Source organism: Lissotriton vulgaris, chromosome 4_1 (genome assembly GCF_964263255.1).
Source record: "Lissotriton vulgaris chromosome 4_1, aLisVul1.2, whole genome shotgun sequence".
NCBI lineage: Eukaryota > Metazoa > Chordata > Amphibia > Caudata > Salamandridae > Lissotriton > Lissotriton vulgaris.
The window spans coordinates 1,522,245,362-1,522,382,990 of record NC_141691.1 but is presented as its reverse complement, the minus strand read 5'-3'; the positions used below and the strand labels follow the sequence as shown (position 1 = coordinate 1,522,382,990).

The 137,629-nt window shown below is 44.6% G+C and overlaps 1 protein-coding gene across 1 annotated transcript; it reads left to right on the top strand.

The window, feature by feature from the left end:
- The first annotated feature begins 19,732 nt into the window (after nucleotides 1–19,732).
- On the top strand, nucleotides 19,733–134,797 carry TMEM68 (transmembrane protein 68). The gene is made up of 6 exons (XM_086918004.1): nucleotides 19,733–20,246; nucleotides 25,283–25,450; nucleotides 87,387–87,580; nucleotides 111,440–111,500; nucleotides 112,087–112,226; nucleotides 132,820–134,797. The coding sequence occupies exons 1-6, from the start codon at nucleotides 19,733–19,735 to the stop codon at nucleotides 132,922–132,924; spliced, it is 1,182 nt and encodes a 393-aa protein (XP_086774130.1). The 3' UTR covers nucleotides 132,925–134,797.
- Nucleotides 134,798–137,629: the final 2,832 nt, after the last annotated feature.

Here is a 137,629-nt window from a genome sequence, read left to right as displayed (position 1 = left end):
GGAAAGTACAGTTGCCCGTTCTATTAAAACATACTAAGTATTATTAAATATTGACATTTTTACTTGAATCATAGGTACTTCCAGTACACATTTCTTTCAGCACACACACTTCCAGACTGGCCGGCTCTCTCCTTTAACACAGGGAAGTAAAATGCCATATATGGCATAATGCCAACATTTGAAGCAAGAAAGAGGGACGTTTAAAAAAAAAATATTAATTTATTTTACTTGCATTGATTTGGAAGCAATTTTAGGGAGGAGATGGCAAAAATAAAGCTGTATGTGGTTTAAAAAATTGTGAGTCGCCATGCTGCGACAGGTGTGTTGGCTTGTATGACATGGGTAGAAATGTAAGTGCATGCAAATATTCTTCAAGCAAAGAAACACTTTGGCAATTGGGCCTACATGCATAGGGGTGCTATCTAGCACTGTAAGTGGGATAAAGTTGATTGATTTTTTTTTTCCCATCAACATCAGATTTACAGATTCATCATATATTGCCAGAGAAACGGAAACAATTTTTTTTATTTTTTTATCTTACAATTCAGAAAGTATTATCAACCGGTTTAAAACAAATATCGTAAATTTAAATTGTCTCAAAAATAATAGAGGGCCATCATTAAGGGATATCTTGTAGTTTTAATTGCTTTTGGTTTTCCCCTTAATTCATCTTAAGTCTCTCCCAGTCTCCTTTTCCATTCTGTTATTGGGGCCCATATCCTCCGGCCGGCCTCTTTTTTTTTTCCCTCCCTCTTTTTTCATATAAGGCCATTTCTAAGGTGTATATCGCCAGTACGTGTGAGATCCATTGCTGTAATGTTGGGGGGTTAGGATCCTTCCAAAGTGTGGCTATACATAATCTGCTAAGGGTCATCGCTAAATACAGGAATTCGTGATGGGGAACATCTACACCCACCCTCACTACGCCCAAGGTCATAACTTCGTCTGTCAAAGTTAAATGTATCCCCAGAGAGTCGGCAAAAAATTGTTCCAGCAATTTTTTATATATATCCAAAGAGGGGCATGATGCAAACATGTGTATTGTATATGCTTGCGTGGATTGGCATCTCGGACAGATTCCCCCACTATTTCCCCTCCATTGCGCTATTTTATGAGGAGTTTAGTAGAGTTCAAACAAAGTCTTGTAGTGTTGAGATTGTAAATTTGCCACACTTAAGACCAAATTCGATAGTTTTAATGACTTCTCTGCCTCGTTTCCCGTTAGACCTAGTTTGTCTCTCCACTTCTATACATTCTTTCACAATCGTCCTTTTTTATGTTTACAAATTTCTTTGTATAATTGCGAGATGGATGTTCCCCCTTCATCCCTTACGCATTCCAGCAATTCGATTCTTTGAAAATTCATGTCTCCTCCCTGCTTCTTTATCAGAACGGACCTCACCTGTAGGTACTTAAAGAAGTCTCTGCGTCCTAGGTTATATAAGCGTTTTGCCTGCTCAAAAGAAATCAAACCGGTTGCCCCTATAAGGTCCCCAATAGTTTTAACCCCTAATACATCCCAGCTCTTCATAACTGGGTCATGAAATACCACCGGCAGTGATGGGTTCCCATACAGAGGGGTATAATAATTCATTCTCCCTAGTTTTAATTTTCTCCTTATCCCAGACCAAACTGATCTTGCGGCCACCAAGGTCTTAAACTTTACTTTTTTATGGTAGCTCCTCTCCTCGTATGTGAGTAGCCATTGATTAGAGTTTTTCACTACTAGTTCATATACGTCTGGGACACCATCTCTGCCTCTCCATCTGTCCAAAACGCTCCCCCCCCCCCCCCCAGCATACCTCTGATGTATTGTAGGACCGTTGCCCAATAATATGCCTTAAAATCTGGTAGCGCCAGCCCACCTCTTTCTCTTGGGAGTGACAGACATTTTTGGCTGCGGCGTGTTTTACCCTTGGCCCAGATAAATCTATTTGTCACCTTTTCTAGCTCCCTGAACCAGCTATTGCTAAAGATCAGCGGTATGGTCCTGAATAAGTACAGCACCTTTGGCATAAACACCATTTTAATAACGTTGCAACGTCCAATTGTTGTTGGGTGTAAGTTATTCAGTTTGTTTAAATCAGATTTGGCCTTATCTATGATGGGGCTTAAGTTCTTAGATACCACTTTAGAAAGGTCTGAGGTTATGCGAACCCCCAGATATACCGCTGTCTCTACCACTTTTGGATCGACTAAAGATATTTCCTTGTTTATTACTACTTGAGTTTTGTTTGCATTTAGTTTGTACCCCGACAGTCTTCCAAATGCAGCTGCTTCTTGTTCTATTTCACTTAGGGCTGACATTGGTTCGCTTGATGTTATAGCCAAGTCATCCGCATATCCTAATATTTTTGTTTCATGCCTATTCAATACGATGGGCAGAATGTTTCTATTCTGCTCTATCCTCCTAATGAATGTATCTATATATAGAGCGAAATAGTAGCGGGGAACAGGGGCACCCATGCCTAGTTCCTCGTCCAATATCTATTATACCACTCAGCTCCCCCATGGTTCTAACTCTTATTCTTGGGTTGTTATATAAGGCTTTTAGAGCTCCCACAAAGCCCTCCCCCATGTTCAGCTTCTCCAACGCAGCCCAGAGAAATCCCCACGAGACCCTATCAAATGCCTTCTCATCATCTAAAAGGATCCGAGCCATAGGGACTCGTGAGGATGCTGTGCCATCAAATAACATAAGCACTCTTCTAACATGTTCCGCTGTTCCTCTCCCAGGGATAAACCCGTGCTGCCATGGGGAAACGATCTTACCAATTACTGCTCCTAGCCTATTTGCTAGCATCTTTGAATACATTTTCACGTCGCTATTCATTAGGCTTATCGGCCTATAAGATCCAGGATTAGTTGCGGGCTTGTCTTTTTTCAGAAAGACTATCATGGTTGCCTCTCCCCATGACTCCGGTGGTATCGCACCCTTTTGTACATTTACAGCCAGCTCATATAGTTCTTCTTCTATCTCGGTTAAAAATGTTTAGTAGAACTCCAAGGGTATAGAGTCTGGGCCTACTGCTTTGCCAGATGGTAAGTCATAGACTGCTCTCTGTATTTCTGTTTTATTAAATGCCATCTCCAATGCCCCCCTTTCCTCTATTGTTAGTTTCTCTAGTATGACACTCTCAAGATATCCATCTATATCCTCGATAGATGCCGTATTGTCATCTTCATATAGTTTCTGATAGTAGTCCCGAAAGCTGGCACATATACTCTCAGGTGTTGTTGCGACCCTTCCGTTCTCAGATCTAATCTCAGAAAAATCCCCTTTAGTAGCAGCCTGCTTTGTTCGGACAGCTAGCATGTGACCTATCTGTTCACTATACTCATATTGGTCCTTTCTCCATGCCAAATACTTTCCTGCTGCTTTAGAAGCAAATAGCTCCCCAACCGCTGCCTTAGCCATAGCAAGCTCATATGTTATACTAACGATATCCTGATTCGCCCTGATTGCGCTGCTAACTTCATGTTCTAGTCTAGCAACTGCCCCTATTCTCGTTTCTACTTCCTCCCTCTCTGCCTTATTCCGCCTAATTGAGTACCTGATTGTCTCCCCCTTATACCTGCTTTCAGGGTATCCCATACTACTGCAGGTGAAGCAGAATTTTTGTTTAGTACAAAAAAATTCCTTATCCATTCTTTCATTAGAACGATGTACTCTGAATCCTGTAGCAAGGCTCTCTCAAATGTCCAATTTGTCACCTTCCTTTGCTGGGCGGCGGTTATAATATCTAAGATGAGAGGGTTATGATCAGACATTACCCTGGGTAGTATGCTAATCTTTGCGGTGGAGGCTACAGCAGGTGATACCAAAAAATAGTCTAGCCTTGCTATGACTTTATGAGGGGCAGAATAATATGTACTACCGCTCCCTAGGTTATTTTGCAGCTCCCATATATCTACTAGGCCATTGTCACACATCAGTTGAATCAGTGCTCTGTGGCTTCTCTTCTTCCGACCGGAGAATTTCCCTGGGTCGTTCTTCCACAAGCCGTTCAGTCCATTAACATTTAAGTCTCCACAAACCATTAATGGCAGGGGCCAGTTAGCTATTTCTAAGTTAACAGAGACCATAACTTCTGGGTCGTCTACTGTGGGAGCATACAATGAGCATAATGTGAACTTATAGCTCTGTATCTGGCATTCCACCAATACCCATCTACCATATCGGTCTGATTTTTAGGTCTCGCGACGAGCGGAGCGAGAATTCAAGTAGCCAAAATCATCGTCAAACCAAGGGCTTTCTGCAGCGGTTTTGTTTAAGTTCACGTGAACCACGTGACCAAACAAGCACGCGCATCAGCCTCCCTCCCTCCTATCAGCCGTACTTTCAGTTTCCAGGCCGCTCATCTTCGCAGCACATCAAAGGGCTTCGCCCAGCGTGCGCTCTGCGGCTTCTCGGCTTCTCCTCCCCTAATTATTCTTGGATGGCCCAGCACCTCCCCTCTCTCCCCAAACACAGCCTTCCTTGGATTTCTCCTCCCCCCTCCCCAGCCAGCTTCCCCCAGGCAGTGTTCCCTCCCCTGCTACCCCATCCTCACGATGCGTTATAATTCTGCTTGTTTTTAGACCTAGCACTTTGTTCACCTTTATTTTCTGTCACCCCTTCCACCTCATGTTACTTTTCAGCTCTTTCGTGTTCTGTCCAATCCTTCCAGATGAAAAGCGTCAAACGGCTGTGTATATGTCTTACTGCCAATTTAAATGTGCTTGCACAACATGGGTTGTGTAATAGGCGGGAGCAGACGCGCGCGCCATTGTCTACTAGTATAATAGAAGTGATTCATGACATCAGATCGCTTAGCCCAGGGCAGATTCAGCTATGGCTTTATTTTGTAATTTCTCATCCGCATCTAAATGCAATCATTTACAAAACATTATCGGAACACAGACAATGAGGAACTATTCCTCCCACAGCCCGTGTGCTTAGTATTTGCTTCAGCGTCAAACGTTCAAAACAATAACATTATTATGTATTTGCTCTATTCGTAGCTGCAGGACTTAGCTTGGATCCTGTTTTATTAATTAAATGTTTTTTGCGCACTCATGTTACTCTCCCCCTGGGAATGAACTGCAGAGAGTCGGGAAACTGCACAACTCGTCCACGCAAGGGTTTGCTCAGTCATTTCACTTAGGTTTGACATTCCCATAGTTTCAGTTCGCTTAACGTGACATTTAGAGAGGCGCAGCGTCGCTAGCTCTGCAAAGCACCTCTTATTATTCATTGTATCTAAAATCATCCCGTTTCTAGAAGTCCTGCACAAATCATAGCAGCGTTGCACTGCCATCAGCTGTAGGAGTGTTATGCAGGTCTCTCCATATAAACGTACAATCAAGCACATCTACATGCAAGAAACCTGCAGTCACATGAATTTTCGGCCCTTCTCCATGGAGGGGCCACAGCCTGCGCTTTCATTTCAGTTTACCAAACCTTGCTTAAACTTCTGCCAAAGTCCCGGCCTTTCGTCATCATGCCCAGTCTTATTTTAGCACACATGACTTGCCTTCTAGAGTGTCAACTTCACCCTCTGACATGTCAGTTTCAAAGCCCTAATGTTCAGTGAGTGATCCGAATACAAACCCACGGTTGGCTCAAGTGACACGCATGGCCACTTGGTGATTATTTTTATTTTACAGAACTCCCTCAACTGGTGATGAGCTGCTTCCGACATCTATCATTCAACATCAACTGCGCCCATCATGCATCCATTCGCCCAAGCATTCACCCACCCATTCACACTTGCATCCATCCCTGTGTGCTGCTACCACTACCCACCCATTCACACTCCCATCCGTCCATGTGTGCTGCCACCCCTGTCCACCCATTCACACTTGCATCTGTCCACGTGTGCTGCCACCCCTACCCACTTATTCACACTTGCATCCATCCATGTGTGCTGCCACCCCTACCCACCCATTCACACTTGCATCCGTCCACGTGTGCTGCCACCCCTTCCCACCCATTCACACTTGCATCCGTCCATGTGTCTGTCAGCCCTACCCACCCATTCACACTTGCATCCGTCCATGCGTGCTGCCCCCCCATTCCCACTTGCCAATAGGTCTCGCAGTAGGAAAGTTGGAGCTATTACAATTGCAAATAACAATGCCTTTTATTTTTGTTTTCATTTTAAAAACCTAAAGGGCTTTGTCATTTACAAAACCAATAGCTCCAACTTTCCTACTGCGGGACCTATTGGCAACGCCAGTGCTTGTTGTCTATTTAAACCACGCATCCATGCTTTGCTAAGATCGCTACCCCTCTTGTTCTTGTTCCTTGCGTCGTATATGATACTAATTGATATCCCAGCTGTTCTAAGAGTCCTTTTTGGGAGGCCTCTATATGTGTTTCTTGTATGCAAATCAGCTCAGCATGCAGTGTTCTTAAATATTCCCTCAAAGCTCTTCGTTTCCTGCCATCGTTTAGTCCGCAGACATTCAGCGAAGCTATCCGCACAGTCATTTCTGGGGTTTTTTCACGCTCCCCCAGTTAGTTTTTGTTAACCTGGCGTCTTTAGTTTCTTCTATATACTGATGTGATGAAATTTTTTCCCCCCCATTCTTCCCTCCCCGGCCCTCTCTTATCCCCCCCTGACCCGTCCCACTTCTCGCTCCTCTCCCCCCCCACCTGTTCCCCTCCCTCTGTCCCCTTCCCTTCCCCCCCTTACCTTCTTATGAGGCTTGCTGGGTCCCCGGGTACCCAGGTGTGGGCGTCAGTGTGGTCAGAGTGCGCCTCAGTGCGTCCCGCAAGTAGGTCCTTTATACTTTAGTCGGGTGGGTGGGGTCAAATAATGCCTTCAAATATTTGCCCCAGACCATTATATAAATACACCAAATTTTCTCTACATTTTATTCATTACCCCCACCCCACCTCCACAACCCCTTTTGATTGGTCCCCATGTTTTAGTGTTCATAGACAAGTTGCTGATTTGCGTTTATATTCCTGAATTCCCTTTCTCAGTTGCTGAGATTTCTTTTAGGTAAGCTTCGGCTTGAATTTCGCTTAAGAAACTTTTTGTTGATCCCTTATACATTATTTTTAGCCGTGCTGGGTTTTGCAGGTAGACCGTTGCTCCAATTTTTTCAAATGGTGCGATTAATTGTCTCATTCTCCACCTTCTCTCAACAGTTGCGTGGGCGAAGTCTGGTCTGGTGAAAAACATAAAATCTTTATATTTCCTCTGCTTTGTTGGCCGTGCCAGATCATAGAGGGCTTCTCTTAAAAGGAAATTCCCGAAATAGACCAACATTGCCCGAGGATATTGACGTGATTTTTGTGAGTGTTTTGGTGAGGTCAGAGGGAATCGGTGAGCACGCTGAATTTCTCTGTCCATGTCCAGGTACTGAGTTCCGGAAAGGCTGATTTCAGCAGATTGATCATATAGCCCCTTGGGTCGTTCTCTTCAAAGCCTTCAGGTATTCCAAGGAACCTCAGGTTGTTTCTTCTTGACCTGTTTTCGTGATCTTCCACTTTCATCATGAGGTCTTTTATGATTCCATCGTGCTCATTCTCCTGTTTTTGCAGCGTGATCACGTCCATTTAGTAAAGTTTAAGAGGGTACTCTAAAAAAGGCATGGGCAAAGACGTGTAACGAGGAATATTTTATTCGAGGCTCCACCTTAGTAATACAAAACACCCTGCGTATATGATTATAATCCATTCATCAGCTTCATCCCAATAATTTTCAGGGAGAAAAATGCAAGTCCCAAAAAAGTAACAGTGGGAAGCCACGGGCAATGGCTAACTGGTCAAGGGAGCCGCGGGTCGTAAAAGTTTGGGAACCACTGCATTACACAGAAAAGAAATGGAATGTTTCCATGAAGTACCAATCCTGTGATGGAATAGTGCAATCTGAAATTAATGGCTTGTATATGTCCAGCGTATTTGTGGACTACAACAAAAAATGCAGTATGAAACCTGCATGCATACATGTAGCATCATCAACCGCAAACGGACCTTAACTTTGTTTGCTCTTGATGAATGATAACACAAATCTAATATATTCAATCTTTTTAGGCCTCCCTATTTGTCAATATTTTCTAAAGGCATATTTAAGCCAAGGCTCAAGTTACACCAAAGGCAATGCAGATTCAAAGAAGAAAGTATTTCTCGTGGCTCACTGTTTGTTTTTTCTTTATCTGACCTTCCCAAAATGTCATCTACATGATTGAAGTAGCCTTCTTTTAGCTCTGTTGGGCTAATTTGGCTGAGTCTAGAAAGGTGTGTGTAACATGACCTGGATAGAAGTATTCATATCCTTTCTATGAGTTTCTTCTGCAGTCTGCCTCTTATGTCATAACTATGCTGTAACTCAGGCTCACCAATACACATTTCTGCTTCTACTTAAACTGATAAAAGGTCAAGAGGGGCTTTTAATGCTGGTGACCTTATTGTATTGGTGCTGGTAAATACGTCTGAACAATATCTATAACTGTAACTCCAACAGTGAAAAGTAGTCTCACCCTGTCCACACTGGTAATAGATTTGAAAGCCTAAAATCGTTGAATGATAATGACTGTCTTTTGTGTCCCGGTCCCTTTGCAATCCACATTTGGAGGTTTTCAAGTCCGAGATGGCAGAATTGGAGCATGGGAGTTCATAGACATAGCATGGTTTCTTGTAATGTAGCTGATCTAAATTTTAACCTAGCGAACCAGGATTGGATTTTGATTTTCATTTTTAAAGGAAGGGTCTAAATGTCAACGCTGCAGGAGACATGGTTTACTAACATAGCTGATCTCGATGGCGGTCAGGCCTTCAACATTACAACCAGAGCATCAAAGAAGGGCTGCCAGACTGGTGTTTTTACTATCTGACAGGAGCTGCAACATAACACACCTCAAGAGCAATACAGACAATTTTATGCCATGGAGTAAAGTGTGTCACAATTTAGCAATGCTTTTTGCCCTCACCTTATTTCTTTATCATATTTTTTCGATCCAAAGACCACTGTCCGATATGCCAGGCTTTTACTCTTGTATATTATTGTAAGGGAATTTTACAGTGTATATAGGTGTAGTTCAGATCTAGTGGGCTCTAATCAAAGTCTGCAGTAAGCAAGGGTGATCCCAGACACGAGCGAAGCCGTGAAAAAATGGGACTGACAAAGGTTTTTGTGTTGGTATTCATACTGGGAGATGATTTGTTGCACCAATACTTTTCCTTTTAGACAGACCTGCCCAGACAACTTTGTAGGCAGGAGGGCTACTATTGTTATTTATCATATTCTTGTTTTTGCATCGAAATGCAGTTGCCTTAATAACTTTGAGCTATCTTGGAGGTATAGCAGTGACCACTTTCCAATGAGTTTGGAATCTAGCTACACAATACTAATGTCTTTTGTTCTGCTGTCGCATGTAAACCATGAGTTGAAACCTTTTCCTGCAACCACCGAAGGTTAAGATTGTCACAGATTGAGTCACGGACTGAAGCTGACTGCCAGGGTAGTCCATGCTATACATTCCTTGGTCCTTTGATGCCTTGACCCTTATACTGATGTTATAACATTAATTGCAGGCTTTCAAAAGATGAGCACCATTGAAAACGTAATGAATGGGCACAGTGCGACATAGTGCTCCTGGTCACATGGTATGATGGATTAGCGTATTTGCAGCTAAATTTAAGCTCTGAAAGGTCGTAAAACTCTGCCTCATATTTAGGGGAAAGGTCACTTGCTTCCTATTAATCCATCAATGCCATGAACTAAAAGTGGCATGAGAAAGATGCTGCCTGCAGTGCCACTGCAGATGAACAAAATGTTTTTCCTATTGATATGGCTCATCAAAGAAAACCTTTACTTGTTGCTGGAAGTAATAATCGCTGGAACAAACAGCCTAGTATAGAAGTCCAAGGTTGGACTCTGCCTATTTATATGCAATTTAGACCTCTGGAGGTACTTTCTAACAAGGGTATTAAATCCGATTCCCTAATTATGAGGCCCGCCCATTAATGTTTCTGTGCTTAAAAACTAATATAGGGAAGAATTGAGCAGTTGCTTGCTGATTTGACTCTTTGATTGAATTGTTATGGTGAATCCTGCTAAGGGGACTACCAGCATGAGCTAAGGAGGAGCAATCCAGAGGCTGCAAGAAAGCTCTAAAGAGGATGAATCCTTTCAGATATCCAGATACGGTTCACGGAGGACCAGGGCCTGATTTAAGTCTTCGCAGAGGGGAATACTCTGTGACAGATGTGTCAGCTGTTCCATCTACACTATTACGGTCCCATTATATCTTATGAGCCAACAGTGCCTCAATCTGTACTTGATTATCGATAACTAAGATACGTTAGAAAGGGGATGATCATTTAAGCTCCATTGATCTGTTTCCACATTGGAGTTGGTGCACAAAGTTATGCTGTGAGTGACGGAGGTACATGGGTGTCTAGGAGAAACAGGTGATATTTATAGAAGGCATACCCTACACAACATCTGCTGAAGTGAAGTATGCTCGTACAGCTTGAATGATTTGAGCCCTTCAGTTCAGCATGAGGTGTACGAAAGGGTTGGTACTTGCTCTGGTCCTATTGCACAATTTTTATTGAGTAAGGGGTAGTTCAAGATCAATGTGATTTCCCCCAAAGACAGGCAAAGGAGCCTGCCCATGTGGTTTTCATAGTTCTCAGACTTCATAGTGGTGTCTGGATGCTCAGTGTGTGGTCTCTATTGACACCTTGAAGTTGAAAAGTAATTTACGGAAGTCAAAGTTCATTTTAATTGATCCTTGGAATGTAAAATGTAAATTTCTTGGGATTGATAATTACTTTCTAGAAAATATTAAATCCTCTCCTTTCTTAGTGGGTATGTTGATTCCAGGTTTATTTCCGAGTTGCTCCAGTAAAGCATGTATAACTAAACTACATTGTGTTTTTACAACTTAACCTTTTTTAAATGTTGCTGGCCATACAGTTTTCATACTAAGATTAGGACACCAAGAATGTACCAGTGTCCAGTTATGGTGCAGGCGTTTAAAGGTACTGTAATAGTTATTGCGGGGGACAATCGATGAACCCAGAATTTGTTCAGTAAGCCATAACCGGACACAAGTGTTTCCATTCACCACACTATGAATTTTGTTTCTGGTGCACAGAGTTGCACTTGCCCTACTTCCTCTTTGGTCTTTTTATATGGTCAAATATCTGCTACCCACAGCAATGGCTGTATGTTTAGATCTTATGTCTCTAGGCAATGTCTGTGCTATACACTGATCTATGTAGATTACTAACTTAAGTAAGTGTTTAGATCATGCTGATGTGACTTCACGCCCCGAAATGCTCTGTACGGTTGTTTGGTACAGAATTCCGCAAATGTATTTCATGATAAGCCGCTAAAGAAAGAAACTGCTATGGTACCCTAGTCTTTTATCAGGAGCTATAGGATTTTGAAATAGTTTGAGGGAATAGACCCCTATTGGTTACTAATGCATATGGCAGAAGCTTACTTGTACATTGCAGAATCTGTTTGCAGGTAAGCTTCTTAAATTTCCCTAAAGTGATGGCGCCAGAGTTCAATGCAACTTATTGTTCTAATGTTTACAGATCTGCGCAGACATGCATTTACTTTATTCAAGTTTAAGAAAATTATATTAGTGCTCACTTCTTAACTCACTGGGGCTCCGAACTTGACCTGCTTTTCTGACTTTGCAATTGTGATCTGCCTGAGCAGGCCATTGAGTGACTGTTAAGCCCATGTATTCTCAGTTTCCAAAATCTATCCTGAATTGAAAAATATTCTGCAATGGGACTTCTTGTGAATAAAGGCTTTGTGTTGGCAATCTATACAGCAATTTAAGTAGGTGAAAGTTTCTTTGTGAGCCTGTCAGAAAGGTCAGCATTCACCCGAGTGCCTGCCTACCAATAAAGGCTATATATAAAGGTTCCAGAGTATAGACTAGCTTATTTTCCCAAACTAATCTGGAATTGTTAAAACGTTTCAGATTTTGTTTGGGTACATTTCAACTAACAATTGATTAGTGCATTGCCCAGGGTGTAGGCCAGATGATGTTGTTTCAGTTATGGGTATTGTGGTTTTTCTTGATGTTAAATAGGATCTTTGTGTAATCTGTGTACAGGAACACTTTCAGACTATATGAACATAGCAGATGAGCAAACAGAGCTTCGTGTACATTTATCATGAGTACCTACTGTTGAACCCTGTAAGACCCCACTTTGTGCTAGCTCTGTGCAGGAATCCTGGATGCCCTTTGGTCCTGTTTGCAAAGTCAATGAAGTAAGCAGCAACCTATCCTGAAAGTACAACTTATATAGGCCTATTACCAGGACTTTGGCAACATTGTCAACAAGCATTTGCAATGCAATAGGTCTTGCAGCATTAAAGTTTGAGCTATTGGCATTGTATATAACAATTTGTTGCATAAATTTGTTATGAAAGTCTGTATTGCTTTAGGAAGATATTTTGGTAGTTAGCTGTTGCTGAAGGTGGTGGAAGAAAGAGGCATGCGGTTGAATCAATATTCGTCAAACTCTGTATTCCGGAACACAGCATTTGCCGGTAACAGTGAGTTCCTAAGAAAACCTTTGGGCCCGCCATCTTTTGTCTTTTGAAGCACGGTACACTGGTGTTTAAATGCACACTACCATTAGAAACCCAAGTTCTATCACAGAGTGCGTCGGACTCGCCACTTCAAACACGTGGTACAAAAAGCTACAGAAAAACAGAAGCCTGTTTGATCCAGCCGCAAAGGGCCACGTGCGCGTTCCATAATGTAATCAGGCCTCACCCAAGATGGGTATTTGCAGCCCATGATTTGACACCTATTGATCACCTGTTAGTACCTGCCGGACCTCTCAGCCTGACCCGGAGGGGCAGGAGAGAGATCCAATCAGCGTCCACTAATTGGATTGCTGCCTGGTACATTAGAGGCTGTTGGAGTCTTCTCCTCACAGCCCTGTCAACGCGCATTTGCTCATAACCCCATCATTTGTTAGCGCCCATAGAAGGCACTTACATCCTACATCCTTTGTTTTCTTGGCGCGTTAAAAGGTGGAGTAGCGCCTTTCTCTATAAGTCTAATGCACTCATTATCGGCATCGTTACCTCTGCATTGAACCCACCAAGCTCTCGCAGAGCCTGCATGGGGGCCCTCATAGCAATATTCCAGTGTACCATCAGGGTCAAGGGTCCCTTTATATATTTTGTATGTCACTGTTAATCTAGGTATGTTTTGTGGTTCTTCATGCTGATATCTATATTCGTATTTTGTTTTCATTTCTTTTGAATTGTTAGGTGCCTGTCTGTCATTGTCTAGACTTCTTTCTGACCGAATATAGGCAGAGTTTTCTCGACTTGTCTGAACAGGAATGATTTAGGGCATGCATGAAGGAGAGTAAAGTGAGACTGACTCCGGGTGCTGATCAGATGCATGCCGGGGTTTTAAAGGTAATGCTTGCAAACTGTAAGCTCGGTGCTGCTGGTTTAAAAGCCAGGACTCAGGGTGGCGATGCTCAGGTCACAAGGCCAATTGTTGGACACGCTTGGAATTGGCCTTGGTGGATGCACAGTTGTTCTGCTGCTTTGTTTTGTCACTGCTGGCCTTCCGTTCGCGTGCGGTTTATCACTGCATTGCCGAAAACTCATCCTTTATAGGTACATGGAAGCCGAGGTCCCTTGCAATATCCTTATTATGTACAGTATGGGATCCCTCTCACATAGATGGACAGAGGCGGCACTGTGTGCAGAACCCTGGCACTTTTGTCCTGCCACATCTCCAAGGAATATGCTCCCAAGAGAAACTGATCCAGTTCAGTTGTGAGGCATAGTTACAATGAGTGCAGCAGGTTAGCGACCCCTAAAGAAGGGCTCAAGAGTCGTCACAAAGCTGTAAAGCTCGTAGGATGGGGGCAATCGGTAGTGCTCCAACTTGGAGGAATGTTGAATTAATGGCTGCCAGGTGCGGGTGAATTTGGCGCCCGTGTGGTTAATGCAGCCGGTGAGTAGCTCGAGCTAGGACGCCACGTCTTATGTACGCTACTGGCTATGTATCTTAAGTGTGGCGATGAGCAAAAGTTTTTGTTGCAACAAATGAATGAAAAATAACCCATATAGTGCTTGTATATGCATCCCTGGGTTTCATGACCTCCCTGGCACTTTGTCGTCTGCTTTTTTTAATCATTCAGTTGGGAACAATCCATTCAATGTTCCTGGTACAATCATCCCCTCAGGAAACCTAACTTCCAAAGATATACTTCCGGTAATACGGCCAAGTTTCTCCCCCATCTCGAGGTCCTGGTATGCAGCACTGATGAGGCACCACTACCGTGCGCTAAAAGAACTAAGGGAACTGGTCTGTGTCACAACAGGCAGACTGGTCCTGCAGAAACATGCTGCCTTGCAGGCAGAAGCGATGCATAATTACTCAGTAATCAGTCTGCACAGATAACACAATTATAAGGTCAGAAGATCACAGGCCAAATAAACATTTTACTGCCGAGTGTAACACAATACATATGATTCCAAGGCAGTCTTCTATTTCTAACATTCTGGAAGCCTGGATCGGCCAAAGAGATATAAACTTGGGTCTGGTGTGGGGTCAGAGGTTAATGGGGGATAAAGGATGGCGGGGGTGCTGTGTCAGACACTGGGTTGTGTTAAAAATCACTAGCGGTGGAAACGCATTTTGATGTTTCTTGTTTTGGTTTTTGCGGACACTGCAATTCTTTCTGGCTCCAGGCAGATCTTAGCAGTAGGTGGGGCGGGGGGGGGGGGGTTCGGTGCACTGGTGTGTGTGTGCGCGAGTGTGTGTATGTGTGCGACGGGGGGAGGTGTGTCTCTATGTATGTGTGCATGCGTGCGTGGGCGCTCGTGTGTGTGTCTGTGTGTGCGCATGCGTGTGTGTTGGAGCTTCCCAGGAGACGGCCACAGCGCGCGCGCGTGACCTGCTCCGATCGCCATGCGCGAGGCCAGGTCCTGTCTTCTGGAAAGCTGCGTCGGTAACAATAGATCTCTGGCGAGACCGCGCTTACGCGCGGTTCAACGCCACGAGACCTAAAAACCACATACATTTTCACCAGGATCAGAGCTCTGAAACTTCATTCATCATGACGTCATCCAGGGGTGAGTCAACAATTTGTTGGATGTGATAAAGGGTTGTGTCAGAATCCCAACGATCTTTGCAGAGGCAGAACGGACGCTGATCCCACTGCCCGCCCACCGTTGCCGCCGCTTCTAAGTGAGCAACGTAACCAATGGGGGGGAAAGGGGAAGTGGAGAGAAAGAAGAGACACTCAGTCTACAGCTACCACCCATTCCTGTTGCAGAATTCTTCTTTATTTGTTCTCCTGACTGCTCAAAGGGTGCCTAATACACAGAGGAGAGGGAACATAAGCAAACAACCTGTTTCCTACTAGACTTCTTAATTCTTTATTGAGCTTATCCTACCAGCTGTCTTCAGAGTAATCGCCTCTCTTCTATCTAGTGTGTGTATGTTGATGTTCTGTAGGAAGTCCGTTTTCTAAAGAAAAGAAACAGGTTATCTAGTACTGCTCTACTTGTCTCTATCCCTATTTATACTTTGGCTGGAAGAACTAATACCTTTTAATACTTCATTCAGCATTGTACATTTCCTTCGTTTATTCCTGGAATGAGTTTGCAACTATATACAGAAGAAGTGTCACTTGCCAGTATCAAGTCTTTGCTCGAAGCGCGCAAAAAGGGACAGGGAAGAAAGGAATGGGGAGGAGAAGAATAGGAGAAGCGCAACGCGAAGGGAAGAGGTTCCACTGGCTTAGTTACTAATGTCTTGTATCAATGCTGCTTTCACAGTCTTACTGTAAGCTCTACTCTTTTCTTTCTGTCGCTCTAAAGTTCTGGATGCAGACGAGTAGATAATTCTCTCTCAATACTGCTTACCGGAATTTCGCCCTTACGCTGACTGAAAAGTTTGTCGTCTTTAAAGCTCCTTCGTCGAGCTGCTTCCTCGACTTCTCAAAAGGATGCAGACTCTCTCTCACTGACCGCTAGGCTAATACGAATTACCGCTATCTCCCGTCATGAAAATAGACGCGGAGAAACGGTCTCAAGCTGCTGCCTCAAACTCAAATCCGTTTAAGTGCGCAGATAGAATCTCGCACACTTCCTATCCACACTAGACTGTGCGGTTGCGTTCTACCTAATGAAATTACCGCAAGTAGCGGCGGCCATCTTGAGGATGAAACAGACTATGTCAAATTATACCAAATGTTTACTCTGCAGGGTTTTACAATAACCCGGGTTCTTTTAAGCGGCTGATGCAAATGAGGGTGAATGACTGATGCAATGGTGAATTTCCTGGCGGGTTGAAAGCACAAGTTTAACCAGAAAAGGAAGTTGGCCTGCAGATCCAAGGAATCTTTCTTCAATCTAGGTTGTTGACTGCAAATTCCAGTTCCTCTGACACTAATCTATTTTTATTTGGGCAGTTTATCAGTTTCAGTAACAGCAGCTAACTGTCAGTAAAAGGGGACTTACTCATGGGAAACCAGTTATTTACCTGTTCCATATCCATTGGCTTGAAGTCAAAAGGTGACCTGTTGATTTCCCTACAGCCCAAATACATAATCTATTTATTTAATTTATAGAGTTTTGTATAGCTCGAACAAGACCCAAGAGGGTATCAGTACGCTTCACATCATGGGGTATGAGGGATACAATATGTGGTAGTATCATCTAAGGCGGGAGTCCGTAGTTGCACATAGTAGTCTGGATACTCAATGCATCGGAGTAACGGGCAGATAGACAATAAAACGTACTATGTCTTAGGGCGAAAACCAATTCATTAGTATAGTTTTCACTTCATATTTGAATGAAGAGGTTGAAGAGATTCGACAAACTTCTGGTGGCAGAGAGTTCCAAATTTTCGGGGCGATGCCAGAGAAGGCTCTGTAGCTCGTTCTCTTTTTTTTTATGTGAAGAGCTGTGGTTTCAGTAATAAAGAGTTTGGCCTTCATGAAGGTCTGCATCCCACTGAGAACTCCCATCTTATGCGCCAGATATATGGGGTCCTGAAATGTAGGGCTTTATGAGTCGTGCACGCAATCTTTAGCAGAATTTTAGCTTCGTACAGGAGCCATTTTAGAGATTTTAGGGCTGGAGATGTGTGATCCTTTCTTTTAGTACTGGTTATCAGTCTGGCCACTGCATTAAGGGAGGCCCTTAGGGGGGCTGTGTTGTGTTTAGGAAGATCGCAAAGGCTGGAGCTTCTGTAGTCCAGTCCAGTCTAGGAAATACAAGAGCTTGGACAGCCAGTTTAAAGTATTTGAGTTTCCTTAAAATACTCATTGGGTGATTAGCTCCTTTAGTTGCATTGCTGATGTGATTCTGCATATTTAGGTTCTTGTCTAGAGTGACTCCAAGGGATTTAGCTGTTTCAATAATGTGAGGTGTACAGTTGAAGGCTGTTAGATGCTTCATCCAGAGGTCAATCTTGGGCGTGTGATTGGGGGGGGGCTATGAGGAGGAATTCCGTTTTGGCAGTGTTGAGCTTAAGATGGTTATCAGTGAGCCAATTTTGCATGTTCAACAAGGTAGAGTTGAGGCAGATGAAGCCTTCTGGGGAGGATATTTTCAGATAAACTTGAGTATTATCTGCATACATGTGATAAAGAATGTTCGCAGAGTCCAGAGTATTTGCAAGCGGTTCCAAAAATAAATTCGAAGAGAATGGAATGATGTAAACCATTGCAGTACACATGCCCTGATAGCCCCATCCTTTGTTCTAGCGTGGATAGTAAGCTGTCGTGTTTTAACAGTATCTAAGGCAGAGAATAGGTCAAGGAGAATCGGAAGACCCGATTCATTATGGTCTAGCGTTTTTAGTATGCCATCCATGATGTGAGTGCATGCAGATTCAGTGCTGTGACCTTGACGAAAACCAGATTGAAGTTGGTCCTAGATTAGAACAGTCTCAATGTGGGTGCAGAGTTGAATTTGCATTAATTTTTCCAGAAGTTTCGCCAAAGTGAGGATTTTGGAAATGGGGTGGAAGTTGTTATGGTCTGAACTGTCTGCATAAGGTTTTTTTTAGAATGGGGGTAACCTGCCCTACTTTAAGGCAGTCTGGGATAGTGCCTTGCAGTAGGGAGGCGCTAATCTTAGATCATTGTGGGAAAATGGCAGCTTTTATTTATTTGAAGATTGGGGGTGGTAGTGTGTCGCTGAAGTGGTTAGATGGATTGATCACAGGCTTTAATAATTTTTCAGCAGAAAGATGATGCATACATCGTCATTTTGGCGCAGAAAGTTCAAGGATATTGATACAGCTTCATTAGGATCCACTGGATTGAAGATGGATGTTGTGGAGCAAGATATTCTTCAGTTATAAAATCCTCACAGTGAATGTTTCGTGCATTCATGATCTTAAAAGATAAATATTTTGTCTTGGTGACTACAGCAAGGTGGTTCATCGTATTTGGGATAAATAACTTATTGTTTCTTCAGCTTGTGTAATTAGGGTTTCTTACACTGCAGATTTAAAAAAGAGCCATTTACATTTGGCACAGTAAGGCCTCAGTTTGCATGTTGTAACAGGTGTCCCCTCATCTAGTGTAGAAATATATATATATCTTTTTTTATTGAACTTTCAAGAAAAAAAGCATATAAATAATGATAAACACAATGGTAAGATGATAAACAATAGTAAAATGAAAGAATAATGGTAAATGAAAGAATACTAACCCATCATTAGAACAATTTAGGAAAAATTGAAAACCATCAAGCGGATAAAGGTGGCAATGTTGTTTTGTTGCCCAGGCAAATGTATATACAGGAAGCAGAAGCACAACTTCATGACCAGTCCTGTTATAGAAAAAGCAACTTGGGAGCGATAAAATTAGCATGGCAAGATCAAAATGCTAAACTTGTTGCATGGAAGAGTAGCAATTTGATTTCCAAGGAAGAATTTGGGTTTCTCAAAAAAGACTTTCCAGTTATCCCCTCATTCTACTTGCTTCCTAAAGTACACAAACGTTTGGACAATCCCCCCCGGAAGACCTATAATCTCGGCGATTAATAGCTCCACTGAAAATATGTTGACGTATATTGACTACTTCCTTCAGGACAGTGTGAAGAGCTTTGGTTCCTATGTACAGGACTCTTCTGATTTTGTAAGGAAACTAAGTAATTTTGCATGGAATTCAAATTGTGTACTCATGACATTGGACGTTGTATCATTGTATACATCAATACGCCACAATGATGGTATTAGAGCTGTTAACTATTACCTGAATAGACGTGCAATCAATTTTTCTGCACACAACTCTATGTTGATTGCTATGATTAAAATCTGTTTAGAACAAAATTATTTTTTGTTTAACAATCAGGCATACCAACAAACCAGAGGGGTAGCTATGGGGGCCTGTTTTTCTCCCAGCCTAGCGTGCTTGCACATGGGCTGGTGGGAGGAACAGGTCCTCATGGTACAACATCAGGCCATCATGGAGAGCCATATCCCGTTGTAAAAGAGGTACATAGATGACCTCTTTTTCATATGGCAAGGTACAATACAAGAGGTCAACGAATTTGTAGAACAACTTAATACCAACAACCTAAATCTGAAATTTACGTCCCCAATGAGTACATTACATGTATGCTTCTTGGACATAGAGGTATATATAGAATCAGGAGTACTAGCAACTAGGCTTTACAGAAAACCGACTGCGGGTAACACCGTCCTGCATGCGGCCAGCCAGCACCCCCATCACTTGATACGGAGCATCCCCTTTGGGGAGATGCTTCGCATCAAGAGAATTTGTAGTATTGAAATTGAGTGTTCCAGGGCCCAGGAGGCTAGTAAACTACGTTCTCTGGCACGCGGATACTCCGAGGGGGTTGTGCTTAAGGCGATGGAGCGCTCTAATACAATCTCGAGAGCCCTAGCTTTAGCTCCTAAAAGTATGACAACAACATCTCAGCTAGACTCCTCTAGACTTATTGTTACCTTCAGCCAACAGCATAAGGAGATCCGGAAAATTTTCAGTCGCAACTGGAACTTGATAACAGGGGATCCTGTCATCGGTGGTCTGGTAGGCAGAAGACCGGAATTCTCCTTTAGAAAATCTACCTCTATGTCTGACAGACTTGTTAAAAATCACTTAGAACAGCCCATCTCAAAGACATTTATGGCATTGAGAAAGGGCTTCATCAAATGTTCAATTTGTAAAGCCTGCAGAAATGGTTGTAGTAAAACACAGTATTCTACACCATTCGAAGATGAACCTGTGCTAATTACAAAGCAGCTCTCCTGTAGGACTGAGTTTGCAGTCTATGTGCTGCAGTGTCCTTGTGATCTCCGGTATGTAGGGAGCACCCGACTATCGGTTCACAAGAGGATACTGCAGCACATAAGAGCTATTACTAACAAGGACCAATCCTACCCTGTGGCACGCCACTTTCAAAGCACTCATGAGAGTGACCCCAAATACCTCTCTTATTGTGTTATTGACTGCATTTTGCCTCTCAAAAGAGGTGGCAATAGAGATGCACTTTTGAGGGTCCTGGAAACTCGTTACATTTTGGAATTAGACAGCCGTACTCCCGGGGGGCTGAATGCTAGCCAGGATCTGTATACCTGTTCGTAAATCACTAACATTTGTTTTTACATCTAGTAGTATTTTATCCAAGGTATCAGATTGATACATTTTATCTCATGTAGTCTGGGTAACCACATATAATTCTTGCACAGTCTTTTTGTTCTCAATTGCCATGGTTTTAGCTGGTTTGGAACATCAGTCAGTTGGTTAATTTGGGAGGGAGGGGCTCCTCCTTTCACATTGAGAGAATGTTTTAAAAAACTAAATTATAAATAACATTTGTAATTGATGATTTCACTTATTGCACTTTGCACTTTATTAATAGATTTTGCACTTAGCTGTGACAATTGCTCCTCGCCATGATATGGGACAAAATATTATCTTGCTTATGTTTACAGAGGTTATTGTTTACATTCGCACAGAACACTTTAATGCAGATCCCCACTTGGGATTTATTTTGCACAGGTCTTTTAACTAGGAAACTTGGTCTCTAATGTAATGACATCATACATTGTTTTTTAGGATAATTTTATATATTTATATATTTATTTGTTTATTTATATATGTTTTTATCTTAATTGCGTGATGTTGCACATTTGTATTTATTAGATACTATGTGTGGTAACTCAAACCCACTTTGGGTTATATGTGTGACCGACAAGACTCCAAACAATTATAGTCTTTTCATTGTTTCCTTTTTTCAAACCTGTGATTGTGGGGGTGAGAACTATTAGTCCGCCCTCAGTGTTTTGTATTTAAATTTCCCAAATGGCTTTGCAATCATACCATGTGATCAAGGCATGCTGAGCAACAACAAGCTTAAATAAATTCACTTTGTTTGGCACCAAGAAACGGGTTCCTCTTTTTCGTCTTTCCAGTCCGGTGAAACGTGGCGGGACTGGGATTGCTTGGCGAATTCTTCATACATATATATATATTTTTTTTTTATTGAACTTTCAAGAAAAAAGCATATAAATAATGATAAACACAATGGTAAGATGATAAACAATAGTAAAATGAAAGAATAATGGTAAATGAAAGAATACTAACAAATCATTAGAACAATTTAAGAAAAATTGGAAACCATAAGTTACTCAAGTGCATTACTGTGGGAGGCGTATGAAGCAGACAAGACATACAGGTGGTCAAACAAGCACAGTTTTCACATGTGTAATAGTAGAAAATACAATACAGGAGTATCACCGAGGAGTAGCTGGAGAGACATACAGGTGGTCAAACAGGCACAGTTATCACATGTGTAATATTAGAAAGTACAATACAGTACAGTTGTACCACCTGGGATATAACATTCTACAAGCATAGCATAATAGGAGATTGAGACAATTTTCACGGTGGTTCATATGTGAAGGAAAAGTCGTCTAGGGAGTTCCATAGTTTCCTGTGTGATTTTCACCAGGGAGAAGCTTGAATTGCAACATTGTCAGCCCCTCTATGAAAAGATAACCATTCTTGCCACATCCTAAAGGAGACTTCTTTGGAGTTTTTCCACTTCTTCAGTACAATTTTACAGGCTAAAGTGAGGATAAGATCTAATAAATAACTATCCTTCTCCTCTGTGATCTTTGGGTCCAGAAAGCCTAGTAAGATATAGGAAAATTCCCTTGGAGGGACTATGTCAAACGTTTTGCTTCTACATTCATATAGAAATAGTTTGATGAAAAACTTGCAGACCGAGAAATCCATACTTGTGTAAAGTTATTTACAAATGTTTTGTGATACCGTCAAAGCAAATTAATGAACCAACTGAGATCTTTTAGTATGAGATTGGTGTGAGATTTCCAGGCATGAGGCTCATTAATCTAAAAAGGCATACATTATAATTCTGACAATTCTAGTGGGAACTGGCAGTAATGGGTGCACAACTCTGGACTAATTCTTCCAGAGTTGGGGCATTCACATTTTCTTATCAGTGGCCACAAGGAGGCAAGAGATAAATTCACCTCTACCTCCACATACATTCACATTAAAATTCCTCAGGGCGATATATTTGCTGAAATGGCATGCAGTTCAGATCATCCAGTTAGGTTACAGGACATAGGAGGGTCGCGGTGTGACCTGCTAAAACAGTGCGGTTTGTTTTTATTGGGAGTTGTTAGTGGGAAAGGCAAAGGATCTATACTGAGAATTTGGAAATGCTATAGCCCTTCCTTCCTCACAGTTGTGGCTATGAAATGCATGGGTTGAAAAGGCGGGCGTCTACACCACTCTGCTTCAGACTAGTCACATTAGGTTTCGCCTACACAGCACTTGCGCTGTGCTTGTGAAATCTCTTGTATTTAATATATCTTGAAAGCAGACTCATATCTGATCCCAATGCTGAATTACTGTGTTCATTCGCTTTTGTGTGGACCTTTTTTTTATTGTTCACTTCCCCGGCTATACTCATTTACAATACTTCATATAAAGCTGTTTACACTGTTTAAGCCCCATTCACTGTCAAGATAAGATCTCTTCTCACTGAAAAGGCAGATTGCTTCTAACTGTATGCTAGAATGCTTTCTTTCTTTGCTTATTTGTGTACAGCAAATGCTTTAGCCTTGAAATGTTCATGGCTTTTCCTATGTATGCTTCAGTACCTTTCTTTGCACTTTGTAGGCATTATCAGATTGAATCTTTCAGTTTTATCTATTTGGTCATTATGATCAAATTCTAACTGTTGTAATAAACATTGCACATTCAAAATAAAGTTCATATACAAGAGCAATGCTATATTTTAGTACTAAACAGGCAGCCACAAGTGCAGTTACCTTGCAGACAACTGGGTCATGATTTCAATAGTGTAGGAGGTGGAGTAGCACCGATACCAAAAGTTCCAGGCACCCCACTACACACCTAATATAGCTATACTTTATTCCTAAACGGGCAACCACAAGTGCAGTTACCTTGCAGACAACAGGGTCATGATGTGAATGGTGCAGCAGGTGCAGTAGCACTGGGCTCAAAGTTTGTCAGTGCTCCTCTAAACGCATATTGCCACATTTTACTCCTTAGCAGACAGTCACAATTGCAGTTACCTTGCAGTTAAAAGGGACTTCATTTGAATGGTGCAGCAGGTTCAGTGCACTGGTGCCAAAAGCTCTGAAGACCCCTACTAAATCCAGATCCTTGCTGAACTTTACTTCTAAACAAGACTGTCACAAGTGCATTTATCTAGCAGGCAATAGGGTCATGATTTGAATGGTGCAGCAGGTGCAGTTGCACCAGACCAGAAGCTCTAGGCACCCCACTAAATATTTAATATTGCTATATTTCACTACTAAGCTGGCAGTCACAAGTGCAGTTACCTTGCAGACAACAGGGTCATAATTTGAATGGTACAGCAGGTGCAGTGGCACCCTGCCCAAAATTTGTCCTGACTTCCTCGAAATACCTAATATTGCTTTATTTTGCTACTATAATAGCACACAGTTGCGGTTATCTTGTAAAAAGGGCTTCACTTGAATGGTGCAGCAGGTGCAGGGGCGACTGGGCCAAAAGCTCTAGGGACCCCACTAAATGCAGAATATTGCTAAACTTTACTACTAAACAGGCAGTCACAAGTGCAGTTATCTAGCACTAGGGGCATGATTTACATGTCGCAGCAGGATCAGTGGCACCGGGGCCAAAAGTTGTCATAACTCCTCTAAAAACTATATATTGCTATATTGTACTACTAAACGGAAAGGCACTAGGGGATGTTGTGAATGTTGACGCAGGATCCGTGGCCAAAAGGTGTCAGAACTCCTCTAAACACATAATATTGCTAATACATCAATTAATTCTAAATTTTCCATCCTTCATTTCATTTTTCAAAATGTTGCTATTAACTCACACTATGCCACTAGTAAAAGCACAATATATTGCCTTTTTGTACATAAACAACCGATAACACTTTAACTGACTTTCTGTAACTTGTATTGTGCAACTGCTAAGCAAGCTACAACTTACAACAAAACAGCCTATTATTAATCACATAGGTGAATTCTAATGCATTTACCAGTGCTTGTTTTTATCTTGAAGCTCCCCCGACCATTATGACTTGCTTGTATGATGCTGGAGTATGTACATCTTGTATGACAGCAAAGCCAGCTTTACTTCGTTTCATCCAGAGTCCGTTGTGATTCACACTCTTGTAGACAACAATTTATTAATAATGCTTACCTGCACCCTGTTTAAAAGATCCGGTTCTATTTCTGTATAGAAACAGTATGTATTGTAGTCAATTATTGGTAGGAGGGCTCCCAGAAGACATATTAACATAACACGTACTAATATGCAGCATTATTAAGCACATTTAATTAACATTAATGTAAATAAAGTTTTTTTCTGACTTAATATTTGCAGCTCAAACTATTTATTTTTTCAGAATGGCACAATTGCAGCAGGCTAGTCTATAGGAGTCTCTTTGCCACAAATATTAGAACCCATCATAAACATAAGGGAGGGGTTGGAAGCAAAGCAACATGCCTCAAGTGTATACCAAGATGTTTTTCACTTTTGGGATTGGTGGCAGGGACTGAGCCGCATCTACTTCTTTTAAATTAAATTGGATATTTTAACCTTTTTTTTATGTCCCGGGGAATTTAATGGGAATTTGGCAGCTCCTATGTATAGTCCCAAAACCCATTTTGTTTTTCTTTTTCTGCTATAATATGCATGATTTTTCTTAACTCCTATTTTTTTTTTAATATCCAGAATGCCACTGGAATTAAAATGGTTAACATGTGATGTCTATTTTTTTTTTAACAGACTATGAAATTAAAGGTCTAGAAAAAATCCCAGAAGAAGGACCAGCCCTTATTCTTTATTACCATGGAGCCCTACCTGTAGACTATTACTACTTTGTATGTCGTGTCCTTCTACAAAGGGGCCGAAATATCCACTCAGTGGGGGATCATTTTCTCTTCAAGATACCAGGTAAAGCTTTTTTAATTTAAGCATTGAGAGTTCCAAACTCCGGAAAGCTATATACAATTCTTCCTAAAATGCAGTATTTTTAAGTTTTTGTTTTTTCCTAGAGTACAGGAAACATTTTTATTTACAAATCTTAGTTTTGTGAAGTAAACCCTGATTACTTAACTAAGGTAATTGCATATTGTCTGTTACTTCTAGCAGTGTTTCAGTCAGATAGCTGGAATAAGCCTTGCACGTATCAGGAGAAAAAAACTACTGATTAATAGATTCTCATAGTGTTTATGTGATATTGCTTTTTATTGCACCATTTCTGTAGTGCTTAAATGTTGATCAAAATTCAAAAGAAATTTGCAGACCAGGGGTCAGTGCTTCTACTTTTCAGGATAGATGTAAAAAGTATGTGGTGGCAGCTGTCATTATGGTTAGGATTTGGTATTGTGCATGATGCCAGGAAAGTGTGCTGAAAACTGAATGCAGGGGGTATGAATACATTTTACGTATGTGGCAGAAAGCAAAGAAGTGGAAGGACAGGTTTGCAAGCAGTGTTAAACCAGTAAAGGTTTTATCCTTAGAAGCACTTGAGTCTTGGATAATGGCAAGAGTCATGACTATGGCTCTTCTAAATTGAAAATGATTGTTGATGGATCCTGCTTTTGTTTCAGCTTTTTACTTTTTGAATGCGTATACTGTAATGTAGGAAATATCAGCATTTGGGGCATTCCTTCTCTAAGGTTTCTTCTTTGACAGTATAGTCTGAGTCGCAGTTGAACAAATCCAGGCCTTAGTCAGTGGATTGCCTATTGTGCAATTCTGAATACTTTAAAATACCTCTTTGGTCACTGCTAGTCAGTATAGTGATTAGAGTGCAGGAATAAGGTAGCCCTGTCTCTTTAGTTTGAGTTACCATCTGTGTGCAGTAATCTACTCCCTTTTTATATCTATTTTTTTTTATTTGAGGATTGTTTTTTTTTAATCAGACCAATGTAGAATCCATTTGTGTAGTCCAGTTTCAATCTTGGTATCAATTGAGCGAGAGATGCCTGTATCCTATTTGAGTGCTGTGGAAAAAGGAAAGTTGGCGTTTACAATAATTTCAAGATTTTCTCTTCAGTCGAAAAATACAGCTAGCTGCCCCATTTCCTGGGGCCTAACGAATATGGGATTGTAGTTTTGCCTAATCCATATGTGTTTCTGTTTTTGAAGAGTTACGTTGGATAACATTCCCTAGCATCCATTATTCCTAAGTTAATATGTATTTGCATAGTCTTGAAGATTTAATCTGCAAGGGTTGTTGAGGTTTTAGAATAATATTGATATTACCCTCCTAGTTGTAGTAGGTGAGGTTGAAAGACTTATGTGCTGGAAAACGGGGTAGGTAAAATTTGAAGAGTAAAGGTGCAGTAGTTCACCTCTGGGGAACACCAAAACTGGAGTAGGATGAAGACGTCAATGGTGTTGGACAATTTGGATTCTGTCCATAAGGAAGGATTTTATCTAGTTTTGTTGGCACTGTCTTCTATATTCCAGTGAAATATAGCCTTTGAGCTAGTAGCTGGTGTTTCACAGGGCCAAGAACAGGCAAGGAGTCCAGTTATGACAGAGCAGCAACTTCAGTTTTAACCCCTTCGAAGCTGATGACGAGCTCAGCTCGTCATGAAGTACACCTCTCGTACGCTCATGACGAGCTGAGCTCGTCATGAACCGCGGGATTTTTAAATCTTCAGCGCACAGCGGGAAAATGCACCGCACCGATAGTGTTAACAGATCTTAACATCCTCACAAATGGAGATTAGTGCTGATTCTGTGCTTCTTCCCAATCTGAATCTGTTCTGATTAGCTGAAAGATCCATCTTTGAAAGTTGATATCTAGGCAAATGCTGCCGTTTCACGTTGTTGGATAGAGAAGTTTCTGGTCGTTATTGCACTATCACCCACTGGGTCAGCTTGATCAAGTCTAGGTTTCTATAGAATGGCATTTCAAATACAGTGTCTTCAGGTCATTTGGCAATTCCATAGTTGATATGGTTGGTGATCCCTATAGCCAGTATGACAGCAGGTAACTCATGAAATATGGACTTGAAGATATTTGGTTGGTAAGGATCCACTGGAGAACCAACTGCTTTAATTAGATTGCCTGTTTCTTTTTTTATCAGTCAGCTGAATGGCCACAATGTGGCTTGAAAGCACAGGGTTGCATGAATTGGTGGCATGTCTTTGAAGGGATGTTGTTTAGTTTTGAGTGGAGGTACACTTCAAGGTTAGCAACTTTCATGATGAATTGGTTTGTAAAGATATCAGAGTTCCTGTGAGTGTTTTACATTTTATTAAAATGCTAGTAGGGTTACACACATTTTTGAAGATTACAAAGAGTTGGTTGTTTTATTAGGCTTGTACACTCCGATTTGTTGCACATAGTTTGACCTTTTGAGCATTTTAATGGATGTTCAGCAGATTCTCCATTTCCTTTGGCTCCATTGCAGTGAAATCCTTGATGCTGGATGTAGAGAGAACCTTTTATGAACCACTGCTAGCCCTCTTCCAGTTCTGAAATAAGATACATTTATGAAGATGTTTAGGTATCCGTCAGATATTGCTTTGAGTAGAAATGGGCCTACAGCTTGTCATCACTGAAATGTAGCTTCTGTCTTTGGGGATCTACATTGATTACTTTGTCTGCATGATAGTAGGGTGAAATTATGTTTGAACAGGGTTGAGGTAAATATTTGGAGTAATCCTGTTGAGTGCTGATGTTCCTGGAGTGAGCATGTATTGGCCTTATTATTGACTTGTTGTGTAGGGCCCTTTGTAGGCGTGTGTAGGAAGGTGGAGTATTACATGGTGATGCTGGTTGGGCTTCACCATGCAATATTCTCACAGACCCCAAAGATGGTCTTTGGATTCACAATAACAAATCCTTAGCTCAGTCCTGGTAGTGTGGCAAAGAGCAGTCCGGCTTTACTAGAGAAACAGATGTTAAGAATTTCAGAGTGCAAGCATTGACGATAAGTAATTGACATGACTCAATTGAAATCTTACACTAATTTATTAAGTGTAATTTACATATAACCAGAGCTATGGACTTTAGAAGAAAATATAAATTATGCAATTAAATACTGCAGCCCTTTTGCTTTGCGGTCAATGGAAAAAAATGGTTGTGGCAATCGGTCATTTGCATGTCGAGTTGCGTGAATACCAAGAAAGGGAAAGGTGACCAAGCCAAGACAGTCCGTTCAATTGTACCTGGCCATTGGTGCAGAATTGTCCTGACTGTTCTTGGTGGTGAACAGAAGCCGCAGGAGAGCTGCTTTTTACCACTTACACAGTGCTGCGCGGGATATGATGCAAAAACACAACAACTGGGCCGCTTCTGACGTCGGATGAAGGTCTGAGTTCCCTCTAAGTGCAGCGTCCAGGGCAGGGGTCAGGGCCGGACTGGCAACCAACGAGCCTTGGCAACTGTAAAAACAGCAGATGGTTACTTTGACATCTGCTGGTCCCTGAGAGCACGATAGCTGCCTGAAACTTTGTGGAAGTCAGGTCTACAGTTTTCACAATGCCCTGGACATCATAATTTGAGCAATTCCTCGTAGGCCTGATGGCCAGCAATTCTTTGGATCCGTAGCTCTGTTTCCCCTTGCAGTTTGCAGGGGATGAGTGCCACTAGTCCACGGGAGTCTGAGGGTGTTTCAGGTGCTCACAGGGCTCCCTCTGTCTGGGGTAACCGAGATTTAGCCTAGGACGAGTCTCGGGCGGATTTTTTTTTTTACTCCAGTCATTAGTGGATTTCTCGTGCAAAAAACGTTTATGGCAAGTAGAACTACTGAACACAAGTTCAGTATCTCACTGCTGTAATACCAATGTAGGAAGGTGGATTATTATGTGGTGATGCTTGTTAGGCTTCACCATGAAATACTGTCACAATACCCCAAAGATGGTCCTTGGATTCACAATATTAAATGAATTTAGACAGTTTCAGGGGGGAGAAATAGGCTCGATGTATCGTGAAAAAAAGGTTACTCCTCAGTCATGCTGGTTTAACACTTTTTTATATAGCAAGGTACAAGATTTCTGCCAGATGTCTATACTTTGGGCCCTAAGTTCTAATCCCCATAGTTCCTCCGGAAGGGTGAATTCACCATCTATCTCCACCAGCAGATCCCAATACCACTGCGAAACTTCTTTACCACCCCCTTGTAGTTCTACCAGCTTTTGTTCTATGATGCTGTTCTTCCCAAGTGATATCCCTGACCTAACCAGAGCTTTCACCCAACTGTTTAATTGTATAAACTTAAATCTCGAGAATTCTTGGCCCAGTTGTTCCCGTAACTCCTCCCAGGACCTCAGTGACTCTCCAACAAGCAAATCTCCCCATGTTGTAATTCCTCCATCTCTCACCGGTATTGCCAGCCTATCTTTAATACACAAAGGTAACCCGGGAGAATCCCAGATGGGTGCATCATTTGAAAAATACGGCAGACCTAGTTTTTTTTCTTATTTGTGACCAGATCTTCGCCTGGGACATAAGAGTTTTTAACTTTACTTTTTTGAAGTATTTTTGATCCACGAATTTAAACTTGAAACCATTGGTTGATACTGCAGCTCCCTCCAGCATGGCTTTAAACATTACGCCAGTAGATGTGTTAGATGGTGTTTTTAACAACATCCTGGAATGGGACAATTGAAAGGCCCATGCTTAATATTGTAAGTCAGGCAAGGACAGTCCCCCCTTTTACCTCCTCCTCCTCATTTTTTTTCATGCCACTCTCGCCGATTTTATAGTTCCAAACAAAAGAATTCAGCTCTCTGACACTTCTCCAATAATTTGTTATTGAATGCCAGGGGGATGGTATTAAATATAAAAGTAAATTTAGGGAGGATAGACATCTTTATCCGACTAATTCGGCCTAGGGTAGTCAATGGGAGATTAGACCAAGATTTTAACAGTTTCCTACATTCATTAAACACTCTCTCCAGATTCACTTGAGCAATTTTACAGACTTCTTGTATCACTCGGATACCCAGATATCTCATTGAGTTGGTCACATCTAGCTGTAAATTGGAGATATTCCATGCCATGATGTCGGTTTTACTTGCATTTATCTCCTACCCCGAGATGCGACCAAATTCTTCGGCTCTCTTTATAACCTCTGGAAATGAGGTCTCTGGATCGGAGGTTAAAATTAAAATGTCATCTGCATAAAGAGCTACCCGTCTTTCCCACTCCCCAAATCTAAAAGATGGAATATTTACATCTCCCCTCAAAACTTCTGCAAATGGTTCAATGTATAGATTGAAGAGGAGAGGGGAGAGCGGGCAGCCCTGTCCTGTCCCTGTCTTGTCCCTCTCAAGATTTTAAATGAGTTAGACAATGTGCCATTAATTAATAACCGTGCAGATGGCGCATTATACATAAGTGATACAGCATGACAGAACATATCGCCGAAGTTAAACTTCTTCAAGACAGCCCCTAGATAGGGCCAATTGACCCTATCAAATGCTTTAGTCTCATCTAAAGTGAGTGTTGCCAGCGGGAGGGAAAAAGATGAGGCAATGTCAATTGCCCCCACCAGATCGTACGTCGGGTCTGATAGCTGGCGACCTTTGATGAACCCCCTCTGGTCCTGATGTATTATTTCCCCCACTACTGAACCCAATCTAGATGACCTGATGGAAGCAAAGATCTTATAGTCGCTGTTCAGTAATGATATAGGACGGTAAGACCCACATAAAGTTGGGTCTTTACCTGGCTTAGGGATCAATACTATAGTAGCCTCACCCCAAGATCTTGGGGGGGACTTGTCCCTCCCTTAAGATTCGATTAAAGAGGGCCGTTACCCTGCTTGAGAGACCTAATGGCATTTCTCACTTCCGTCTCAGAGATTTCCATCTCGATCCCTTCGCTCTGTATGGACGAAAGGGACGGTAGAGAGATCGGATTTAGCCATAAGTCCCTAGTCTGCTGTTCGTCTGGGGTATTATTTCCTCGAAGAACTCCCTAAAGGCAGTGCTTATCTCTCGGTTAGAGGTCCTAGCGGCGGACTCACCTTCAACATTGATTTCTCTAATATAATTTTTGGCTTGATCGGCTTTGACCTTCCAAGCCAATATCTTGCCCGCTGCTTCTCCAAATTCGAAATGCGAGATTTTACTCGACTCCCATCTCTTCGTCACTCTCTCTTGTAATATATTTTCTAGTTGGTTTTTCAGGTCACGCATATTTTTTTGATCTTGAAGTGAACTGATTGAGTCTCCGATCCTCTGCTCAATCTTTACTAGTTCTTGTTCAAGATTTTTGATCTTCGATCGGTATATTTTATGCCGGTGTGAGGATCCGTTTGTTATACAACCTCTCAAAAATGCCCTTCGAGTCTCCCATACTGTGTCGAGAGGAGCTGAGGTCAAGTTTATATCCAAGAACGTACTTGTTTCCTTCGTCAAATATGTCACTTCCTCTTGGTCTAACAGGATGGTACGATCAAATGACCAAGAAGGATGTTTGGTTTGAGCTGAGAGTTTTAAAGAAAATAAGAGCGCTGAATGATCCGATAAATGGGAAGGGATATAATTAATACTTGTTAGGGAATTTTGGAGACAATAACTGAATAACACGAAATCAATTCTTGACGTGTGTTTATATTTTAAATTTCTATAGGATATCCCTTGTTTATAACCCACTTTTTCTCTCCATAGATCTGCCAGGCCTAATTGTTCCATTATCCCCTTAAGGGACTGTCTTGATTTAGAAGGGAAATGACCTCTATGGTAGGTTGATTTGTCCAATTTTGGATTTAATACAACATTAAAGTCCCCTGTCCATATTGTTGGATCCAAAGAGGTCGTCAGATTGTTCCTTATTATTTCTAAATAGGAAGAGTCGTCAATTTTAGGGCCATAATATCCAACTAGATTACACACCCAATCATTAATAGACCTATTCACCAGGAGCCATCTACCACTTTGATCTTCTTTGTAATGAAGAATCTGAACCTTCGCAGATTGTTTACATAATATGAGAATTCCTCTTATGTTGGCATTATGATCACTGCTGATAAATTTGTCCATCTCTGCTTTTTAGGGCTCGGGCCTCCCCTACACGTAGTGTAGGAGGAGCTTGCGAGCTCTTTAGTATTTAGAAAAAAAAAAGTTTCAGAAAGGACTCCGGCTGGGACATTCCTTAGATTTTTTTGGCATCTGCCTAGTTATTCGTCTTCGCTGTGCTGTGTATTCAGTAGCGTTGACGTGATAGGCTGTATGCAATGTACGCGTGCCCAATTTGGCATATTGTGTGCGCGAACGAGCATGGAGAGTGATTAATCTTAATTAGGAGCTGTCAGAGTGCCCGTGTAATGCAATCCAGATGATGCAAGCACGTTCACAGCGGTGAGCGCGTTCAATGTAAAATGAGAGAGGCAGCAGGCGAGGCTCACAGAAGATGACTCATACATGCTCGTCCATACGGCTTCCTTCAGTTTTATGGCTTTTCTCTTATCTGATGGAGCGTGTCAAGGGAAGGTTCAGGCAGAGTTTACTGCTTTCCAGACCCTCATGCTGCCTTCATGCCTGCAGCACGCGCCACTGCTGGTCTCTTATTGGGCCGTGTACTCAGCAGCAGCTCTCTCCCCACCCACCCTGGCCAGGCTCTCCTTCCCAGCGTGTGGCAGGAGAAGGGGGCGAGGAGGAGGGCTGTAGATGAAAGGAAGCCGCTGCTGGAGCCGTGCGCCCGACCTCGCTGTAAACACAGCACAGCGAGGTGAGGCTGGCGCGAGGCAGTGGCATGCGGCATACGAATCGAATAACTATACAAACAAACCATAATGAAGGAAGACCCACGCAGTAATGAAACATCTTTTTATCTTGGACTCAAGGCAAATCAGACATTCATTTTATTCACAAACAGAACTCGAGAGTGCCTGGCGGGATGTCGGAGGCGGCGCGCGACTGTATTTGAGGGAACATCTTGCTTAAATTTGCAGCGGTGTTTAATTAGGTGAGACGGGGAGGCTTGTTTATCTCGGCTGCACATCACCCCTGTTGCAAGTGTGTGTTATCTTTGCTATGAAATTTAGGCTAACAACAATGGGCGTTTCCCATGCAGCTGTTCGTCACCCCTTGCGGGAAGAGAGGGCTAGGGGGGAGGGATGCTCCCTCGCAGACCACGGGATAGGCCCAGGGTGTGGCCGTCAGTCATAATCTGGGCGGCGGAAGAGTGGCAGCAGCTGACAAACCCGGCTGCGCCCCCAGAGAGCCCCAGTGATAAAGCGCCCTGCGTTGCGCTGTAATGAGCTTGCTATACATGCATTAGTTCCTAATAAGAGCCGTGTTTAAAAAATGTGTATAAAACACATCTGCCCTGGGACTCGAAGCGTGTGACCAATTCAGCATCTGAAAGTTAAATTAATGGTAAAGAGTTTATTTGTCAGTAAACAATGCCTCAATAAAAAGCAGTAAACACAGCAGTGGGGAGTAAAGCAGAGACTATTCAATCACAGATGGGCTTGCCTGGGTCTGCCCCTTAATGGTCTCTCCCTTCTGCCGTTTCTTACATGGCTCCTTTTGCTTGTATTATTGATCAGCTGTGTGTCACTTTCCACTAAACTTCAAAAGTAACCCGGTACTTTTAGCACCCTTCCATTTTTTAACGAATGAATATATTTGCCGACCAGCGTTACTTTACCTCGAGTTTAATCCACCCACCCTCCAACACACAGAGTCCCGATTTACACAACTCCCGGGTGTGCTTGGCGTGGCCATTGGCAACATGCTTAACACGAGATTCTGCGTTTTCTTGTTTGTCTTTATTTTTATCCTTTTGAGACCTCGCCGGTGCTGGCTGGAATAGACCCCCTCCCTGGCTCATAGGGCACAGGAGTAATCAGTAATTTCAGAGAATGCATTTTTAGGACACACAATAGAAATTAATTTAAAAATGGCAACTGTGGAGCAGTAGAGCCCCTGATAGGCACAAAGCTTTCTGCTTTAATCATAAATCACGAATGTTTCACAAAATGTCGACACCTCTTTTAGCCGACATCCGACTACTGTGAGTCAGCGACTGCAGTGCAGAAGTCCTCAGTACAGCCCCCTTCCCCCTCTTTATAAATGTAAACAATGCAAGCCCAGCCCTTAACCTAAACAATCCTGTCTAAAGTGCTAGCCGCTGCTGAAAATTCCCACAAGCAGGGCTTTCATCTCCATCCCCTCTCCCCAAAACCCCTTCCGGTCCTCCACACGGTACAGGTCTTAGCAAAGTTGTGCTTCGAAAAATGTCAACAATGTATTTTCACGAACGCAAGCAGTCCTTCCCAGCTTGTTTGCCCCCCCCCCCAAACATAAAACAAAATACATATTGTTCTCCCCTAGTGAATCATTTTTAAGCAAAACTAATCTTCAAACCCAAAAAGTAAGTCCCAAACTTAGACTTCCCTATAGAATGTAATTGTTTCTTCATCTAGCCAACCAAGATTATTCCAGTTCACCATATAGTCCACGGGCCAAATCAGCCCTCACTGTCAAATCAATATTATTTTTGCAATTTTATAGAACACAATCTTGACACAAAGGCGTTGTAGTGCTTTACATGAGCCCCAGCTATATTACACAAGCTCGTTTTAGTTTATTTTACACACTGAACTGCACAGGATGTTGAGCCGATGCTCAGACTCGAATCGGATTCCCCAGTTCCAAAGACAGTAAATCTGGCCCTAGAGCATTCCAAGTCAACCGCAATCTAAGGCCCGCAGAGATCACTGGACAATAGTCAATTGATGCAGACTGCGCCGTGCACTCAGATGGCTAATCCTGTCAGAATCCTATTCAGTTTGTCTTAGAATAAATGAGTTTTCTGGCAGGAAGCCGCTCTCCTTTGTCCCCCCCCAACGCCCCCGCCTCCCCCCCCCCGGACTCCGCCACAAGCCCCCCCCCCCAGCCTTTTGTTTACATTACAACCAGGAAGCCGCTCTCCTTGGTGCCCCCCCCCCCCACCGGGGCTCCGCCACAAGCCCCCAGGGCCTTTTGTTTACATTACAACAGTACTAGCGTTCACTGATGGGCCAGTCCTGCTAGCGCAAATGGTGGGAAAAACGACATTTTGCTGTGTAATTAATTGTATGCGAAGAGACTGTTCCTTCCTCAGTGCAGTTTGCCTGAAGCCCAGCATGACAAATACCTTTGCTCTGCTGGTGTAAAATGCTCGCTTATTTGCTCGTAAGTTTACTTTACAAGGACCACCGGTGAAGGCAACATGCTGTTCATTCATAATTTATTAACATTAAATAACTGTCTCTGTATTGTCACTACTTTTTGCGTCTACAGAGAGCCACTTAAATGTCTAAACATTTTCGAAGACTGTGTGGGAGGCTAGTTATGTGTAGAGTGATCTAGGATTTGAGTATGCCTTCTATCTCAGCCAACAGAAATGCTTATTGCCTGCAGAGTCCACTCTTAACAGTTATTCCGGGAAAATGGTGCGGGATTGTTAAAATGCGGGCCTCATTTCACTACTTTACTTTACTGTGTCTCTACAATGCATCTACAATGAAGGCAACCTTTGTTCACTCCTACAGTAGGTATGGAAGAGTACACACACTACACACAGACATATAGGCACACCCATATGCATTTAAGGTAGCAGCATTGTTGGTATTTCCACCAAAAGTATTCTCCTTTTATCCACATCAAAAGGATGAAATGCTGAGCTAGTCCCCGCTTTCATTCGAAACTGCGAAGTGAAGCTATCACGCTGCACTCACAACCTGCCACACGCGACTGCAGCAGGCGCACGCTGCCACTGAGCTATACGAGGAGAGCGGGAAATTAAAGGAGGCGCTTCAGGGTGTTCTGGCAAAACAGAGAATATTCGTGCAGTCTGCACTATTTTCAATATTAGCATTACTGCTTAAACTCGGTGCTTTTATTGTCAATGTCTTGTGTATTTGCGTCGGAGTGTGGTGAGCCTGGACTCAGGAGTAAATATAATATTTTTCAAAAAGTGATGTAGAGGACACTGTGCGGTGCTTATGGCGCTTTACTGGCCGTTGTTGGTATTTCCACCAAAAGTATTCTCCTTTTATCCACATCAAAAGGATGAAATGCTGAGCCAGTCCCCTATCCACATCAGACTCTGCGGTCTGCACTACCACTCTACACTCTCAATCTGCACTCTCAATCTGCACTCGGCACACTCTGCACTACCACTCTGCACTACCACTCTGCACTACCACTCTGCACTACCACTCTGCACTACCACTCTGCACTACCACTCTGCACTACCACTCTGCACTACCACTCTGCACTACCACTCTGCACTACCAAACTGCACTCTGCACTACCAAACTGCACTCTGCACTACCAAACTGCACTCTGCACTACCAAACTGCACTCTGCACTACCAAACTGCACTCTGCACTCTGCACTCTGCACTCTGCACTCTGCACTCTGCACTACCACTCTGCACTACCACTCTGCACTACCACTCTGCACTACCACTCTGCACTACCACTCTGCACTACCACTCTGCACTACCACTCTGCACTACCACTCTGCACTACCACTCTGCACTACCACTCTGCACTACCACTCTGCACTACCACTCTGCACTACCACTCTGCACTACCACTCTGCACTACCACTCTGCACTCTCACTCTGCACTCTCACTCTGCACTCTCACTCTGCACTACCACTCTGCACTCTGCACTACCACTCTGCACTCTGCACTACCACTCTGCACTCTGCACTACCACTCTGCACTCTGCACTACCACTCTGCACGGAGTGCTAGAGAGTGCAGAGTGAGTGAGTGGAGAGTAGTGAGTGGAGAGTAGTGAGTGCAGAGCTCACAAGGAGACCACAGGCAGCAGAGGTGCAAGCTTCTCACACTCACAAGAAGGACATCACAGGCAGTAACGGTGCAATATTCTCACACTCACAAGGAGATCACTGGCAGTACACACCACATGAACACACTCCATAACACATAGCAACAATACATTGGCATTTACAATGCCACTAGCTCAAACTCAAATAAATCCGAGCCCGATTGCATTTCTAATGCTTGTTTAATATTATGTTGGCCTCACTTTTTAAGAGATGTGATTCTTGGATGACTATGATCTGGGCTGGGGAGTCTCGTAAATATTGCAAAATACGTTCTCTTCTACCAAGCACACGCAGACCATTGACATTCCAAGATAAAAACTGAACAGAGGTCATCCTCCAACATCCAACTCCGTGTATTCTCCCCTGCAACTCGTGATTATTATATTATCCCGGAGATGACCGTTTCTATTCGGGCTAGTAACTTGTCTTGGAAGGCCTGACTCCTGAGGATTTTTTTGACTTTTTATACTTTGGCCCTGAAGGCCTTAAGGGAGCGGCGCCGGAACTTGCTTGAGGTCCGGCACTTGTCCCAGCACTGTTCACAGTCCAGGGGCCGTTCCATAGAACGCTCGCGGGGCCACCATCATCGCTCCTCGGGTTCCAAATCTTCAGACTCCGATTCGGGTAGGAGACGACACAAAAAGAAGTCGAAGAAGTGTTGTCGCTCTCAGACGTCCCCCATTCCGTCCCTGGATGTGGATGAGGGGACAGGGGTTCTGCCCCTGCAGCTCCTTCGGAGCCCGGGTGTCCCGCGGCCTACCCACCTTATCTCGGTCCGTCGGCGACTCCCGCACCGGTGCAAGAATTTCTTGCTACCATGGACCACCTGTTTAGGCCTCGGGCTCCCGTGCCGTGCCCTCAGGCCCTGCGGTCCCGTGTCAGGGTCCTTTCGAGCCCTCAGCGGCTCTGGCCCCGGCGCCCCAGGATCCTGTGCTGCTGGCTCCGGCCACGGCGCCACAAGGTCCAACTCTGCAGGCTCCGACCCCAGCGCCACCCACGGCTCCGGCGCCGCAGTGAATACAATTTGCTCCACCCCTGCCCCAGTTCCACGACAATTTTGTCCCTACCTGGGATCCGCATTGGGATTCGGCGCCGTTACCGGCGCAGTTTGTTCCTTCACCGGTCCCTGCCATGCCTCCGCGGTCTGTACCACACACTGCTGAGGTGGAGGACGACTGGGAAGGGTCCGAAGACCCTCTTACTCGTTAGTGTGACTCTGAGTAGGACTGGGCGGACGACTTGGAGGAGGCCGGTGGCCTGGATGTCTTCTCTGACCCGGGGTTTGCCTCTCCCCCGCCTGCCACGGAGGAGGGCGCTTTTTACATGGTGGTGCTCCTTCGGGCTACTGAGGTACTCGACCTTGATCTCCCTTTAGTTGCCCTAAAAACTAATCTCCTCAGTGAGGTGCTCCAGACTGCTCCCACTTCGTCGGAGCCCCTGCTGCCATTTAATGACTCACTCACTGACGTCTTACTGGGCACTTGGTCGCGGCCAGCCACTGGGGTCCCTGTGGAGAAGAACGTCGCCAGGAGTCATCGCCCGACACCGGGTGTCCTGCCTTTCTGACCACTCATCCTACGCCTGAGAGCCTCGTCATCCAAGCTTTGATGTCCCAGAGTGCCTTTACCACGGCTCTGCCGGTAAAGGAGTCTGAGAAGCTGGAGCAGTTCGGCAAGTGATTGTTCTCTTCGGCCAGCTTAGGCCGCTATTCCCACGCGGTGTGGTATACAGTTGCACAGGTCTTGCCTCAGTGTCCTGAAGAGATCCAAACTGTGCTGTCCCAAGCTGTTGCCAAGGATAAATATGCTGCTAAGTTCGCTATTCTGTGTGGTTTGGACACCGCAGACCCACTAGGTAGGGCAATTTCTTCGACTCTGGCGCTTCGTCGCCACGCCTGGTTGAGATCTACCGGTTTCTCACCTCCAGATCAGCCTTGTCTTTAGAAGTCACCAGTTGTTAACCGTTTCCTGAAAGGCATTACGCACATGTTTCCTCCTGTGCCATTCATAATGCCTCAATGGGACTTAAACCTTGTCTTGACATATCTGATGCGCGCTCCCTTTGAGCCCCTTCATAACTGTCCTTTGCTACCAGGAAAGCCGTCTTCAGAGTAAGAAGAAGCAATCACCTGTGCCAGAACAGTGAGTGAGGACTTAAACCTTGTCTTGACATATCTGATGTGCGCTCCCTTTGAGCCCCTTCATAACTGTCCTTTGCTTCTTCTTACTCTGAAGACTGCTTTCCTGGTAGCAATCACCTGTGCCAGAACAGTGAGTGAGCTCCAGACTATCTTCTAAGCCTCCTTTCATTTTTTGTTCATCCGCACCAGGTGGTTTTACGGACCCGTCCTTCTTTCCTCCCAAAGGTTGTCACGCCCTTCCACATCGGGCAGACCATCACTTTGCCCACCTTCTTTCCGCCTCCGTATCCTGCAAAAGAGGAAGAGGCTCCACCGTTGGGACCCAAAACATGCGCGCTCATTCTATCTGAAGCGCGCACAACAGTTCTGGGTGAATGACCAGCTCTTTGTTGGCTACGTGGACGCCAAAAAAGATTGGGCCATGCACAAACGGACCATCTCTCGATGGGTCGTTCTATGCATCAAAGCATGTTACTCATTGGCTAAGAAGGAGCTTCCGGTGGGGCTGTATGCCTATTTTACCAGGGCAACGGCAGCCACTACTGCCTTGGGATGCGGCGTTCAATTGCAGGACATTTGTCAGGCAGCTACGTGGGCCTCGCTGCACACGTTTACCAAGCATTACTGCCTTGACAGTCCAGTTCAGAGAGACTGCTTCTTTGGCCGATCTGTTCCCCGTGACTTTCTGGTGTAATCTTGTTTGCAGACCCACCACCGGGATTGGTATTGCTGGGGTATCTATTCTAAGGTAAATAATCTATCACTATTGTGTCTCTTTCAGATGCACAAGTTACTACTTGTGTAGCAATATATCTGTAAGAGACATTAGTTAGTGATAGATTCCTTACCGCCTTACCCATCCTCCCCGTTCTGCGAACTGATTTCTAGGGTTAAGGTCTTCCCTTTTAGGGCCCTAGTATTATGCACCAATGGTCCGTGTCTTGCATGGCTCAGCGTTCCTGGCACGGAAGGCAGTGTACAGAACTGACGTCAGCGCGCATGGGTGGTGCCTAAGTAGTCTCTGACGTCACCTCGGCGCATACGACGCCAGCGACGGACGCGGAGCCGCACAGCGCCATCTACTGACGCACAGAGGTACGCCTGGGGATATTCTAAGGTAAGAAATCTATCACTAACTAATGTCTCTTACAGATATATCGTTACACAAGTAGTAACTTGTGCGACTAGTCTATACAGAAATAGGATGATAGCACGGATCATTTCTTGACCCTTTCTTAAATACTGGTACAATTGATTGATTTGGCCCATGATTGAGGTATACCATCTTTCACCACAGCATTCAGGACTTTGGTCAGGAGTTTAGCCCATTTATCTGGGTTGGTTTTGAAAATAATCTGTCGGAACTCCGTCTGGAACAGGGACTTTATTATTAGTCATACCTTCTATGGCTGCCTTAACTTCTTCTTCCTGAAAAACTAAATTACCCGGCCGTGGGGGCCCAATAGTGCCCGGACTCAGTTGTCCTATGTAATCCCTAAATGCCCTTAAAGTACACCGACCAATCTTCAGGGGGAATTTGGCATGATAGACAATCCTTAGTGACATTACCCACCCCAGAGAAATAAAGATAATTTACAGCTTCCAAAAATAGCCACTGATATTCAAAACCTCAACCTGTAGGAGTTTCTCCCACCCATCTTGCCTATTGTCCCTTTTCCTCTGTTACTACTGATTTATACCTTTTTCTGCACAAAGCCACCTCCTTGACATTTCGGGGATTCTTCTTCAGGACAAGCAGTAGATTTTGGTGAGCTTGTGAACACGCATTATTAAACCATCTGGGGACATCTACTGAAGCTTACAATTGCTTACCCTTTGATAGATAGCTCCTGATAAATTTGCTGATATTTCGAAAAGTTAAATTCCCTCCGCTGTAGAGGAATCCCCCAGGCAAATAGAGATGTCATGACAACAGGTAGAAACTAGGATAGACATAAAATTTAAGAGGACCACCTTGGACCATTTTAATCATCATCCCTGGTGTACTAGCCTAAGGTCCTTCCCACCATTCTCGTTGTCAGATCTCAACTTGATCCCCCCAATCATAGGACAAAGACAAACACACCGGATTATGGACACTAAATTGGCTCTGCAGTGCACCAGACTGTAAATAACGTCCACAGTAGCTTTATGAACTCGCCGAACGTAAGTGGGAACCATTCTATCCATTAAGTGCCCGCCCCCAGTATAATTTAAAAGGTGCAGATTATCTGCCAGAATGTTCCATATTAGCTCCCCAAGACCTGTATTTTTGAAACGAGGATTTCTCTCTGTATTCAGGCCCTCTTCCCTCCAAGTCTCCATACAAAAGTGAACGTTCAAGTCTCCCAGCACAAAACCCCTGGTGGGGGACGTTGGTTTTCGAAAACATTTGCCAGGAACAGTTAGAGTGCCTTAAATTGTTCATTCTCAGTAACCCATGTATATGGATTATAAAAATGTACATTTAAGAGTGTTATGGTGGATTTAAACGTCAAAGTGACTGCAAGGACAAGCTGAGAGCGTGTAGGAACCTCAACAATATTACAGGGAATGTCCAAGAGATCAGAGTGATAAAACCACCCCTCTCCCTCTGGGGGATGGTATAGCCAGTGAGAAAACGTGCAATAAAGTCGTATCCGTTTCCCAAGTTTCTTGGAGACCTAAAATGTGGAACTCCTTAAAAAAAACTCAACCATTTCAGATCTGACGATTTGCCAGCTAAACCTGCCACATTCCAGCTGACAACCATAATATGGGAATCCTGGGGGCTACTCATTATGATCCTCTGTAGGGATGTCCGGTGCAGGCACCTGACTAAGTCTGTCATTATACTCTACAGAGCTTAATAAACAAATCTTATCTCAACTGACTAGGATCACCCCTCTGTTTACCATCCTCTTGGACAGACCCACAGTTGCCTACATTCCTGTCTGGTACCCCTATATGATTGAAAAAACTAAGTGGGACAACTTAAATATCACACAGTGTAGAGCTCCTCTGAGCAGTTAGATGGAGAAACTTCTTTTGCCAGTACGGTTGATCAAAATTGATAATTGCACAATCACCCTCCCAAGTCTTATCACTTTGGCCCACCCAATAACTTCTCCTAACCATAATGATGTGCCTGGCAAAGTGTTTCCCCAGCATCCGTTGAACATTGGCCCATTACATAACTTTGTTGAACAAATCCGATCCAGATTCCCTTGTGCCTTTTTTTTTCATAGGAGAAACCCTAGTCATAATAGACACTAATGGAAAGATTCCGTTGATAAATGTGGTCTAAACAAGGGTTCAGTGGCCTATCCGGGTAATCATGTGGTAGCAGGAGACTGGCGCTACCCTATATACTATTGTTGCTAGTGCTGGCAGCAGTACTAGTCTGAGGCATAGACCCTTGGATAGTGTGATGTACCCGTCGTGTCACTGTAGTGGGATTACTCGTAGAGGGGGAAGGGGTATTAATAGTAAGACGGGGTGGGGGAGATTGAATTGGGTTTCTAGCTGCGTCTCTAAACCCTTCAGACCCTACACTATTGCTAGTGTTGGCAGGTCTTAACAGAGAGCTTCCCTATATTCTGTTCAGTTGAAGATATTTTATTGGATAGGGAGGTTACAGCACCCTTATAAAGTGATTCTATCTTTCCCATAAAGTCATACAGCAATAGCTCCACATTAGGTAATTTCCCCACCATTAGTGTCACAACCTCATCCACGTTAGTCTGGGTCCAACTGTCTATTTATAGCGTGGCCTTGCAGCCTGTGAAGAACCATTCTCACTTGCGCCCTGTGTGGACAGGAAGTCCTCTGCATGTCTCTGGAGAGAGTGCTTTCTCTGCTTTATGCTAATCTCCAGGCAAGTCACTCAAAAGCTACTGTATGGTTTCTAGACCCTACCTCAGTGAGCATGACAATCCTACATGTCCACTGAGGGTCTACCTGTTTACATGGATTGAGACCCTAGTGCTTGGCTCTGAGGTAGAGGGGGCATGCCTAGTGCACCCCTACTTTGTAGGGAGTGGCTACTGCCCTCTCTATCCAGGCTGTGGTAGACTGACCCTGGTGGCAGCAATAAATCTATAGGCAGGAGGGCTAAGTCCTTAGCTACCCTCCTTATCAAGTCTGTGCAATCTGCCAGACATGTGGTCCTGTTGCCTTTGTCTACCTGACCCGTGTTTGAGAGCCCGTAGGTTTTCTGGTGAAGAATGGTGAGATTAGCCCGTGTGTGGAATGCGAGCTGTTCTGCCGGACATCCCAGCTCCCCCGTGTCCCTCTCCATTTCCTTGGAATGGGCTGGTGTAGACACTCCGCTCTTATCTGGGTTTAGCTGTACTAAGTCTGCTTAAAGGATCCTCCATACCACCTCCGCACCCCCCTCCCCCGGTCAGTGCCACCTGGTCTTGAGTTAATTAAAATATAAAAATTCCCCTTAAGGGATTAGCACGGGTGGTACCAAGAAAGACAGTAGGTCAGCTGTGCATGCTGTGGTCATGCATTGAACACACCATTAATCTTTTGTGATTGGAGGTGTAATCAGGATGCAAAAGTTGCAGAACCTTTGATTGGATGAGCCTATCAATCAGAGGTGATAAAAGTCTGGCCTGAGTTGTCAGCTGTTGTTCAAGACTGGTTTATTACTGAAGAGGTGGTTACACCATGCCCATCCAAAGGAAGCCAGCCGCGACCCGCAGTTTGAAGGCAAGAGATAAGACTTGCTCGCTACATCTGGAAAGGAAGCTTGCAGCACATCAAGGGAGCTGGTGTGCTGTAAGCTTCCTTTCCACGCCAGCTCCCTTGATGTGCCGCATGCTTCCTTTCCACATCAAGAGAGCTGGTGTGGAAAGGAAGCGTGCAGCACATCAAGGGAGTTGGTGTGGAAAGGAAGTGTGCAGTACATCAAGGGAGTTGGTGTGGAAAGTAACTTGCGACACATCAAGGGAGCCTGAGAAGTGGAAGCTTGATTCTAGTCCTTGAAGGTAAGATCAAATCCCCTCTAAACTCCTCTCCTGTGCTGTGGGAGCCTGTAAAAGCAGTAGCTAGGAATAGAGGCCAGTGAAACAGACCCCCACCTTTCTTTTTGTGATATCTATGGGTATCGGGTTGAACTGGCAATCTGTCCAGCCACTACCCTCCTACAGCTAGCCACTGGCCATTGGCTACTGGACTAGTGGAAGTCCAGTAAACTGAGCCAAGACATCAGGTACCTGTGGTCTGATCCCGGACTCCACAAGCGCTGTGCTCACTCAAACGAGAGGGCACTTCTGTTGCTTTGGGTCGGGGTTATGGGGCTGATCAAGAACCTTTGACTTCACATCATATGCTGAAACTATATCCTTTCAATCCAGAGATTGCTATCCAGGCTCTAGTGAATGAGAGCAACTGTGTGCAACAGGGTAAGTAATATACAATGCTAATTGTGTGTTTTCATGTTAACTGTGTTTTTATAGTGCTATAATACTGTTTGGGGTCAGAACTGTGGACCAGAGGGTTGCAGAGACATCTGGTTTTCAATTTTTAGCCTAGTTTTTATATGTAGTTTGATTTTCCTATGTGTATTAAAGTACTTTTATTTTATAAAAGTGAAGCACTGACTGGACATTGATTTTGTCAGCTGGTACTACGGTGTGCACTGAATTCTGAATGTCTAACCCCACTTCACCCCACCTCACCTCACCTCCTTGAGTAAGCCTTAGACTGCTCTGTCTCGCTACCCTGAGAGAGTCAAGTGCTGGAGAGGAGTATTTGGTTATCCAGTTTTGGGTCCACTAATACGGAGGCCCCAGGATGTAAGAAAGTGGTTCTGTATATACTGAACCAAAGTAAGGTTCAGTGTGCACAGACTTCACAGTCCCCTGTGGTTTGGCAGAGGTTAAAGTTGGATATAACCTTACTCTCTAAAGTGGTAGCTAATTAAGCTGCGCTCCTCTCGAACCTCTCAAAACAAACAAGATCATTCTGTTCTGACCACCAGACTTCTGAATTAGCACTGCCTGTAAATCTTTGGAACTGGTATCAGTCATTATTGTCTCAACTACTTATATCAATGGCACTTTCCAGGCAGTGTTTTATATCCACAAATTCCTCTCCACAAGATTTGCACCAACCAAATTCTTTGCTTTTGACAAGCAAGAACCTCATGCATATGGTTCTCTCAGCAAGCCCGGGAAAAACTTGTTGCAAAATTCAGCCATCCCCAGAAATTTCACCAATTCTTCTCTACTTTCAGGAGGTTGTAGATCTTTGGCATTCCCCAACCCACTTTTTGTCCGAATACCCATTCCTGTGAACGTATGACCTAAGTACTCCATTTCTGGCACATTAAATTTGCACTTCTCGGACTTTATCGTTAGCTCACAATTCTGCAACCTTCCTAGGACCTCACTCAAACTCCTATCATGTTCACCAACCTCTGCCCAATAAACCAGAATATCATACTGATAAACTTTCACCATTTCGACACCTTTGAAATTCTCTCCATTGCCCTCTGAAAAATCGAGGCTGCGGAAATCAACCCAAAGAGCATTCTGAGAAATTTGAAGGTACTGAAGGGAGATACAAAAGTTTTGAGTTCCTGTGAAGAGGGGTGCAACTTAATTTGGTGGTATGCTGACGTCCGATTGAGCGTGAAAAAAAGGCTTGGCAACATTTCGGAACACAACATTTAGTTAATGTTGTGAAGTGGATAATGATCCACCACCACCGACCTGTTAAGTTCCCTAAGGTCCAATCAGAGCCTGGACTCATTACCAACTACCTGAAGGATCCCATTGTTGAGCACGGTCTGCTCCTTTCTCATGCTTTATTTTATGGACATTGAAACCCCTCGTACGTTGACAACTTTAGGTTGTACATTAGATTTAAGCCTGGTCATATGCATATAGTCCTTGAGACATCCCAACTTTTTCCCAAAGACATAAATAATCTTCTCCATCCATGCACCACCACCAGTTTCAATCCTCCTCACAGTGGTAACATCTTTGACTCGAACCAGAGGGTCCTCATTAGGATACAAATATACGTGCAAGTCATGTTGGTGAATCCAAGTAACGAGGCAGTCACCCTTTGATTGATACATAAATCTTGCTAGGTACAGCACGATCCTTAAACGCAATGGTACCCAGAACTACCCAAGTAGCTTAATGGATTCCCCTCCGTACCCTTTTGGTTTCACATTTGGTTTAAATAATTTTACCTTTGTTTTCAAAAGATTTTCGTAAAATATTTTAGGATGAAATGTTATTTTTGCACCTGTATCGAACAAAATTCTAACCGATTCACCATTGACTTGAACCATATAAAAGGGCCCATCATAGAAACCCTCCTCAGTTTGGAGTATATAGACTTCAGCAACAGATCTATCATCGTCCTCACCATCATTGTTGTACTTAACCCCCCTCACTTTCTTTGTTTTGCTGGCAGCTCTACAACTCTTTGCAAAGGGGCCCTTCTTCCCACACTTATTGCACACCACTTTCCACCCAGGGCAATCCCTGAAATTGGCCATATGGCCTGCCTTCCCCCACCAGAAACTTTTCCCTGGAAACGTTCTTGTGATTTTGGCACCTGCTTTTCCCTGCGTAACCTTGATTTTTGTGGATTTGCCTTGAACAAGCTTCACAGCCACGTTCTGTCTTATATGTACATATAGCACTTCCCTGAATCGTCTCCACGTGCCTTGGAGTGCTCATAGGTTTTGCTATGGGGAGCACTTCTTGCAAAGGATTCTTTCTGCCACATACTCTTTTTTGCTTTTTCTAATGAACACCCCAACATAAATTGGTCTCGGAATCATTCTTCAGTTACCACCAAAGCTGCAGGTTGACGCTGACCTGCGCAGATCCATTACATATTGCTCTGCAGATTCACCTTGCCAGTGCATCCTCTTGCCAAATCGATAGCGCACCAGCAAGTGCTCAATCAGGGCAAATAATGCAGTTCCAACTTTTTTAAGGCAGATTCATATTCATTAAGATTTACAGCGTCACTATCTGGCAGCTTAGGAAGATGCTCAAGCACCTCCTGCCATTCGGTGCCCAGATAGTGCATCAACGATGACTTCCTACGTTCAGCGCAGAGAGACGTGCCACACACCTTTGCAAAATGGCTGAACTCTTTCTTCCATTTTAACAATGGTATAGGTGGATCATCAGGTGATATCAGGAATAAAGGAGGAGCAGTGACGTTCTGCATAATAACGAAAAGAGGACAACAGCAACACAATAAGATAACACAGTAAGATCTGCTCCTCCAAATCCCACTGATATTCAATACTATATCTGAGCTACACGTGTATCGTACTGACAGAGCAGCAGTGGCAGGGTGTACATTTAAAATATGCCTATGTTGTGGTGCAGCACCAGCTATCAATAATACCCCCAAAGTTCCAGATAGTATGCTCAGTGAACAGTACTAATCACCCCTTCTGACTGTGTAAATCAGCAACTCTGGGCAAACGGGTGAAATATGCAACAAAAGGTGCCAATTTCACCTCACAGGAATACGTTCAAACAAGGGCAATATGAAAAAAGATCCTCTGAATGCAAGCTATACAGCAAAAACCTAAAAAGAAAAGTCTACTGTCCTACTTTAAATACAACTGCAATCTCAGTTGAGCACATCACCATAGTTGCTCCCTTAATGCCCTTGTCACAATGGTATAAAATGAATTGTACGTACAGGTTGAGCATATCACCGTGGATCTGCTCTTCACTCACACAATGCCAGAAATACTGATGAATAGTAAATGTGAGCGAATCACCACAGGCACGCCTTGGACTCACTCGTCTGCATAGGTGAGCTTGTCGCCGCAAACACGCTGAGCTTGCAGAACCAGTGATGAGGCAATAGCTCTGCGTACACCAACCACTTCCTAGCAGCTGATTCGCTACGTTGCACTCTGTGTAATGACAGGCCGCGCCTACTTATGACTGAAACCAGTGTTGCGACAGGAGTATGACAATAATTTGTTGCCAAGCAACCACTTGAGGGTTCTTCTGAAACGGAGGGTAAGACGCTGCCATCGTCTGAGAGCTCTGTAGCATGCAGACTTGCCAGGCTAGGTTCCCAAGCAACCATTCGGCGTGTCTCCTGTGGCGTGAGAGGGTGGAGATGCAGCTCATTGTCAGAATGAGTCTGCAGAACATCGACCAGCTCTTTTTTCGCAGTCTCTGTTCCTCAAAAGCAAGCCTGCGCTGTAGCTTCCATCCTCGCGCCAAATAGCTGTTGGCTGCCTCCGTACCCACATTCACCCAAAACAGCTTGAAAATTATCCAAGGTACCTTTGCGAGTTTCCTTTGCGTGCCGAAAATCTTTGCCAGCTGTGTTGGGGCTGCACCGTGCTTTGCACCTTGAAGCGGATTCTTGGTGTCATTATTTAGGAAAACTCTTGACACGTAGGTCCACAGGTCCCTCGTCCACAAATGTGACCCTGAAAATTGCACTGAGAGACAGTGTAGTTTCCAAAACACAAGCTTTATTTAGGTAAAAAGTATGATCCCCCAACCAGTCCGGCAGGGGGTAACTGGTCTGTCTCCCAGTCTCTCACCAATCACAATCCCGACATTCCAGAGATAATGCAGAACATCACATCATAACCTGGATACAGAACTCCACATCAACCCTTCCCTTTCATGCAATGCTACCCCTGGCACCTTTTTAGGACTAAGACATATGGTGAGCATACAAGTGGAAGTCACAGGAAAGAATTAAATAAACCTTTCTTCAAAGGCTCCAGATTGCCTTTGGGGGGGGGGGGGGGAGCTCTTAAGGCTTCCCTGCACCCTCTTAACAAACCTGTTGCCCATACTCGCTTCCTACCGGTTTGTTCTTAGCTCCCGCTCTGTGATTTCCTTGGTCTCCCAGTGCCTTGCTTGTTAGTGTTGGCATCCTGGAGTTGTGAGCTAATGGGTGCAATTTTGGGAGGGAGCGTAGGACTCTGCGTTGGCTTAGGGTCAGCCATTGCTAATTGATGCTCATTTATGGCGCAGGTACATTTCGTTAGCTCACTCTCAATGATTTCGAGCAAGGCAAGAAGAGAATTTAGCAAGGCTGGAATGGCAGTCACAGCACAGCTACATACATCCTCAGATAGCCCTTCTAACTCCGACGCCCCTACCCCATCTCCCGCTTCCTGGACGCCTAGGACAGTTGTTTGAGAAGGCAAGATGGTTCAGTGGGCAGGGCACTGCCTTTTGGATTTATCCCCACCCTCAATCGTCTTCCTTTTGCCAGTCTGTCCTGTTTTCTCACCCCGATTGAGCTTAGATAGCTTCTAATTATCTCTGACCCCTATAAGCCCCACAATGGCATCTCTAGGGGTACTGGGCATGGCTCCCGGAGAAGCAGCACCTGGCACCAGGGTAGAGGTACTTGCCTCCTTCCTCCAGTCAGGTAGGTGCACAGTCAAGTTGACAGCAATTTGGGGAGGCACTGGCGAAAACAGCACTTTAGTGGGTGAAGAGATCAACAAATGTATTTCCGCCAGGTCTATCTCTCTACTAATTACCCCTGCTGTCCACTGTCAGAAACCATCCAGGATTGTCCCCTGTGCTGGTATTGAAGGATTAGGTTGTCTTTTATTTCCCCATTTTTACGTTGAAGTGATATACAGAGCTTTCCTACAATCAGGGTTTAAAAAGGTGTCTATCAAATGTACCTTAATATGGATGTATGGGGGTGGACCAGCCCAGCATACTCTGACCGTCGACGGGCGCAACACAGCCCCACCATTGGCCCTGATTTCATTTGCCTACAGCCAACAGGCATCTGCGCTGCGGATGACAGCTGTGCCCTATGTAGCACCAAACAAAGTCCCAGCAGGATTGGTGAGGTCAAGGGCCTCCTCTTTGCCCCTCAGCAGTCTAGGGACTGGTAGTCCCACCAGATACCAGCAAGTGCCTGTGCAAGAATAAAGAAACATCTGCCTTTGTGAAGAGTAAGGTTTCCCACGTTCAAAAGCAAAGTTTTAACTTGACTTGCCATTTGTTTAAAAACCACTTTGGATGTAGTTTGGAGCATGTGTATCCATAAAGGAATTTTGGAGAATTTAGTGATAACCGTGTGATTTTAAGTACTTGCAAACTACAACAGTGATGACATTTCAAAATAATTTAAATGCTGTGTTCGAGGCATGAGGGCTGCTGACATTCATATCTGTGCATAGATCGCCGCCTAGTGTTGGGTCCGGATGATTGCACATTGTTGTCCTGGAAGAGTCTTCGAAGTATCACGAGATAGGTGGCTCCTCCCCTGGACTACAGTGCGCATGGGCATCCTCTCCATCCCCAGATTGTTTTTTTTCCGCCATTGGGTTCGGATGTCTAATCTCTTACTCCAGTTACTTAACTTGTACTCTCTCTGTTCCTAAGGCCAAAAGGCCTTCTTAGCGTCGGTATTGTATCGTTCGGTGCCTGGCCCTTTCGGTTCTTCGATCGGCGTCGAAAAAAGATTCTCTCGACGACTCAGGCCCAGACTACATCGACGATGGAACGGACCCCGTTTAAGCGGTGTCCTGTGTAAGTCAAAATATTCGAACTTAGATGTGCACCCAGTGTGCAACACCTGTTTGTCCCCCGACCACGACGAGTCAAAATGTTTCGCCTGCTCGAGGTTCCGATCAAAGAAGACTATTAAACTTCGACGTGCGGCGAGGCAGTCGGCCCAACAGTCGGCTCCAGCACCTGCAAACATCTTCGATGCCGGGGACGAGGAACTCTTCCAAGATGAGGATGAGGCGGAAGATGACGTTCCCGAGGAAATGTCGGAACCGGCGTCGGAGCAAGACTCCAATTTCGAAGTGGACGAGCCAGACGAGGAGTTCGGCCACGACCAAGATGTCGTCGAGGTAGGGGACGACGATCAGGCCCTTGCGGCCGTTGATGACGACTCCGGTGGTGAACCGAGTCCGCCCGCAGCTCCGGGGCCTATCATTGACATTCAGCCCGCTCCGGCTCCGGTCGAGGCATCGCCGAAAGGCCTTAGCCAAGATCCATCCTTTCGGTCTACAGCCCCGCGACATAGCCAGGCTAAGACCCTTTCAAAGGAGCCATCGGTCGATTCCGTGAAATCGAAACCGAAACAGACGGAGGCGAAACCGAAACTACTCAAAATGGTGGTCGGTTCGACGTCGACGCCCGCTTCGAAGGTTGTCGTCCATCCTTCGACGCCGAAGATACCCGTCGGCGCCAAAACTGGGACTCCGAAGCAGGGCTCTGCCACCAAGACCGTCGCCTCGAAGGCCTCGGCGCCGGTGCCTGCGTCCACTACCAAACATAGCGAGAAGGGCAAGGGACTTCCTTTCGGGAAAGGTCTCCAGCCACCCCTCTCGGGACTCACTGGGCTAGCGAAGAGGGTCGAAGCCACGGCCAAGGACGCCCCGAAATTATCGTTGACGCCCAAAGACGGAGGCGCACCGCGCAAGGAGGTCGATTCGACGCGCTCAAGCGAGCGGCCTACTCAGGCGTCGAAGAAACACGAAGCTGGCGCTTCTGGTTCGAAGCAGGCGAATCGACGCCGTTTAAGTTTGGACTTCCGCCCACTGCACGTCCAAAGACTCAAGAGGCTTCCAAGGTGGCAAAGGTGTCCTCACATGCACAGGTCGTCTATCATGAGCCTTCTTACGACAACCAGACAAAACTGTTTATTGACTCGGAGTCGGGCAGGCTTACCGTCCACAAGCGGAAGATCGCGCCTGAACATCCTTTGGAGGGTTACAAAATTCCCCTCAAAAAGAAGATGGTCTCCAGCACCTCTCTGGTTCTTGTTGAACCTCTTCAGGACTACTCGCACCATACTGTTCATTCTCCAACACAAAGTGAGGAAGACTTAACTGCGGACTATAGCCAAATGGGCTTCTCTTACAATACTGACACTGATCAGGATGTTTCAAATCAATGGTCAGGGGCGGCGGATCAAGGCGATGACCCCCATACCGCCCCAGACTCTGTCCTACAATGTCAAATAATCTCCAACTGAGGACACTGCAGCGTTCAATGCATTGATAGAGCGCGCAGCCCTCAATCATGACGTCGAAATGCATGCTGAGCCAGTGGATGAAGATTTCTTATTCGACACCTTCTCCACATCTGAACGCTCCACCAAGACTCTGCCCATGCTTAAGGGGGTCCACAAACATGCCGCAGCTATTTTCAAGGAGCCTACAAAAGCCAGGGTTATCAATCCACGGATCGACAAGAAATACAGGCCTGCTCCAGTGGATCCCACCTACATCAAAGGCCAGCTCCCCTTGGACTCCCTTGTGGTGGCTAACGCACGCAAAAGGGCTAACTCTCAATCAACGGGGGACGCTCCCCCTCCGGACAAAGAGTCCAAAATCTTTGAGGCGTCTGGGAAGCGGGTGGCAGCGCAGGCCGCAAACACTTGGAGAATAGCCAATACACAGGCCCTGTTGGCTAGGTACGACAGGGCGCACTAAGACACCCTAGAACAATTAATGCAGCACATGCCTGATATGTACAGAGAGGCTGCGGAAATGGTTATACAAGAGGGTAAACTGATCTCCAATGCGTCCATCAAGTGCGCACTGGACGCAACGGACACTGCAGCAAGGGCAATCAATACTAGCGTAATACTGCGACGCCACGCATGGCTGCGCATCTCTGGGTTTAAACTCGAGATCCAAACTACTCTTCTCAATCAGCCGGTTAATCCGGACTTCCTGTTTGGACCCGATGTTGACACAACACTCGAAAAAATGAAAAAAGACACTGAGACGGCGAAGTCCATGGGGGCTCTCCAGTCACAGCAGTTTCGGAGCGGTTCCTTTCGTCGCTCCGGTACCAGGGGAGCGACAAGAGGACAAGCTCTACAGCACTCCCAGTACGCCAAGGGCAACACCCAGTCTGCATACACTAAGAACACCAGAGGTGGATACCGTGGGAACAGCGCCAAGGGGAGAGGCCGCGGCAGTAACAACGCCAGGTCCTCCACTCCCAACAAACAGTGACTTCTTGTCACTGCCCCCCGACCATCTAACACCTGTCGGGGGGAGACTTCAGCAGTTCCTGCCACTCTGGGAAAACATCACAACAGACAGGTGGGTGAGACAACTTATCCGTTACGGCTATTGTCTAGAACTGACCTCCACCCCCCCCAACATACCCCCAAGAAACCGTCCTATGTCCGCAGAGCACTCGCACTTATTGCAGCAAGAAGTTCTCTCCATGCTGCAAAAAGGGGCAATAGAGCTCGTGCCAGCCAAAGAAAGGGGTGCAGGGGTGTACTCCCTGTACTTCTTGATTCCAAAAAAGGACGGGTCCCTAAGGCCCATTCTAGACCTCAGACCCCTCAACCAATACATCCTCTCGGAGCACTTTCACATGCTGACTTTACAACAAGTCCTGCCGCTGCTCCGTCGGGGCGACTTCCTAGCCACCCTGGACCTCAAGGATGCGTATTTCCACATTCCCATTCACCCGAGTCACAAAAAGTATCTCAGGTTCACAGTCAACGGTCAGCATTACCAATTCAAAGTCCTGCCATTTGGGGTCACTACCGCTCCCAGGGTTTTCACCAAGTGCTTGGCAACTGTGGCAGCGCACTTGCGCAGGGAAGGTATTCACGTATATCCCTACCTGGACGACTGGCTCGTCCAGGCAAAGTCTGCCATACAGTGCGGCCACGACATGTCGCGGACCATTCACCTCCTTCACAGTCTAGGGTTCTCTCTCAACTACGCAAAGTCTCACCTGCAGCCAGCCCATGTGCAACAGTACCTAGGGGCGTCAATAAACACCCAGTCGGCCACGGCGCAGCCGGCAGCAGCCAGGGTCAACAGCTTGCAAGCGCTCATCCGGAGGTTCCGACCTCAGCAATCCCTCCCAGCACAGGTTTTCATGCAACTGATCGGCATGATGGCATCCTGCATATTCATAGTCCCGCACGCGAGGCTGCACATGCGACCCCTTCAGGAATGCTTAGCCCGTCAGTGGAACCAGGCTCATGGACATCTAAAAGACCTAGTGTTGGTGACCGGTCGTGCTTACAACTCTCTGCATTGGTGGAACCCACAAAACCTTTGCAGGGGACGACCGTTCCAAGAGCCTGTCCCGCAAATAGTGCTGACGACGGACGCATCTCTCCAGGGTTGGGGAGCGCATGTCCTCCACTACACGGTGCAGGGGCTATGGACTGCACAACAGCAGAGGATGCATATCAATGTGTTGGAACTCATGGCGATCTTCATGGCACTGAAAGCATTCAAGTTGCACCTGTGCAACAAGGTCGTGTTAGTCCGGACGGACAACATGACCGCCATGTATTACATCCAGAAGCAGGGGGGCACGCACTCCCCGCAGCTGTCTCACCTAGCCCAGAGCATATGGAAGTGGGCCATTCAGGGGAACATCTTCCTCATGGCGGAGCATCTCCCAGGTGTCAACAACCAGATGGCGGACCTGCTCAGCAGGCACAGTCATCAGATGCACGAGTGGGAGATCCACCCGTCGGTTCTCCATCCGTACTTCCAGCAGTGGGGTCATCCAGACATCGACCTGTTCGCCACAAGCGAGAACGCAAAACGCCCAAACTTCGCCACCAGGTTCCCACACCCACAGTCTCAGGGCAATGCGATATGGATGAACTGGTCAGGCAGATTTGCGTACGCTTTTCCGCCAGCCCCCCTCATACCTCTGGTGGCGCGCAAACTGCGACAGCACTCCATGACACTCATCCTGGTTGCTCCAACGTGGGCACGGCAAGCTTGGTACACCACGTTCCTGGAACTTTCAGTGGTGCCTCACCAGCGGCTGCACCTCACTCCCAGCCTCCTCACGCAGAGCCATGGCGACATTCAGCACCCAGATCCACAACAGCTGAACCATGTGATTTGGCTCCTGAGGTCATAGAGTTTGGATACCTGAACTTGCCTCCTGATTGTATGGACATCATCAAGGAGGCAAGGCGACCAACTACCAGGGCCTGCTATGTGGCCAAATGGAAGCGGTTTGTTATTTACTGCTCCAACAATAACGTTAACCCGTTGGACGCATCTACGCAAAACATCATATGTTACTTGTTGCATCTGTACCAATGCAACCTGGCGTACAGTTCCATCAGGATCCATCTGGCGGCCATAGCCGCTTACCTTCAAAACAGGCAACACCTTTCCGTTTTTAGGGTACCTGCCATTAAAGCCTTTTTAGAAGGGCTTAAAAGAGTGATCCCTCCCAGACACCCCCCTTCACCAGTCTGGAACTTAAATATCGTTCTCACCAGGCTCATGGGGCCACCCTTTGAGCCACTCCATTCCTGTGACATACAGTTCCTCACCTGGAAGGTGGCCTTCCTGATAGCTATTACATCCCTGCGGAGGGTCAGTGAGCTGCAAGCCCTCACGATTCAGGAACCCTACCTGCAAATCCATGCGAATGGAATGGTGCTTCGCACCAACCCTAAATTCATGCCAAAAGTGGTTTCGCAGTTCCACATCAATCAAAATATAGAACTGCCCGTTTTCTTTCCTAACCCAGATTCGGTGGCAGACAGAGCACTGCACACCTTAGATGTCAAAAGAGCTCTCCTGTATTACATCGACAGGACAAAAGACTTTCGAAAGACTAAACAGCTATTCGTTGCATTCTCTCCACAACATAAAGGCAACCCTATCTCCAAATCAGGTATAGCCAGGTGGATTGTTAAATGTATCCAGATCTGTTATCAGAAAGCTAAACGTACACTTACAGTTCCCCCTAGAGCGCATTCCACACGCAAATTGGGGGCCTCCATAGCTTTCCTGGGTAATATTCCTCTAGAGGACATATGTGAAGCAGCCACATGGACCACTATACATACATTTACCAAACACTACTGTGTAGATGTACACTCCAAACAGCAAGCTGCTGTAGGACAGGCTGTTCTCAGAACTCTCTTTCAGACTGCTGCAGCTGGCACGGGCACCCGCAAGTAAGGAGGAAACTGCTATTTATTCTATGCACAGATATGAATTCAGCAGCCCTCATGCCTCGAACGGAATATGCTACTTACCAGTATGCATCTGTTCTTGGCATGAAGGGCTGCTGACATTCATATCGCCCGCCCTCCTCCCCGGTGCCTGTCGCAGCTGCAGCTCTCAGAAGCATTTTCAGGCATGGTCATCACTTTCAGTATTACACTCCATCTCGGCCACAATGGCGAAAAACAATCTGGGGATGGAGAGGATGCCCATGCGCACTGTAGTCCAGGGGGGGAGCCACCTATCTCGTGATACTTCGAAGACTCTTCCAGGACAACAATGTGCAATCATCCGGACCCAACACTAGGCGGCGATCTATGCACAGATATGAATGTCAGCAGCCCTTCATGCCAAGAACAGATGCATACTGGTAAGTAGCATATTCCTTACTTGTGGGAGATGTGAAGGGGCCTCAGTGAATTTCTGGAACTGGTAGAGCATGGTTGTAGTTGATCTAAAGCATCGGTTATGGACTTTAAACAGGCATTGACCTGCACCGTTCCTAGTTACAGGCAGGTTGTGTTAAATGTGGTGCACAAAAGAAGCCTTTACTCGGACAGCCACCAGCAAGGGGGTAGGAATGATGGGAGGTATGTGACTGTGGAGTCAGAGATGGGTCCATTTGATGCTTGTGGCCTTGCTGAGGACACTATCTCTGCCAGCTCTTCAATTCTTGCATGTAAGCTTCTACTCTGTGATGACCTCTCTTTTTTCTGCTGCTTCCCATTGACTGCGGAGTACTGACGCTGAGAGCCTGGTCCCGGGGAGTGGAAGCACAGACAGCGGCCATCTTGGGGGAGTAAGCGCTCTGCTGCGCTCTAGTTTCTATAAAAGGGGACAGTCGTTCTCCGCGTAGCGGACGCGTCTTGCGGACTAACGCCGGACTAACGCTGGAGTCACGCCAGAGTCCAGCCCGGCAGCGTCCCGGAGGCTTCCGGTGCGACGGGCTGGGCTGTTCTATCGGGGATATCCTCTCCAGCTTCCCTCATGATCCGATATACATCAGCAGAACTTCGGTCCTTGCACACGGTTGTATGTTCCTGTCATAAAGTCTTTCCGGGTCGACTTGGGGGCAATAGGCGCTGTCCAGGTTGTGGATGGGCGATAGGTAATGCACCAGTCACTATTTTTTACAGTGAGGCAGACAGTGTGAAGCATCTCTGTCTGCTCTTAAACACTCGATCATTGAGCAAACATGCTTTGGATATTCACGATCTCCTGGTCACGGTAAAGCCTCTCTGCTTGATGTTGACAGAGACATGGTATGGGGAGTCTTCCAACCCGGATATTGCCATAGCAATTCCCCCTGAATATAATATCTTCAGGCAAGACAGACTGAAGGGGAGGGGCGGTGGGGTGGCACTGGTGGTGAATAATTGCGCCACCTGTTCCATTATCCCCATTGATACCATCACAGGCTGTGAATCCCTCGCCTTTTCTTTAGTAATATCACCTCATCAGTCTGTTAAAGGGCTTCTTGTTTATAGGCCCCCGGGATCGGTAGGCCCCTTTTTTGAAGACCTCCAGTCGGTAGTTTCCACATTGGCTCTGAGATCTGAGCATTGTTTGCTGGCCGGGGATTTCAATTTCCACATGGAGGATGGCTTGGACCCAGACACAATTAAAATGCTTGATGTCACGGCTCCTCTAGGCCTCCTTCCCTATCTTTCTGGTCCAACACATGAAAAGGGCCACACCCTGGATCAGATTTTTTCTACTACCCCTATAGAGATGCTGCTTCCTTTGCCAGTGCTCTGGTCGGATCACAGGCTGGTTAAATTTCATGTGTATGGAACCACTAAACCATCTAACATCACCTCTCGGCAGCTATGTCAAGCGCCCAGGGCATTCCACTGCGTGACTCGGGACATGCTGGCACAGGCATGTTTGGATCACCCCTGCCCTATGACTGGAGAACTTGAAAGGGACTTAGAGTCTTTGCAGGCTTGGCTAACGAAGAGGCTAGACGATCTTGCCCCCGTGACTGCCCCCCGTAAAACAGCGAAACGGGTGTCGGTGAAATAAGTGGATTTCAAGGCAAGAGTTGGAGGTAAGAATCTTCTTTTATTTTCAGATGAAGAAACACCCACAGGGAAAAGCCGCCGCTCGACTCCAGGACTCCGGGCAACTGACTAGCGTTGCCCAGAGCGCTAGAACCGAACGGAGCGACAGAACATCAACAACAAGAAGCAATCCCTCGTGCTGAACCCAGCACGAGGGAGGACATATACTACAACTTCTCCCTCTTCACAACATTTCAAAGCAAGGAAAGAAAAGAAAGCAAATAAAAAGAAAGCAAATACATGTGAGCTGAGACATCAAAAACATTTTGAACTGAAACATGAAAATGAGTTTCAACTTAAAACATAATCATTAAACCTGACAGGTAACCTCCTACATCGAACAGATGGAGCAGAAGCTTGATGTGAAACCTCCCCACCAATCTCAGAATGAAAGGAAGAAGGAGAGGGAGACAACAATGAAGTGGAGGGACCAGAAGAAGAAGGAGAGGAATCAGTTAATGATGCAGATGCATCTGACAATGGACAGGATGAAGATGAGTTAGAAGAACATGGAGGATCTAACCAAAAAGACCAGTCACACTGATCAAATTGTTCTTTGGTCAAACTTAATAAGGAGCGAGCCTGTGAATCGGACAAATGAACCAAAGCTCTCTTGTTCCACCATCCTCTGCTGCCAAGTAAAGCTGAAGCCCTACTGACAGCAGTTACCTGAACTGGGGTAGAGAATTTAGAGAGCCCTTTAGCAACTTTCAAAACAATAGAAGTGAAACATTTACCTGAATCATGCCTGGACTTCATAAGAGACTGTTTCTGAGAGACTTTTTCAGATAGAGAAACATCAGAAGGTCGAAGGGTCTGAACGTTTTTCTCGGATAACCATGTAGGACACAATTTGGTGTGAACACTCCTATTTCTTAACAAAGAAAAGGGAGATATGCCAGTTGTACAATGGGGAGAAATGTTGTATGACCAAAACTTCTCTTCAACAAAATTCCTTACATCATTGTGGGAGGAGATGGCAGTTTGAACAGCATCTTTGAGCAGTCCATTGGCCCGTTCAACTAAACCGTTTGAAGTGGGCGAATAAAGAGCAACTTTGAAATGAACAACATCATGTTCCATTAAAAATGAGTCAAATTTTTCGGATACGAAATGGGAACCATTATCGGTAACTACAACAGAAGGACAACCTTCAATGATGAACAAATTCCGCAAAAATTTGATGGCATTGGCAGAGGAGGGAGAGTCACAAAACATGTGGTACAACCATTTTGAATGATAATCAATTAGAAGAATGACATACTTCATGTCATGGGGAAGGACATCAAATGGGCCAGAAAAATCCAACCCAACCTTTTCCCAAGGTTTAAGTGGAAAAGGAACAGGATGGAGGGGCGTACTAATGAGTTTCCATTTCTTATCCGAGAGCAAACATTCATTGCAAGAATCAATGTAAAACTTTACCTGGGACTCAATAGAAGGCCACCAATAATGGGATTTGATGAGTTGAGATGTTTTTGTTATACCTAGATGCCCTTGATGTGCAAATTTAATGATATCGGGTCTGACATCAAAAGGCGGAACAAAAACATCATGTCTCATAATTAAATTGTCAACGAGAGAGAGTTCAGAAGAAATCATGGAGAAGGCTTTTAGCTCATTAGACAATTTTCTACTTTCAGGCCAGCCCTGAGAAATGTATTGTGCAACCAATTTTAAATTGTGATCATTTTCATAGGCTTTGGACCAAGAATCCTCCGTAATGTAAGGGCACAATTTGGTGGCGTCAAGGGTGGCAACTACACACTCAACGTCACCAATTTCTTGAAAATCAGAAGTATTATTGAGTGACATACGAGATAAACAGTCAGCACACAAATTTTTGCCACCTGAGATGTGCTTAATATTGAAGTGAAACTCATGTAATTTGGACAAGAGCCTGACAAGTCTTGAGGAGGCTTTACCTAGGCCATCCCCATTGAGAAGTTGAGTGAGAGGCTTGTGATCGGTAAATAAATCAAATTCTCTACCCCAAATGTAGTTTTTAAACTTTTCAATTGCCCAAATGCAAGCCAATGACTCTCGTTCAATGGTGCTATAGTGGGTTTCAGAATCCTGAAGTCTTCTGGAAGAAAAAGCATTAGTGTGTTCTCTACCAGAAACCCACTGACCCAAGACAGCACCTAAACCAGTCAAACTGGCGTCAACCATGATGAAACACTTGGCAGAGTCTTGAAAGGGATGCAAAGCGGGAGCACCCACAATCATGTTCTTGACATGTGCAAAAGAGGCATCGATCTCTTCAGACCAAGAAAATTTGGAACCTTTGCGAAGCAAAGAACGAAGAGGTTCAACAATTTGAGCATAGCCTTTTACAAAACGGGCGTAATACTCTGCTAAACCCAAAAAGGAGCGGAGGGCGTCCTTGTCTTTGGGAGGGGAGGCCTGAGAGATAGCCTCAATGAGAGAGGACTTGGGTTTTATGCCTTCGGGAGTTAGAGTGTGACCTAAGTATTCCAGAGATTGAGAGCCAAATTTGCATTTGTCAGCCCTGACAGTCATGCCAGTTTCATTAAGTTTGCTCAAAACAGAAGATAGGTGAGACAAGTGAGAATTCCAATCAGGTGAAAAAACCAAAATGTCATCCTGATAGGCCTGCACCCCGGGAACAGACTCGAAAAGGTGATCCATTATTTTTTGGAAAACACTAGCTGCACTAGCAAGTCCAAATGGAAGTTTCAAATATTTGAAAACACCAAATGGGGTCACAAAAGTGGTGAGATCTTGAGAAGATTCAGTGAGGGGTACCTGATGGTATGCCGAGCGCAAATCAATAAGCGAAAAATATTTGGCACCACCTAGGTTGGCAAGTAGATCGTGAATTTTGGGAAGGGGATGGCAATCAACCAAAATATTTTTGTTTAGGGTGCGAAGGTCGGCACATAGCCTAACCTCACCATTCTTTTTGCGAACGATAACAATGGGCGAAACCCATTCGGAAGAGTCTGAAGGTGCAATAATACCATCCTTTTTAAGAGAAGTGAGCACAGATTTAAGCTCATCCCTGGCACTGATAGGGACAGGACGGACTTTATGAACAATGGGTTGAGCAGAGGCTTTCAGCTTAATCTCATGTTGAAAACCTTTGACAGTACCTGGTTGGTTGGAAAAAACATTGGGGAATCTGTCCAAGATTTGTTTGATGTCTGACTCATGATCATTAGTGAGAAGACAAACTGAAACAAAAGGTGGAACAGGAGAATAACCTTCAGGAGGATCACCCACTCTAATGGGATCATCCGAACCAGGAACTAGGAAAATACCCATCTTGGCAAGATCTTGCCAGCCAACTATGTTGGGACCCTTGGTTGCAACATAAATCTTTGTAATTATAGATCTGCCAAAACACTCTAGCCTATAGTTAAAGTAGCCAAGCATAATAATATCAGACTCGTTAAATGCTTTTGGACTAAGGTCAGATTTGAGCAAAGAAATGGAATTGTTCCATTTTTCATGAAAGAATGCTTCGTTGAGAATGGTTATTGGGGATCCAGAATCTGCCATGACTGTAACTTCAATGTTCCCGAATAGTGCAGAGCAGTATGGACCTTTGACCAAATTAGAAGTATCGATGAAATTGCAATGGATAGATACAACCATGTCTTGGAATTCATCAATACAATCATCCAAATCAGGACATACAATACTATTTACAGAAGGTCTGAACGACCTTTTGACAGATTTGCACATACCTTGGAAATGTCCTAATTTTTTACATAAAACACACCTTTTTCCTGAAGCAGGACAAGAGGGGTTATTGCCAATATGGGATTTAGAACCGCACCTGTAACAATAAGGGTTAGGATTTTTTTTAAATGGTCTAACAGACTTATTAGTTCTAACTAAACTAACAGAAGTAGAATAATCAAATGAAGAAGTATGAACAGAAGAATGAGATTGATCTTTCTGAAGAGCATTAGAAGTAGTGATGGATCTTTCGATGCTCTTGGCAATGTCAATAGTTTCTTGAAGTGTAGGCTTCTTGCAGCTCAACAGGCGTTGTTGAATCTTTTTGGAGAAACAAGCGAAAACGAATTGATCTCGAATGTAAATGTCGGGATTAGATTCAAATTCGCAAGTAGACGCCAAGATTCTTAATTGAGCAATGTACTCCTCAATGGATTCGTCTTCTCGCTGTCTTCTCTTAAAGAAGTGATGTCTCTCCAGCATTTCATTAGGTTCTTCACCATAATGTCTTGCGAGGCGAGATAAAGCTTCCTTATACTCGTCCCAATTATCACCGGCATCTCCAGAGGGAGGAGAAGACCTTGGGAGATTTTCAAAGGTATGTTGTGCAGCAACTCCCAAGCAACCATATAAAATAGCGACTTTTCTCTCAGGCGTGAACTTAACTGCATCAATTGCTACAATATGGTTGGCAAAAGCTCTAACCCACTGACGCCAAGGAATAGTAGGTTTCCCAGGAAGTTGAAGAAAAGGTGGGGGTTGAGCAAATTGTTGAGAAGAAGCCATTAAAAATAAAAAGTATCACAGTTATGGTTGAGAAAGAAAATAATAAAACCAGTTACAAGTGCTCAAGAAATAATAGGCATGAATTAAAGCTTAAAAGGATAGTTGACATGCAGGCAGAGGTGTGCCTGTCAACGAAGGAGCACACACAAGAAATAATAAATTTTTGTCATATATGAAAGAATGTGGCGAAAATACCAGTGTTTGATTCCTCAGTATGAAGAAATGACAAGCAAACGAAGTGAAGGTCGCGCTGTAGCGTCAAATTCCAGGAAACTGACTCCGTGTGAAGATTAGCGCGGAGCGTGTAGCTGTAGCTAGGCAACCAGCTGAAATGGCTGCCGTGCGCAAGCGTGATGACGTGGAGACGTGATGAGGTGGAGCGCTGGAGCGTCGAGTGTACGAGCGTCAAGTGCGCGTAAGGGTTGATGACGCGCAGGAGCTGATGACGCTGAAGAATGCTGCGTACTCACGGGCTGAAGCTCGAGCTCGAGGCAAACAGTCACCATCAATGGGGAGCTGCAGGGAAATCCAGGAAAACCAGGCAGAAGGCAAGCTACCGTCGGCTTGAAGTGCAGGTAGATGCGTAGTTTTTGAAGAATAAAGAAGCGCCTGGTCGGAGTGAGAGGGCGGGCATGGAGGGATCGGCCGAGTACCTCCTGGTGGGTGTTCAGTAGGTTCAGGACCCGCTCTTCGCCAAATGAAATAAGTGGATTTCAAGGCAAGAGTTGGAGGTAAGAATCTTCTTTTATTTTCAGATGAAGAAACACCCACAGGGAAAAGACGCCGCTCGACTCCAGGACTCCGGGCAACTGACTAGCGTTGCCCAGAGCGCTAGAACCGAACGGAGCGACAGAACATCAACAACAAGAAGCAATCCCTCGTGCTGAACCCAGCACGAGGGAGGACATATACTACAGTCGGCCCCCTGGTTCACTGAAGCACTGGCGGCTTCGCAACGGCAGTGCAAGGTGGCAGAGAGGGCCTGGCGCTCACAGTACGATCCCGCGGCCAAGCTTGCCTATAGGACGTCTGTTAAAGCCTACCATCGCGATATCCTCCATGAGAAAAAAGGCTATTTTGCAAAAAGGATTGAGACTGCCTCCAACTCGAGCAAAGATATTTTTACTGTTGTGAGGGAATTTACGTCCCCACGCACTACTGCGACCCAGGCAGCTCCGTCGGAGCCATGGGTTAGTGCTCTTGCCAATTTTTTCACTACGAAGATTCAATTAATCCAGGATTTTTTTTCCCGGAGGGCGGATGGACTATCTCCTAGTATCATGGATGTTCCAAATTTTACCACCTGTTCGGAGCCGATTCTGACGGAATTTCCGCCACTCTCTGCTTCCTCGTCCTGGGAACTTTTGACCAAACTCAAATCCGGATCACCCCTTGACCCGTGCCCCGCTAAATTTTTAGCAAAGGTAGCAGAAGTCGTCAATCCTCTGGTGAACCCCATTCTTAATCTCTTCTTTGAAGGGGGGTTGGGGGGTGTTTCCACAGGCCTGGAAGCAGGCGATGATCATTCCTCTACTTAAGAAGCCCGGTCTGGATCCAGAAGCTTTCTCCAACTACAGGCCCATCTCTCTCCTGCCCGCCTTTGCTAAGATCCTGGAGAAGCACGTACATTCTGTGCTCTCCACCTTTTTAGAATCTCACAATTTGCTGCATTCCACCCAATCCGGCTTCCGTACCAACTTAAGCACCTAAACGGCGCTTCTGGAAGTGTCGGAAGCAATTAAGGAGGTTCTGGATTCTGGTGGCAAAGCTATGCTTGTGATGCTGGACCTGTCGGCGGCCTTTGACACAGTCCCCCATGAGGGTCCCCTCGTCAGACTTCATGAGATCGGTCTGAGGGGGTTGGTGCTCAGCTGGTTTAGATCTTTTTTGGCTGGCCGCCGACAAACGGTCTGGGCCCCTCCTTGTTCTGCCGTGATGCCGCCCTTGGGAGTCGGAGTGCCGCAGGGCTCAGTATTGAGCCTGACTCTTTTTAACATCTTTATGACCCCCTTGGCGGCATTGGCGGAGACGTTTGGGGCCCAGATCGTTTCCTATGCCGATCATACCCAGCTCCTCTTTACATGTGGGAAAGGAGCGGATTTTGATGGAGAGAGTATTCGCGACTGCCTTGAGGCTGTTTTTAACTGGTTTCAGTTTAACAGCCTCAAGTGCAACTCGGATAAATCCGAAGTACTCTTTTTCGGCTGCCTATCGGATCCAGACTGGCAGGAATGGTGGCCTGCCAACATGTTCCCTCCAGCAGGCTCTTCCCAGCTAGCCAAGAATCTAGGGATCAAGATCGACAATGGTCTGTCGTTGAGATCACAGATCTTTGGCCTTACAGGCACATGCTTTGGCCTCTTGAAGATGCTCCGCAAGTTTTTGCCGATGCTTCCGGAAAATCATAGGAAGACAACGGTCCAGGCCTTAATTGGCTCGAGACTGGACTACTCTAACGTCCTTTATCTGGGCTTGCCGGAGTATCTTCTGCAACGGCTGCAGGCGGTCCAGAACTCGGCTGCGCGGGCCATTTTTGGCCTGCACGGGCGAGTCAGAGCTTCTGGTCTCCTGCAGTCACTTCATTGGCTGCCTGTCCGGAAGCGGATAGTTTTTAAAGCCTTGACCCTGCCCACAAGGCTCTTTATGCCACGGGAGCGAAATATCTCCAGAAGAGGCTAGCTTTTTATCACCCTACCCGTTCCCTCAGATCCGAGTCTCTTTCCCTGGCTGTGGTCCCCCGAGTAAAGAAGGCACGTATTGGGGGCCGATCCTTCAGGTTGTTGGCACCACAGCTTTGGAATACTCTGCCAGTGGCATTGCGGAGTACCTCCAATTTATTGACCTTTAGGAAAACTTGGCTCTATACTCTTTAGATTCGTTCTTTTCTGCTCCCTTTCTTTAGTGGTGTTGTGTTTCTACTGCAGGTTTACATCAAAGCACCGGGACACTCCTTGGAGTAGCCGCGCGCTATACAAGACCTCTGTAACATTAATATTAGGGTTAGTGGTATGGCATTAGACAATCTCTCTACTGGTAATGGACTTCTTGCATAGAATCCTCATGGTGCACGCTTTAGTTGGCTAACATTGCTTGGACAAGCATGTACATTTCTGAGTGGTGACTGTAGAGTGCATGAGAGCCTGCCATGTGTGCTAACCATGGAAAATATTTTATGTTGGTGGAATTGCTTGACATTATTAGAGATGCAGCTAAAAATGATACTTAAGAGTGCTAAGCTTAAATATACTCTAGAACTTCCCCTCTGTATTGGAATCCAAACTTCTCAAGATGTATGCTATACTTTTCAGTAATTCCAGTCACACCATTCATACATTAAAAGGGAAGGTCTCACCAACAGCATTCAGTATGAATAATGGGAGTGGTGGGGGCAGGAGTGGCGGGCTGTTGGGAGGGTGCAGGAGTGCACTCTTTTTTTCTTATGACTAATATCACCCTACCTTTCAATCTAAAGATACTTCTTCTTGGGGGTTGAACAGAAAACAGAGTTTACCCACATATAACCTAAAAAGGAAAACCGGAGAGATTCGGACAGTGGTTATTTGTAGGTTGGGGGGAGAGCTTGTACCGTTCACCTGGCTGGGGTGGGTGGGGGTCTCCCAAATGAATCGGCGGCATCTTTAGAACAAAGCTTAGTCATTCCACCCAACTCAAGACTGCATCTTCTTCTTTGCACTCTGAGACTCTGCTCCCAAATTAAGATGGTGGAATCATATCCACCAGCCAGGTTCTTCTTCCAGGCTACTTTCAGGTTTTTAAGAGCATCTGTGGTATAGGAAGGTACCGAACAGCTCTTCCAATTATGTTGTTTGTCTGAATGTTACGTGCCAGCTTTTATTGAGTCCTGATATTTGTCTCCCAGTTCTCCCTTTAGGAATTTTTCTTGCTGCTCTGACTCTACTGGCTTTTTTCTCCATCTGTAGTGATTCTTCTTGGGCAACAGCATATGGCCTTTCCCCAGGGTTAAGACCTCGCACCTAAAGGTCGCAACGGTCGCAACCTGCCTTCGACAGATTACAAAGCCAAATCCTTTCAGTGTATCCAAAGTAACTGGATCAATTACAAAGTCTCCATGAAACCATTCAGCAGCAGAGAGTTGAGATTATTTATTTGAGGGATGAGAAATTAGCCTAGCCGTGACATAGCAAGATACTTTTGATTTACTACCAGTACTGCCAGGGGTTACTCTTTTTGATGGGAACCCAGAAAAACTAAAGGATTTCGTTGAGAGCTTAACTATTTATTTCACCTTCTGGCCATCTTAATTCCAGTCGATAGTTCTGGAGTAGAATATCGCTTACCTCCCCGGATATGCTTTGTTGTGGGCAGAACCACAAGTGACCACTTTCGGTGGCAGCCTGGACCATTTGCAGTTACTCTTCAAATTCCAACAGACATTTGGCAGACTTGATGCTGAATATTTAACAGAAAAGCCTGGTGCCATATCCAGCAAGGGTCAAAAGAAGTGATGCCTTATGTCACTAAATTTAGACGACTTGCCGCAGAAACTCAGTGGGGTGAAACTGTGCAAAACCTTGTTCAGGTGAGGTTTGAAGGATGAAATAAAAAATGAGCTGGTTCATGTACCTCGCCCTACCACAATAAATGAGGCTATTGAAACTACTGTATCTATATATCATCAAATCAAGGAACAGGAGGAGGTGGAGTAGGCTGAACGTTCAAGTCTTTCTTCCATTTATACCCCTGTCTACTAGAAAGTTGGAAGAGGAAATGGTCAATTTTTCAGCTCTAAAAATACTACCCTCTGCCAAAGAGATGGTCCAATGTTTTAATATCCTACCACTTCATGGGTTTCCTGAAGTCATAATCTTTGATATAGGACATAAATTTATATCCAAATTCTGGAGTGCATTTTGTTCAGCACTTCTCTTTTTCCCCTGTATGTAGGTATGTCAGCCAAGAATTATTCCAGAGTTTTTTTGGTTTTGTTTAGAGCACCAGTCTTTCTTCCTGCAATATCTGATTTGGTGCAACAGCAAATTGAGGTTGGAGAACAAGTAAACAAAAACTTGCGGATTGCTTGGAGAGATATGAATTAAAACTCTGATAAAAATTGGCAACCTGATCCTAATTACAAGGTTGGAGACTAGGTTTGATTCTAGATTTTTTACCAACCAAGTATGGTTGATTCAAGTTTAGACCTGTCCATGTTTTTTCCTATTTTGCTATGTGTCTGAAGATAAATCCACTAGTCTTAACTTGCCACCCAACTGTAGAAATACCTTACCTTTCACTTTACTCAAGGGAAACCATTCTTTCCAGATTTCGTCCTTAGAAATCTGCCCCTTCCACCTCCTATTGAGCTTTGACATCATAAATTTGAGGTCTCAGATATTGTCGATTCTCACCTTTTTAGAGGGAATTTGCAGTTCTTGGTGAGCTGAAGGGGGTATCCAGATTGGGATGTAATAGGGTGTATTAGTGTAAAGCATTTCAACAGTAGCAAAACAATTGAAGAAGAAATCCACAAGACACTCAAGAAATCCAACACCAATTTATAAAATTAGACTGTCGTTTTAGACGCCACAACAAAAAAGACCCACCAGAGGGTTACGGAGATACGGAATTTACAAGGTATAATAAATCAAAGCATTTCACTCAACTGTGCACAAGCATTGGCAAATTCAACACATTTTACCCTTAGACATGTTTTCCCCAAAAAGTTGGGCTAATTGTTTTGCAGTCACTTTAAGCAACCAACTCTGGTAGGGGGCTAGGCAACGGGACCAGCAACGGGACCAGCAAGGTCCTCCGAATCAGTTACCTTCACAGATATAGCAATCTCCAGGAAGTACCGGGCACTTGTTCGCCTTTGCAATGGATTCCTATGGAAGTGGTCCTAATGCAAGGGATGAAGAATGCTGATGATGCTCATCGATTCCTGTGGATGCACTGCAGTCCACTGGGATCTTTCTGCGGTTACTCCTTAGTCCATGAAGGGGCTGAAGCAGTCCTGATCACATGGTCGATGTCCCTCAAAGTCCTCTCTGTGCAGTTAGAAGTCCAGTCGCTACTGGGCTACCAGTCTCATGGTATCGCAGTCACAGCCAAATCTTCCCCTGGGCAATAACGCAGCTTCTGAGCAAATACACTGCACTCTGACAACTCCCCTGGGCTCAGCGAACTCTGGTGCAACTTTGAGCATCTGGTCCTGGTGGTATGAAGATTTTAGGCTACCAACTTGCCCCAGCAGGCTTCTCCGCTGTTGGCCCGATGCTGTAAACGGGAGGTCATCCTACTTATCCTTGGAGTCTTCGCTTTTGGTGGGCTCTGAAGACTGCATCACCATGAGCAGGACACAGCAGACACAGTCCCTCTTCTTTGCTAGCCACCAAGTTTACAACAGGTTTTCCCTCTCCTTCCTGGGTGCCAGCTAGTCTGACTAAACCATGGGGCTGCCCCTCAACCTAGTGTTCCCCAATTGCTCTTCAAAGACCGCTTCAGCTTTGAAGCGCGCCTTTTCGGCAAACACCAGTGTGGCTTCCTTTTAGGAGGGAGTTAACACCCATATTGTCTCTTTTCCTGAGAGTTGCTAGCACGTCTCCTTAGGAGGTCAGAAAGCTGTGTCTGGTTCAAGCACCTTGGTCTCATCGTTCTGGAGTTTGCACAACTGAGGGGGGTCAGCGTGTAACCCTGTACCAATGAATAGGGCGGCCAAGTCGTTCCACAATAAAAACAACAGATTTGCATTTTTACTGCCAGAACATGTACAATATATGTTCTGCTCGTAATATATGCTGCACCCTGCCTTAGAGCTCGGTAGGCCTTCCATAGGGGAGACTTGCACATATTAGAGAAGGAGGTTTGGCTTTGTCATTAGTTTCAATTGCAAACGCAGATTGGGAGACTCCGTTTACCAGTGGCACAACCAGTGCTGCAGTACTTGTGGTGACTCTCGAACTTTCATGCCCTGGGTACCATATACTATGGACGGACAGGAAAGTTAGCCTATGCCAATTGGGTACAGCCAATGTAGCATACGTGTTTTAGGGTCAAGGCACTGGCACTGAGGTCTGGTTAGCAGGCCTCGTGCACTCTCAGAGTAAAATAAAAATCAGCAGTATCAGTCCAAAAGCTTGGGAGTGACCATACAAAAAGAGACATTTCCTTACAACGATCAGTCCTTGGAACCAACTTCTGCACTTAATGCTTTCATTCAGATTCATGGATTCTATCAAAATCATCCTAATAAGCCTGGGACTCTGAAGAGTTTACTGACAGGAAACGTACTAACTGTATTACCTGCACAGCCATTGGGTACCCCAAACCAGCTATAAAAAACTTAGGGAGTCTGGCTGGAAGATACTCTTACTCTAGACTTTCAATCTAAAAAGCTATCAGGAATTTGCTTCTCGCTTCTTAAAATGTTAAGGAAAATGATTGAAGTGATTCCTGAGCACCTGAAGAAAACTGATTCAACCCCTTTTAATCTCATGCTTGGACTACGGCAACTCTATATCTGGGCTCGCCCAAGTATGTAACAAAGACTCTAAGTGGTACAGAACGCTGCAGCTAGATTCTTACTAAAAATCCCTAACCGCGTATCCGCTAAAGAACTACTCAGACGGCTGCATCGGTTCCCTGTCAATGCCCGAGTTAAGGTCAAAACCCTCTGATAGTGATGAAGCAAGGATTCGCACATAATGCGACTTGCTTGAATTCAAGAACCTCGCATAATCAATATTGTTATTAATCAACCTGTTCTGTTAATAATCTCGCCTTTTCACACTGCTATTGCACAAATGTCTATTTCTGCCTAACTCCTAATGCGATAGATATTATAAAGTAAGGGATGTAATATAGCCAATCACGGTATACAGTGTAATCATTTTTTCTGTGTTCCTAATTTGTTTTCGCTTACTTTTCATGTACTTTTCATGTACACAGGGCCATCCATAATAAAGGTCCTGCAAAGCTTAGGAAGTTGTTTAGGTATACCCCGACCAGACACCTCGGATCCTCCCAACAACAGCTCCTCAAGACAACCAGAGTTCAAAGGGCTAGATAGTGTAGCAGATCACTTGCCCATCTGGTACCCTAGCTGTGGAATGCCCTCCCACTTGAAATCAGAGCCCTACCAAACGAAACCCCTTTCAGGTGAAAAAATTAAAGACCTGGCTGTTTCCCCGCTAAGTACGCGTAGGCTCATCACTAACAGAACATCTCAAGCTCTGGGAAGCCTTTGGGCAACCATGTGCTCTACAAATCCCATACATTACGTTACAGTGGAAGCAGACGATTTTGAGTTCTCAGCCTAGTAATTCCAGCCAGTCCAAGATGGTGTATTTTTCTTCCATGTTGGGTCTCTCTCCCAATTCAAGATGGTAGAATCATTTCCTGCCAACTCGTTTAATCCTCCTGGCTACTTTATGGTGTTTAATCGCATTAATCGTTTAGGAAGGCGCATCACAACATTTCCTGTTCTCCTAATATTGAGCTTGTTACTTGCCAGCCCTTATTGATTCCTAATTTTTACTCTTCCAGTTCTTCCCTAGGAATTTCCTTTGCTGCTTTCACTCTGCTCTTCATCCTCCTCTTCGGACCTTGCCTAATGGATGTTTTTGTGCTACTAACTTCTTCTTCCATCTATAGTGTTTCTTTTTTGGGAACACTTACCGACTGTGCACCTTAATCGACCATTATAGTGACTTCTGAAAAATCTTCCTTTTTTTGGGGTCAAGGTCTCGCCGATAAAAGAGTGACTGTGGCACCCTGGCCTTCTCAGGCTAGCTTTAGCTAAAAGAAGTATGGTAGCCCACCTGAGAAAAATAAGGACTATGAACATGGCTCAAGCAGGATAGATGCATTAAAATCAGTTAAGAAATCAACGTATTATTTGTAACCTCAGTGGTACTGGAGTCACCCTTAGAAATTTAGTGTTAAATATTCTAATAGACTGTGTTCGATTTCGATTAGAGGCATTGCTGTCCTACAGTCCAGCAAGCCATTGACAACAATAGTTCTCACAACAATGTTTATTTATTGAAATTTGCTTGCATACTTTTCAAAAAAAGCAACGCGAAAATCATAAGCCATATCAACTGTTCTTATATGCTATTAAAATTACTGTTACTATGAATCTAAACAAAATGTTAACGAAAACAATGTATATCCAGGTGAACAGTGCGATCGCAATGACTGACAATGCACCGTTGTTAAGGCATCAAAGAATGTGCGCCTCTAGGTAAAAACACCTCATTACAAAAGGCCTGCTCATATGGTTCACAAACCAATTGCATGAATCTATAACTATAGCATTGGTCAATAACAACATTTACATTCTGTGTTTATTCTTCTTGTTTGGCGTTGACCCTTGATGATGTAGGTGTTCCTGAGAAAAATATTACCCAAAGTGGAAATCAATCAATCCGGGGTTTATAAGCGCGCTACTCACCCGTGAGGGTCTCAAGGTGCTGATGTCAATACAGTCTTATTAAAAGTATGACGACATCTCCTGAGCAGTGATTATGTGGCCCTTTTCCTTTGAAGGTATAAAAGTAATACAGATACGAGTCAGAACATTAATGGGGTCTAATCTGCTAAGAATTGTTTGCATTATCCCATTAAGCAGCAGCTCTACAAAATTGCGCTGGGATTGTTCCACAAAGACTTACCAGTCCTACTGAGAAATGCTTTACAATCCCATTAAAAGCATAGCAGTCTTTGACAAATGGTGCACTGTTTAATAAAAAAACAAGTAGCACTACCCTGCTGAGAAAACTATTGCTGTTTGATAATAGGTATAGCAACGCTGCTTATGTGTATTTGTATTCTGTTATTAAGGGAACATTATCTCTGATAGAAGGCTCTGGTAATGGGCCCTTAAACCCACACTTAGCTTGCTAAGAATCTTAGTACTGACCCTTTATGTTAATTGCTGCTCTGTTGAGAAGCCTTTGTATTCTCCTAAGGAAGGTTGTTACTGCGTCGTTTACTTATAGCCCACAACCAAAGATGCATTTTTGTTTGACTATTTTAGGTAGGCAGGCAGCCAGCAACTTTATTGCATGGGACATCAAGATGCAAGTATTTCATGGGTTTAACTTTGCATCCTAGAGGAATTAACTCTGGAAACTTCACATGAAATGTGAAATTCCCTTAGTTGCGCCCAGCTCCATGTATAATAACAGTTCATGTTCAGAAGATGTCGTTTAATTTAGTATCAACATCTCTTGGTAAAATAATCTACATTTATTATTCTATTCGCATTTGGAAGATGAGGCAGTATCTATGCATGTGTAACACAGATGTAACATTTGTAATAAATTAATGTATATTAATATTCCCCAATTGTTAGGCATTCAGTACATCAATTAAAAAGGAGCTCACAACAGTGATGTATCTGTTCTCAATATGAAACCGATTTAGTCTCCCCCCTCCCCCCCAAAAAAATCAAAGGAGTCCGTACAATTGAAGTTTTTATACTTTCATACATCTTAACATTTTTTCAGATGTCCATTGTTATACCATTGTTTTCCGCCTCTTATTCCTTAATGATGGCTCCCACAGTATTTAATCAAAGGGAGTGAAAGTGGCAGTGCACCCTCAAATGTATCTAGTTAATAAAACTCTCCTGAAAGATAGATGATCTTTATATAGCAATGCTTTGAAGAAATGGAAAGCAATGTCTGGTCCTACTGAGTCATCCTACTGAAATAGGGTATCTAACACCCGAGACTCCACCGCGTCTCCCACTACCACATCACTCACAGGTTTTAGAAATCATGTCTTCGCTGCTGCAAAGCTTTTTGTTCAGTGTGTCAATTTTGATACCAATGAGTCAACATAGAAGTAGATTTTTTCAAAGTGAAGCAGAACATAGATGTTGTTCTGATGAAAGACCAAGAGACACTGAGATACATAGACTTTGAATTTGTCACCTTTGACAATCAAGATGGTGCAAAGGATGCACTGCAGAGCCCTGGATGGAAAGACTGTTGATGGGCACCAGATCAGAGTTGCCCAAGCTGGCAAAACCTGAGATAAAAACTTGTGACTATAGAGGAGGCTCTGGTGGTTGCAGAGGATTTTCCCTTGGAGCCAGAGGATGATATGGGGAAGACGTTTACACAAGCAGTTGTGACGGCCGTATTGGTGGTTGTCCTTTTGATAGCAGAAGTGAAAGATACAGTGGTGAATCTCAGGATTATTATAGTGGCGGACGCATGACTGGTGGCTATGTTTGCTCTGGAATAACCAGAGAGTTATGAATAGCTTTTTGCTCGCAAGTAACAGTCCTACCTGACCTGATCATCAGTCTAATGGCCAAATTTAGAAACACTTGTGGAGCCTCACTGATCATTTAGTATACCTGCATACTTTCTCCGTCTGGGCTTGTCAATTTGAAAATGCTTTGTCCTGTATTTTGCTCTTCATGAACTTTTCTATTTAAACACGGCCCTTGTTGTGCACTTCTCAATGTTAATTTTGCTGCTCTCTGGATGCTAAGGAAGCTAAGACGTACTCCCCACATAAATAGTCAACGTCACATTGGTAGCATACTTGGAGCATATTGCAAGGTGTGAACTGGGTGCATGTGTACAAGGGCAAACTTCCTTGCTAAAACTATAGAGAATGGTTTGTTAAAGCTTTTATTTTTGACAGAATTGCTCTGAGGTTCTCCAAAGTGCATCTGAAATGTTTTATTGCCATTTTTTTGCTGGAAGAAAAATGTATTTCATGAATGTGTTAAGTAGGGAGGGTTTCAGGGTCCTATTTTACTTTGGCTTCATGAAGTCTATTAACAATAGGTTATGTGCAGACCTTTTGAAGCAAGCAAATAACATGGTAAACTATCTTAAACCAAATAAAGCTCTGGAGCAGATGCATTACGTTTCAGGGCTATATTTCACCACTGACCAGTGTCCTTCAAAAGCTTGCAGCCTGGAACAGCCTCAGTCATTTGTTAGTAGTACATGACACATGTCAGTCTGTGCACCAGTCCAGCAGGGTAATCAAATTTCTGAGGCATATGGCAATCTGAGATTTCCTTAGTGGACATTGCTTCTGGATGTCTGGTGGTGTTTGGGTAATGGCAGTCTCTTATGTATCAGGAATAGGACTGTAATGAGCACTACTAGCTTAAGAACATGACTCAGTCCCACACAGTTTGGCATTTTTTTCACACTACAAACTCTTGCTTGGTGTACCTTATGTGAGATGAGATAGGTTAGTTCTGAAAATTCTCACTCCATTCTTGAATTTTCTGCTACGACTGACACCTAATAGTGATATTGTCAATACAAGGACAGCAACCCTTTTGACAGTTATTTAAGGCAATGCAGCATTGAAAGAAAGAGGCCTGCTGAGAAATGTTGATACTGTCTCTTTTCTGAGAAGTACTCATTCTGATGAATGCTTCTTCCTGCATATTCCACACCTTTTACATATCCCAAACGTCAGACTGAATCCAGCAATCTTTTGAAAGCTCTCCATGCTAGTAGACGCTATCATGATTTCACAAGAGTCCTAAAGTGCCCCACCAGTGCCCTGACATCTTTTTTTCCATGACATTGAGGTGAATAAGAAGTTTCAATAGTCCTCAGGGCATACTTTGTTTTGCTGAATTCAAATCAATATTTTAGGTGGATTACAGGATGTCCCCGGCAAATGTTTGGGATTTAATCTTTGCAGGGACTGTGATGGCATCTAAATCATCCAGGAGAAAAGACAAAAAGAAGCGGAAGGGCAACTCTGAGCATCTCAGCTCCTCCAATGGTAGGTTGCCAGGACAGTACCCCATTCTGCAGGCCTCCTCTTGGAACCAGACCTTGTGTAACTTCCCACAGAGGATCAGATCCCCTTTGGGCGCAGCACCGATCCTGGAACTGCTACCTCCTATGGCACCAACATAAAATCCCCAGCTCTGACCGCCATACCCTTAATTCCCCTGCCCTACAATTTTCCTCAGTGCAATGTTAAATGTCTTTTGCAGGGCTTTGGTCCTGATTGTAGCGTTTTCGAGCCATATTAATCTTGTGGGGTATGTCTTTTAAGACACTCCCAGCTCTATAGTCGTTGGCTTCCATATCTCCATTCTTTCCTCTTCCTCTTATACAGCTTGCTTCTACTCCAGAGCCAGCCCCCACCTCAGTATCCGTGCCATGACAGTTGCCAACACCACTCACTCTATGTGCAGACTCCTTTCCATTTGTGCCAGGGCAGCCTCCACCACAATTGACTCGATTGGCACCTCAAACAAGCGTGACTGCAGCAGACCCTGCCAGACCCATTGCCTCTGATGGAATTTCCCCTACACATATCAAGAAGAGAGGCACAGTGTCTCAGAAGAGGGGAGTTACTTCTTTGTAGATTCTTATCCATGCAAAGATCCCTTCCCTGATGTCAACTTGCGCGAACAGGTTGAGCAAGCCCTCTAACTTGGTCAGGAAAATCTGATCTCCGCCTTGCGCAGCTCCATCTATGTGCCTCTGCTCCCAGCACCTCTCTGGTTGCAGGTAGGCGTTTGAGGCCCTCCTCCACCCGCAGGCTCCTGCCTGCGCCTCATCCCTGGTGGTCCAGTGGGAGAGCCTTGCTCTTCTGCTGGTCCGCTCAGCCAGCCTTCTCTGTCTTTGTGTTTTTTTGTCTTTTCTGTCTGTCCTATTTATTGTGCCTGTTTTTCTGTCTCTGTTGTAATCTTTGTTGCTTTTACTGTGCTCTGTTGTGTCCTCTGTTCGTATTGTGCCCGTTTTCTCTGCACTTTTCCCATTGCTGCTACCCCTGCTACCTCTTCCCCCCCCCTTTGCCGGTTCCCGCTCCCCAGCTGCACTCCCTCCCCGTCCCCTACTTAATGGCAGCCGCGCTCACTAGGGGCGAAAGTAAGCCCATCTGCGCCCGTCCACTACCCAACCGCGACCAGCGTCGGGGACCCTGGTTCTCCGACTCCCCAACGCTACGACTCAACTGCCCTCTACCCAGGAAGAAACAACAACTGCCAGCTGTCGACTCCGAACACCACCCACGGCCACTTTTCCTACCCACACTGCCGCCGGACCTTCACCTACCTCTGAACCCCCTGTGGCCCCGCCCACCCTCTGGATCCCACTGCACCCGAACCCCTGAGGTGCATCCTCCAAAAAGTACGCTCCCTGCACAGACCCTCAGTAGAGATCTGGGACCTCCTCAAAACCCTTTCACCAGATGTCACCTTCCTCACTGAAACCTGGACTAACTCCACCTCTACGCCCGGCATCGCTACTACCAACCCCAACGGATACAAGATCCGCCCCAAACGCCCAAGGGGATGGACTCGCCATCGTACCCAAGGACTCCCTCCTACTCACCACTTCCAGCACCATCAACTCCTTGTTCCCCATGGAACACCTCCATTTCCAGATTGAGACCAGCACCAGAATTACCCTATGTGGCACCCTCGCCTACAGACCTCCTGGACCACGAACCACGTTCACCACAACCATCACCGACCTCATTACGTCCGGCGCCATCGTCTCCATGGACTGCAGACTGCTCATAGACCTGAACTTCCACCTCAGTGACCCCAAACTCCACCGTCCTTCTGGACAACCTCCCCAAACATTGGTCTGAAACAGCTTGTCACCACCCCTACCCACAAGGGAGGACACACACCCTGACCCCATCTTCGCAGGAGGAAACATCCACTTCAGTACACCATGTAACCCTCCTGGACAGACTACCACTACGTACACTTCTCCTTAAAAAAAAACAAAAAAAAACTGCTCTCAAACCTACATCACGCCCTCCGCAAAGGAATTGGAGCATGGAGCAAGGTCAGAGGAGCACCTCGAATCCACCCTCAACTATGTTCCCCCTCACCTCACGACCAACGTCCACTCTGAAGCCAACGTACTACACAGATGGATCACCAACTGTGCAGACAAGCTCGCCCTCCATAACTCCAACAGATAATGTCCCTTGAAAGCCACCTGGTTCAGTACCGACCTCCAAGAATGCAGACACACCTGCAGGCATCTCAAAGTATGGAGAAATAACAAAAAACCTCAGGACTCAAACCACCTACAATAACGCCATGACAGAATACCACCAATGCATCAGATCCACCAAACAGACCTTCATCCAGAACAAAATCCTCGCCAACTTGAAGAACCTCTTCAACATCATTCAGAATTTCCCCAAACCCCTAAGCGAAGCCACAGACATCACACCTTCCCAGGACCTCTGGAGCAAACTCTGCTTCTACTTCCATCTCAAAATCAAGTCCTTCTACGAAAAGACACCAAAACCACACCTACCACCAACAACGCTAGCCAACCTACAATCTTCGCCTGGACCCCGGTCACCACCGAAGACACCGCCACAACCATGAAGAGCATCCACTCAGGAGGCCACAGAACCCTGCCCCCCACTCATCTTCCACAGAGCCGCCGCCGCCATAGCACCCGAGCTACAACACACCATCAACCCCACCTTCGAATCCGGCACTTTACCCGACGACTGGAAACGTGCAGAAGTCAAGTCCCTCCTCAAGCCTCCTGCAGAGCCTACGGACCTCAAAAACTACAGACCCATCTCCCTCCTCCCCTTCGTGGCCACAGTCACCGAGAAGATCGTCAACACTCGGCTCACGAACTTTATAGACGCCAACTCCATCCTCGACTTTTCCTAATACAGATTCCGCCGCAACCACAGCACCGAGGCTGTGACATCAGCACCCTCCTCGACCAGGGCCACAGGGTAGCCCTCATCCTTCTAGACCTCTCTTCAGCCTTCGTCACCGTCTCCCACTGCACTCTCACCATCAGACTTCACACCACCAGCAAACAGGGAACTGCTCTCGACTGGATCTGCTCTTTCCTCCCCGGCCGAACCCAAAGAATCAGACTTCCGCTTTTCCTCTCCAAACCAACAGAGATCAACTGCGGAGTACCCCAATGATCATCACTCAGCCCCACACTCTTCACCATCTACATGGCCACTCTCGCCGCCATCGTCAGACAGCATGGACTCAGCATAGTATCCTAAGCCGACAACACCCAGCTCATCCTCTCCCTCACGAAGCAACCAGACACCACCAGACTCCGCTTCCAGGATGGAAGGAAAGATGTAGCATCCTGGATGAGCATCCGCTGTCTGAAGCTCCACTCGGGAAAGCCAGAAGTCCTCATCCTCGGACCCACCCCCTCAGCATGGAACAATACCTGGTGGCTAGCCGCTCTTCCCCCCCCCCCCCCCCCCTCCCCCCTACTCCCACAGACCACACACGGACCCTCAGTATTATACGCGACTCCTCCCCCACCATGACCGACAGATCAACGCAGTTTCCTCCACATGCTTCAACACCCTTCGCAAGACCTTCAAGTGGATCCCCCCCGAATCCAGAAAGAAGTCATCCACGCACTCATAAAAAGCAGATTGGTATATGGAAACGCCATCTACGCCGAAATCAACCAATCCCTGCTCCGAAAACTCCAGACCATCCAGAACACCGCTGGCAGACTCCTCCTCGGAATCCCACGACATGAACACATCACCCACCAACTACAAGACCTCAACTGGCTACCCGTCGAGAAGAGCGAAACCTTCAAGCTACTCATGCATGCCTACAAATCACTTCACAGCACCGGACCCCAATACCTCAATGAAAGAGTCTTCTTCCACATACCCAAGAGAAACCTCCGCTCTGCCGACCCGCCCGCTCTGCGGATGCACTTGGTTTTGGCGAGAAGAGCCTACTCCTACAATGAGGCAAAGACCTAGAACAAGCTCCCACTCCGCATCAGACGTTCCTCCCTCCCCCCCCGCAGCACACTTTCATGAAGAGCTTCAAGACCTGGTTCTTTCCCTCTCCCCCCTCCCCTAACACCTTGAGACCCTCGCGGGTGATTAGGGCGCTTCACAAATCCCTGATTAATTCATGTGCAGTTAGTTGCTATAAACACAGGCTTAGCTGCACAAATAGACACAAGTAGGAGCTTCACTCTCCAACCAGTTTAGTGCTTCAAAACTCATCTCTTACCATGCGGTGATAAAGAAGATGGTTTAGGCCCTGCAAGTAGAACTTCCCTCTGCTTAGACCAAGGAAAACCTGAGGCATTGCACTCTGCTGCTCACGCTGCAAAACCCTTGTTACCTTTTAACGAGGCTCTGACAGAGTCCATTCTGGCAATGTGGGAGAAATCCACCTCCTCTACTGCTAGAAGTAGGGTTGTGGTGAGAAGATAGACTGGCTCCTGGCGACCCAATCTTTTTGTCTTCAGTGTTACCTGAGAGCCTTGTCGTGCAAACATCCTACTCTTCCAAACTCTACAAGAGCATTCCCTACCACTTCTTCTAACAGAGTCTAAGAAAATGAGCAGTTGCAAAGAAATCCTTTTGGCTGGTAGCATTGGTTCTTATGCCCCTCAATGCAACCTGCCTCATAGGAAGTTATGCCCACGCTGGTGTCTGCAACATGACCCAGTTAGTGGTCCCCAGCTTGCCGGAGCACCTTCACAGAGATGTTAAAAAAAAATGGCCACACAGCCGCGAAGCAGGTCATGGAGTCCCATAAGGACTATGTGGCTCGAGCCATGGGAATATCTATATCCCTTTGTGGCCATGCTTAGCAGAGAAACTACATTCTCCCAGGATGCGCAATCCTCTCTTATTGACCCACCCCTTAAATGACTTTCATCTCTTCGTTGCAAAACCGGACTATTTTCAAGAGGTTTAAAGAGAGCAAGGCTACTGCCTGATCACTCTGCATACAAACTCAGCAGAAATTAGTGCCAGTTCAAAAGGCTTTGTGATTTCTACAGAACTTTCTCCTTTTGAGGCAGACAACACACTTAACCCTCTCAGCAACAATAAGCCCACCCTCTGTATAGGCAATACCAGCGACATGGCAAGGACAGAAGTTGTACCCTACTTTTCACTCCCCTCTACATCATACTGATCCTCAGCTACCGCATGGAAACAGCCTTAGATCCCTCTTGTTAGAAAAGAGGATGACAGTTGGACGATGGGTACCCTCCTTTCCACAGATCTGGAGGGACCAAACTGAAGACAGATGAATCTTAAACATTTTGGAAAGGGTGTTTGCCCTGCACTTTCAGACCCAACACCAATTCCCCCTTCTTCTCCTGTTTTTCCAGCTGACCATCTTTGGATCCTTCAACAGTAAGTAGAGTTCTTAATGTCATGCAAAGGTGTCAGTGAAGATGATGCCAGGGCAGACAATGGGCCAGGGATGGTACTCCTGTGGTTCCTGTCCTAGACCTCAGGTACTGACTTGGTTCCTCAAGAAGAAGCTCAGAATGCTGTCCCTGGCTCAGTTACTACTTGCGCTGGAAGTGGAGGACTGGATGCTATCTGTGGACCTACAGGATGCATATTTCCACTCGTTACTCCTGCAGACTCACAGGAAGTATATCTGCTCCACCGTCAGATCGGCACAATATCTGTTTGCGGTCCTTCTGATTGGTCTAACTTCAGCTCAACGGGTCTCCACAAAGGTGATGGTTGCTCAGACAATGCGGGATCTCCTTGTTCCCTTAGTTTTGAAGACTAGCTACTCAAAGCCAGAACTCAAGAGATGGTGTTGCACCATCTGCAGGTCACAACAGTTAAGCTGTTTGACTTGCATTTTCCATCAGCATGCCCATACTTCACCTGCTGCTCTCACGCATCCTGTTCAAAGGAACAGTACTGGATACCACTTGGAGTCAAGCCTTAGCCACTTCACAGAGGGTTCAGGTCATTGTTTTAGAATGGAGCGCAGGTTCCAGTCCTGCTGGTCTTACACCTCTTAGGCCTGCTAGCTTCCTGCATGCTACTGGTCACTCATGCATGCTGGCACATGATCCCTCCAATGGTCCTCCTCAAGCAGTGTAGGGATCTACTGTGTTTCATCATGATCTCTAGGTATGGTACACAACAGCGGCCTTGATGTGGTAGAGCATACAAGGCAATCTGGTGCAAGGAACGCCATTGCTTCCCCAGCAGCAGTGGGTACAGCGATAACTGATGCTTCCACATTACGGTGGGGAGGAATTGGAGATCAGAGGTCTAGTCCTCCAGAGGAGCAGATGCTGCATATCATTCTCCTGGAGCTCAGGGCAATTCAGCTGGTGTTCAAAGCCTCCCTGCTGTCCCTTCACAGCCAGTGTGTCTAATTCTTGACAGACAACACAACTGTGATGTAGTACATAAACAAGTAGGTAGGGGTTGTAAAGTAGCAGATTCTCTATTGGGAGGCTTTGCAGCGCTGGAACTGTGTGCGAGAACATCACATTTGGGTGTTAGCCAACCACCTAGCCCGAGTGCTAAATGTTTGAGAAGACATTCTCAGTCTGTGTCATATTGACTCCCACAAATTTAGGCTTCACCTAGAGGTAGTGCAGTACATTTTTAGCCTTTAGGGCACTCCTGTGGTAGAGTTTTGTCACTTACGACAAAGCTCACTCCCTTAAGTTCTGTGCCTACCAGAATCTGCTGCAAGGAGAATTGGGGGTTGTGTTTCAGTTGAGGTGGAACATTGAGCTTCACTGTGTGTTTCCTTCCATTCCCTGGATTCCTTGGGTCCTGAGGAAGATTTGCTTCATCCTGGCCCAGGTCATCTTGATAGCCCATAATAGCCAAAAAGAGTGTGGTCTGCAGCCCTAATGAATCTCTCCCTGTGTCCCCACGCCATCTCCCTCACAGGGTGGATCATCTCTGGCGGTCAGAAGTACAGGTTTAGCATTGCAACCTCCAGAGGCTCGAGCTTTATGCCTAGAAAATGAGCGGGGTAATCTTAATGCTTTTTCCTTCCCTCCTAAAGTGGTGGAAGTTATCTTATGTGCCTATAGTTCCTCCACAAAAACTGTATATTTGAGAAGATGGAGTAGGTTTTGCGAGTGGTGTAAGGATAGCTCAGGAGACTCTTGAGGCCGCTTAACTGATATCCTGTGTTGCAACCAGGGTGTTCAGTGGGCACAGTTAGGCGCTTTTTCCCAACATTGTTGCCCTCCCTGAACAATCGTCCTTCTTCGTTGCCAATTGTCTAGAGGTTCCTGAAGGCCCGCACCAACAAGTTTCCACCTTCATCTGACCAAAGAGGAAGAAGAGGGAGACTGGCTTCATAGCTTAGTCCCCAAGTAAGTGGTCAGGTTCTAATTTGACAGAACCAAGAAATTCAGTTGATTACCAGTTTTTCATCGGCTACATAGGCAAGATGAAGGGCAAGGCAGTCCACAAGAAGAGGCCATTAAGGTGGATCATCTTATGCATGAGGATATGCTATTTCTTGGCTCACAAGGCGCATTTGGAAAGCATCAGGGCCCACTCCGCCAGAGTGAAATCTTCTACCTAGGCCCTGGCAAGGCGAGTCCCGTTTGCAAAGATCTGCAAAGCAGCAACTTGGTCTTCCCCTCACATTTTTGCAAAGCATTACTGCTTGGACTTAAGGGTGTAGATGGAAGGTCACTTTGCACGCTCTGTCCTACAGGACTTCTTAGTTTAACCAGCCATTGGCCCTCCTTCTGGTTGGGTGCTGCCAGTGGAATCTGTTTAAAAGTTGAGCAATCTGCAGGTGGAAGTATCCTTCTGAAGAAAAAGTTACTTACTTTTGGTTGATTCTCTTTACCTGCGGATTCTTCACTGATCCGCCCTCCTACCAATTTTCATGTCTGGTTACTAAATTGACAATGTTAATAAGGTACCAATTCTATAAACATTACGTGGCCTTACTAAGCTGATTCTAATCTTGTTCACCTTAAAATGCACATAGAAAATTGAGAGAAAACTGACCACAGGGCTCAGGTTGAGCGCTCTATGGCTCCAGTGACATGATGTCATCGTTTCTGATTCCCAAATGAAGACACCACCACCTGAGGGTATAGAGTGCTAGTCAAAAGTTTCAAGATTCAGTCTAACATCCGGTATATTCAAAAGGCGAGTGATCGGCAAATACAGTGTATCCATGATTGTTACCATAGGTAAGTAACTTTTTCTTCTGTTCAATTAAGACTAGCTGTCCGGTTTAGAGGTACTGGCATTGCACCCATAAGTATACTCGACGAACTTTGAAGTACAGCTTAGTTCCCCTTAAAACTTAATATCAAGACGCTGAGCAATGCAATAGCTGCCTCCTCCGGATAGCTGTGATCATAGCAATTCAGGAACATAAACATAGACGCAGGAGGTGTCATAATCCTTTGAACCTTTGACACTCATGCTAAATTATCTATCTAGCTCGTCATTCAGTTTTCTATCGCATTTGTCTGTGTATATTGGACCTACATGTGCAAATGGCTTAAATTACTTATGCATGGTATTTGCAAACTGCGACCTTGCTCTGCTAAATCCATTTACCCACGCTCCAAGATCACTCCGAGATAGCATAATATTGAACTTGAATAAATCTAATGACCATGGCATGGAATGGGGTTTGAGGAAGGGGGCGCCCTGCTGTGTTTTAAACTCACAAGGTTGTCAATATTAGCAAATATTGTTCCAACCTTTCCTATCCTAAGAACGGGCCGAGGGTTTACTCATTTAGAAAATAAGAAAGCATCCCTTTCGAAGGGAGCCTCGACGACCACCTAAAAGTAACGCTGCATATGGGTAGGGAATTCTTCAGGGAAAATAATACTTTCCCGGTGGATTTATAAAAACAACCAAAGAGGAAAATTGCAGATACAAGTTCATCATTATAAAAAAGACACCAATTCTTTCTCAATGGTTTCTATCTTAACTGGTGCCTCTGTTGCCCTTCACGTTTTACTTACGCTGATCACAGATGTAATCTGAGCCAGGCATTAAGTCCACTAATAAACTTATATCTGCTGCTTGGAGTAAAATATAACAAATGCAGAATATTTGGTGAATAGCAGGTCTAGTACTTTAATTTCGATGTATTTTGTGTACATTCACAGATGAATGTAGTTAGTTTTATAAAGAATCTTTGCTAGATGCCGGAGTAATTTGATTTAGTTTGATTTATGTATTTGTTGAGCCCAACTATCACTCCCAAAGGAGCTTCCTGGCGCTATACGGAAATAAGCAAAGAGTGTCAGACAGACATGTGCTGCATTCTGCTCTTCACTTGTATAAATTTAAATACGTTAGTGGACCCAAAGATCCAAGTCTTCAAGGCTGTCCTGAATTTGGTTTCTGATTCTATCAACTGCAACTGTGTAGGCATGAGGTTCCATGCTCTGGTGCCCAAGACTGCCAATGATTTTCCTCCTTTGGTTTTGTATCTAACGGTAGAGGGTTTTTGTAGATTTGCTGAGAAGAATCTAAGTGTCCTACCAGTGAGGTATGGGGTAAACCTGGCCGTTAAGTATTTGTATCCTGAATCTCTAAAGGCTCTAAATGTGATTAGCTGATACAATTATTTTTTGAATAGGCAGCCAGTGAAGGGTTTTAAGGTCTGCAGAGGCAAAAGATCGGCGGGACAGTTTCAACACCAGGTGGGCCGCTCCATGTTGTACAACCTGTAGCTTTTTTAATACTTGTTTGTTCACTCCTGCGAACAGGCTATTACAGTAGTCTAATCTAGACAGGATAAGTGCTACTGCTACTGTCTTCCTTGCAGAGTAAGGGAATGAGGTCAAAATACTTTTAAAGAGTTTTGATAAGATTGAAGCACATCCCAGCCACTTTGAGGGCTTGTGGCCAAAAGAAGAGAGAGGCATTAAATTTTACCCCGAAATTCTTAACTAATTCTACTGTTTTGGTGCAGAGCAGGCTTGTCTTCTGACCACCAATGAGTCGGATTGAAGGGATTTGCCTAGCCTATTATCATTATCTCTGGCTTATCCATATTGTATTTAAGATGGTGGAGTCTCATCCAGCGGATGACCTCAGTTAGACATTGCTTGAACTTAAGATCTGCTTCATTGAAGTCTTTTTCTAAGACCAAGATCAGTTGTATATCATCTGCATTGAAAGTTGTTTCAATGTTGAATGAGGATATTACCGAGATTAGCAGGGTCATGTAAATGTTAAACAAAAGCGGGCTAAGAGTAGGGGTCTGTGTAACGTCCGATTTGATGTTGTGTTCAGTTGAAAGAAATTATTCTAAGGCCACTGTTTGTCTGCGGTTGGTAAGAAATCATTTTATCGAGGCTAAGGCGGTATGAGATACGATGCAGTTTTTTTTTCTGGATAAAAGAATATCTTGGGAAATGGTATCAAATGTGGTCGTCAAATCTAAGATCAGCACTGCATTTTTTCCTTTATCTGAGGTTAATTTCAATGTATCCACCATTTCCAATAGTGCAGATTCTGTAGAGTGCTTTGGACGGAAACCTGATTGGCGGGGTGCAATAGCCTGGCTTCCTCAAGGAAGTCTGTGAGCTCTTTATTAACCATTCTTTTTGCGATTTTGCCCTAGAATGGGTAATGGCGAAATGGGGCGAAGGTTAGAGAGCGTGAAAGGATCCATGACCTGTGTTCTTTGGAGTGGTTTGAAAACTGCCAGTGTCCATTCTGCAGGGACTGTCCCTGTAGCCAAGGAAAAATGTATTATGTTGTTGATTACTGGGTTGACAGTATCTATGATCTTATGAAGTACAGCAGGAGGACATGCATCAATGGGAGTTTCCGATTTCCAAGAAGCAATAGCTTGACATGACTGATTCAGTGAGAGCCTATCATGAACCTGGAGGGATGGTCCTGTGTAGGTGAGATCAGGCTCCAAATCTTGAAAATGCATGTTTAAAGTGCTAAATTCTTTTTTTTAATGTTGAGGATGTTTTTGTTAGAAGAAAACTGAAATCTGATCACATAACATCTGTGGGGGAGGGAAGGGGGGGAGTAAATACAGGCTGGATGGTCCTCAAAAGCCCACCCTCAACTACAGCCCTGACCAATAATTGCGATTTCCCAAAGAGACTTACAGGCTTGTGTTTCATGTGGAGCTAGAAAACCTTCCAAAAGGGAAACAGAGCTGAGAGCCTGCTCTGGTGGAGGTAAACTAAACATGTAACATAAATAGAGTAAGAAGTAATTAAATTAACATCCGTTCTGAATTAACAAACAAAGGGTGTAAAAATAGACCTAATAATACGATAATCCTTGGTTATTATCGCAGTGCTTCACATATTTCTCATCATTCCTCTAGCTTTATTTTAATCGCCTGCCATCCCCATCTGACTCGTTATCATATATATTAAAAGTGTGCTTGAAGACTTTGATTGAAGCAGAAATGTCCGGTTGTTAAGGTAGTGCTGTTTGGTGGTTTAATTAAACTGAGATGAAAGTTGAAAAGTAAGAAATCCAATACATTTCTTAAGCAAAACATGCATAACGTAATGTAACACAGGGTTTGATAAAAGGATATATTGTTGAAGATAGGTATTGAATTAATTCATTTTCGTAGTTATCTAAACAGTTGAAGTTGGCCACTCTGCATGTTTCATAAAAGTAATGTTTTATTGTACCCATGTCTTTCAGGTTTTAGACCATTGCTTGAAGTGTTCAGTGTAATGCATGGACCAAAGGAAGAATGTGTGAAAGCGCTGAAGAAGGGCCACCTCCTAGCCATCTCACCTGGTGGAGTACGAGAGGCAATTTTTAGCGATGAAAGCTACATCCTCTTATGGGGCAGTCGTAAAGGCTTTGCCCAGGTGGCTATAGATGCAAAAGTGGTGAGTTTTTGGCAGGAGATATTCTGAAGGTTATAATTGCCATATTTATTCCAACGATTGTGTGACAACAATAACATTTGCGTAGTTTTGTAATTAAGATGTTAAATGATAAAAATTAAAGGCAAAATAAAATTTATATTTCATCATAATGGTTAGTCTAACTTGTTGGGATAACCGAAAATAGCATATAGTCACCTCACGGTGCAGGAGCTGTATTATATTACCATGAACATTTTGTTTTACATTTTCTTCCGTCAAGATCTTGCCTTTTCTGACATTGCTCATTTCCTTCTCACTCATCATCCAAGTTTATACTTTTTCATTTCCCTGACCAACTACCTAAGTTCTGGTGGTTACCAGGCATTTATTACCTGTTATATTTCAGGAGTTTCGACCTGTAAAATGTGCCTCTCGTTTGGATTTATCTCATCCGGTTATTACTGGGGGCGGGAAACTCCAACAAACATAAATTTGTGACCTCTGCACAAATAGGTGTTTGTGCAAGTAACACCGTTTTCTAGGCCGTTCATAAAGAGGGCCGTCATGTTTGGAAATAAAATGGTCTCTGTAATTATGAATAGGTGGGTTCCCAGAGCAGCACATGATAGATGAGGTCTAAATTCAGGGTAAATAAGATATACACGTTTTCAAAACAAGCTTTATAATGTTTGGTATCATTGTCATTCATAAGGGCACTGTAAAATGTGGCATTTGCTACAAAACGATGAAAGTACTAAATTGAACTGGGAAAGGGGGAAGTAAATTCTCTACAGCACTCCACTCTCCTGCCTGAGGACATTTGACCTATTTGTTTAAATCTGTGTTTATTCACAACTAAAAAATGCTATCTTTCCTGCTAATGACTTCCTCAAACTATTTTAGCTATTTTGGCTCCTGTGATAGTGAGCAGAAAGTGATATTGGTATACCCATTGCAGCATATGCTCAGATTAGTTAATTGGGATAGTTTTCCTTTTCCCCACTTGCATTCAACCTGAGGTTCAGCATGTGAAGTTATTAGTGACGTAACCTGGATGACCAATGATCATTTACTCAATTGTTTCTGAAGACGTACCATACCTGCAACGTGACAGTGAATTTGGAATTTGCTGTATAGAAAGACTGTTTGGCAGCTTTACAAGACTTGAATTTGTGGTTTTCCAGTCTTAACATATCAATGTTCTTAAAGTTCTTGTTCCCTCTGAGGTTTTTTAGAACCGTTCTGAGATATGCTGGTTAATTTTTGTGTATACGCTAAAAGTGATACGCACAAACATGACATATATTCTGGCTTCTGGAGGAAGTAAGTGTAGTTGACATCTGATCCGATTATCTACTTCGGGATATCCGCTTGTCACAGATTCTGGAATGTCTTTTTATATGCACTAGCGAGGAACTGAGATTGCCTGAGAGAATGGAGAAGGTATATTCCAGCTGATGTAAAACAGTAGCCTATACTGCAGTGCAGGAGGTGTTTGAGATTTGAGACTGGAGAGGCTCTTGCACATGAAGCAGTGTGGGCAAATTGCGAGTTAATTTATTTATGGAACGCAATTTATAAAAATACGATTTAACCTTCTGTACCAGGATAGACGTGGAGTTAAAATGGTCTGTACATTTTGAAAATGGATGTTCGAGGCATATGAGTTTCAGATTACACACTATGCATAGATGGCCACCTAGTGTTGGGCCCGAATGTTTGCAGTTTATTTTGTTGTAGAAAAGTCTTTCGGAATCACGGGATAGGTGACTCCTCCTTAGGATGATACTGCGCATGGGCATCGGCTCCATCCCTAGATTGTTTTTTTCCGCCACCGGGCTCGGATGTGTTTCCAGCGCTTCATGTTGGAACCGATTTCCTTCGGCACGCAATCCACACCAAACTACAAAACTTAGTTTCAAACGCTTTCCAGTCGACGCTAATCTTCAAACATCGAGCATCTCAATTCCGGTCGTCGTCGACTGCCTTCGGGCCTACCTAGGCCTCAACTCCAGCTCAGGGAAAGGACGCCAATTAAGAAGTGTCTTCAATGTGGGTCGAAGTTTCGCCACACCGACCTGCATGAGGTGTGTAACCTCTTTCTACAGAGCACGAGGCGAAAGACTGTTCAGCTTGTGCCTCTTTCCGCTCCAAAAAGACTATCCGGACCGAAGAGCGAGGAGAACAATGGCTCAAAGATCTTCAGCTCCGATTCCGGACAACATCTTCGAGGAAGGTGTCAACGTCCCAGAACAGCACGACGTTGACAGCAGCTCTGAGGCAGAAGATTCCGATGTCGAGGACATCACTCCAGCGTGGCGGGTCGTAAGCCCAGACTGGAACCAAGCAAGCCTGCTTCGGATTCCAAGACCCCACCGGAACCGAAAAAATCATCGGATCTGAAAAGGTCATCTGATCCAAAAACCGTGCCGGAACTGAAGAAGCACTCTGAACCGAAAAAAGCTTTGGAGCCAAGAAAGAGGGCTGCCTCCCCAGTGAAAGACATTGCAAAAAAACAAAACTGGCTATCTCGGTGCACAAGACTCCCTCCGCACCAAAAGATCAACCCCCTTCTGTGGATTTATCCTGCCCAGACCCTGCTCAAAAGACTCTGGCGAAGGACCCAGTCACTGGACACTTAGTTTTGGCTCCAAAAAAGCGACCACTGGACACACCAGCTCCAGCTCCGCATTCAAAGAAGGACATGGCTACCTCTCCCTTAAGACCGCCTTCCTCTTCTCCCTCGCCTGTACCATCACCACCACCACCACAGCATTCTCCAACATCCCCTATCACACCACACCGGGATGATAGGTCTGACGATATGGGGGGGTAACACACCTGATCCAACAACGCCCACAGGATCCCCAGACCCGTGGGACAATTATACCACCCCAGATGTCCCAAATGTCCCTCAGGATGACATATACCCTTCAAGGCCTTCCCCACCAGAAGACACTATAGAGTTTAATGAATTAATTCACAGGGCTGCACGTTATCATGGGGTAGATATTTATACAGACCCTGTTGAGGAAGACTTCCTGATGGATACATTCGATAATGCACAAAGGTCTTCATCCATCTTGCCCATGCTCAAAGGAGTGATCAAGCATGCTCTTGAAGTCTTCAAAGACCCAGTCAGAACTCGGGTCCTTAACCCTCGGATAGAGAAAAAATATAAAGCTGCCCCATCAGACCCAGCATATATTAAAGGCCCAGTACCACTAGACTCCCTTGTAGTTTCCAACGCAGGCAAGAGCGCAAACTCGCAAACATCCAGTGAGGCTGCACCACCAGACAAAGAGTCTAAGGTACTTGACGCATCAGGCAAAAGAACAGCGTCCCAAGCAGCAAACATGTGGCGTATCGCCAATACACAGGCACTGTTAGCCAGATATGACAGGGCACCTTACGATGAACTAAAGTCACTTATGAGACACCTCCCTGACAAGTACAAGGATAGAGCAAACTAGCTCATCCAGGAGGGGAAGAACATCACAAACACCTCTATTAGGTGGGCCCTTTATGCAGCGGACACGGCTTCTAGGGCAGTTAACACCAGCGTCCTGCTACGCAGACACGCCTGGCTGCGCATATCTGGGTTCAAACCCGAGGTACAAAGCGCCATTCTTAACCAACCCTTTGAGGAACAACACCTATTTGGACCCGAGGTAGATGTATCATTAGAGAAAATGAAGAAAGATGCAGACACCGCCAAATCTATGGGAGCCCTGCAGTCGCAGGCTCCCAGACGTTCAATTCATCGATCAGACTATCGAGGTGCCACCATGGGATACACTTCAGACACCGCTACTACCTCGTACAAAGCCCCTAAACAGTCTACCTACAGTAAAGGCTACCAAAGGGGTGGGTACAGGGGTAACAATAACAAAGTATAAGTAGGGTTATCCCTTGGTTCAGTTAGATAGTTATTAAAGCCCAAATACTAGTCTTGGACACAAGCAGCTACAAGTAAACTCATAAACATAGCAACAATATTTGTATGAAAGTATAAAATATATTTTATTAAAACAATTGAAAATCCAGATTTCTATAGGCACAACACTTGATAAAAATAGAGTTAAACAACTCTATACAAAAGTAATAAAAACAACATCACATAAATGTATTAAAAACATCAATGAAACATGTATATGCAAAATTGCTAACCAATTGATCAAAAAACAGACCTATTAAAGTTATAAAAAAACATTTAGGGCAGACATTTGGTGGGAGAGAAAGTAAACGAGGGGCGAGTTTGGTAGTTTAATTATGCACTAATATGACGCATATTAGTGCATAATTAAACTACCAAACTCGCCCCAAGAACATCGAGAAGAAGTCGGGTTTTGGTTTGAGTTAGATTGGACAGTTAATGTGCATACCTCAATGACAAATTGTGACTGTCTGTGTTTGTTTACTTTCTCTCCCACCAAATGTCTGCCCTAAATGTTTTTTTATAACTTTAATAGGTCTGTTTTTTGATCAATTGGTTAGCAATTTTGCATATACATGTTTCATTGATGTTTTTAATACATTTATGTGATGTTGTTTTTATTACTTTTGTATAGAGTTGTTTAACTCTATTTTTATCAAGTGTTGTGCCTATAGAAATCTGGATTTTCAATTGTTTTAATAAAATATATTTTATACTTTCATACAAATATTGTTGCTATGTTTATGAGTTTACTTGTAGCTGCTTGTGTCCAAGACTAGTATTTGGGCTTTAATAACTATCTAACTGAACCAAGGGATAACCCTACTTGTACTGTGTGACAGTACCCTACTCCCCTGGTTTTAAGGGGTCCCTCTCTATAATCTTGGTAACAATAACAAAGGCAGAGGCAAAAATAACAACTCACGCTCTGCCTCTACCCTTACCCAATGACTCCCTTCCCCCGCCTCATTCCACTCCTGTTGGGGGAAGACTTCAACAATACCTGCCAGCCTGGGAAAACATCACATCAGACAGGTGGGTGCTCCAAATAATTCAATCAGGTTATTGTCTGGAACTAACTTCTACCCCCCAAACATGCCAGCCAAGCAACGTCCAATGTCACAGGAACACTTAGCATTGCTCAGACAGGGGGTAATATCTCTCCTGCAGAAAAATGCAATAGAAATAGTTCCAGAGCATCAGAAAAACAGAGGAGTATATTCCCTATATTTCCTAATACCAAAGAAGGACGGATCTCTCAGACCCATCCTAGACCTCAGACCTCTAAACCTTTGCATACAGTCGGATAATTTTCATATGGTCACACTACAACAGGTCCTCCCATTACTAGTACTAAACGACTTCCTTGTCACTCTAGATCTCAAGGACGCCTACTTCCATATTCCCATCCACGCAGCACACAGAAAATATCTTAGATTTGTGCTAGACAGACAACACTACCATCAAAGTGCTCCCATTCGGGGTCACAACCGCGCCAAGGGTGTTTACCAAATGCCTAGCAGTAGTAACAGCACATCTAAGAAGACAGCACATTCACGTCTTCCCATATCTGGACGACTGGCTCATAAAAGCCAGCTCATACAGTGTGTGCAAAACACTCCAGTTACTATTCAACTGCTTCACAACTTGTGATTCACGGTAAATCACGTCAAATCGCTTCTACGCCACTCGCACAAACTACAATATCTCGACGCTACAATAAATACCCAATTAACACTAGCTTATCCCTCTCCAGCCAGGATAACAAGTGTACAAAATCTCCTAACAAAATTCAAACCACAACACTCGCTACCAGCTCGAGTGTTCATGCAACTCATAGGAATGATGGCATCTTGCATATCCGTAGTACCTCACTCAAGATTGCAAATGCGTCCACTTCAAGAGTGCCTAGCACGCCAATGGAATCGGGCTCAAGGTCACTTAACAGACCTAGTGTTGGTAGACGCTCGGACTTCTCATTCTCTGCAATGGTGGAACACCAAAAACCTTTCCAAGGGACGACCGTTTCTAGAGCCAGTTCCCCAAGTAGTCATGACAGCGGACGCATCGCTCTCCGGCTGGGGAGCCCATCTACTGCATCACACCATGCAGGGCAGGTGGACACCGCAACAAAAGTTACTCCATATCAATCATTTGGAGTTGCTAGCTGTGTTTCTTGCTCTGAAAGCATTTCAAACCCAAGTGTCAGGCAAAGCTGTCTTAGTCCGCACAGACAATATGGCATCTATGCACTAATAAACAAACAGGGGGGGCACTCTCTGCAGCTCTGTTAGCACAGCAGATATGGAGATGGGCCATACCGCTAAAAATCTTCCTGTTACCCCAACACGTCCCAGGAGTACAAACCACTATTGCAGATCTGCTAAGTCGACAAACACAGCAGATCCACGAGTGGGAACTTCATCCGCAAGTTCTTCATCCGTTCTTCCAAAAGTGGGGACCACCTCAGATTTGCTACCCACGAAAACGCAAAATGCCCTACTTTCCCGCCAGATACCCACACCCATTGTCCAAGGGCAATGCGATATGGATGAACTGGTCAAGACTATTTGCGTACGCTTTTCCTCCTCTCCCACTACTTCCGTTAGTGTTGCGCAAACTACAACAACTCACCCTGACACTCATTCTAGCCGCTCCAACTTGGGCCAGACAACCATGGTACACCACGCTGCTGTAAATGTCTGTGGTGCCACATCAAAAACTAAATCTATCTACACGCCTACTAACGCAGAATCACGGAGAGATCCGACACCAGCTCGGCTCAACCTAGCGATCTGGCTCCTGAGGTCATAGTGTTTGGTTACCTCAACCTTCCTCCAGAATGCATGAACATCATTAAAGCATGTTATGCTGCTAAGTGGAAATGCTTTGTCATAAACTGCCAAAACAACCAAATAGATCCCTTAGACGTGTCTATCCAACACATCATAGGATATCTATTACACCTTCAAAAACGTAACTTAGCCTATACGTCTATCAGACTGCACCTTGCTGCCATTGCAGCATACTTACAAAACAAACATCTCTCTTTTTAGAGTACCAGCTATTAAAGCTTTCATGGAAGGACTCAAAAGAATAATTCCTCCCAGAACGCCACCAGCACCAGTGTGGAACCTGAACATTGTTCTCACAAGGTTAATGGGTCCTCCATTTGAACCATTACATAAATGTGAATTGCAATTCCTAACTTGGAAAGTAGCTTTCCTAGTAGCAATCACTTCTCTTAGAAGGGTTAGTGAACTACAAGTATTTACCATTCAAGAACCCTTTTTGCAAATGCATCATAACAAAGTAGTTCTTCGTACTAATCCAAAATTCCTACCTAAAGTCATTTCACCATTCCATCTAAATCAATCTGTTGAGCTGCCCGTATCCTTCTCGCAGCCTCAAACAGTCGCAGAAAGGGCTCTACACACCTTAGACGTTAAAAGAGCTATGCTGTACTATATCGAAAGAACACAATCGTTTCGTAAAACAAAACAACTTTTTGTGTCTTTCTCGCCGCCACATAAAGGCAACCCTATATCAAAATCCGGGATCGCCAGATGGATAGTTAAATGCATAAAAATGTGTTACCAAAAAGCAAAACGCACGTTAACAATTCCTCCAAAAGCCCACTCAACAAGAAAGATAGGGGCTTCAATGGCATTCTTAGGGAATATCCCCTTAGATGACATATGCAAAGCAGCTACATGGCTTACACCGCACACATTCACAAAGCATTATTGTGTAGATGTGCAAACTAAACAACAAGCCACTGTGGACCAGGCTGTACTAAAAACACAGTTTCAAACCACTGCAACAGATACGGGTGGTCGCCGCTAGGTGTGGGTACTGCTATACAATCTATGCATAGTGTGTAATCTGCAGCTCATATGCCTCGAACGGAAAATGCTACTTACCAGTATGCATCTGTTCTTGGCATGTAGATCTGCAGAGTTACACACGCCCACCCGCCTCCCCGGCTACCTTTTATCTGTTCCAGTATTATCTTAATTAGATACAAATCACATGGACATCACTACTTCTTGTACAGCTTCATCACTTCCCTAATGGCGAAAAACAATCTGGGGATGGAGCCGATGCCCATGCGCAGTATTATCCTAAGGGGGAGTCGCCTATCCCGTGACTCCGAAAGACTTCTCTACAACAAAACAAACTGCAAACATCCGGGCCCAACACTAGGTGACCATCTATGCATAGTGTGTAACTCTGCAGCTCTACATGCCAAGAACAGATGCATACTGGTAAGTAGCATTTTCCTTATGGGGGGGTCACCAAATAATGATCACTTTGGTTCTTTTCTTTTAACTTAAGGAAGTTTAATTTCATCCATTTGTGTAAGTTTGCTTAACAGTTACTGTTCTCTAACAGAAAGCCTTCCAAAACGAAGAGGCAGGGTTCACACAGTTCTCTTGATCATTTGGTTCTGGGTTTTTGCCAAGTCATAGCATAGCCAGCTGCACCCCTGTAGACATCAAAAGCAAAAAACACTATATAGATTTTAGGAAGGAGAAATACATTATAATTTATAGTGTGTACAGTGTCTAATGTGACTTACAATCTCATATCAAGGATCTTTACATAGGCAAGTATTCTAGAGTTGAGCCTTGTTCCTGCAGTACCAAGCGTAAATAAAACACATCCTCTTACTCTGAGGTGGTTCAGGAGCCTAAGGGAAACTCATTGCAGGCATGACTGGTTTCTACAGTAAATTAAAATATTAATGTATGAGGACTCTGTCATGTTCACTCTTCTCAATTGCACCCTACTTCTTTTCTGCTCCCAGTTTTAAACAAGGCAGAGTAGGCTCCTAACTTGAAGTCTCCAGAGAAACCTTCAATTTGCCAAGTACCTCAACAAGGTGTTCTATCCCTTTGTAATGGAAGAAAGCTTCAGTGCTCCAATATACGATTGAGTTTTGGAAAGGGCCATGTTAAGAAACTCCAGATATGGTTCTTGAGACTAAATGTCAAACATTTGAAGTCAGACGCACATGTTCTGCTTCGGTGAAGTAGAAAAGTCTCTGCATCTCCTCTCCTCTGTCTCCCCTAGGTTCAAGGTTACAAATTTGAATAATGAGATGCTGAAATTGCATCCAAATGCTGGTCTGGGTCTTGGAAAAGCCAATGCAGATGCTGTTAGTGCTAGATTTTTATGCAGGATACTGGCAAGGGGAGAAATAAAACAAACTTTATCTATCTCTCTAGAGGGGTGTCTCTGTAGAGCATGCCTAGTTCAAAAAGATTTCCTTCATTAAGATTATTAGGACATGTTTAAAAACTTAAGTTGATGGAAAGACCTGGTTTTCTCCTTCCATTAACGAAGATGTTCAGCTACATAAGTTGGGGCTTACTGCAAAATCCTAAAGTAGTCTTTGCTCTGTTCCTCATGTCATGTTATGTTATAAACACTTGTAGCGCGCACGGCTACTCAAGAGTGTCCCGGCGCGGAAACAGAGAGGAGCAAGCAAGAAGTGGATGGACTGACATATTAGATAAAAAGCAAGGAAGCTGGGGATCTCTGCCAAACACTGAGAGGCTGAATGCAGTTGCCTCTGAGGTGCATAGAATCTGAAATGATTCCTGAGGTAAGGTGGGCCCAGACCGTGAAGAGCAGATTGGGCCACGTAAGCATTTTAAATTTAACACGTTGGGCTACTGGGAGCCAGTGTAGTTCTTGTAGATGATGTTTGATGCTTGCCCGCCCTAGGATGTAGAAAGGCTCTGGCCGCAGCATTTTGGATCACCTGCAACTTCTTGAGCTGGTAGCCTGTAGCCTGGCAAGCCGATGTACAAGGCGTTAGCATAATCTATGCATGAGAGGATGAGTGAACGAGTGACCATCTCCTTGGCGGCCCTGGGAAGCAAAGGTAGAAACCTCCTTAGAGATTTCAATGTGCCAAAGCACAGAGCAGCAAGTTTCTGTATCTGAGTTTTGAACAGTAGATCCTCACTAAACCAAAGCCCCAGGTTTTTTACTGGAGGACCCGCGGAGTTAGGTAGCGGATAATCCTCAGTTCAGAGAGTCTCCCTGAACTGAGGTGGGAAGGACCCATACAGAAGAATCTCTGACTTGCCCTCGTTGCATTTGAGTTTAGCAGATGCAAGATACTTAAAGACAGCCATAAGGCAGTCGTTGGCCCGGGTCGGGGATGTGTCACTACCTCTCCAAGTGAAGAGGAGCTGGGTATTGTCTGCATAACTGATGATCTTGGCTCCCAGCTCCTCTGCGAGGTAGATCAAGAGGGTGATATATTATATATCTCCGGTTGGAGCCCTGAGGGACTCCAGTAGAGGCCCTCTTCGGGGCTGAAGAAAATGGAGGCAGCCATACCTGCTGTGACCTGTCCTCCAGGAATGATTTCAGCCAGTCCCACGCAAGCCCAGATACTCCAATATTCGAAAGGCGGGCCAATAATTGGGAATGTGGCACCGTGTTGAAGGCGGCAGAGAGGTCCAATAAAATCAGGGCTGCTCTGCCGCCAGCATCCACACAGTCTCTGATGGCTTCTGACATTTCCACAAAGCCGATTCGGTACTATAGGTGGGCCTGAATCCTGATTGCGCAGGATGGAGCAGGCTGGAAGATTCGACAAAATTAGATAGCTGTTTTTAAACTGCTTTTTCACACACCTTTGCCATGGCGGGAAGAAAGGAGATAGGACGATAGCTAGCAGGGATAGAGGGGTCCAGGGAGTTTTTTTTCAGTAGAGGCAACAGATTAGCCGGTTTCCACTCAAGTGGAACCATGGCATTCTGAAGGGACAGGTTAATAAGCGTATTCACCTCTGCATTAACCACCTCCGCAACTGCGGTTAACTGCCTTGCCGGGCACGGGTCAGCCGGTGAACCTGACTTGAGCAAATTGAGAATGGTCAGAGTCTTGTAAAGCAATGTGCGAAAAAGCTGTCCGAGATGAAACTGTAGCTGTGGCGGATATAGATACAATGGGAGAGGGGGCACGTGCAAGTCCTTACAGGTCGGAGCCACTGGGCTCAAAATTCTCCTGAATCGCCTGTATCTTGTCCACATAGATACAGAATAGCTCCTCGCACCATGTTTCCGAGATGGGAAGAGTGATTCTGTGGTAAGGGAATCTCTGTGTATAGTCATAATCATGTGAATAGTCCCGCCCATGTGCGTGGACCCCGGAGCACTTTAATAGAAATAGTCTCTTAAGTTGTCCTCTTCTGCAATCCTGCTTAGACACTCAAGAGAAAATAAAAGACAAATAATGCAGCCTGAAACCAACAAGGCTACACTGGCCAGTACTTCATCCTGAAGTGAAAAATAAAGCCATATAACAATTAAATGTAATCATTTTGCTGAGTTTCACACATTGAGAAACTCCCCTTCACAAAGACTCTTTTTTTCCTTGATGGAGATGAAGGGTTGGACAGACAAGCCCCATAGGCTGCCATTATGTGTCTGTAAATGGATACCGTGCCTTTAAGGAACCCTCCAGAAACGTCAGAGGCAGGGGTAACCAGCAGTCCACATCGGGGAACAAGGCTCCCGGTGGTTCTAAGCCCTGAGTGGTTACTTCCCCCTCTTCTATTACCCACTCCGGTGGGGGGAAGCATTCAAAATTATCTGGCAGGGTGGAGAAAGATAACTCTGGACAATTGGGTGCTGAATATTGTTCGCAATGGATACTGTCTACTTTTCACCAGTCCTCCTCCATCAATTCCACCAGTTCGTTCACAATACCTGTTGCGAACTTCAAGTGGAGACCGATACGCTGTTAATAGAAAGGGCAAGAACTGGTTCCTCCTCCTCAAAGGGGAAAAGGTCTATACTCCAGGTTCTTTTTCATACGCAAAAAGGACAAAAACTAATTCAGACCCAGATTTGCGACCTGCGAACAAATGGATTCGCAGAGAGAAGTTCCGCATACTGTCCCTGCACCAGTTCTATCCTCAGCTGCATCAGGGGGACTGGCTATGCGCCATAGATCTGCAAGATGCATACTTACATGTGCCCATTGCAAGGAAGCATCGGAAGTTCCTGCGGTTCCTAGTCGGCACCAATCATTACCAATATACAGTGCTTCCATTCGGCCTAAAGTCTGCGCCCAAGACTTTTTCAAATTGCATGGCTGTGGTTGCAGTGCACCTGAGGAAGAATAAGGTGTTCGTTTATCCGTACCTGGACGACTGGCTGATCAAAGCTGCCACGTTTCAGGAAGTGCAGCTACATTTCAACAGGACGGCCATTCTGTTGAATCGTTTGGGTCTTCACATCAATCTGTCAAAGTCTGTCCCGACTCCTGTTCAGTGTCTGCAGTACCTGGGAGCCTCCACGATACACTCAAGGCAAGCGTGTGTCCTTCGGAGGTGCGACGCTTATCCATCCTTCGGCAGGCTCAGGCTCTCATATCTGTTCCCTCGCCGACAGTGAGGACTGTCCTCTCTCCCGGGTTCCATGGCCTCTTGTATCTTTCTCACTCCACATGCACGCCTTTTCATGCGGCCTCTGCAGGAATGTCTGGAGGATCACTGGGACCAGAAACGAGGGAGTTGGGAGGACAGGATCCAACTGTCCCAAAACGCTGTCCAGTCCCTGAAGTGGTGTTGTTTACCTCACAATTTTCGCAGAGGGATCCCGTTCCACAAAGAGATACCGACTCAGACCATTGTGACGGATGCGTCTCTCTACGGCTGGGGAGCGCATTCGGACCACCTACAGACACAAGCCACGTGGTCCCAGACGGAGACCACGTATCACATCAACTTTCTGGCACTCCGAGCGGTTAATTTAGCGCTGAAAGCATTCCAACCCTCCTTTCGAACCAGTTCCCTGCTTGTACAGACGGACAACACAACAGCAATGTATTACCTCTGTGATGTACAACGTATTCGATCCTCTGTATTTTATTCCTTGCTGATGTGTTTTTTTCAATAAAAAGTTATATAAAAAAATGTATTACCTCAACATACAGGGGGGCTCAAGATGGGCACACTGTTGCGGGAAGCGCAGACTATCTGGAACTGGCTGCTGGCCAGGGACCTGACAAGAACGGTGACCCATCTGCCGGGTGTGCAGAATGCTCAGGCAGACGCACTCAGCAGGCTTGTTCAAGAAAATCACGAATGGGTCTTAAACGACGAGGTGTTAAGAGAAATCTACGCAAGATGGGGCACTCCAGAAATCGATCCGTTTGCCACCCCAGAAAACAGCAAATGCCGAGACAGTGTGGATCAACTGGTCGAACAGCTTTCTCTATGCTTTTCCATCCATTCCCCTGATCCCAACAGTGTTGATCAAGCTGTTCCAGTCCCGGGCCAAGATGATCCTCATTGCTCCAGAATGGCCTCTGCAGTAGTGGTTCACCGACCTCCTACCCCGGTCTCTCCTACTGCATCTTCGACTTCCGTGTTGTCCGGACCTTCTCACAAAGTTCGGAGGGCAGATGGTGCATCCCAACCTCTCGTCGTTGAATTCGGCTGCATGGCTCCTGAGCTAGTGCAGTATGGACATTTAAATCTCTCTCAGAACTGCATGGAGATATTGAAAGAAGCAAAAAGACTGTATACAAGGACTTCTATGCATACAAATGTAATGGACTCTGCATTAGGTGCACGTCTAAGGGTGCAGACCCTACATCCTGCGAGGAGGATGTCGTTCTCCCATACTTACTACATTTAGCTCAATCTGGCCTTAATTTTCATTCCGTTAAGGTTCACCTAGCAGCTTTAACTGCGAATAGGAAATTCCCTTCACAAACTTCCTTTTTTCAAATCCCAGTCATCAAAGATTTTCTGGAAGGTTTGAAGAAGGTGTTTCCTCCCATTCCACATCCTTCGCCTCCGTGGGAGCTTAATGTGGTGCTGGCTAGACTGAGGGAGCCTTTTGAGCCCATTCATTAGGCTTCTCTCCAGCATCTGTCCTGGAAGGCACCTTTCCTTGTGGCTAGAACATCGGCTCACAGGGTGAGTGAGATCCAGGCTCTCTGTTGTCAAGAGCCCTTTACTGTGTTTCATGCATCTAAGGTTGTAATGAGAACTCACCCAAAGTTCCTTCCTAAGGTGGTGTCAGAGTTCCATGTGAATCAAATGATTTACTTTGCCCACGTTTTTTCAGCATCCTTCATCTCCGGCGGAGAGGTCCCTTCATTCCCTCGATGTGAGAAGGGTGTTGAAATTCTACTTAGATAAAACTAAAGGGATTCATAGATCGGATCAATTATTTGTCAATTATGGATCTGTCAGGACTGGTCTTGCTACCTTTAAGCAGTCCATCTCTAGGTGGATTGTGTCCTGTATTCAACTTTGTTATCAGAAAGCTAACAAGACTCTAGTTGGTAAGCCTAGGGCTCACTATTCCAGAGGTAAAGCGGCTACAGTGGCTTTACTCCGTAATGTCCCTATTGCAGAAATCTGTAAGGCTGCCACTTGGAAGTCAGTCCATACCTTTGCTAAACACTACTGCCTGGACTCTGACGCCACGTCAGATGCTCAGGTTGGGCAGGCTTCGCTGAGGAATCTCTTTGCACAATAGTGGGTTTGTCTGTTTCTTTCACATGATTATGACTATACACAGAGATCCCCTACTACAGAAGGAGTAGTTTCTTACCTGTAACTCCAGTTCTGTAGTAGGGGTATCTCTGTGATAGTCGTAAGCAACCCGCCTTCCTCCCCGGTGGATGAAACAGTACTCTCCTGAATGCAGCAGGCCTTGCTTTGTACACCTTCAAAAAAAAACTGAAAGTAACTGGCCCTTGGCTGTGCATCATGGGATATCAAGGGTCTCTGGAGAGTTCCTTAAAGGCACGGTATCCATTTACAGACACATAATGGCAGCCTATGGGGCTTGTCTGTCCAACCCTTCATCTCGATCAAGGAAAAAAGGGTCTTTGTGAAGGGGAATTTCTGTGTGTGAAACTCAGCAAAATGATTACATATAGTTGTTATATGGCTATATTTTTCACTTCAGGATAAAGTACTGGCCAGTGTAACCTTGTTGGTTTCAGGCTGCATTATTTGTCTTTTATTTTCTCTTAAATGTCTATGCAGGATTGCAGAAGAGGGAAACTTAAGAGACTATTTTTATTGAAGTGCTCTGGGGTCCACGCACATGGGCAGGACTATTCACATGAGTATGACTATCACAGAGATACCCCTACTACAGAACTGGAGTTACAGGTACTAAACTACTCCTTACTTCAGCCTGAGGGGATAGGAAACTTTGAACAACAGAGAAAATCTCTTTGGCATTGTTTTTAGACATGGATATGCGCTCCGAGTAGTGTAGGCTTTTAGCCTGCCTAATGGCGGCGTAATAAATTGTCTGCACCTTCCTTAGTGCTATTTTCGCCAGAGGACAGTAAGCAAGTCTCCAAAGACGTTCAAGCTTTTTACAGAGCTGTTTTATTCTCCAAGTTCACTGTAGAACCAAGCTTTGGAGGGAGAGTTTCTTGCTCGCTTATAAGTGGACGGCGGGGACAGGTGTTCCACCGCCTGCAAAATCCAGCTAGTGAAGCTCTCCAGAGCTCCACCCAGATCGCTTGGGAGGGTAGGGCATGTGTCTTCCAGGGACAGACTCTATGCAGAGGGCTCAATCCTGCAGGAGGGTTTGCCATGATTCTGCCCTCTAGATGATAGTGGGGTCTGAATGGTCCACGAAAAACGAATCCGGAAATGATCCGACCAACTAACTTGAAGGGGCTCTTTTACACATAGAGGAAAGTTGGAGCATACCGAATCTAAAATATGCACCCCTTGATGGAAGGGTGAACTAATCCATTGGGTGAGCTGTGCTCATCAGAAATCTGTTTTCCTCTCTTTAGCATTTTTGGCTTTGAAGCTTGACAAATCCATATTCAGGACATGCAGAATATTCTCAAACCATAATTCTTCTTTAAATTAATATTTCACCAAAATGTCAGCCTGACTTTGACAGTGGTGTCTTTATCACATTGTGATGGGGGTGATGAATTGCCAACAGAGGAAAGAGTGGTCTCTCATAAATACAGTCAACCTGTTTTTAACCTAAGACCAGGTTCTTTAAGACCTTGCTCTTGCTCCATCATAACACCCTCCAAAACAGCTGCACTATCATGTTTTGTTTCCATGGTAAGGTTGTAGAATAAAATAGTAGACCTGAGAGAAAAGATGGTGGTGCACTGTGTTGAGAAAGAGATGTTGCTGGACGAGCAGATGGACACAGCTTGATGGTAAACCTAAAATTCCCATGGTGAATGCCAGCGAGATGATTTAGTGAGCTCAGGCTCTCTACTAATATCTGCACTAATGTACCAGTGACCAGTTTAAATCCTGACATGGTATACTAAGCCTTCCATTCAGATGAAATCAGTAACTGGCTTACCATTTCATTGGGTAATATTAAAATGTGTTATTTTCTGCAGAAATAAAGTATGAAGCACTATTTAAAGCAAGTATAATTAGTAGTAGCACTAGTGTTATGAAATTTATTACGCAGATATCCAACATGACATTTTGTCAAGAGGGATTCTGACAACAACTAAGGTTGTGTGTGGCTGGGCCCGCCCCAGATGCCCATGTAGGTCAAAGCCCTGCATCCTAAGCAGCCCGAAACCAATGTTATCCTGTCCCTGACCTGAGTTTCTCGTCGGGCCAGCATATGTCGTGAACACCTAAGCTGTTGCTTTAAAAGAAGAGGGCTGTATGCTATGCTTGACTTATAGGCGCAGTTACAAGGGCCTTTGGTTGAGTTGCGGGTGGGCAGGTCACAGCTTTGGCGACCCAGTCCCAACAGAGGCTGCAGGTGAGGAGGTGTCGCTAGTCAGAGCCCTGCTCTTAAGATTCTGCTTGCAACTGGAACGGCCGGCTGAGCGGTGGGGCTAAAATAAGGTACTACACAAATACCTAGCTTCTGCCATGTAGCCCAGATGGATGCAGCTGGCACATTTCAACACATTGGACAGCACTGACTGCTGTAGACTAGGCAGTGGCCCGTTACAGATTGACAATCCATCCGAGGTTCTGGTGAGTGTCCTGCATACTGAGTCTTTTGGGTTGTTGGTCATCTCCCTGCATTGAGAAAGGCTCTGTTGGGTGCTATGCAACCATTCAGAAAAAATCTAAAAAAAATTATTAACATTTTGCGCATTGCGTCATCTCTAAAACGCTTTCACTATATTAGACTTCGCCACTGCCAGGCCTAGTGTAGTCCAAGTTCGTTGCAATCCGCACAAGTCTGTGTCTCCCCAGATTTCAGCACACCGCATTTAGCGAAGATGGCCACCCTTCCTCTCCTTACTTCTCTCTTGCAGTTCACTACATCAATCGAGAGCTTTTGTGAGTGAGTCTGGGGCCTCCCCCTATTAACCATGGTTGTGTGGGTGTAGTATTGAAACAGCCTGCATCCCGCTCGTATGGCAACATCCCTGGGTGAGGCTAAAGCTTCCTCCCATTCACTGCCCTCCAGTCCCAGCAGCTCTTGCTCTCACATTCTCTGATCCTCTCTAAAACGTCTGCTTTGCGGTTTAATACCTTTTTGTAGGTAAGTGATGTGGCTTTTCTGGGCATGTAGTTGTGTGGAAGCCTGTTCTCTAATTGGGAGGGTTCTGTAAGGTCGAGTCTTTTGGGCACGAACACCCTGAGTGCTTGTCGTAGCTAGAGATATTAGTACATCTCTGTGGGTGCCCGTTAGTATTCTAGCTGCAGTTCAAGCCTGCGAATAACCTCCTCCTGCGTCCTCACTTCACCCAATTTGGAGATCCTGATGAGGTCCCTCCTATTGTTATTTTGTGAAGTTTACTCGTTTTTTTGTGTCACAGTACCTGAATTTGAGATTTCCGGACCCTTGACAGCCAGGAAAGGCAACTGATTGGTTCAAATCCTTAATTTCTAGGAAGTTCACACCCTTTAAACCTCCTTTGGGTAGTAGCACTTTGGTATGACCACTTCTTGTTCTGGGCACTGCTTATGTTTTTTCAGACCGTTTCCAGATGTTTGCGATATTTTATTAAAGTACTGCATCTAGGCAAGACAGTCCAGAAGGGATGGAGAAAGAACAGAAGACTCCATGAACACTAAATGTAATGTAAATGTAAATGTAAATTGATACTTGTATAGCGCACTACTCACCCGCAAGGGTTTCAAGGCGCTTGTACGAATACCGCTGTGGAACCCATACTGGCTTTCCCTGTGAGGCGTCTACTCCTGGGCACCCCCAAGGTGGAGGCCAGGCATCCTAAGCGTTGTGGGGGCCGTTGTGGAGATTAAGCAAGCTATTGCCCAGAGTTGCAGAGTGGGACTCCGTGATTGGAATAGGCACCGAGGCGAGAATTATCAGGTCCGTGGAATTTTGAGCCCAAGACCCGCCGAGGTGGGGATTTGAACCCTGGTCCCGAGCTAGACCTCTGCATCAGGGTCTGCCGCTCTAACCATTGAGCCACACTTCTCCACCAACACTGAATAAGTGAGTTGTGTGGGAACTCTTTTGATCCCTCTAGCAGAAGAGAAAATATAGGCAAAGATTGTGACTTGCAATCTTTGCAAAAAGCAGTTTAGCAGAGGAGCTGCTAATCAGTATTTGTTTGGGATATCAGGGATGAGGTAGCACATGACGGCGAATTATCCAAGGTGAGTGCAGGTTCGACCATGAGGAGGAGGAGGAGGAACAGCTGTCTACATCAAGCTCTGAACTATCTGTTGGACGTGGAAATAGTGCCCCTTCAGCAGTACTTTAGCGACAACGGGACGTGCTGTATACCAGCACATGGTTATTTACCTTAGCAGGTGTACAAAGATAGTCATTGCTTGACAACAGAGTTTGTCTGCCAGAGATAAATCAGTGGGAGAAAATCCGTGCCAACAGAAGTCGTTTTTTTTCCTTTAAACTCAAAGTTCGGATGCCCATATTTTTTGTTGATTCCCCAAAAATGTTAAAACTCTCCAAAAAATGTAAAGTTTAAAACCTCTGCAAATTAAAAAGTTCTTTTCAGAACCGCCTTCACTGGTTTCAGAGTAGTCCGCTATAGCAGTCTATACATGATCATCAAAGCTAAGTCTATTGATAAAACTGTGAGTGAAAGCAGGCATTTATAACAATAGATTTGTGAGAGATTTACAAATTTTTAGCTTAACTTTTTTAATGTAGACCCCATGCAAAATTCAAATTAGTATTTGTAAACCAAAAGAAATTGTGCTTTGTGTTGCTTTCTAACTAGAAGTGCAGTGCATTGTGCTGTCTTGCGTTACTTTGCATCAGAGGGGCTTTCCATGGGTGATGTATGGGTATTACCATGCATCCACCCATGCATTGTGACGCAAAGACATATATACAAAGACTTGTAGACATACATTTTGCACCAAAACCCTGTGCCTTTCTGGGCAGGCATAACGAAGACACACATTTTTATTTCTCTTTGTTTGTGTTCCTCTTTGCCATGTGCACAGCATTCGCCAGCAGACTTGCAAAGTGCATTTATTTGTGTGCAGGAGTGGACTACTTGCTGCACAAAACTATGCTAACAACAACACAGATACCCTTCCACTGTACCACAAGGGTGCCTGCTTTCGGTAATGGATACTGAAACTGTGCCAGCACAGGCAGACAGCAGAACTGATCCACTCTTTTGTAGATATGGTAAAGTTGTGATAAATAAGGTGAGCGCTGTACGTAGTAGGCTCTTGGATGTGGAAGGAGTGGGATCTCTGGGAAGAGTTGTATACAGGATGAACGCTGAGCATATATTGACTTGGCTACCTCAAGTGGCTTGAGTATCTGAAGGGAGTGGGCTCTCCGTGAAGAATACTGCACAGGGCAAAGGATGCGCAAAGTAGGGGCCTGGCCACCAAAGGGGCCTTGTGTGTCTGGAGGGGGTGGGCTCTCCACAAAAAGAGATGTTCACATGGCAAAGGCAGTGCCTAGTAGGAGGCATGATCACCTAAGGGCACTTATGTGTATGAAGGGAGTGGCCTCTCTGCGAAGAGGTCTGCACAAAGGGAACACCCGTGTGTATAGGAGCTTGACCATCTAAGGGTTCTTCAGTATCTTGATTCAGTCGGCTATCTGTGAAGACTTCTGTGCAAAGTGAAGGCTGTGCCTCGTATGGAGTTTGGCCAGCTTCGTCTTATTCATCGTGAAGAGAGATGCTCTACCATCTGAGAGGGAGTTAAAGAGCTATTGCATCTAACTTTGGGATTAGTCCACAATACAAGTTAAGCGCCTCCAACCCCTGACAGGGGTGCATTTAGACCGTTGACTGGTCCTTTGTCTATGTTTCACAGTATTCTTCTCAACTTTCCTGACTGACATCTATACCTCTAGCTAACCTGGAAACGCTAAGTTCCCTATGTATTACATTGTGAAAACAATCACATATTATAATGTATCCAAAATGGGATGGTGCAGTCTCTTTTGGTATCCAACAAAAATCCTATTACTTTCAGTGTTGGCTCCATCTGTGACACAGCTGCCTGTGCTCTGATGCCAGGTTCAGTTGGATAGGTTAACTTGCGCTCCGCATGCACAGGTCTGTGCACGTGTTAGGTGCAATCTATGCAGATTTTCTTACCAGAGCTGCACAGTAGCTGACCGAATTTTTAAAGTTGGGCATTGGGAGGTACAGCTCTTACCGCAAAAAGCTTACTGTGAGACTTTGTTAGTCAGTTCCATACCATAGCAGAGATGCAAAATCAAAGGTCCAGAAGCAAGAATACCGGTGATTTTCAACTGGTAGGTCGCTCTTACTAGAAGTAGCCCTGAATTATCCAACTTGTGTTGTGGGTCTCTAGTACCCTTGTCTCTAGTGCTGGTACACCTGCTGTGCTAATTAGTGCAGTACCTTTACTCTAAAGGCCCAAATCTTTCCTTATAGAAAATCATACTGTTCTAACGGAGTTAATAGCTGGTTTAAGGGAATTGCTTGGAACCTAATTGCCTTGTCTGATTGCACTAGACTGACAACTGCATTTAACGCCCTGAGAAGTCCCTTGTACTATAGGAGAACCTTTAGATTTCAGCAGCATAATACTTTAGTTATGAAGGTATGTCTACAAGAAGGCACTTTCTATTTTTTGGGGGGGGGGGGTCAGCCAGGAAAAGCATCCTCAGAACCATTATCTGTAAGCACACCTGATCAGTGCTGTATCCAGGGTCCTGTGAATGTCACTGAGCTGTGACCACTTGTTAGAACCGGGGCTCTAGTTGGCTGGGGTACACACCCTAGTCCAAGTAGGGACCATCGCTTCAGACAGGGTAGCTGGGCGCAGAGCGGCAAGGGTTAACGTTAGAGGCAATGTGTAAAGTATTTGTGCAACACACACCAACAGTTAACAGTACAACCCACACAAAAGGAAAAGACACTACACCGGTTTTATATAAAAATTTAATTATCGTTATCTGAATTATGCAAGACCACAAAAACTGGTAAGGATTTACCATATACCTTCAGTAGTATCGGGCAAGGTCAATCATCAAATAAATCTGGCTTCCAGGCAAAATCAATAATAAGATCACCCCAGTTTCCAGGCAGGATCAATAATACAGGAAGATCCACAAATGTATCATGGGTTCTTAAAGGGTTCTATCTGTTGCCTGTGGCTAGGGAAGCCAGTCTTGCAGGTGCAACAAGTCTGCTGGAACAAGGTTTCGATGTTTTGGAAGTTCATTCTCCGGTCTGTAGCACAGAAAAACGTGCGCAGGGACTCTCCCTGCCTCCAGCCCGCAGTATCTTAATTGCAGTCCCCAAGCAGCAGGAACCAGGGAGCCAGTGGGGATGGTTGACAGTAGCTGGCGCTAGGGGAAATACGATAGTGCGGGGTGCCGATCACACTGCCTGAGGTACTTTGTAAAATGCCCCCAACAGGAAGAACCGTCTGTCCGGCCGGCTGCTATTAACTGAGGGGAAGTTGCCCCAGTCTATGGTGGGCCGCTAGGGAGTTGCGGCAGTCCCCGGGGAGGGCCCGGCAAGAGTCTAGTGAGCGCGGCCCTGGAAGTCCCTGGACACAGCGAGACTTCCCCTCAGCCTCCGGCCCCCATCAACCCCCCCCTCCCCCCAAGGCAGCACCACACACTGCGACTTAGCTCTGGCTTTTACCTTGGGGGGAACGGTGAGGATGGCACCCGCTGGAGGCTCCTCTGGTTCTGCCTTGCACCGCCTGTTCCTAGATGACGTGGCAAGGAGGAGGGCAGGCCAGCCCTCTCGGGAACGCACGCAGCTCTTCCATCGGCTGCGTTGGCTGCAAGGGCGCGTCTCTTTTGCTAGGCGACCCGCCGCCCAATCCCAGCACGGCGGGGCTCAGTCGTCACCGGGGGAGTCCTTGCCGGGCTTCCCTCGGCTCCCGGATGGCGATTTCTGCCCACAACGCCTTCTCCTTACAATGCTTGCAAGCCCCCGGGCCGCTGAAGGTGATTACGGGCTCGCAGCCCTCTACTGTCTTCGCAGCGCTACTCAGCTCATTAAGGTCCCGGGCAGCGGCGGTGAAGTTGGGGGCAATTTGAAGTCCGTTGGCCACCAGTGCTGTGGGACTGCGTCCAGGGAGGCGGCCCCTAGGGCCAGCGGCGGTGATTTTGGATTCTCAGCGCTTACAGCTCACAAAGCTTTTCCGTGCCTCAGGGGGTGATTTACATACTGTGCTCCGCTCGGGCTGGAGGCGATGACTTCAGAGGGGGCTTACAGTTCTTTTACACCCCCAGTGCTGCATAGGCAGTAGTTGAGGATTCCTGGGATGGTGATGTTGATTGCAGGCACAGAGGTGCAGAGCCAACTCCTCAGAAGAGTTGATGTCCCCCAAAAAGGCAGTCCTTAAAAAGATGTTGTTACTCTGGGGGTGTTATTTTCAGTCCTCCCTAGCAGGGCAGGATCAGCAGGCAGTGCGCAGCTCTACAAGGAGGGGCAGCAGTTCCTGGGAGCAGTCAACCTCCTCACAAGTGGCAATCCTCCTGGCGCAGCAGTCCTTACTCCAGCAGAGTGTCCCCGTAGTTCAGCAGTGTAACAAAGAAGTGAGGCCAGGACCCTCCTTATATATCCTACAGTCTAGGGGCTAGAAAGTGGTAGAAGCCTCTGGAAGGGTCTGGGGGCAGGGTCTTCTGGAAGAATCCAGGGCGTTCTGGTATTTTCCCTGCCTTCCCTGACCTGGCTGTCACAGTGACGAGAGACAGGGCTGTTAAGGCTACAGTGGGCAGCTCATCACAGCTCATCCCAGGGAAGAAGGTGTGAATCACCACTCCCACCTCCCAACCCAGGCAGGCTATCCGTATGCAGAGGGGAAGGGGGAGTCTGCAGTGCCCAGACTAAGTGTAGGCAGGAAAAGGTCCACTTTCTAAAAGTGGGATCCCTAACTTAGTAGTGCCCAAACCCCATATATCATTGGAAAGGGTTCCCCGCCCAGAGTCCAACAAGACCAAACATGACAGACTTTAGGTCCCTGTCAGAAATTATCCCATAAGGGGGGTTCCCAATGCTAGCCTATGGAGAGTTAAGCCTTACTGCAGTAGCAGGGGCTTGTAGCAGATATGCCAGCGTCACAAGGTTTTAGGGGAGAGCACCTGCACCTCAGCACTGTTTAGCAGTGGTGAGGCACCCAGAGTCCTAGGTCCAACAAAAAGGTACAGTGAAAATGGGAGGCACAGGGCAAAAAGGTAGGGGAAGACCACCCTAAGGCTGACAGGTCCAACTCCACTGTAGTACAAATAGGGTTGTAAATGAGCCACCCTAAGCTTGTCTCTAAGATAAGTGGGCGCCAGCTTTCCTTTTCAACCTTTAAATGTGTTTCGGCATTACGGAGGAATGCTTGACCCATAGCAGGATGTAAAAACTAACAACCCTCCTCTCCTCCCCCACCTTTGCTGTATTTTACCATTAACTGGACAACCAAGATACAATTTAAAAATACAAAAGTACGCTTTCTATTCAATGCGTTGTTCTTTCGTGTAAAACCATACATTTTATATGTGTATTAATCTTTTTCTTTTTTGTTGGTATAGCCCATCATTCCAATGTTCACAAGAAATGTTCGTGAAGGATTTAGATCCCTTGGGGCAATCCGTAAGTGATATAAGTTTGGCACGATGTTTCATTTTTCAGTGATCAGATTCCTCATTAATTGACTATTTCTGGTCGGCGATTGGGGGATTGTACCAGTGGGGTTGTGTATGCTGTCTTTCACCTTACACCAGCATACTTATTTACTATATTTGCAAAACAAGTTGTTCCCTGGTAGTATTTTCCATACAGGTTGATCTTGTAAACCGCTTTAGGATTTATTTGATTCAAAACAAAGAAAAACCTTCTAATATGGCTTAAAATATGCCAGATAAACTCAAAATATTAATTCCTAAAGAAAAAGTTTTGAAATCTTTACTTGGGGTACTGCTCTTCCTACAGTAGGAAACGAATGCTGTTCTTGGCTACTATTACAACATTGAAATCCATTGATACCTTTATTTTTCTGGCAAAAAACGTGTTTTAGAGGAATACATTTAAAATCTTTCATATTGAGACATAGTGCCTTAATAAGGTTTACCCAATTGATGTAATAGCCATTAACACATTTGAGTATTTCAAAACCTGTAGTTAACATGCTGCTGTTTGAAATGCATATTAATGTATTTGCTTTTCTTTACTTTTGCAGGTCTGTTTCGATGGATATATGAAACATTTAAAATCCCATTTCTCCCTATTTATGGAGGTTTTCCAGTCAAATTGTGCACATACCTAGGAGATCCCATACCATATGATCCAGATATAACGGCACCAGAACTAGCTGAAAAGGTACTTCTTAAAGTGTTGCACAGTACTGTTTGCCTCTTAGTTGGTGTTTGCAATTGTGACAGAGGATGCATTTTGTAAATTCTCCTTAATTGAGTTGTTGGACTTGGTACAGGGGCACATAAATTGGACATTTTAGACAGGCCTTTTATTCCACCATGAATGCTAGTTTTGAAAGCCCAAGGCTCCTTCTAGCGCATCTGACATTTTTCACAGCTCCTCAAGGTTAATTGCAACAGGCACGGGGAACTTCAAGAACGAAAAACATGGAAGGTAGTGAGAAAGTGATGAGAGAGACAGGAGAGGATAGAGAATTGATGGGAAGAGAGATTTGATGGGAAGAGATTGCGAGAGAAGCCGAAGCGAAATGGGGCAGGTTTGAGCTTTTCTGCAGGGGGCAAGAAGGGTTTGGTGCCCGAGTCCCCTGTCACTACCTCATCTCAAAGAGCACATTGAAGTGATCTACTCCTCAGAAAATACATGGAAACCACCTTCTTTTGATATCCATTTTCACCCTCCAGGATATATTTGAAAGGTTCTCCTTGTCCCCATAACTTATCAGGGCATGCGCACCCAAAGTGACATGGCAAGAAGGATGTTACTCTGTATAATGTCCTGTGACTTCTCCACGGCGGGAGCAGTCCCACAATCCATGGCCCCTCTCTCCTACCAACCACCTAACATTTTGGTTTTCTTTTTAAAATGCAAGCTTAAGAGTCTGCGAAACATAGGGTTTAGAATGGTCCAAAACAAATAAAATAAATCTTTCATCCTCTGTGAAAAGATGCTGACAGGGTTGTAATTCTTTCATTACAGACCTCTTTGGCGTGGTTTTCCACCAACATTTTGCATTCAATCCTCCTGTTTTTGCTGACCTTGAGACTCTACACTCTACCACTGCTAACCAGTGCTAAATTGCTTGTGCTTTCTCCCTATAATATGGTAACATGGACTTGCACCAAATTGGCACATTTAATTTACTTGTTAGTTCCTTGTAATGTGGTACTACACATATTTAGAAACTTTAAATACTACTAGTGGGCCTCCTTGTGTCACCCACCTAAGTAGCCCTGTAAACATGGCTCAGGCCAGCGCAGTTTTAAACTGCCTCTTCAACCTGGCCCAATAAACCTTTTTGCCAGGCCGAAGCCTTCCTTTTTAACACATATAAGTCACCCCTAGGGTAGGCCCTACGTAGCCCGTAGGGCAGGGTGCATTGTATTTAAACGGTTGGACGTGTACTTTTAAGATTTACATGTCCTGGTAGTGAAAAACTAACATTTGTTTTTCACTACTGCAAGGTCTCCCTCTGCCGTAGGATAACATTAGGTTAACCTATTACATTTAGTAAGTGATACCTTTCAATTAGGAGCAGGTAGGAATGTTAAGTTTTGGTGTATAAGAATTGTAATTTAAAACCCTCTATAATGGTAAAGTTGGATTTAGCAATCAACTTCTGGTGGATTACTCCACTAGTTTACCAGGTGCACTCCAATGTATTTAAAGTATAACCAAAAATAGTCAATTTGTTTCCTTGGATTATTCAATTAATCACACAAAAAGAGATATCTTATTCAAAACCATGTATTTTCAAAAAAATTTAAATGTGCATATTATTTGCTTTAACATATCTTTCTTAGATTAAATGATTCAAAATTAGAAAAAACTACAGTTTCATATTATCACAATGCAGTATTTCTATTGTAGTTGCAATGCGGAGAAATTTTTTAAATGCAATAGAAAACTTAGTCGAGGAAAAGGCCCAATGCATTTCGGGGGGTTCCCTTCTTCAGGGGCACTGTAAAAATAAAACAATGTATAAATGATGTGTTTCACATTCGTGATGCTTCATTAGTAATTCAATTATCAACTAATTAGATGTGAAGGCAGTTCATAAAATTCCAACATATAGTGCATATAAATGTTCTGACAACTGGATATATTTGTTCAGAGACCTGGATTACATGTTTGTAAAAACTGGAGAACTATGGACATCTTATCAAGGCCAAAATTAGAGAAACAAACAAATGAACATAAGAGCCATACCCACCACAGTTTATAGATGTTACAACAATATATTGTGTTTCAAAAGAAGAAAGCTGCAGAGATAAAAACTACGTGCAAAATGCAGTAAATACTCCAACATGCTGTGTCAATTTGCAGCAAGAATGTGCAAAGTGGTGACTATATACTCACATCTCAACTGCTCAATGTTACATTGTAGACTAACTGGCGTTCAGACCGTGAAAGCGTATCAAATGCAAATCTTTCAACTAAAGGGCCAAAAAACAATAGAATGTATATCTGTCAGTAACATAGCATCGGTGCACTCAATAACCAAATGAAAAACCTGCTCCTATTAATATTAACTTACTTGATATTTATGTAACTATTGCTGGTAAGTTACTAGACTCAGTAGGGGTAGTGCATGGAGTCTCTATTCAATCATGTGTGAGCACTGGTTCCATCTCTGCTCAGACGTGGGCCAACAATCGCCAAAAACTCTTGGATCTTTACTGTCTGTGAATCACAAAATAGTGATCTTGAAAAACTGAATTTCATTTAAAAAATGACAACTCTCTCAGTTGGATATATTGGTGAATCTTGCTGTCGTATGGTTAAAAATACTCGCGAAAAACGGACCTGATAACTGTTGGGACTGTAGATAAGTTGCAGTAACCGTTTGATATTTTGAGTAAATATGTATACTATCAAGACGCCACTAAACAACCTTAGCCATAAATGTTGATCAGGTAAAAAATCGCGTCTAAGTACCCTTATCGTAAATACTGATATTGTAACCAATGTTCATAAGGTTACCAAAGGCCTGCGTAACCATTCAGTACTTTGCGCCTGTAAATTCCTAAGCTTATGTTTCACCACACAACAACTTGTGCGTAAAGTCATGCAATTAAAATATCTAGGATAGTAAGCAGTTGAGCTCTTTTCCTTTATGTATTCGAACTCACCAATGTTTTGTATAATCTTTGCCAATACGGAATATAAGCTCCTCTATCTCAATCTGAAAAGCAAAAGAATCTACTTTAAATATTATATATTTTTTAAATCACTGCGCTCATTCGAACTATACAACTCGACAACTCACCTCTAACTACGTGAATTCACGACGATTTTGCTCCAAACTCCACCACGCGTAAAACTGTCCGTGGCGTACCTCAGTGTTATATACCCTCATTAGTTTGGTAAACATGGAAACAGGACTACATATTGTCGTCCACTTCTGTGCGCCCGATTGAGCCTCATAGACAGAGTAATAGGACTGACCGAAATCTTCCATCTTTGAATGGTGAAGAGTTATCAAAGTGTGCACCCTCAACTTTGAGGAAAACTAACCGCAACAACAGTGCCAGATCCCCTGGAAAACTTGTTGTGGAGACACGAGCGAACTGATGCAATAATCGACTATTGTAGACTGTCGGTACCTATTTTGCACACTATAGCCATGCAATTAGGGAAACCACTATGTATCAGAATTTCAGCGGTAATCTGACTCCAACGGGTAACTATAAAGCTGAATCCTATTGACAAAACCAAGAGCAGTTAATGAAGAACATAAGAATTCTACCCATATATTTTACCCATATATTTAGAAAAATGGGACATAAATAAAAGTGAAAAAAGAGAAAAAGTCAAGAGAGAAAAGTCAATAAAGATGATAGTGTTAGTATTATATAGTACAGAAATTTAATAAAGTCCATTTGACCTGAATAAGAGCCCATTCACAAAGTCAAGCTGAAAAAGAGTCATGCTAAACATTTTTACTGCAGACAGAATGAAAGTAACGTGTGAGTCATCAGACATTATTCAAAACTAGTCCATTTACAGAAAACACTGTAGTTCAATCCTGTCATTTAGCCCACATGGCACCATGGTTTGCAAAAATTTTGTCCACCAAGCTTCTCTCTGAGCTAAATGTATTGAATGATTGTGGTCTGGTTTCTGTGCAACTATTTCAAGAATGGTGAACCTAAGCTGTGCATTGGTGTGCTGATGTTCTAACCAGTGTGTGGCAAAAAAAGACTTGGTAGACTTTGTTCTGAATGTACTTTTGTGTTCTGATATGCGCACCTTAATTTTTCTTGAGGTTTTGCCTACATATAGCAGGCCGCACGGACATCTGATGGTATAGATCACGTTAGAACTGTTACAGTCCCCATTAAATTTTAATGAAATACCTTTCCCTGACTGTGGGTGGTGAATGACATTCCCTGTTATTACATTGTTACAATGTACACAGTTGTAACATTTTCGCATTCCATTAAATTGTGGTTGTTCTTCAAGGGCTGTGGTGGTCAAAATTTCCTTAAGGTTCTTGCTTCTTGTGTACGCGAATAAGGGCTCTTCATTATATAAGCCCTTGAAATCAGGCTCTTGTTTCAGCAATTCCCATCTAGATTTGATGATATGCTTGATTGCTTGAGATCTTGATGAATATTTAGAAACTAACACATGTCTGTTTGTCCTCTCTTTTGGCTTAGTAGTGAGCAACTCCTCTCGTTGTTTGGTTGCAGTCTTGTTCAAAGCTGTCTCCAAAACTTCCACAGGATAGCCTCTTTGTTTAAATCTCTCTGTCTGTTGCTTTAACGCTTCTTGTAAATCTGCTGGATTGAAGGTTATCCGTTTCACTCTTAATAATTGTGGGTACGGAAGGTTGTTTTTCAATGAAGGAGCAATCAAGCATATCATCAAATCTAGATGGGAATTGCTGAAACAAGAGCCTGATTTCAAGGGCTTATATAATGAAGAGCCCTTATTCGCGTACACAAGAAGCAAGAACCTTAAGGAAATTTTGACCACCACAGCCCTTGAAGAACAACCACAATTTAATGGAATGCGAAAATGTTACAACTGTGTACATTGTAACAATGTAATAACAGGGAATGTCATTCACCACCCACAGTCAGGGAAAGGTATTTCATTAAAATTTAATGGGGACTGTAACAGTTCTAACGTGATCTATACCATCAGATGTCCGTGCGGCCTGCTATATGTAGGCAAAACCTCAAGAAAAATTAAGGTGCGCATATCAGAACACAAAAGTACATTCAGAACAAAGTCTACCAAGTCTTTTTTTTGCTACACACTGGTTAGAACATCAGCACACCAATGCACAGCTTAGGTTCACCATTTTTGAAATAGTTGCACAGAAACCAGACCACAATCATTCAATACATTTAGCTCAGAGAGAAGCTTGGTGGACAACATTTTTGCAAACCATGGTGCCATGTGGGCTAAATGACAAGATTGAACTACAGTGTTTTCTGTAAATGGACTAGTTTTGAATAATGTCTGATGACTCACACGTTACTTTCATTCTGTCTGCAGTAAAAATGTTTAGCATGACTCTTTTTCAGCTTGACTTTGTGAATGGGCTCTTATTCAGGTCAAATGGACTTTATTAAATTTCTGTACTATATAATACTAACACTCTATCATCTTTATTGACTTTTCTCTCTTTTGACTTTTTCTCTTTTTTCACTTTTATTTATGTCCCATTTTTCTAAATATATGGGTAAAATATATGGGTAGAATTCTTATGTTCTTCATTAACTGCTCTTGGTTTTGTCAATAGGATTCAGCTTTATAGTTACCCGTTGGAGTCAGATTACCGCTGAAATTCTGATACATAGTGGTTTCCCTAATTGCATGGCTATAGTGTGCAAAATAGGTACCGACAGTCTACAATAGTCGATTATTGCATCAGTTCGCTCGTGTCTCCACAACAAGTTTTCCAGGGGATCTGGCACTGTTGTTGCGGTTAGTTTTCCTCAAAGTTGAGGGTGCACACTTTGATAACTCTTCACCATTCAAAGATGGAAGATTTCGGTCAGTCCTATTACTCTGTCTGAGGCTCACGCGGGCGCACAGAAGTGGACGACAATATGTAGTCCTGTTTCCATGTTTACCAAACTAATGAGGGTATATAACACTGAGGTACGCCACGGACAGTTTTACGCGTGGTGGAGTTTGGAGCAAAATCGTTGTGAATTCGCGTAGTTAGCGGCGAGTTGTATAGTTAGAATGAGCGCAGTGATTTAAAAAATGTATAATATTTAAAGTAGATTCTTTTGCTTTTCAGATTGAGATAGAGGAGCTTATATTCCGTATTGGCAAAGATTATACAAAACATTGGTGAGTTCGAATACATAAAGGAAAAGAGCTCAACTGCTTACTATCCTAGATATTTTAGTTGCATGACTTTACGCACAAGTTGTTGTGTGGTGAAACATAAGCTTAGGAATTTACAGGCGCAAAGTACTGAATGGTTACGCAGGCCTTTGGTAACCTTATGAACATTGGTTACAATATCAGTATTTACGATAAGGGTACTTAGACGCGATTTTTTACCTGATCAACATTTATGGCTAAGGTTGTTTAGTGGCGTCTTGATAGTATACATATTTACTCAAAATATCAAATGGTTACTGCAACTTATCTACAGTCCCAACAGTTATCAGGTCCGTTTTTCGCGAGTATTTTTAACCATACGACAGCAAGATTCACCAATATATCCAACTGAGAGAGTTGTCATTTTTTAAAAGAAATTCAGTTTTTCAAGATCACTATTTTGTGATTCACAGACAGTAAAGATCCAAGAGTTTTTGGCGATTGTTGGCCCACGTCTGAGCAGAGATGGAACCAGTGCTCACACATGATTGAATAGAGACTCCATGCACTACCCCTACTGAGTCTAGTAACTTACCAGCAATAGTTACATAAATATCAAGTAAGTTAATATTAATAGGAGCAGGTTTTTCATTTGGTTATTGAGTGCACCGATGCTATGTTACTGACAGATATACATTCTATTGTTTTTTGGCCCTTTAGTTGAAAGATTTGCATTTGATACGCTTTCACGGTCTGAACGCCAGTTAGTCTACAATGTAACATTGAGCAGTTGAGATGTGAGTATATAGTCACCACTTTGCACATTCTTGCTGCAAATTGACACAGCATGTTGGAGTATTTACTGCATTTTGCACGTAGTTTTTATCTCTGCAGCTTTCTTCTTTTGAAACACAATATATTGTTGTAACATCTATAAACTGTGGTGGGTATGGCTCTTATGTTCATTTGTTTGTTTCTCTAATTTTGGCCTTGATAAGATGTCCATAGTTCTCCAGTTTTTACAAACATGTAATCCAGGTCTCTGAACAAATATATCCAGTTGTCAGAACATTTATATGCACTATATGTTGGAATTTTATGAACTGCCTTCACATCTAATTAGTCGATAATTGAATTACTAATGAAGCATCACGAATGTGAAACTCATCATTTATACATTGTTTTATTTTTACAGTGCCCCTGAAGAAGGGAACCCCCCGAAATGCATTGGGCCTTTTCCTCAACTAAGTTTTCTATTGCATTTAAAAAATTTCTCCGCATTGCAACTACAATAGAAATACTGCATTGTGATAATATGAAACTGTAGTTTTTTCTAATTTTGAATCATTTAATCTAAGAAAGATATGTTAAAGCAAATAATATGCACATTTAAAAAATTTTGAAAATACATGGTTTTGAATAAGATATCTCTTTTTGTGTGATTAATTGAATAATCCAAGGAAACAAATTGACTATTTTTGGTTATACTTTAAATACATTGGAGTGCACCTGGTAAACTAGTGGAGTAATCCACCAGAAGTTGATTGTTATTTTGGGATGGCTGCCTTTCAACCAAGTAGCACACTAATACTGTACAAACAATTTTTGAATAATTGATAACTTGCATGAGAGAAGGGAGTGCGCAGGCAAGAATACTGTTTTTCTTAAAGTTGGATTTAGGTCATAATTTTGAAAATGCCACTTTTGCTTGCATCCTGGGTCACATGACGGGTGTAACTGGCAGTTGGCCTTTGTGTATTGCTCCCAGACTGTGAGACAAAGGCAGAATAGGTGTTGGTAGGCTGGTCATCTCTGACTTAAAGATGGGAAGGAGCTGTCGCCTACCACACTTTCCCACCACAAAAGCTCTGCCTGAGCACACTCACAAAGGTTTTGATACTAGTCTTTTGTGCCCCCAGACAAGCTGGGCCTAGGGCAAGGAGGCAGGAAATTCAAAACCCCTCTGAGAATCGAAACCTCCAGAACCTTCTCTCACTGCAAAGGGTGTAAATAGTGGTACCCACACCCAACTCTTCACTACACATCTGGACATGTGGAAAACTCAGAAGGAGAACTGCTGTGCTGCTCTGTTGCAAGAAGGACTGCTGCTTGAGTAAACAATGGACCTGCGTCTTCAACCCTGGACTACCAGAGTGGCTCCAAGGCCTAGTTGGCTGGTCTCCTAACTGGTCTCCTAATTAGAGCATCAGGGACAGAAAAGACCCCAACCACTTTGCGCCCAGCACCTGGACTCTGCCTGATGTGAGTCTTGCATACCCAAGGGGTGCCACCCAAGTCCTGGACTCTTGGAAGTGGGCCTGAGGGTGCCCTGCCATCCTGTGGTTTCTTGGGCATAACTGATGCAGTGGCATGAATCCCCTTGCATCTAACCACTGCAAGATGCATCCCCGACGCAGGATCCAGCTGCTCCTCTGATCCGCCGTTGCGTAGACACATCCTCATCACAGAACATCACATTGCAGCCCCGCAGTTCCTCTGAATCCGCTCTCTCCAATATAGCCACGCACTCAGCCATACAGCCACTCGCACACCCATACAGCCACTCACACACCCACTCAAACACATATGTACACACAACCACTCAGATCACATATGCTAGAAATGGTATCACTTATTAGTAGTAGAGAAAGAATAGTAATTTAACTTTTGCAGCAGTTTAGTATACATCTTTAGGTCTCATAAACATTTATGAAATACTTACTCACTGGGTGATGTAATCAGTGAAGTCATTTGAGATGTCATCAGGGATGCCACTCACCGTCATGAGTGATGTAATATGTGAGGTCCTAAGCAGTGTATTGCAGGCGTAAGTTAAAGTTAGCCCAAATAACTAGATCTGCTGCATTTCACAGGTTTTGTGGAAGTATATGAAAAAGATACATAAATAGATAGATGGCAATACATATACATAGATTGCAGAATAGGAGAGTCAATCATTGCATCACAATGTTCACTTTGCTGGCTGCTTGTTCTTGGCAGCTCACGTGTGCTTTTGATCTGTGGAAGTCTGTTCCTGTACATGACTCTTGCCTTTGTTCGGCACAGGTTTTTTTCTATCTTAAAAAATGTTGTTCTCTGAAGATCTGAAGTTCAGTCCATTCTGCTTCTTACCTATCTCCTGTTTTAGTTGTTTAATAGGGTGTCTGCTGTAAAAAAGAAGAGCAAACAAAACAAATGATGGACAGAATGTGGATCAATGTCCCACATTCACCCCAGTCCAAAGATCTGGGCCCAAATCCATCGTTTTTTGCACTCCACACCACCCTGGGTTAGACAATGGCGATATGCAAATCAGCTCTGACCCTGTGCCCCATGGGAACAGTCCAGTCCGAACTACAAAAGCCATGTCCTTCCCAGAACGGAATCAAGCATCCGAGGACCGGACCGGTTTCGAGGTAACACCTCTCATCAGCCCGGCTAGCTTGACTCCAGTGGTGTGGAGTGCCTGGGACCCACGTCTGAGCATCCCCAGCGCACTTATGGCGGTAATTGCAAACAAAACAAATGATGGACATAATGTGGATCAATGTCACACATTCACCCCAGTCCAAAGATCTGGGCCCAAATCCATCGTTTTTTTGCACTCCACACCACCCTGGGTTAGACAATGGCGATATGCAAATCAGCTCTGACCCTGTGCCCCATGGGAACAGTCCAGTCCGAACTACAAAAGCCATGTCCTTCCCAGAACGGAATCAAGCATCCGAGGACCGGACCGGTTTCGAGGTAACACCTCTCATCAGCCCGGCTAGCTTGACTCCAGTGGTGTGGAGTGCTTGGGACCCACGTCTGAGCATCCCCAGCGCACTTATGGCGGTAATTGCAAACAAAACAAATGATGGACAGAATGTGGATCAATGTCACACATTCACCCCAGTCCAAAGATCTGGGCCCAAATCCATCGTTTTTTTTGCACTCCACACCACCCTGGGTTAGACAATGGCGATATGCAAATCAGCTCTGACCCTGTGCCCCATGGGAACAGTCCAGTCCGAACTACAAAAGCCATGTCCTTCCCAGAACGGAATCAAGCATCCGAGGACCGGACCGGTTTCGAGGTAACACCTCTCATCAGCCCGGCTAGCTTGACTCCAGTGGTGTGGAGTGCCTGGGACCCACGTCTGAGCATCCCCAGCGCACTTATGGCGGTAATTGCAAACAAAACAAATGATGGACAGAATGTGGATCAATGTCCCACATTCACCCCAGTCCAAAGATCTGGGCCCAAATCCATCGTTTTTTTGCACTCCACACCACCCTGGGTTAGACAATGGCGATATGCAAATCAGCTCTGACCCTGTGCCCCATGGGAACAGTCCAGTCCGAACTACAAAAGCCATGTCCTTCCCAGAACGGAATCAAGCATCCGAGGACCGGACCGGTTTCGAGGTAACACCTCTCATCAGCCCGGCTAGCTTGACTCCAGTGGTGTGGAGTGCCTGGGACCCACGTCTGAGCATCCCCAGCGCACTTATGGCGGTAATTGCAAACAAAACAAATGATGGACAGAATGTGGATCAATGTCACACATTCACCCCAGTCCAAAGATCTGGGCCCAAATCCATCTTTGGGCCCAGACGTGGGTCCCAGGCACTCCACACCACTGGAGTCAAGCTAGCCGGGCTGATGAGAGGTGTTACCTCGAAACCGGTCCGGTCCTCGGATGCTTGATTCCGTTCTGGGAAGGACATGGCTTTTGTAGTTCGGACTGGACTGTTCCCATGGGGCACAGGGTCAGAGCTGATTTGCATATCGCCATTGTCTAACCCAGGGTGGTGTGGAGTGCAAAAAAACGATGGATTTGGGCCCAGATCTTTGGACTGGGGTGAATGTGTGACATTGATCCACATTCTGTCCATCACCTGTTTTGTTTGCAATTACCGCCATAAGTGCGCTGGGGATGCTCAGACGTGGGTCCCAGGCACTCCACACCACTGGAGTCAAGCTAGCCGGGCTGATGAGAGGTGTTACCTCGAAACCGGTCCGGTCCTCGGATGCTTGATTCCGTTCTGGGAAGGACATGGCTTTGGTAGTTCGGACTGGACTGTTCCCATGGGGCACAGGGTCAGAGCTGATTTGCATATCGCCATTGTCTAACCCAGGGTGGTGTGGAGTGCAAAAAAACGATGGATTTGGGCCCAGATCTTTGGACTGGGGTGAATGTGTGACATTGATCCACATTCTGTCCATCACCTGTTTTGTTTGTAAAAAAGAATAGCAGCAGGCCTTTTTTGGAAGAGTGCACATTTTGTGTCACCAAGCAGACCTGCAGAACAGGGGACTGTCTCATCCATTCACCTTATTGTGCAGAGGTCCACTCAGGTAACATCCAGGTGGTTTTCTGAGTTGACAGCTACTTGTTCTTCCACTTTAAGATATACATCTGTATCTGCTCCATTGTCAATGCTGAGCTGTCAATCCCCACCTACTTTGATATCTTTATTTGCTGGCCATTCCGGACCAACAATGTGTTTATTTACCTTGAGGCACTCAGTCTGCTGGAGTCAAATCAAATGTTAACTAATTACACTGTTACACACGGTCTCCAGTACTACTGCTAACAATCGCTCCTGCAGCTCCAGGGCCACAACACAATGTATTTGAGAGACCAGCTGAGCCATTCCTCACTCACTGTCCCGACCTTCAGGAGAAACACACGGACCTTGTATACCAAAGAAAGGCTTCATAGGTAAACTATTTCTCCATTAAGGAAAGATTAAACTATCTAGATGAGGAGGCTCACCCCTACACTCCTTTCCGGTGTCACTGATTTGCAGTAGCATCTCAACTGTGTTGGCCACACCATCATTATGGATTTGAGGATCCGGTTTCTTCAACTTGTCCTGTTGTCTAAAAGTTCTATGAAGCCATCTCCAACGATCCTTTGAATTCATTTACAAAATTATGCAAAAAGACTGCAAAGCTACCGGATATTCCTTTATCGACTGAGTTACCACATCATTTCGATAGGTTTTTATTTACATCTGCTTTTTAAACATAATCTTTCTTTGGTGACAGATTAGTCAGAGGCTGTTATTGTTATCTTCATGTTTCAGCATCTAGGTAGTCTTGTATACAAGGCTTGTAGGAAAAAGTCCCTCCAGAGAGTCTATTGTTTTTGAGCGATTGTATGGTGACTGATGTGCTTATTGCTTCTGCTGCCAACATGAGGCAAATATTGAATGATTCATCTGGAAAATAAACTTTGCACTTGTGCATTGGCTTTGAAAACAGCTCGCCCATACACCCAGTGAAGCCATTTTGAGGGCAGGAACTACATACAACTCATTGATTTGCATAGGCGACACCAAAAAATAATTTATCCAGTCATTGTTTTAACTTTATAAAAAAGAATAGAAGTTTTATTGGCAAAAAATGTGTCATAGACCATTAATGCCAAATAGCTTACAGTTAAATGGTTTAAACCCAAAGGGGATTACCTATCTTCCCTGATAGAGCTTAACGTGTCATTCTTCGTGTGTGTTGAAAAAAGCAAATCCTTTGTTTGCACTAATAAATACATATTAGGCACCGCATTTCATGCGCAAGCAGGTCAGAGGGGCTTGAAGGCCTGTATTTGAAGTGTTTCTAATACCTGTCTCTTTGCCAATTTCAGGTTTCACTGAGCGGTGGCAAAGACTGAATACTGAAGCCTTCACCTAGATAAACTTGCAACTGAAGCCTGACCATTCACCTTTCTTTCCTTGGAAATATTTTTGCGTAGGGACTTGCTATGAGCTCTGTGAGCACCCTCATTTCGCCTTTACAGTTTAGGGTTCAGGCTAAAGTGCAGTAAAATAGCATTTATCTATGTAGTCCACGATGCAACGTCCCTCTCCTGTGTCCCCTCCCCCTTTTACTCCTCGACCTCTGCAGTGTTCAACACAGTCCACTGTCAATCCCTAATCAGCCTCGTCCTCCTGCAGAATCTCCAACCTAAGACTCCAGTGTTTCCAATGTATGACTCCAGATCAGAGCACATCCGTGTGATGCTATCTATATAACTCCAGTTTCCATGCTGTCACCAGTCTGCTTCAGTCTCTACATTGAACCATTTTGCGTATTCATAAACTCATGGTCTTAACTTTGAGTAATGTCCTTTGCGTAAAAGATTTCTCCAACACCAAGGAGTAAGATCTGGTGTACACAAGAAGTAATATAGTGGCCCTCCAGATTTTTGATATAAAGCGAATCTTTATTGATTAAATAAAAAAACAGTCTAGCACAAGGTTTGTTTCCCAGTATGCTAAATTGCACTACATAACAAATATTTGATAGTGGCCTCAAAACTAACAAAAAAAATAAATTTATGTCATTAAAAATCCACTACCCTAACTTTAACCAGGAATACTCTCCTAAATATGAACATGGAGGCAGACCAGCCCTTTTCCCCTAGGGTACCATTAATGTATTACCTATGAGAGGTGTTGTGGTCTCGCATTATGAGCAGTCTTGTACCATCATTGCAGTGATTACAAACAATACCACAGTAGTCATAAATTATAGCCAGAGTATCTGTAGATCCATCCTCTTCCTTTTGATAGAATTTGCCTTTTAAAAATATTTTATTGCAAATAGCAGTGAACTTGATCAGTTGCTGATCACAAATAGTCCATATTGATTTCAATTTGGTACCCAGTATTTCTACTCTATTATTGTTGATATTCCTTATTTATGGCTCTGTGTGATTTCAGTTGGTTTTACTTTTTATTGTGCATATATTTAAGGAGTTCTTAAAGTATTGTTCCATGAACAATGTAAAACCTGCGGCTGGAAATTGGACCTTTATTTGAAATCCAGTAACCATCCTTGTGTCTAGCCTCAGGATTGTTGTGTAACCAGGCCTTTCCTGCTCATCCATGCTGCCAAGAGAGATAGGGAGGATTTGTTGGCCATCTTTTAATTCAGACCAAGTACCTAGCATCCTAGTCAGAAGGGTGAACTTTCAATCTGATAGAGACTTATAGCCGCTGATTCCTTACCTTTGAATTTCCCCGCTGTCGGGCTGGATCCAGTAGATTTTTCATGTGCAGTACCCCCACAATTCTAGGTGGCATTGATCGGGTCCACATGCGGCAGCGGCCAGGCCGGAAGCGACCTTTACGGCACCTATGTATTGCCACCTAGCTGACATCAGTTATTTTCTTTCTTCGCCAGCCAGTGCTGATTCGGAGAAGAGCTACCCCATAGTCCTTGTTCGGCTGGATTTTTTCGACGTTTTGTTGAGTGTTTTCGAGGATTTTCTCCTGGTGTGTTAGAAAGATGTCATCAAGGAAGACAGGGTTTAGGCCCTTTGGAGCCCATTATCTGCTGAAGTTGGTGACTGACCCAGACTTTGTCTCCTTGTGGTGTTTGGAGTGCAACCATGATTCGAAGGCGTGCTCCAATTGCCGCACCATGAACCCAAAGGCTTTGAGGTAGCGGTCACTAAAGCTCATGGCGACCTGGCATGCGACTCCACGTAAATAGCGGTCCCGGTCGAGAGAAAGTTCACGGGAGTGCTCGTGGAGTCTGAGGTTGTCCTTCCATTCCACGTCCTCGGAGCAGTCCAGGCACAAAACAAAGAAGTTGAAGAGTTCTTAGACTTCTCCTTGTCCATCAGCCAACAAGACATGGACTGACTATGCGGTAGAACCTGTGCTTGGGCCGATTCCATGCCTCCCATACTTTCCAGGAGCCGGAGCGACCACCACCTAACTAAAAGCATTCTATGAGGCCATGCACCTCAAATTTGGACGGGCTGACCCCTCTGGTGCCCCTTTTGGCCCTGTGGGGTCAGAGGGGGCCCCATCTGGTTCCACACCAGTGACTCTGGCTCCAGTGGATCCATTCCAGGATCCCCGCCGGGCTTACCAACTCAACTTTCCCCTACGCCGGTCCCGATGCTCCCGCGATGCCAACAGCACCATCCCCATTCTGATCCCCAACTCCGATAGGGAGCCGGTTGGGCATCTCCCGATGCAGACAGGAGCCTTACCTCCTAGATCAGTGTCTGAGCCCTTTTCCTTTGGGTTAGGACTCTGGAAAGAACAGATGGGGCTGCTGGACCCTGGAGAATACCAGCCATATGAGGAAGACTGTAGCATGGACTGGTGTGAGGAACTGGGTGAAGCCAGAGGACTGGCTACCTCTCCAGATACTGGTATGCTTTCTTACCCTACTGTCCCTACCGAGGAGGGAGCCTTGTCAACAATGAGAAGCGTGACACATCCACACCTGTTTCCGACGCATCACCAAAGAAATCATCGGAGCGGCTGCTCGCGGTTCAAGTAATCGCCGCACGCCGCATCGAGTGCACCGAAGTCCAAGGTCACCGCACCAATTCCGATGCAAGGCCTGCTGTGCGGCTGCACGCACCCACGCAGTGTCCCAGATCATTGCATCGCATCGAGGCGCCAAGTCTGTCTCATCGCTGTGGGACGCAGTAAGAAACCGATGTATCAACTCTCCATGCAGTAAGAAACCGACGCATCACCTCCTCTCCGGTAAGAAACCAACGCATCATCTCCCCCAGATCAAGGAACTGACACATCACCTTCCCTGAGTGTAAGGAACTGACACATTACCTTCCCTGTGACCCTTTTTGTTGGTATGCATGACACATCCAAGGTACTTTGTGTTAAAAGCGTTACCTCTGCAATTTCCTTTGAACTGAACTATTTTACCATCTGATAGTCATATTTGTATCCCTGTGTTGTGGATTTTTTGTTGTTTGGTCTTGTTTTGGTTTAGATAAAGATAACCTATTTTTCTAAACTGATGCGGTGTCCATTGGAAGTGTTTTCACTGAATTACAGTAGGTGTTCACAAATGCTTTACACACTGCCTCAGAGATAAGCTTGTCTGCTCGTGCCAAACTACCAAGGGGGTGAGCAGGGGTTATTTTATAAGGGTATCCCCCTTATCTGTGCCAGAAGCAAGGGTCTCTACTTGGACAAAAGTACCTACCTCTGGCAACTAGAGACCCCCATTTCTAACATTTATTTATTTTCTGGACGTTGCCATTAGTTTAAATGTCTCTACAAGTCCTCAGTGGCAGGGTGGGAGCCATGTTTTACTTTGTCACACTTGTGGTGACACAATAAGTGCTGCAGCCCTCAAGGGATATTTTAACTTGCAAGTCCTAGGTGTCCCTGTGACCATAATCTAGGGACTTTTAAGTAAGTTAACTTTTGCCAATTAGGTATAAGCCAATTAAACATACACTTTAAGAGGGAGCTCCCGATTTGGATACTAGCCCCCTTCATCGATATGGGGCAATGCATGGACCAGGGACAGTGGACGCGCATAGGTACCCTCACCCGCAAGGTCTCCTGCAATGCAAGGTTTAAACTGACGCACTTCAATTTCCTACACCGCACATACCTAACCCCAGTATCATCGAAGCACATCTCCGAGGATAGGGGAGACAGTTGCCCTAGATGTCACGCTGAGAAAGCAGGCTTCCTGCACTTAGTCTGGAACTGCCCTTTGGTTAGGCAATTCTGGGCGGGGGTGGTGGAGCGAATAGTCGTAGCCACGGGCCTTCGGTTAGCGCTCGAGCCCCTGCATTGTCTGCTTGCTCTGGTCCGGAAGCCCAAAAAGAAGAATCTCTCGTACAAATTCCTCCAATTAATGTTGGTGCTAGCCAGGCGCAGGGTGCCAATAACTTGGATGGGGCAAAGGGCCCCGGAGGTATCCACTTGGCTCAGAGATGTAAGAGAGTGGTCATTGGCCGAGGAAACTTACATGCAACTCTCTGAGGGATGAGAAGCTGCAGGATGATCTAATAGCCTGGCACGTAATGTGTGCATCGGGGCTGGCAGAAGAGGAGCTCTCCTCATGCGACACCGCTGAAAGTGGGGGTGGTGGGTTGGATGCGCCTGTTGGGTCTGTGTCTGACGGGGAGCAGGGGCATTGACCCCAGTGATATTCACCTCCTGTATCAGCACCATGCCTGGCTCCTTCTCACTGTGCTATTATTGTGTGCTTTTGTATCCCTTCCCCATGAGTCCGTTCCCTCCCTGATGCCGCCTGTAGTCCTAAGTGCCGCTAATGAGATTGTCGATCTGCGTACATACACTGAAAGGATGCCAGTTATGTGTTATTGTTTTAATGTATAAACTGGAAAAATAAAGTTTAAAAAAAACACACTTTAAGGGTCAGAGTGCTGGCACTGAGGTCTGATTAGCAGGCCTTAGTGCACACTGCGTTGAAAAACCAGCAACCTCAGTCCAAAACGTTGGGGGTGATCACTGCTGGGTCGGTCCTAGACATGGTGGCCTAGAAATGTTTTTCGCTTTCGTGGAGAATTTGAGACATTCAGGAGATGAGCCCGATATTTCAGGCTCAGTCCTGTGTTCTGGCCTGCATGGTTCTGAGGCTTCTTCGTCTCCTGGCCTTTGATATCCTTCTGGAGCCTCATGCGTATTGGCACAAGCACACACTGCAATAGAACCTCTTCTTTAAATGGATTCAGCACTTGGGTTGCCTCATGGACAGCATCCATGTGTCAGATAACATAGCCTGGGAACTTGTTCCAATATCTTTATTATTTTAAGAAACACAAGTTAATTCAATTAAAATAAAATGCAATACAACTGAGCATTGTGAACCATAAATAGCTGATCATTTCATAAAAACAAATATAATATATGTAAATAAATATTATATGTAAAAGATCATCAAATCTGGATAAAACTAGTTGCATTGCTTAGAAAAGTAAGACAACCCAATAAAAGCAAGAAAGAAAGAGAAAAAGAAAATGTAGAGAATAGGCTGCCGGAAGAACAGAAAAGAAAGGAAGAGAAGAGAGGACGAGCGATAGATGGGGACAGCTGCTTCATTGAGGGAGACAAGTTAAGAGGTAGACACAAGAATACTGAACCACCAACCCTTGCGAAGCCAAGCTCGTATATTTATCCAATGACCTCCAAGCAGTGTTAGAAATGGAAGGCGTACAGTGCTTCTCCTCAACAAAAGTATGAGCCCCACGAAGATATGATACCCATGCCCACCTATTATGATATGATAATGAATTAAAGGATTTCCACTCTGTTAATATAACTTTTAACAGCAGTTGATATAAGGAGATCCAACAATTGCATATCTGTGTCGTCAGGGGGTATTGAAGTTGGTGCAGCCCATGGACCCAATAAGATTATAGGTAATGAGAGCTCCATTTCAATACCAAAGATTAGTGATAAGTGTTTCTGAACCAACTCCCAAAAGGGATGTAGCAGTGAGCATTCGATAAACATGTGTTGATGAGTGCCAGAGACCAAATTGCATTTCCAACAAAGATCATTATCTCGAAGCTTCAGTTCATAAAAACGAGCAGGGGTCCAATGCAGAAGATTCAATGTTAAAAATTTGGATTGAATAGGGGAAGGAGAAATCTTATTGCTTAGAGAGAACTTCCCAATCAGCTGCCAGATCTCTTGTGAAATATGTTTAAAAATGTCTTGCTCAAAATGATGAGACCATTTCTCCTATGTGATCGTAGACTGCGAAGGCAATGGAGCGGACAAAAACTTATATATTCTGGAGGCAGTATGACCTGACCGATACCACATAGAAAGGAGAGAAATAGTAGTTGAGTCTGGACAAAGGAGTATTTTAGAAAGGGCAACCTTTAATTTCAGAAAGGAATAAAAATCCATACTATTAAGATTATATTGTATAGCCTGGGAACTTGAATTGTAGATGATGGTTTCCAGACTGACTCGCAGCAGGCCATTCTCTATACAGATTCAATCACTCTGGGCTGGGGAAGCCAACTGGATGAGGTGGAGCTCAGAGGCCTCTGGACTCTGCTGAAGCCAATGTGCTACATCAGTATTCAGGAACTGTGTGGTATCCAGCAGGCTGTTGAGACCTTTCTGCCTTCAGTCAGTGACAGCCCTCTTCCGCATGTGATGGACAAGATGACTGCATGTGGTACTGAAACAAACCGAGCATTGTGGGGTCACATGTCCTGTGCCAGGAGGCATTGAGACTGTAGCACTGGCTGGGCCTTCTAGGAATTTCCCCGTTAACCATCTGGCAGATTTTCTGAACTTAAGTTGAACGAGCTCAGCAGTAGTCCAAGTCCTCTAGCAAACCATGTGTGTCTGCTTCCAGAGGTAGTTCAAGACCTCTTCGCCCAGTGAGGCATGCCTTGGGTAGATGTTTTTGCTACCGCCAAGAGCATTCATTGTCTGTTCCTTTGCCCTCTGTAGTTACTGCCTTATGGTTCCATGAGAGGTGTGATTCCCATTCCAGTGAACTCTGGTCTTTGTTACATGTTTCCGACTCTGCTGTCACTTCCCCAAATTCTATAGATCAGAAGATATTGTCTTCTGCTCTTCTGATAGCCCCGATCTGGGCTCAGACGGTATTTTACTCCAACCTGCTGAGCCAGGTTCTTGTTCGGAAGACCATCTGCCACGGGAACAGGGCAGGGTTCTGCACCCAAACCTCCACAACCTACACCTTTGCTGGTTCCGCTCAACCTCCACACACAGAGTAGATTTGATCCAGAAGTTGATGTGATTTTGACTGCTGTGCTACGTGTATTGCCTTGTGTGAGGGCTGTCCAGTCAATCGGTTTTAAACATACTTTCTGAAGTTTTCCTGAATGTGCTGCGTTTGGTCTAGCAAGGCTATTGCTGTGGGTACTATTAAAGGTTGATTGTTGGCCCTATTATAGTCGTGCTGCTTTTGCCAGATCAGCCCTCTGTTTAATTTACAAGTTATGATGCATTTTTTTAAGGTGCTTATGTATGTTTCCACCTGCGCCCTTTATTAAGCTGCAGTGGATCTTTAACTTGGGCCTTGCTGTTTGATGTGCGTGCCTGTTAAGCCTATGCATATATGTTCTTTGAGTTAGCAGGCAGTTTAACCATCTTAATGCAATCACTTCTCTTGTTGGTGAACTGAAGTTGCTGTCATTGAAATGCAGGCACTGTCAGTGCAGCCTCGATGAGCTTCCTTCTACTCGGACACGTTGGTACTTGGTGAACTCTGGCATCTTTTGCCTCAAAAGTTTCTGATCCCTGGTTTCTTTTCCTCTCTCTGCCACATCCCTCGAAGGAACAGGAGAGGCTTCACTGCGTAATAACAAGAGCCCATAGTTTTTATACTGATTACAGTAAGGAGCAGTGGGTCGTGATCATCCTATTAAAGGTCCTCAATGTCTAAGGACACAACATGCTTGTTGTAATTATAATCAGCGTGCGGGTAGGGAGAGTATTCACGAGAAAGAAAGTTACTGACGGTAAGTAATGTCTTTTTTTAATTCATTTTCGTCCATGCATTGCCTATATAAAGCACATATTTTTTTCCCAATTGTTTTGCACTGTAGCAGACTTTTAAATGTTTATTTGAAAGTGCAAACCACAACCATATTGGCTATGCCAGTGCTTGTTATTCCTTACTTCAGATAGATGTGTGTGCATTCATCTTATTGAAGCTGTTTTTCTTTCAGGCCAAGTGTGCAATCGAGTCTTTAATTGATAGACACCAAAGAATCCCCGGTAACATTTTTCGCGCGCTCTTGGAGCGCTTCCATCGGCGGGGAAAGGAAGACTAAAGAGCCTGTTCCACAGCCTTGAACTTGAAATGTCGATGCATCTACTGCCAACGGCGAAGAGTCTGCGATTTCTGAAACCCTGCACAAGTGTTGTGTGATTGTGGCCCACTTGTGGTGTGTCGCTACCTGCAAGCCGGACCCAGGATTTGACGAGTATTTTCCGTAAGCCGTGTCGGTTTGCCAAGTTGCTGCGCAGGCGTTCTTGCATGCCTCACAGAGAGGGACCGACTTCCCACCACAGAGTTCTGTATTCACAGTAACATTGTGTAGGTTTGTTTTTTGCGAGAATAAGTGTGACTTAATATCGCGTGTCTGTTATTACAGGATTTTTTCTGGCCTTCTCGAAAGCCTGCTGCTGACAAAAAGGGGGTGAAGGTTGTAACAGGGTTATGCATTCAAAACGTGTGCTGAGCAGATTGCCTTTTTCAAAAAGGGCATTTAATTTTACCAAAAGAGGCAAGTCGGATTGCGAGCCGCAGCAAGGGAACTTCTGTTCAGTTTTCGAAAAATGCACCGTGCTCACTGTTGTGCTATATTGCATGCTCGATCATTGGGACTTCAGAAACGCCAGTTCTTTTGGGAACAACATCTGTTTTTCACATTGCCTCTGACATGTAGCTCTCTTTCTTGTTCTCGCTATTTTGTAAAACTTGGAAGAGGTTTCTTTATAGTAGCACTGCTTCACTTGAAAGTACATGAAGTCCTTCAGTCGAGGTTAAGGGAGACTGATAAACCTTTGGACATCCAGCATGTATCAAATCAACATCACGATAGAAAGACACTTTGTGAATGCAGTACAACGAGCTATTAAAAATATCGATTTCAACAAATGAACCAAGGAACAGTGATTTTTGTTAGGAAGGACCGTGTGTTCACATGACCCAAAGTAGCTTTCATACAATAATTACCAGAGATCAGCATGGACTCTGCTTGAGCTGAGGAGACTTCACAAAGCTTTCTTGAGATTTGGCTTCACCATTGGATCAGCTTATCTTTGATATGTGCTGTTCTGTTTCTCAACCGCAGCTGTAAATATTCTATATAACTTGAAAAAAAGCAGTGAAATCACATGCATTGTAAATCCAGTATCTAAAACCGCAATGTATTGTAGGCGTTTCCAGAGTAAATCTTCTCTCAAGACCAACATCATTACCAATTGCAGATGGTAAAACAAAATTATATATATATTAGAGTACCTATTTGTTTTCGTTTATCTTGGTGTTAAATTCTGCATGAAAGCAATTGAACCTGTATCCGAAATTAAACTTGATGATATTTAATGACGTTTTCAAGATTTGATCTGCAGTGTTCCATTCCAAATAGTTGACCGGCTTAAATGTAGGGGTCACGTTTTTCACCAACATGCTGGTTAATTCAAGGCATTATAGGAAGAAAGCGACTTGGCACCTGAGCGGGAGCAACCTCACAACATATGTTATGAAACCGAGTTCTCAGTAATGTGTGGTTAAGAATGGATGTCTCAAGGCAGCTGGTGCACGCTTTATGGTGAGTGGCCAGGCAAGCAGCATTAGAAGATGCTTACGTTTTGATTTAACAAATGAAGTATGGCTAAAGCAAGGTAAAAAAAATGTTAGTGGTATAAATATAAATGTTGAGAAACCGACATATGGTCATGGTTGGATGTGTATTTTGGGAGACTTCCATGTTAAAACATGTTACACGAGGCTAAAGCATCTCATATGTCTAGGGCTCAAATTATTGATGTTTATGCCTCCATTTGTGCCTTTGGCAGCCCACATATTGAGTAGCGTGCATATGTTGGTTATGTTTTGGTTTCAGGTTTGTTGAAAATCATATTTATAATGAATGTAATGTATTATCCTGCAGGGAAATAAAGGATATTGCACCAAGATTATAAAGTTTTTACCGATTGTATGTCAGATGACATATGTGCGTTTTGTCATACTGTGCACATAGTGCTTAGGAACATTCAATTGATGCGCTGCTAATATGAATCCAATCTACAAGAGCATGTTTTTAGAATGTAAACCCCCTCTTACTCCCTGAATTTCATGGCGTGCTAATGTCGCATCACCTGTAGCTCTCGTCAAGTTTCGTAAGTTAAGCGCTTCCTTGGAGGAGACAATCGATGCATAGTGGTCTCTTTTGAGATAAATAACATTTAAATATTAAAATTGATAATTTTCCGCTTAAGTACCCAGCCGTTTTGAAAGAGTTCTAATCAACTTCGAATTTCCATCTGCACAATGTCTGCGCCACATCGGCTTAATTTAAGCAAGATTGAATTTCGAACGCTGTACAAGCCTTACTGTATTCTATAAGCTAATGGATATTCCACCCACCCTACTTCATCTCCCAAATTTTAGACTTAAACAGTGATTTTAGTTAGATCACATAAGCCCTCCCCCATCCACAAAAAAATCATCCACACATTTGAGCCCAGTAACATAAGAAAATAAATCTGAATCCTACTGCAGGCCTTTACCGGATCATTCAGTCCCTAGTTCTTGTATCTGTATAGAGAAAATGCACTTCTTGCAGGGCCTCTAGTCAAAGGAATTATAAGTTTAGAGGCACATCTTGTAACGTCATGAATACATTTTATCAAATCCTCCTTATTGATTTGCATTTCATGCTCCTGAAGGCCATAATTTAATTAAAGTTGCTCAGCGTCACATACAGAGGGGTGTACATACTTCCCACAACCTCCTTTTCTGCATGTAAACCCCAACATATGAGGTACAATTTGTTCAGTGAAGAGGGTAATCTTTGTTGCTAGAAATTCCAATTTCCTCCAAATCTAAAAATGCAAACAAGGTGTTCTCTTGTTACTCTCTGGAACTATGGGAATCCCTAACAAACGTACAGTCTCCTGTCTACGCTGCTTACCTTCTGCAAGGCCTTACTGACACATTTACTCAAGGACTCATTACTAAAAGACCTGATTTAACTAATTCATCGAGACAGCCCCTTTGTTCTCTTGGTTTTCTCAATTTCTTTTGGTGTTATTTACTGGTTATTTGTTTGATACATTTCTGATCAAGCCTCACAAAACACCTGGTAGTCCAAGGGCTTCCTCTGTTATATTAAGACACCAGCAACCTCTACACATTTTCAAGGATGGTTTTTCAGGCTGTCACAACTCTTTGAATACCCAGGAACAAAGGATTGAAGGGATTACCTAACCATGTAAAGGCAAAACTACAAGAGTTCTTTGTAAACATCGATACTGGGTACCTGGGGTGAGACTTCGAGTGTTCAAAATAGACTGGGAGACGAGGATACTGGGTGCTTGGTCGGCGACAGTTGGAAATTTGAGTCCCCAAGATCACCTTGTGGTTAGCTTGGTCAAATAGAAATGATTATACTACTGGAGGTGATTTAAAGTATGACCCAAGTAAATTTATAATGCTCAATACAATTCAATCTCAAGTTAGGTTTATGAATAATCTGAGTGATTGGGGGCTTTGTTAGTACACTCTGTGGGGCTGCCATAATTGCAGAGAACCACATACCTGTTCTGACGTCCCGCCGGAGCTTGGGGTCACTTGCTGTGTGTCTCTCTCGTCGCCGCTGGAGGAACCATTGTGTGGCCGCTGAGGGGGGAGACTACAGCTCGCAGGTTCCCCTGCTGCCACACCTACGCCCACTTACGCGCCCGGAGGCGCTTAAAGGAGAGACACTCCTCCCGCGTCGCGGGATGCGCAAGGGCGGCGACAAGGGAGGCCGGGCCGGGACCCCCCTCGTGGTTTTGATAACTGGCAGTTCGAGGCATGTGGGCTGCTGAATTCATATCTGTGCATATATCGCCGCCTAGTATTGGGTCCGGATGATTGCACATTTTTGTCCTGGAAGAGTCTTCGAAGTATCACGAGATAGGTGGCTCCTCCTCTGGGCTACAGTGCGCATGGGCATCCTCTCCATCCTCAGATTGTTTTTTTCCACCATTGGGTTCGTATGTACTTCCATTACTCGGAGTTCGGAAATAGATTTATAACTTTCTAAAGGCCAAAAGGCCTTCGGGGCGTCTGTATTGTATCTTCGATCGGTACCAACAACTTATTCCTGTTCTTTCTACTCAGGACGTCGAATCGTGCCGCGTGGCCTTCTCGACACCAGGGCCAATTGCAAACACGCAGGCCCTGTTAGCCAGGTATGACAGGGCGCACTAGGACACACTGAAGCAAATCTTCCAACATCTTCCAGACTTATATAAGGAACAGGCAGAATTCCTGATAAAAGAGGGAAAGCTCATATCTAACGCATCCATCAAATGTGCCTTAGATGCAGCAGACACAGCAGCCAGGGCTATCAACACCAGTGTCATGATCAGAAGGCATGCGTGCTACGCATCTCTGGGTTTAAAAATGAAGTTCAAACCACTCTACTTAATCAACCTGTTAACCCTGACTACTTATTTGGTCCTGATGTAGACACCATACTGGACAAAATGAAAAAGGACACCGAGACAGCCAAGTCTATGGGTGCCTTGCAGTCACAGCAATATAGAGGCGGTTCCTTTCGTCGCTCCGGCAACAGAGGAGCTGTTAGAGGGACCTCAACACAGCAAACCTCTTACAATAAAGGCAACACGCAAAACACCTACAATAAAAACAGTAGAGGTGGATACCGTGGCAATAACACCAAGGGTAGAGGACGAGGAAATAACAGCTCCAGATCCTCCACCAACACCAAACAGTGACTTCTTGTCACTGCCCCCAGA

Bases quoted from the DNA above. Each gene is read 5' to 3' on its own strand.
- TMEM68 (XM_086918004.1), top strand. From the start codon at position 19,733: ATGCTTCGCATCAAGAGAATTTGTAGTATTGAAATTGAGTGTTCCAGG. The intron at 20,247-25,282 runs GTAGGACTGAGT...TTTTTTTAACAG, and splicing joins AATTACAAAGCAGCTCTCCT to ACTATGAAATTAAAGGTCTA. The intron at 87,581-111,439 runs GTGAGTTTTTGG...TTGTTGGTATAG, and splicing joins TGGCTATAGATGCAAAAGTG to CCCATCATTCCAATGTTCAC.